At 40.8% G+C, this 102,880-nt stretch overlaps 3 protein-coding genes and 1 long non-coding RNA gene across 6 annotated transcripts; 2 read left to right on the top strand and 2 right to left on the bottom strand.

Annotated features, from left to right (window-relative positions):
• Nucleotides 1-6,088: 6,088 nt before the first annotated feature.
• On the top strand, nt 6,089-6,482 carry LOC148401760 (uncharacterized). The gene is made up of 2 exons (XR_015857192.1): nt 6,089-6,172; nt 6,259-6,482. It is a non-coding gene; the product is annotated as an uncharacterized LOC148401760 (long non-coding RNA).
• Nucleotides 6,483-17,470: 10,988 nt separating this feature from the next.
• Nucleotides 17,471-32,894, bottom strand: slc9a8 (solute carrier family 9 member 8). Of its 3 annotated transcripts, none has more exons than XM_088361005.1 (17): nt 32,745-32,894; nt 31,162-31,330; nt 29,630-29,811; nt 29,038-29,118; nt 27,626-27,684; nt 22,816-22,899; nt 22,169-22,270; nt 22,041-22,075; nt 21,137-21,280; nt 20,821-20,956; nt 20,625-20,730; nt 20,430-20,546; nt 20,261-20,343; nt 20,067-20,178; nt 19,557-19,777; nt 18,946-19,092; nt 17,471-18,483 (listed from the first exon to the last, which is right to left on the bottom strand). In XM_088361005.1, exons 2-17 carry the CDS (start codon nt 31,275-31,277, stop codon nt 18,370-18,372), a joined length of 1,839 nt encoding a protein of 612 aa, XP_088217131.1. In that variant the 5' UTR covers nt 31,278-31,330; nt 32,745-32,894; the 3' UTR covers nt 17,471-18,369. The 3 variants fall into 3 exon arrangements, with proteins under 3 accessions (XP_088217131.1, XP_088217123.1, XP_088217117.1); XM_088360997.1 differs by lacking the exon at nt 32,745-32,894 and adding an exon at nt 32,479-32,669; XM_088360991.1 differs by lacking the exon at nt 32,745-32,894 and having other exon boundaries at nt 31,162-31,511.
• On the top strand, nt 32,092-63,019 carry b4galt5 (beta-1,4-galactosyltransferase 5). Its single transcript, XM_088361018.1, has 9 exons — nt 32,092-32,814; nt 53,815-53,931; nt 54,033-54,146; nt 54,609-54,736; nt 55,335-55,451; nt 55,955-56,142; nt 56,261-56,383; nt 56,744-56,845; nt 58,020-63,019. Exons 1-9 carry the CDS (start codon nt 32,709-32,711, stop codon nt 58,165-58,167), a joined length of 1,143 nt encoding a protein of 380 aa, XP_088217144.1. The 5' UTR covers nt 32,092-32,708; the 3' UTR covers nt 58,168-63,019.
• A 5,276-nt stretch (nt 63,020-68,295) lies between these two features.
• emilin3b (elastin microfibril interfacer 3b) lies at nt 68,296-81,490 on the bottom strand. Its single transcript, XM_088368214.1, has 6 exons — nt 80,950-81,490; nt 72,926-73,048; nt 71,644-71,963; nt 71,211-71,557; nt 70,789-71,136; nt 68,296-70,579 (listed from the first exon to the last, which is right to left on the bottom strand). The coding sequence occupies exons 1-6, from the start codon at nt 81,132-81,134 to the stop codon at nt 69,437-69,439; spliced, it is 2,466 nt and encodes an 821-aa protein (XP_088224340.1). The 5' UTR covers nt 81,135-81,490; the 3' UTR covers nt 68,296-69,436.
• Nucleotides 81,491-102,880: the final 21,390 nt, after the last annotated feature.

Genomic DNA, 102,880 nt, shown 5'->3' on the forward strand with positions numbered 1-102,880 from the left:
ACCAATGTACACCACTCATTCCATAACTATCTGGTAGATTACACTGGTCAACAATGTTTTACTATAATTTTTAATCAGAGATTCAAGTTAATTCCTGGAGATCATTTTTTTCCTGCTGATTCTGAATCTGCCCTCATTATTTTTCCCTCGCGCAACGAGTCATAATGATAATACTAATACATATATATATTTTTTTCATGAAATGTTATAACTATAAATTACAACATATGTTAAAATCTTTATTGTGCAAGTTTTTATAGGTTAAATCTAAGAAAAAACTTCTGAAAATAGTTCAGCAAAACAGGTTTTTTTCTGGATGCTGCTTATGTATTTTCATGAAGCTGAATAAATTACACAAACAGGAAGTCGGGCATTGAAAATAAAACCGTTCTGCGAACTTTATTTTTACTTCATAAAAAGAAATTAACTGTCACAATTATGGCTGGCATTGTACATCGTACTAACATAAGGTGAGAGGGTGGTGTGAAGCCCAAATGTGGCACCACAGTGAACTACAGGAATAGTTGGAAATTACTTTATAATAACTTTGAAATTAACTGTGTCAGGTCACTCCAAAGCCAGGATACAGAGCCGATAACGTCATGTTTAAGAGAATGAGACTTTGAAGACTGGATATCTGTTGCGGGCCATAGTCATCAAATGTTCCATAATCCACAGTAAACAGGTCAGGCATGCCCACATTTAATTGGTGTCCGCAACTCAAAGAAAGCATTGTCTTGATAGCAGAATCCCCAACAGCTACACGGACGGGCAAACAAGCGCGCTGAAACAAAATCTTGGCTGGAAGCAGAATCCTGAGCAACCAGCCAAAGGAACAGGCCTATTGCGCCATCAACAAAGAAATACATAACGATGGGGGTGTAGCTGGCTGTGGCTCACACACTGTGAATTAGTGTCATGATAGACTGTGATATACTGACTGACACATGCACGCTGTGATCACTTCCAACATCTCACAGGCTCATCCAGTACAGGTCACTGGGCATTTCAGTTTTGTTCCCCTCTCATGGAAAGGTAATAATTGCTGCAAACAACATGTGCAACAAGAGGGAATAGAACTCTCTATTTGCTGTATGCCAGTGTAAAAGGAGCTGGGCCACATTTGGACTGGAGATTTTTTTTGATTACACATAATTATTATATGTTTTGTTTACAGTGCTTTTTAGTACAACTGTAGCTGTTGTGAATGCACCATACATATAAATACAGTTGAGTGGATAAAAAGAAAAGTCATAATTGCATGATTTTGATATCCACAGGAGGGAAAAGAAATTGAATCTTTCTCTAAAAAAACATAGGCCTTGGCTCTTGTGGTGATTGATCGATTATTCATGACTTGTCAATGGAAAGGACATCAGAATATTTATGACCCGTAGTGGCAAAGGAAGATTAAACGTAACTGGTATCATTCGTCATTGCTTCATTGCATATAAAAAAAAAACAAGTGCGTATATATATATTACCTCACTATACCTTCCCCAATATTTGTTCTTGTGACGTATTTCTGAATCAAGCCAGGCATGAAAGGAACCGGCAAGTGAAAATCTTGTAATTTCTCAGCCCATCACCAAGATCCCTTACTTTCATCTCATCCCATTTCTCCTGATGAAGGACTAGTGATTTTCACTTGGTGCTACAGTACAAGAAATCCCCTCAAGGCTGAGTTCAAAGACAAGAGAGGGTAAAAAATATATAGATACTGTACATGGAACAGGAAAGGGAATAAAAAAACGTCCCAAGTCATGAACTAGTAAAGTAATCTGAACTGCTTCTCCAAATATCGTTTTCTTCTAATGTCACTTTTCCCCCGCATTGGTCAGTGTACTTCTTTGAAGAACATCCGAGATTGCCCGTGACAATTGCGTCAAGAGAAAATAATGGATCAAAATGTCTGTTAGTTTTCACAAAGATAAAAAAGGACTCTATCAATACAAGCGTAAATAATTCTCTTCAAGTGGGATTTGAATGTCGACTGCAACAAGTGCTTTCTTTCAACCACAAATACTGCAGTGAGGCCACGACTTCAAAGTTGATCCAGCTTTGAAACAGCATGACACAGCACTTAAAAGCTAAAACTTGCAAAGATGTGCTTCCAAGTTCATGTTATCATGAAAAGTTTCAGTTTAAAGTTCTTTTCCGTTACTACTTTACTGTTTACACAAATGTCTTTCAAGCACACTTAGAGAGGTTGGAGGAAGGTAACGTTTTGTGGCACGAGTCAGTACCACCACCTCTGAAACGAGATTTTATATTATTTTTCATATTAAGTAGTTTTTGTGCTGTATGTGTTTGTTGGTTAAGCAAACCATTGTTTTCTTAAATATAGTAACTGCAAGCAGACGATGCACATGCAAAAAATTACAGGGTATATTCTAAGTATACATAAATAAATCAATTGTTCTGCAAACTCTTGCTGAACTAACATTGGACAAAAATACAACTTCACACCAATACCATTTTAGTTATACATATATACTACAAATAATGTGATCATTATAGCATGGTGGGAATGCTAGCTTCGTATTGCTCACAGTGCTATTTTGTTGCGTTTCATTTACGACAATCATAACTATGCCTTCTCATAATTGTCTGCCATTATGAAAGACCATGTTTAAAATTTGCCATCATGCATGTTAGTGAGAGGGCGTGCCATTGGTTTGAAATTCAAGGAAGGACTAGTTTGTGAAGTTACATAATGTAATTTATCAATTCTAATTATGTTAGCAATTTTACCGCCATCTTCCCCCTTTGAATTTGATTAGTGATTTCATAATATTGCCCTTATGAGAAGTTGCCAATCAGTCTCAGGAAGACAAAGAAGGGCTGTGATCGCTCCAGCTCAGATTGCTGGCCGCCAATATTGTAAGGGAAAAAGCTTGCTGATTGCACTGCGGATTCCCGGAATCATCTAGCTCAGTGAACCTAGTGGATAAAATGCAGCGGTGTCACTTCTGTTTAAATCTAAACCTGAAACTATCGAAAAAGCCTTAAGAGACTGGTACGCTTAATTATATTCCAATCACAACTTTACTCCTGTTAGAGGAATACAAATGATAGTGAAACAAAAGTCCACAAAATCATTTCCTATCTATGCATTGACCTGAACAAATTTTATAGCTTCAGTTTGAATAACTCAATTGAACTGTCTATTTGTGTACATCTCCAATAGTAGTGTGTGAAAGTATGATTGCCATAAGGCTATTCTTATCGGAAGCACACACAAGCATGTTGTAAACCTGTACTTAACTCGTTCCCAGATCATCTAATGTAAATTTGCGCAACAACAACAACAACAACAAATCAGGTGTTAATCAGATTATAATTTGCATAAATATTAAGTCCTCTTATTCCATTCACGTTGCACTGCAGCAGTTGAGCCGTGAAGCTGGCTTGAACCTTATTCTAAGGAGGATTTAAAACCTATGTGGTTCCATAACCCATTTTGGATTGTTATACCGGCAATAAATGTCATAACATCCTCAGAGTGGTTCTGGAATCCTTGCTATGATCGGAAGAAAGGACCAATATATTTTACTGTACTCGTGTCAATTCGTATTCCGACAAATGTATAGCTGATGTTGTGCAGACATGGTACATCTAATGCAGCAAGACTGTAGTAGTAGACTGACTAGTATATTTAAATGGACTGCTCTGTGAAAATGCATTTGTCACAATCCAAGAATGCTTTGTATACATTTAGCTCCGTGACTGGCACCCTGCAGTGATTAGCCTCCCAGCACAGAACGCCTGGCGGGATTCTACTGGGGATGCGGCCGATAACCATGCAGACAAAATTTGTATTCATGCGGAGTGTGACGGGGTAATCAGGATGGGGGAAATAAAGCAAAGAAAACGAGAGGATTGTATGCAGACATTCCATAGGTGATGGTGGTGGTATTGATGGAATACTATACATTTTGCAGATGAAGGCTCAGTGTCCTATTTTACTTTTGAGGGAATACATTTTATGTAGAATGTTATGATTGATACGCTCCACGGCTGCTCCAGTATGATACAGTAGCTACTGCTTTCATTTCATTTTGAAAACTCCCTTTCTTGTCCATCGACTGACCCTCCGTTTGAAGTGAAGGTTTCGAAAGTAAATGTGGTTGAATTGCAATGTTTGATTCGAAACTCCAGACGCCCTGGGCTTAATTGAATCATGTGCTTTTTTAATTAACTCCAATACCATCTGTAATTCAATATACACTCAAGTTACATTCACAAATTCACTCTCCATCCTTTCAAAGACACAACTTTAAAGGATCTGAAATCATTTTTGCTCAATAGCGTATGTAGGTGCTTTAGCAGTGATATAATTTATGAGAATGGATGCTTCTTTAGAGGGCAGAAACAATCGTGCAAAATCCAGCCATCCATTTTCAACATGGCTTATCCTGTTCAGGGTCGCACACCATCACAGGGACTGATCCCCCAAGTCAGGCGTGTGTACCCCTACATCATGGGTCACCAACCTTTCTTAATCCGAGAGCTACTTCCTGGGTACTGATTAAGGCAAAGGGCTACCAGTTTGACACACAATTCTGAAATAGCCAATTTGCTTAATTTGGCTTTTACTATGTGTTATTATTGTCATTTCCAGTTCACATGTAAGTGTGATTTTAACAAGAATAGCAAAAATACAGTCAAACCTTGGTTTTTGACCACAATCCGTTCCAGAAGGCGGTTCGAGAAGCGAATTGGTCGAATTCCGAATCTGGTTTTCCCATTACAAATAATGTTTTTTTTTTTTTTAAATCCGTTTCAAGACAAAAAAAACCCCGCCTTTTTTAAGCAGTTTTTCATTTGCGCATATTTGTCGGATCGCGAAACTGCAGCGCACCGCCGAACGCGCAACCGTCGCGCGTCGCCCACCGCGCAGGTCGCATTATTGTGACAGAGCCGTCGCTGAAATTTAGAAAATATTTTTAAAGTCCTAATGTACTTCCCCAAATTTAAGTGGACCTAAGTGTGCAGGGAGCTTAATTTTGTCCAATCGCGCAACTGCAGCGCACCGCCGAAGCGCAACAGTAGCGCGTCGCCGACCGCGCAACTGCCCCGCCCTGGTCGCATTATTGTCACAGAGAGGTCGCTATAATTTAGAAAATATTTCTAAAGTCCTGATGTACTTTAAAACTTTTAAGTGGACCTCAGGGCGCAGGGAGCTTAATTTGGTCCGATCGCGCAACCGCAGCGCACCGCCGAACGCGCAACCGTAGCGCGTCGCCGACCGCGCAACTGCACCGCGTTGGTCGCATTATTGTGACAGAGCCGTCGCTAAAATTTACTAGATATTTTTAAAGTCCTGATGTACTTTCCAAAATTTAAGTGGAACTCATTGCGCAGGGCTCTTAATTTGGTCCGATCGCGCAACCGCCGCACGCCGGGCGCCCACTGTAGCATTGCTTTAAGAGCGTATTTTTGTTTTAGGATGGCTTTACTGCTTCCACTTGCTTTCTTTGGAGGCATGATTAGGGGTTAATACAATCCTCAAAGTAACGAAAATACAATAACAACGGACTCAGTCGGCATCCAGGCCGCGCGGTCGGGTTTTCTCGGGTCTTCCCGGCTCATCTCGCGAGGTTCGACCTCCGAATTTTGTTTGACAACCGAAGCAAAAATATCTCGAATTATTTTGGTTCGAATTCCAATTATTTCGAGAACCGGGACGTTCGAAAGCCGAGGTTTGACTGTAAAATAAATAGATGCAGCTCACTGACAAGTGCCGCTATTTTGAGCTAATTTTAGAACAGTTCTGCGGGCGACTCATGCGGTCCTCACGGGCGACCTGGTGCCCGCGGGCACCGCGTTGGTGACCCCTGCCCTACATTATCAGCGACTCACAGGGCAAACATTTTATTGTCACGTGTCCGTTCCTCCCAGGGTCTACTTTTCCTCGCACACACTCAGCTGCCGCACCTCCCGACTTGTCCACAGTCACATCCGCTGTGACCCACACCGTTCACAGCCACGCCCTGCACAATCAGCACTCACTGACTGCCACCTGTTTCTTATCAAGTCACCTACTTAAGCGCACTTCTCTTGCCACACACTTGTTTGTCTGTGGTGCTACCCATACGCTCACTGTCTGCTCTCCGACTGACCTTTTGTGTCTGTTTGCCTGATTGCTGCCCGGCCTGACCCACTGCCTGTATCCGACCACGAACTCGCCTTGCTCGTCTGTTTCGACGGCGCATGCTGCTTGCTTGCTAACCTGTCTGTTTGCCTACTCGCCAGATCTTCCTCCGCAAGCAACCAGCCGTGTTCCGGCAGCTGTCATCAGCTTGCCTTGGAGCTGCTTTGTCGCTGATCCTGCCCCACCAGCATTCCTTTTCCCCTTGTTCAACAAACAGAATCTCATGCTGCACTTAGATTCTGTGCCTGGTATGTCAGTTATGACTTAATTTTTTTAATGAATTACCCAAAATACATCTCATCCAGAAAACCTCATCAAATGATTACTACTGGTGTCAAACATTCATTTGGGAGTAATCTGTACTCTCTGAGAGCTCTTCAATCTTTCTTGGGTTAGCTTTCAGATTGATCACAATTTAGGTCATCAATTTATACTTTGATACCAAATCAAGGCTTGTTGTCACTTTAAAATGTTCAATAGTTAAGGTCCGGCAAGATGAAGCACTTGATCTATCAGTGACTGCATAATAATGAAGCGTTTAATCTAGGTGAAGTTTAATGCATGTTGATCAATGAATATTTATCATGTGCTGTCTCATATGTATCTTGTGAATCCATCCTCGTTCTCTGTGGCTGCCAAATTCGTTCACAAATTCATTCCCGGTGGCAATAAATCTGAGATCGACAATAATGACTCTCGGCTCTCTGCTGTCTGTTCAACACCCTGACAAATAACATCACAAGACAGTCAATAATTCAGAGTTAATTACGAAATGATGTTCCATCCTCTTTTCACATTTTGTTTCACACTTGCATAGAATCACAGTGACGAGTGGTGAATGACATCATTACGGACGAAGGATGTTAAAATTGAACGTGAACATCTGAACTATTAGCATATGAGCAAGAATAATTAGCAAATTAAACACTATTTCCCAAACTCTAAAGTAGAACATTTGTAGGTTTTTGACAATATATGTATCTAACAGTTAACCATTTTTTTTATGATCTTGGCGCATAGTCCAGGGAATAGTTTAACATTAACATTAGCAGGGGGATTGATCCTAAAATAAGCCCCCACTGTGTTCGGCACACTCACGTTGGGAATCCATTATTACAATTTCTTCGCTTGGCATTAAATTATATGAACTAATGGCTAATTTTCTGTAGGATTTTAATAATGTCGCTACAACAACGTTAACCACAAAGGAACATTATGAAATAGTGAGATGAGATGATTAATTTGAGGTATCAAGCATGGATTTTAACAAAGCCGCTTAAGCCAAAGGTTGTGCTGTTCCATATCAGTCAATTTAAACAGGATTGGCTGGATTTGACACACATAACATTATTTCTATGTATAGTATGGTTAGTGTTTTGTTCAAACGCTGTATTCTAAATGGGGGGTGAACTTACTATAACATTTCAAAGCAAAAAGCTGTGGCATGTACAAGCACTTGCCAAAACACATACTATTTGGATTCATAAAACTGATCAAGCGCAAATTTTAACCTGAGATGGTTACTATATGAGTTCTTAACCATAATTTAATTTTGATTTTAAACAGGGTTTTTCACACAGTGATGGAGAAGGATTACATTAATATTTCTCAATATTTGTCCCTTTGTCTGTTGTGATTAATAGCGAGATAAATACATTTGACTTGAGTAGTTTTTATTCACAGTAATTTCTTTTGTAATGTCATTCAGTTGCAACAACAATAATACAGTGAAATGCTAGTTATTCAAACCATAGACATCTAGTCATTACAAAAATTGCTCATTGCATTTATGCCCATTTCTCAGGATATTGCTTGCGTAATACATCATCTGCCAATCTTTCTTCTATATGTCCTGCTTTATGTGTTACTCCCTTTACTGGGAAGGGACCACTCGTAAAACAAAAAAATAACGTGATGAATGTGACAAGATAATTGATTTTTGAAAACTTTGAAAGATGGTGGAAATATAATGGTTTGTCTTAACTATTGTACTAAGTTCATCTTGTTTTTCCTTTTTTTAATCACTTTACTGGTTTCTTTTATATCAAACAATTTGTTTTAGGTTCATTACCTGACTCTGATGAAGGTGGAAGAAACCGCCGAAACATGTCAGGTAATGAACCTAAAACTAATTGTTTGATATAAAAGAAACGAGTGAAGTGAATGGTTTGTCTTGTTTTGAGATGTTTCGTTTATGCTCCACGCCAGGCTCTTGTGCATCTTCTGTTGCAAATATAAAAAATCAGGCAGTCCTTGCCATTTGCGACACCCTTTCATCCAGTACCTATTGCTCCATATGGGCCACGTTGCTGACACAGCAGAGTCATTCCATGTCTATGTCAATTTCTCTACAGTTTGTGAATGAGCGCCATTATAGGTCCCCTCGACTCTCTGACAATCAGGTTCCTCCAGCAGGTTTAAAATGTCAAGACCGAGATGTTATGTTAGAAATGTAAAATGTTTGGATGTTCAGAGCGCGATCTGAGCCCGTGACACGAAAGAATAAAAACTAACATTTGATGGCAAGTTGCCTGTCTCGAGGAATTCCTGTATGTCATATTGTCTCGTTGTCACTGTCATTTTTTAATTCCTACTAAAAGCCTTCAAAGATGACAGCGACAACAGCAGTAACAGACTCACATGAAGTCCAATTTGTATAATTCTCCATATAGAATCCTAATGACAGAATTAGTGCAGCAAAGGAAACAATAAAATGAGAACAAATGAATAATAGTCTTTTCCCTGAGAGAATGAACTGCGTATATTCGTGCAAATGATGCAGGGTTGGTATTCAATCGGCACCTTCCTGTCGTACGTGCATCTACTGTGAAATTATCCTACATAGGGTTTGATTTCTCAGTTTCAAGGCTTTAAACGCTTCAGCGTGTCAGTCGCGGGTGAAGGGATGGGGTCGGTGGGGGAATTAGGTACCAAACCAAAGTTAAAAGTCTACATATTTTCAACATACTTACATGATATCGTGAAGACTCATTTTGATTCATCACCTCATGACTCATCATCCTTCACACAGCCACTGGAAAAATAAATTCCGTCCAACTCCAAGCAAGAGCTCAGACTCCTGAAAGTTATTACAAACTAGGGATTTGATGCCCATGCTGAAGCAAAGCAATTGAAGAAGAGACTTTGGCTGTCCATCCTTCCTTTGCACCCTAACCACAAACATTGCTGTTTAGCATTCTGGCGAGAGCTTCACATCACAAACGTACTCTTGCGTCCCATGTCCTTGTTAATACAGTAGTTATTGAATGAGAAGCTAAGTATACAACACCTTGTGTTGTTTGAGGGTTTAAAATTTACTGTAACATCTGTGCTAGCTTTGATTAGTCCATCTTACATAATTTAGATTGAAACTGGTCAAATGTTTATAATCGTGATTAGTTTTGTTCATTATTATAGAAAGTGACTGAAGAAATGTACTTTTATTTGAAACTCAGAGTACAGTGATATCACCTTAAAAAGCCAAACATGTAAATGTGAATGAACCAATGCAAGTAAGGTGTATTGGGACTGTACTAACCAGAGCGGAGCTCTCCTCGTTCTGCCTGATATCCTCCTCTGTGACACCTTCCCCCATAGGGTATTGTGACGTCCAGAGGACACGTCCAAGTAACTCTTATCAACCCAATGACACACACACACACACACACACACATACACGCACACACAGACAAAGAAAATGAGCTATTATCACATCTATAATGAATATATATATATATATAAAAATATATATATATATATATATTTTTTACCCCGCACACCCAGCCTTCAGTTTGTTCTGTTGCCCTATCTGTTGCCCTACCAGTCTGTTTGATAGCTGGTATGCAACCCGTCTATTGCCCCACGCTGCTATCCTGTATGCTACCCGTTGGTTGCCCCGTTGTCTGTCCTTGCTGGTTCCTGTTATTCTGTTCTCCAGTAACCCTTTCCCTTCAACAAACCCTTTGGTCTAAGTCACTTTGTCCCGTTCTTTGGCAAAATAAATCAATTTTCAACACCAGTTATCCTGTTCAGGGTCGCGGGGGTTGACACAATATTTCCCCTGAATGAATAACTCGAGTTTTAGCAAGTTTCCACTCTGTGACACAGAGATCAGTTCAAAGTGCGGGGTAAATGCTGGTACCTCTGAAGATTCTGTGTTTAGGGGAATGAGGCTGTTGGCATTCTTAATCCAAACATTCATCCCAATTCATTTAATTTGAAAGTGACTCAGTAGAACGACTGGTTAGGAAAGCAAAAGCCTTGATGACGCGACTTAGGAAGCTGAGCGGCTTTCTGGCAATCAAAAGATTGCTGGTTTGATCCGCCAGTGACTTCAAGTGTCAAAATGTCTCCGGGCCGCATACAGAATCCCTTAATTGCTTCTCATGTTGTGCCTTTAGTGTGTGAATGAGCTGTAGTTATACAGTGTGATCTTCATCAACAGTGTGCGCACATTCATGTGAAAGAGGCAAATGCAAATTAACCACACTTTAGTAATATGCAGGAGAAAGATGCAGCTTGAGTGGTCAGTGTTGTCAAAGAACAGCGGATATGCCGTCACCATAATTGACGAGGTTCAGTGAGAGGTGAGTGAGATACATTGTCCAAATTTCTCGTCCGAACAATTATGTGCAGTCATTTGCATTTAAATATGCTCTTCTATTAATGCAGAAGCAGAGCATCTAGAAACAGCGGTACGGTATCTGAAGGTTTGTCCAACACTCATGCAACCCTTGAGGTTCATTATTCAAGGTCATTTTCCTGGGCCGAAAAACGCACAGCTGTGACAAACAGTCAAGGTCGAGAGTTAAGGTTTCTAAAGCTATATATATAATTAACCACTGTATCTCTTAAAAGGACCATTTTAAATATTAAATGTTAAAACTGTCAGCATTGCTTGACAGTAGCAGCATTATCACAGTTCACTTTTTGTTCACTGCAGTGCAGAGTATTCCCTATATCATACAGATTTTATGGTGATTATTTTTCCACATGGGCAGTTACTATAGAGCAATAAGTGAGAGACGGGAGGAAAGTGCGCATGACAAACAGATAATATCCAAAGTTTGGGATCATTTCACATTATTAAAGTGAGCAAAAGTACAATAGGTCTATTTGCAAAGAACTGGCACAACCCTAAGTAGAATTGTTGTTGTCATCCTCCGTCATTGAGTTTTCCGTCCCTAGTTCAGCCTCGCCCTGTTGGCCCAAGTCTGCCAAACTCCGTCCAGAACAGACTTAGCGATACCACATCACCTGCGGGTGGTGCACGCCTGACATGCAGCTAAATAAAATATTAATAAAAGACAGCTGTTTAACTTTTGGTCCCACAGACAGCAATGACGTGTCCCATATCGTTTTTAGATCAACACGCTGTGCGCTTGTATGTGTCTGTTTTGTTTTTTATTTATTTAGTTGCAGCTCCTTTATGTGATGTGGAAATGATGTTCTTAATGCCCATTTGGATCTCACCAACGAGTGACGGCCCACATGGGTCAGAGAATCAAAACTCAGGGACAGAGGACAATGCCCGCCTCTGATTATTAGTTAAATAGACCCAGTGCAATTTCTATCAATTTATGAACGTGCAAACAGTTTTAATGATGTCACATGTTAAAACAATGTAAGAATTAGATACAATGATACAAAAATAAAAACACTAGTTATCGATAGAGTTGCAAAACTAGGAGATTGTCATTTTTTAAAAAATAGCTACTTTTTATGTAGGACATTAAAAAACAAAACCTGCTTGTGTACAATAAAACACAAAAAAATACACAGCACTCTGTTGTGGGCCTTTGATAGCCCCCTCCGCTATTCTATGCTGGAACAAGTTTTAGTTTCATTGCTGTCCTTATTTTATCATCCACGGCCTCTTTGTGCGTGTTCCCTATAGCTTCTGAAACCAAAGCAATAGCATGAAGAAAAATTGTAAGTGTGGTGGTCGCCTGTTATCCGTTATTTCACAGTGATATTATTCCATAAAATTTGTGCCAAGGGCCTTGTACCTTAGCGGCAACAACAATATCACTGTTTTAGACTCTAAAACATAGAGTCTAAAACTCTATGTTGGCATGGCATAGAGTATTGGCTTCATGGTTAAAGCTTGGGGGGGAAAAAAAAGTCGCTACTTTGTGGATTTAGTCTGTCATGGGGTGGACTGGAACTTAACCCCTACCATGGATGAATCATGAACTATAATTTGATTTGCAAGAAAGTAAGACACCCCAGGAAAATCACTCAACCAGAGATAGAGCACCTGACTGACAAGGTGTTAATCATTTACTGTGCACTCGCAGGCACATCCCCATCAGTCTAATCTCCAAACCGCAGATTTAGGCTGAGCACATAAAATGCATGGGGGGGCCAGATATTATTATCACCAAACAGACAGCACTTATTTTGCTCAACAGCATGGAACGTACAAGGGCCACCGGGAATAAACACCATAACCTCTGTTTTCTTTTAATTGTAATTCCAAAAATCCGATGCGATCCAGGTCTTGATTTCCTCCAGACAGGACAAAAGTGGCCTCAATGAGAAATCATCTTTTTTGCTCAGCGAGAAACAGATCTCACAGTCATCCGCATACCAATGGAAAGAATTACATCCCAGTTTTTTTAAGATGGAACCCAAAGGCAGCATGTACAATGAAAACACGATACGACAGTGGGGCAGTGCAAGACCCAGAGCAACCAAGGCTAACGCAAAAAATTCTGTCACCCAAATAGGGCCTAAACCAGTACTGCCCACGAGCCAACAGACTTCTGTGATCCAAATACTGTAGTTAAATCCTACAAAACCAGACACACATTGTTTCCACTGTCATTTGCCAGGCAAATATCATTGAAGACTTGTAAGACGGCTGACTATGTGCTATGCAACATCTTAAAACATGACTGGAAAACCTGAACAAACAGTTCACTTCACCCTACCCAAGCAGAATGGGCAACCCCCTAGTTTGAAAACCACTGCCATTATGAATGGCCATGTCGAGACGCGTGAGTCTTTGGGTCATAGACACAATTTTTTAATGAGTGTAAAATGTCATGCTGTATAATCAAGAACCTCGACACATCTCTCTGTAGACATTATTCCATACATAACCTATGCTGCCGGTTCGGCGTTCACCGACAAGCTACTGTACATTACTCATGCTGCCACATGCGCTTAGCTTTGTGTTAACACAAGTCATGGAGCTGGGGGTAGGAGACGTAACATAGTGTCCCGAGGGGAGCAGAAGACCGATGAACCATTCTGCCTTGTCTCAGTTGCTTACACAGACAGGCTTGGTGCTGTCAGGGCTAGACAGTAAACCTGCTCAACTCTGATGCTAATTAATACTGAGGGAAGTTCAATACTATACGCCAATACTGGAATAAGACGGTGCAGATTTATTCTGTACATGCCATGAAAATCAAGGGTTAAAGAAAAAAGTTTTGCTTCTTACGTCTCTTATCTGCACATCTGCTCTCCTCAGCAATCATCATTGCATCATCAATATCTATTCAGTTTCAGCTATTAATAGTATTCATTTTTGATAAAATACAGATTATGTTTTATGTATGTCTTTTATAAATGTATAAAGAAAGACTTTGAAAACAAAACCACAGAATTTGTGGGACCTGCAGCGTTGAAAATAATATCAAGGTCAGTTAATATTTATTGATTAATATTTTGAGTAATTGCCAACATCTCTGGGATTGATATTGAAATCAGGTTATACATATATTCAGGCGGATTTCTTTGGTAGTTAATTACACATTTGATATTTAAATCTATCTAATCAGCGATGGATATAACACTGACAACTAGTAAAAGCCCCTTGAAGTCTTGCTATTTAACAAGCGGGTCTAAAAATAAATTCTAACTTGTGAACTAGTTATGGCCCAAATATCCACTTGTGCACTGGTGCGACTTTCTGACTTAACTAGAAGGGATGTTCCGATCAGTATTTTGTACTACCGATACCAATCCATGAGTGTGATTCCTATCATGCAGCTTTGGTGTAAAATTTTCAATATTGTGTTGCTTCATGTGCAAATGTCCTGGCATGACAATAAAGTCCCTTGATCTTTTTAATATCTAAAGGAATTGTAGATTAGTACAGAAGCCCATTTTCCGGAAGTAAGACAGCAGTCTCTTCACACAGGAGTAAAAAAAAAAAAAAAAAAAATACTGCAAGAAATAATTCAATAAATTTCTTATCCCACAAACGCGTCGTGCACGGACACCTGTCCAGACTGATCAGGGGCGTATCTGCATGAGTTCATATGAAGGAGTCGATTGTAACACAAATTCATTTTTCATTTCTACTACATGTAAAATTTCATCGGATCCCTCACGTGGATCAAACCATTGCCGCCTCGCCAGCTCCTGGCGAAACCATCCCTCGCATGGGATGAAAAATGATCGTACATTTTTATTCAAGTGTAGGTGACTGACCTGGAACCTTGTAAGCAATGCCTCATTTTGAGGCCGACCAGTTCGATGGACCTTGAGGTGAGTTGGAGGAATGGAAGCAGCTGAGGTTTGGCCCACCTGTTAATCACGATGCACATCATGCATGGTTCTACTTCAACACTCCAGCACACACAATCGGTTATTAATCGGTGCTGTGGATAAGATTGTTGTTTTGTCAGAATGTTCAAGGACATCTCTCAGCAGAAATGAACCACCCTCCTCCATCCCGGGCTTCATTGATCGTCACTGAAGAAAGTAAACAATCATAAGAGGGTCACTGTGGGCGTTGGCGACTTCTATCAATACTGGGAGACAACCCAAAGCAAATCATACTTTCAAAATTGCAAGTAGTTTTTGTGATTATTTTTTTTCATCATTTCTTTTCCTGTGAAATGCTTTTGCAAGATTTTTTTTCCTCAAATATTTGATCTACTGCTACTTAATGAAAAATATTTTAGATGCTTCAAACCCTAAAAAAGCATGGCAAACTCAATGTAATTATTGTTTGAATGCACAAATCAATCTTGAAAGCATTTGTTGGAATTTGAAAGCAGTTTGTTATGCAAAACTATCTCCTCCCCTTAACCATCCTTTCTTCACACATACAATGCTCTTGCTTTTATCCGAATAACAAGTGTGTCACATGTGGCAGTGAGACATTCTGCATTAGTCAGACCAAAACACTTGAATTCAGTGTCTGTAAAAGAATATAATAGCCCCAAGGTAGTAGTAGAGGGACATTGTTAACCGAAAGAAGCGCTTAATCTTGATTATGCCACCCGTGAATGTGTGCATGACGGAAGGTGACAGTGTGGCCTTCACATGGCGATCAAATCTCCATGACAGTCACGTTGTGTTTCTCTTTATTCCCCGTTGTGTCACTCTTGATGGTGATCGTCTACCTCCTACAATGTGCTTGGTGATTTTATTCATGGCCAATTTGTTATGGATGGAAATCCTGGGTTTACTTTATCCAAATGCTCCATAGGGAACCCTTTAAATAATCAGCATTAAAAAGCCAAGGTTGCACATGTGTCTATTTATTTAGGTTGTATTAATGCTCTTCGTTTACATGCAGACAGTTTGTATATTGATGGGAGTCAAGGTCATTATGAAATCCCCACGACAGTCTAACTCTATCTTGAAAATTTAAAACGCTAAATATGTATTTATATGCAAGAATATGAGCTTGTCTTATCTTCCTTACGATGGGTTCAGGAAATTGTTTTGCACAAAAACCACATGAGCTTTGCAGTTTACCACTACCGGTAGAGGTCATGCATCACATTCATGAATAAATGCTGCTTAACTAATATCACAAATTGGCAGGCTAAATATCCCCTAAAATCCCATATTGGTCCCAAGGATCATGTTTTAGGTATAGTAACAACATTTCAAATCATCTCATTTGGAGTAAAATATTAATTTGTATCCAACACATAAATAAAGGTTGAAATAACACTGGCAGCCTCATTTGTTGTGACCAAAAGTGAAACGTTGTCCAAGTCTTAAATGTAATTGAAATGCAAATGCACTTGAGGAAACTCATTGCCAGGCACTAATGAAAGGAATGAAACTTCTGTCAAACTACTGGATTTAAAATAAGAAATGAGGGGAAAGAAAAAACATTGCTTGATCAATGAATAAAATCCCTAATGTGGATGAATGAATCTCTTTCAAGCGGGGAAGCTGTGCACATTTACTTATTTATTTGACAACACCGAACACAAACGCTGAACATGAACAGCTAACCAAATTAGTCAAGTGATTTTTAAGCAGAGTACATTGTTGAACTCAAACTCCAATGATATAATGCACTTATTCATGAAATTCATAGAGAAAAAAAAGAAAGAAAAAACAAAAAGACAAGTGCCTTCAGTGTCAATTATATACATAGCTGATAACTAACATACTTACAGGGAATTAAGAGTCTGTAATGAACCTTAAACTACAGAATATACAGTACAGTTTACATATACTACAATTAATTTGACCGTCAAGACATATTTCAGTTGGTCAATTCAAAGTGTGAAAGTCATTCTGTGGAGTCTTTACACAAATCGGGAAATGTTTCTTTTTCTTTTGATTGTGTTTCTTGAAGCTTATAACAATAACTATAATCAATCGCTCACAAATATTGTGAAGTCTGATATGGTCACCCTCCTAAAATAATGCTGCAAATCTTTTTGCATGTTTTTTTATTTTTTTCAGAAACCACACAAAACTGAACCAAGTTTATAAGTCTTACACAGAGTACATGTATCAATACTGACCTAGCACTCCACACATGCTTTGCTTCCATCTAGTGGCAAGACTTGTGGAGATACATCCGTATCTCATGCTTTATCAGGACTTGGTACCTGAAACCACTTCTAAAATTATGTTTAAAAAAAAAAAAAAAAAAAACATGCCATTACATTGCTTGACGAGCCGGAAAACCTTCCAGCACTGGATCCCATCAACAATTGATGGGGTATTGCCAAGACTGAATCAGATCCAGTAATGGAACCAAACTGATAGGCTGCATGATGAGCTCCTTGCTTCATGAAAAAAGGGGTCTCCAACTAAGTACTGACTGTTTATGAATGACCATAACTTTTATAAGACCAACAAATCTATAAATATTTTCATGTAGTATTCTATTTTTAAATGGTGAATCAATCATTCTGAAAATAAAATCTTGAAAGATTACCATATGCGGGATGAATCAATGTAACACAAGTTTCACTTTGGATTAAACTACTCAGTCTTCTCCAATATAATTTATTGAGACGCATCTAAGTACCATCATCAACTGTTTCTCCGTTACAAAAATAAACAAGAAAGCTCACATGAATGCAAACCCTTGACTTGATTTATGACATTTTTTATTAACTCACTGCATGAGGTGATTGTAAAAAAAGCACTGAAACCCAGAATCAACACACAAACATTTAAATAAAGACATTCATTTGAGATGACCTTAGCGATGCACAGTAAACTCTCCACAAGCCACAATTCCAGTTGTAATTAAAGCTCAGTGTAGGTACGGCAATCTTACCGGGGATATAAACAAACATTGACCATGTCATCTGGGAGCCAGAATCACAAATTATAGCATATTCTAATGAGTCTGAAACACCCCCCCCCCCTCCTCCCCTCCACTTCTCTTTATTCTTTAGTTGCCAAAGAGCTGCTGTGTGCATTGTGGCACTTTTGACATTACATCCTCATTCTGTAAGCTTCAAATAATCAGTGGGTGCATATAAAGGAAGAAGTCTGAACAGAAATATAAATGAATACAATATAAAATGGCACTATTGCACATTGTTCACCTGACACAAAGTAAACTTTGAATAAAGCAGAACCAGTATAAAAAGTGAAGGTGTTCCTTATAATTTCTTTACATTCAAAGAGTCTGTCCTTTCACAAGTGGCAAATGCACAGAACTTCTCATATTCTGTTCAATGTCAGTGAACTGAATCAACTGTTAATTATGCTGCAGACAATGTGGCATTCAAGTAAGGAACAATCTTTTTCACGGAATTAGTTTGCCTCCCAGTGTTTGCTAGTGCAGATTGTCTGAACTTCCTCATGATGGAACAGACCCCAAAGCAAATTCTTCACACAACCATGGAGGCAGTTTATAAAAAACAAAACAAAAAAAAAAAAAAAAACAGGGGGATAGTGCATGTGACGCAAGTCTGTCTCTCACATGCCATGGAATACGCGAGTGCTTTGTATTTCCATGTGGTGTCAAAGTGTTCACTTCACAGAAGCTCTGCCTCGTCATTGTCGTCCTCTGAACCCGAAGGACCCTGACGAACTTCTTCATACCACTTGTTGGTTAGAGTCTTCATCTGGATCCGTCCGTGCATCAGGTCCTGTTAAATACATGCTCCAAGTTAGTGCAAGTGAACACATACGTCATTTAACAATTCTGTCAAATTCCAGGAAGCTTTTATTCATGTAGTTAAACGCTTTGATTTTTTCATTCCTTAATATGGCTAAAACAAAAGGTAATCAAAATGTGTGATGATATCTATTGTCTTTAATGATACACCAGTGGATATTGAGAATTATTTCAAGTTCTTGGATATACAAAAGAGTGTGGCTGTATCAATTTACAAAAATTGTCTTGTTAAACAAATTTTAATGTCCAAACTTTGTTTTTGTATTTTAGTACTGGCACTTATTCTACTGAATGCGGAGTATATACAAGCTTGAAAAATCCATCATTCAGCAATATGCAGAGTACTTAAATTGGCTTAAAGGATTGCCAGCAAAGTGATGAAGTGGCCTCCAGTGTGGCGGAGGATTTCAGTCCGTCTCTCGCCATCTCTTACCTCCTGGGTGAGTCTCCGGGTGAAGAAGGGGTTAAGGTACTTAGCATCAAGCCACATGAACCCCTTCAGATCCTGTCTCTGGTGTATGTGAGCCTCATATTCCTCCTCTGTCAGTTCTGATAGATGCTCCGACTCAATGGTATTCCCCTGGAGATAGCAAGAAGAAGGTGAGGGTCAGATAATCGGAGAGAAAAGGGTTGACTAACTAGCCACAGGGGAAAGGGATGAAGGAAAAGGAGGTGGACCACAGAATTAGAAAAAACGTCCAGATGACACGAGTAGTTTCGAGATCACACTGAAGGATTGAGTGAAGAGTCTGCAAAGGGATTTTAGTAATAGAGAGAAATGCAAGCATAATTGATCTTGCTCCCTTTGGCAAGGCTGATTCCCAGAAGAAACACATCAAATAAGAAAATTCTGCACACAAAAAAATCATGTTTCTCTGTGGTGTAACTGTGTGACTCAGTTATGAGAGTGGTTTATATTGTGAAAATCTTGTGCCCTTCATAAACCATCTCCAACCCTTTGATGTTTTTCGCTCTCAAGAGAAACCACACAGTCTGATGGCAGAAGATGAAGGCAATGGCACAGCTTGGATCAGTGTGTGTTACCATTTTCTGCGTCTTGCTCAGATTGATGTCCTTCTTATTCTTGCGCCGTGACTGGCTATCTTCAATATCCATGATGCGGATGAGTGGCATGGTGCCACCCCCGAGGAGAAGGATAGTAAAGAGCACGATGATGATAGTGGTGGTGCCGATCAGTTGCCGCTTCTCGATTGGCTCCAGGCCAAGATGCAGGCTCAGAGCATACGGGATAGCACCTCTCAAACCTCAAAAATGCAACAACAAAACAACAAACATTACAGTAACTAAATTGTCCAAAGGTGAGAATGTTAATAGTTAACTTTCTACAAGCAGAATTTTTTGAGCCAGATTTTTACTAGTGTAAAAATAAACGTTTGGTGCTCAATTGCGGTTCTTTTTTTTGTTTTTAAGTGGTCCATATCTGATAAACACCATGCACTGAACACAGCTTTATCAGCCATCTTGTGCAAACACACAAGTGTAGATGACTTCCTGTTTCTCTTTCGAAAATTACTGTTGACTGTCTTATCTCACCACTGAACCACATGATAAACATCATCTTGGGTGTGATCTTGTGATCTCTGCAAAAGTTAAGGAGGAATGACAGAGGGAAGATGTTGACGGCACGACCCAGAAGAACCAGCACCTAGAATGAGATAAGAAAGTCTTCACGGTGACGGGAGACATAAGCCACTGCGCACGAGTGTCAACATAAGTATATCACTTACAATGCACCAAATAACAAACGATATTTCAAATTTGTGAGGGAAGCTGAAGATGGATAGACCGAGGAAGGCAAAGACGCAGGTCTCTGAAAGTGGGGTGAAAAAAAAAAAACAGCGTTAACGGCTATAATAGTGATGGGATAATTACGGGAAACGGTGGGAATTAACTGACCGCACATAAAGGCCACTGAGCGTAGTGTCTGCTGCATGAGGATCTGGGTGACAGGAGACAGATTGTGATGGGTGTAATGAGACATCACGATTCCAGCAAACAGGATGGACATAATTCCTGTGGATGAAGAGTCCACATATTACAATCATACATGAGAAACAAAATCAATCAGTCAACCTGCAAGTATGTGCCTACCAGACAGTGAAATACCCTCTGCCAGGCCGTAGGGAAGGTAAGCAAAAATGATCATCATTCCAAACTCTAGAGAGGGAGTCTTCCTCAAGTCAAAGTGTTTTAGGAACTGGTTCGCAAGTTAAGGAAGATCAATAAGACTGCTGCAAAATAGATGTTCACTAAACAGTACAGTATCAGACCCAACATAAGTGGATACAAGAGCAGAGATGAGTCCTGTGAGGGTCCCCAAGGCAGCAGAACCAAAGAACATTTTGAGGAAATATGACACTGCTTGCAGAAATGTCTCCCAGCCTGTGCTTGTGTCTGAGCGGGAAAAGAAGCCCTCTGCAGTGCTAAAGAAACACCAGACAGAGAACAAAATGTTAACCAAGACTAGTTGTACCTTTGACTGACCCTAGAGGGCAGACAAATTCCATCTTTCAAATGCAAAGCCGTGTGTTTGGATGAGTGAACAAAATGTTGGCACCAAAATCTGATGACGTATGACAAATTTGAAGAAAATGGACTCTTACTTTGTGAGGACAATAGAGACCGCATCATTAAGGATGCTTTCACCAAACACCAACATGTTCAGGACGGGGTCCACGTTGAGCGCATTAAAGATGGCGATGGTAGCGACGGGGTCTACAGCGGAGATGAGTGAGCCAAAGGCAAAACTACAACACAAGAAAGGTTCATTGTTTGTTGTTGAAACTTTCCAAATGATGTGGAAACATTCTTGCTTAGTTAGTTATCTAAAATGCTCCACTAGTTTCTGTTTCCACAACCTTGTAAAACAAAGAGCTACTAACCTCTGCACTGATTAACCAGTTTGCAGAGGTGACCTCCGAAACCTCTTCACTCTCACCGCCACCCTGCTTTCTCTCAATAAATATTCCCTTACAAGAGGCAAAAATTAGACTGCTTCCAAGCACCTCTGTACCACACAGGGGTGCTGATGGCTTTCCCCGCTTGCAAGTGTAAAATGTGCAAATTGTCTTACGTGTGGTTCTTGCATAAAAGGTAGAGTAGGCAAAACTCTATCAAGCGGAACTTTATTTGTGGTCAATCAGAGGCACTTTAAGTAGCAGCCGGCGTGTGCTGACTTCACTTTAACACAAGTTTGAATGTGAGTGGTTATTTCTTAACACAGCCACATACCCAGTTGTAAAAGGACATGCATAATTCATAATTTCAGTCTAAAATTTATGTTGCTGTGATAGAACCGCTTATTTAGCATAATATTGACATTATTAGTGTTTTTTTTAATTAATAAACATTGAAAAATCAAAACATTCTCTACTGTCCCGTCAATGTCTAAAATAAAGAGCAACAATCCTTGCTGGTTAAATGAACAGTGTTTGAACCTGCTATTATTCTAATTTTAATGAAGAAACAGCAGAAAATGAATATGTAACAGCAACAACAAGGTCTCACCTATCTGTCATGGTCATCTTGTAGATCACATCTGCCTGTGGGTGAGAGAGAAAAAAAAAACCCGCAAGGCTACTGAACTCAGAGCGATGGAAATCTATATGACAAAATGTAGTCTGAGCATATCTTACTTGTCCGAGGAAGTAGATGCCTCCTCCTACGATGAAGGCAGAGATAGCCGTACCAATCACTGCAAACAGGGTGATGGAGCCAATGTTCTGGAAGAAGTTACCCTGAACACACATGGAGGGAGGCAATCCATTAGATTTCAGTGGGGAGGCAATAACACATTACTATCAGTGAACATTCAATACCATGTTTTGAACGATTTATGCTCAGAATGTATTTTTTTTTAATATCAACTTTCTCTTGCTGAATATGCTTGGAAGTACATTTGAGAGTGATTGTGAGTTTCATTTCTTATCAAATCTGAGAGATTATGAAATACTTCTTTCCCTAACATTTCAAATTACAGCAAACATGCAAAATGCAAGGTGAATACATTAAGAAAATTAATTTTAAGGTGAATACATTAAGAGTATTAATTTTAAGGTAAACCACAGTCGCACCACTTTTGTTTTTTAAAACCACGGCTAATTCATTAACAGAACACTCAAATCACACATACTTCAGGTGCTCATATATTTCTGTATATAAAAAAACATACACAACAATCGCATTAGATAGTAAGCATTTCTTAATTTCATATTTAAATTGCCCTGTTGAAAAATCTTGTACAATACTTGTATCAATCACACTTTGTTCTGCTGTACATCACCTTATGTAAAGAGTATCCTGATTCAAAGATGATGGGCGGGAGGAGCAAAAGAAAGAACATATTGGGTCGGAACATTTCCTCCTCCTATTTGAAAATAAAAAGAGAAAAGGCCCTATTTAACATTTCACAGTAAAAGAGCAACAACAACAAAAGCAAAATTATCAAGATTTAACAACTTGACAGTGAATAAGCAAACGAAGTGCTCCCGAAAAGCCACGATTGTCGCTCTAGGGTAATTCAACATGCAAATTAGCTTGAACAGTTTTTAACATCCTGAAATTCAAAACCACTTGATTCAAAAGGAGATTAATCGGAAAGAAGGATATTTTAGGAAGTTGTTTCAATTGGATCAGTTACTTTACTGAACTGGTGCACATTTGCCTGCGTAAATCCAAATAGTGATGCTAGTACAAACCAGAAAATGAAGGAATGCTTCTTGTTAATACTAAATCCACCACACATATTTCTTATTCATTACAATAGTGGCAACAATCATCAGCTGACTTTATACTTAGCTGTGGACAAGGGAATTTGAGGAAGAGAAGCCAAGAAACAATGCTTTATCTGACAGGACATATTAGCATGTTTGCTTCTGGATGACTGGCTAACACACGTATGCATGCACGCATGCACGCACACACGCACACAATGCCAGCAAATTCATGCATGCAGAGAACTACCCACTCAAACACACATGCTATAAAAAGACACGTGAATTCCCCCTAAGAATAATCCACGCACACACACAGTCTCTGCGACCTTAGCTTTCTGATAATTTCAGTGCTATAATGAAATCATTGTTGCTAAATGGGCCAGCCTAGTTCAGGCGTGGGCATCATGTGCTCGTGCAGTGCTCCCTTCTTGTCCCTGGGTCTGTGCATACTAGACCATGTGCTCTTGCAATAACAAATTTACTGTATATGCACGATGAACACGCATGTACGCACAAGCAAGTGGATGTGATGTACATGCATCATCTGCCCATGCATAACATTCGGTTGAAGGTGGATGTAAAAAAATCTATAAATGAAGCAAGAAGGAGCCGAGCAACAAACTGCGCAGCAGAATGTCCATAATTCCTTTTAGTGCACGTTAAACTCAATACACGGTGTGCGTTAGAAAGCAAAAGAAGGATAGATCTATTTCTGGGTAGTGGCTGACTGGACATTTGTATCAGTTTTCTGTCAGAAAGATCGAAGAGGGCCGGTCCATATTTAGTCCATCTAGTCAACAATCTCTCCCTTTGTGTATAGGCAGCAGTCTTGACAGCTTGTTCGAGCCTCTCTGCCCCAATGACCCCATGAGCAGATGGAGGCGAACACAGTCTGCAGTCATCAGCTCCAGGCACAGCATACCCATGATGAACAGAGATGGAAAACTGACCCCTTGTGGTGAAAGGAGAAAATAGTTCTGCTGCAGTTTTTGATACCTGAGCAAAGTACACATGGTGCAAGGTAGATCGGATTGATTCAGAGTAGATCTTATTCAATTGTTATGCTACTAGGTTACTAACTCAAACAGCTTTTTTTTTTAGACTTATATGAAAAAGCGGCCACCTGATAAAAAATAAAAAAACCAACAACAGCAAAAGTTCGACACAAATTTACACTCCCCCAACTTCATTTTAAAACTAGGTCAAGCTATGGGATTGCATACAGAGCATACATGTTGCGGAAACAGACTTCCTTATGAGAGAAAAAGAGGCCATTCAGAAATTCTTGAATGTTCCCGCTCAACTAGACTTTTGCCTTACGGGGAAAGTGACAAGGCAAACATAAATCACATCTGAGACTGAGGATGGCGGCCCTTACATGCAGCAGATTGACAGACATAATTCTGCATGCATGCGCAGGTTTAATAGCAAAATAAAAGAATGTGTGCAGGAGTGAACAGGCACATATGCATAGACATTATGCAACAATTGAAATACAAATGAAAAAAAGCTTGTTCCCCACCCTAGTAACACTTTGCAATAAATAATAAAATGCACCACATTCATTCAATTAGATATTATTAAAAAGTTTATTTCTGCATCTCTTTTTAGCGTATGAACCTTTTATTCACCTAGTACTATAATGAATAATCTAGTATATAAATATGTAACTATATCTAATTGTACAGGTTGATGTATTACGATTTGCTTCTAATTTGCCTTGATTTATGCTCGTCCGTCCGCAGCCAGGTCGGCAATGTGAATGAGAAACAATTCTAATTATCTTACCTGGATAAATAAAATTTAAATGCAGGGTCAGTAATTACGAGACTGACCTACGTGTGAAATCCTGAGGGAGTGAAGTGGTTCAAATTAAAGATGTTGCAGACAGAAGAGATAATTACATTTGAAAAGAAGCGAATTGCAAAAAAAAAAAAAACTTCGATGAATTTCTGTGTGGTTCCCCTGTGACCGCACTTGATGAGGAAAAAGGGCCCCGAAACCATAATTAAAACCATTCTGTCCGTGTTGCTCCATTTTCTTGGTGTGAAGAGATTGAATAACATGAAAAAAATATGCACTGGCCTTTGAGGCTTAAAACACAGCACAACAGTCACATAGAAAAACCCATGAGTCAATGACAAGGAGGCAAACTAGGAGACGGGAAATTGTATTCACTAATGTAGCTTGATGTACTGGTCGTTTTCTTGTTTCAAAAGTTGCTGCCAGAGATACTTTCTAGCAGCATTCTAGTTTTCCGGACCTCAAGGCAAATGAGTGTATTCATAATACAAAAGAGTGCAAAAGAGACTTTTTTTTTTTGTTTGTCTGTGGGGAAAGAAGTGCAGATGGGGGAGTTTGCAGTAAAGGGCAAAGAAAGCAGATTGGTGGGGAAAGGCAAGGGCAAAGCCTGGAAAGGCAGGATGCGACTGCCTCGGGGGGTCTTGCTGGTTTGTGGCTGAAGGCTTGATAGGTTTGTAAAATGGGCCAACTTTTGAAACATGCTTGCTGAGAAAGCAAGAGAGAGAGAACGAGGGAGGGAACGCCTGCTTTTAGGATAACTACAAGTTTGAACCTTCAGTTAAAAAAAAAAAAAAAGTCATTAAAATTTTGAATTGAAGGAACACATTGCTTCTGTTGAATATAACGGTGAAAAAAGCATTTTCGTAGCAAGTTTTTTTGTCAGAGTTCATTTGAGGTTTTCTTGTCATTATCAAATTTTGAGAACCCGGATGGAGCGGTGTTCGCCCTACACCACTCAGTGGGATGTGGTCTGGCATAATTGCTTGCTCGTAAATACGTTAGCCTAACATGACTTGTTAACGGGATTGGCTTTGTTAAAATGGTTCGGCAGAGAAGTTTAAACATTTCCTCCTTTGACAACGACTTGATGGCCGAATTAACGGAGCAAATAGAAGACAAACAACAATATGTTGAAAAAGAAAGACGATGTTCAGCAGCGACTGAACTGATCAATCTAATAGAAAGAAAAAAAAAAACAAGAGTAGCCACTCAATAAAAGCTTGCAGGAAAAACTTAAAAAAAAATGTTGCAGCATTTCTCTCATTAACATGTCTGACAAATGAGATAATCTTCATGTTCAGCTCCAAAGCTGTTTCCTCAGTAAAATTCATCATAAAATTCAAGAGGATTAGGTCTGTCTAATAATTTTCTTTTTCTTCATTATTTTTTTAGCTATACACCTAAAAAAAAAAATCAGCCAGTGGTAAAATTAAACTGTCCAAACAGTTTGAACTGGTGTTTAAGGTTCTAGTGCAACAGGATTAAATTTAACATGGTTTAAACGCAAAAAATTAAACTGAGATTTACAAAGAGGTTTAATTGTAATCTGTCTGTAATCCATCCGAACCATTTTATCCAGACAAGGTTTTTTGCCAAGCCTGACGTGTTTTCGTGTTTTCGCAGTGGTTTTCTCCGGGCACTCCGGTTTCCTCCCACTCCCCAAAAACATGCATGGTAGGCTGATTGAGCACTCCAAATTGCCCCTGGTGTGAGTGCCAGTGTGACAGTTGTTCATCTCTGTGTGCCCTGCGATTGGCTGGCAACCGGTTCAGGGTGTCTGCTGCCTACCATCCAATGACTGCTGCGATAGGCTCCAGCACGCCCGCGACCCCCGTGGGGACAAGAATAACCTCTTTACATGTGTCAACAAACAGAGCTACTTGTGCATTTAAGTATCCTGATTGAACCCATGACACACATTGATTTTAAAATTCCTTTCAAGGGCATGTTCTGGTATCTGAAGAGTTTCTGTGGTCTTAAGAAACCCAAATACTGTCAAGACTTGGGTTTTAAAAAGGGGTATTGGCTGCTTGTAAACATAGTCACACGTTCTGAAAAGCAAATGGGCACCATGGGCTCATGTTACTGGGGTCAATGACTACACAGAACCCTGAGCGGCCCAAGGTAGAATATTGACACACCCACTTACCAACACACACACGCACACACGCACGCGCACACACACACACGAAACAAAAACACAACAGGTCCCCTTGTATACAAAACACTGGCATAACCTGTCCCCCCCTCCCGCCCCTTTTTTCTCCATATTTCCCTCTCTTGTTCATTCATTCTTTCACTCGATGGTACAGAGTGAGGAATGTTAATTAAAGGCTGCAAGCTCCAGAAGAATAACAACGGGGTGGGGTGGGGGCTACAATCAGGGCTCCATTGGAGCACGAGTGAACCACACAGAGTGTGCGCAGGTATTGCGAGCGGAAAAGATTTATGACAAACATTCGAGATAAGGCTAAGGGAGCAAAATATTGAAGGGAAAGCAAAAAAAACAAAATGGACAGAACATGCAAATGCAAAACCAACAACATTCATACATACAAGAATGAGTCACTGTACCTTCCAGTTGGCCAATTCTTGGAACTCAATGATCTTAATGAATCCTCCCATTAGAATCCCTAGAAGGAATATAGAAACAAGAGAGCAAAATAATGTACCACTTTTAATATATGAGAACATTTCAATCCAACTTCAAGGTGTCTGGTTAGAGGTTAAAGAATAGACACTAGCAAAACATGTTGACTTTAGTTAATGAAGATACTACACAGTTCTCCAAATAGTGCTCCCTTTGTTATAATTTACTCACTGAAAGTTCCCATAGACTTTAGTGATCATGACAAAGCTCAGCGAAAACACGTGAACTAAAACGGTGAGAAAAGAAAACCGTGTAGGGAGCAAGAGTAAGACACTCGGGAAACTACAAGTGTAAGCATCAAACCGGCACCCTTGATGGATTGGGATGGTGAGGAGGAGGGCAGTGGATGAGAGAGAAGCGATAAAGAAGAAAGAGCAGTGTCTCCCTGATATGTTCACACGTTGTTATCTCTCTTCAGCAGTGTCCTGCTCTAAACATGCCGAGATATCAATGCAGTCAGGGGGCGAGGGACAAAAAGGGATAGAGACAGATACAGTCCTCTCCAAAAGTTTTGGAAAGGCAAGGTCAATTGCTTTGTTTCTGCTGTTCAGTACACCAAACACATTTGGGTTTCGGATCATGAGATGAACACAAAATTTCAGAATTCCAGCTTTTGTTTTGTGGTATTTACATCAAGACGTGTTAAACAACTCAGGACAGAGGACCTTTTGTTCGAAGCAGCTGATGGTAGCAGCTCTTTTTGAGCAAGATGAAGACATTATTAAATAAATTAGAGGGATCATTCATCTGTGATGGTCCATTTTTTACTAACAAGCTCACTTTGTATTTTTTGATCAAGAAAATAAAAGCAGTTTTCATTTTCCATGTCATCCATTTGTTTTGGAGAAATAATGAAACAACTAATGCCTTGAAAAAGCTTGTCTTGATAGGTTTGTTCAATCACAATTTATTTATTCGAGATCATTGTAACTATGTGGCCAACAATGTCACAATAAAAGGGATGAACCACTCTGAAAGTTTGTGGACAGCTCTACTTGGGCCCACATCTCCGGTGGTTGCGAATGTTGTTCGTGGCGAGCACGGAGCTGAAAGTTTGGTGACAGCTCTAATTGGGCCCACATCTCCGGCGGTGGCGAATGTGGTTCGTGGCGAGCACGGAGCTTTTTGACTTCCTTGACAGCAGGTGTCTGTTATGCAGAGCCTCGTATCTGGCAGGTAAGAAGCTGGAATCATTCGACTAATCTTTTCTGTTAAGCTGTTGAAAGCTAATTCTGCCTCTGCAAGACACAGGAACTCGCTGGAGCTATCTGTCTGTCTGTCTGTCTGTCCACAGAAGTGAAGGGAAAACATTCTGTCAGTGTCAATAGAAACTCACCAAGTGACACAACCGCGACACTCTCTGGAAGAAAATGTAACTTGAACTTGATAAGCAGATGAACCAAGATGATGCAGATACCTGTTGTGACAAGATGGAGCAAAGATAAAAACCATCTGTTGCACTGATTTTGTAAGAAATAAACATTTGCAAGCAAGTAAGTTCAACATCATCTACTTGCCAATCGGTACCAGGTGTTTTCAAGTTTGACATTTGGTCAGTTACCATCCTGGGTATTTCAAACTGGTGATTAGAATATTTGCCAAGAGGGAGTTGTTGCGTATCTGCTTTGCCGTTCACAGGGCAGTCACACCTGAATACATATCCTGCTGCTACATGCTACCACTAGAAATAATTAAAATTCATAGAATGCACTCAGTGACTCACGTTTAGCAGCAAAAGGAACATGTCGTATGTTTAAAGAGACTGATGTGTAATGCAAACAGTGTTGACGGTGCACTGCTTCCCCCCTCCTGAGACGCCGGATGGTGGACCAGGATTTCCTTTTTTAATTTATATATTTATATTTTTTAATGTATTGTTTTTATTTGTTATTGCTACCTATACTACTACATCATGAAAGCCAACCTACCAATGACTAGAAGGCTAAAGAATATGGTCAACCCATTGGACTGTTCTTCTTCTTGGGCCTGGACCCCCGTTTGCGCAGGTAGAATGGCCTTGGGATTTGGGGGTGCTGGCATTGTCGGCTTGGTTGACAACGCTGTGGAGTGGATGGAATCATTTGCGTGGATTTCTGTATCATTTGTCTTGCTACAAGGAGAAAAGCAGAGTAGTACGAGTGAGTGGAGTGTAACACAAAATTCACTTCGAAAAGAAATCTTTCTTAAAAAACAAGATTCACTTAGAAAAGACCCTTTCTTAAAAAATGTAATTCAGAATAGTTTTACGGCAACATACTTTTACATTTACTTGAGTATTTCTAGTTAAGAAGAAACAGTAGTCTTTGCTCCAATGAGATACATTTTGCTTGCTACTTATATTTTTAGCTACAGGTATTCATTACTGCTTGTGCGGACTATTTTGGGTCGTCAGAGAGACTTATGTAATACGACTGTTTCACCAATCTAATGTAACTACTAGTGACAAAAAAACAGAGCCAGGGAGCCACATGAACAGCATACAGTCTACAGGGACCTACAGAAACTAAGGTTTTCAAGGTGACTTGTCTACAAGGAAGAAATCTATATTTGCCTTGCAGGTAGGTTCCATCTGATGCGTGACCCCAATGCAAATAAAGCAGTATACAAAATAGATGGATGGACTATGAAAAGAACAGCAGGCCTCCATATTTATTGGCACTACTATGAAGCTGGAAGCTATGAAGCTGCCTCATCGTTTTTTTTTTGGCCAGCACTGCTACCTTTGTTGGACGCAGGTGACCACCTGGCCGACCAACAGTGGGCCGCACCCTCTTCCTTACGGCTGCAGTCTCAGTGTGAGATACGCACCCATGCCTTCTTCCTTGTTGGACCCTGGATGGGGCCGACCTCCGTCGGACACCATCTGCATCTACCCCGCCAGAGTACCCTGGGTCCTCTAGACACAGACACCTGTTTTTGTGAGGCTCGACATCCACAGCCCATCAGCTGACCGCTGTGGATCGAACCGCCTCTGTGCTGTTTCATGGACCTGCTGGGTATTTGGGGGTGGGGGGTCTCACCCAGCAGGCCTGCAGTTAGGGGGGTGTCCCTCACGACTGCCACAATCACTTCCTTCCGTGACGTCATCGCCAAGACATGAAGGGGAGGGGGGCGTGGCCCTATTCCTCATGAAAAGTGGGCGTTTTTAAGGGCATTTATTGTTTCAATATGTATCCAAAATAAAATAGAAAATGCTAACTTTTTTCATTTTCCTGATAAAAAAAGATATACATGAACATGGTTAGTTAGTGAAAAATTAACCATCGTCGCGTTTACCCTCCCTTTAACTCGTGATGTGTTTTCTACAGATAACGCAAGAGTTCAAATTTGTTGGGACAATTTCTTCCCAATGACATTGACAAACCTCCGATTGGTTTCGTCTAGCCCAGTACTATTTCATATTGAGACTGACAGGCTTCTCCACAAATCACTTATATTAGAACCATGAACTCACACTAACCTGACAGCCGCTATGTCTTCCGGTCTATCGAGTAAATCGCGAGCCTCTTCAATGTCATGCTTGGTTGATGAAAGCTGGCTGTCAGACAGAGAATAATCCTTGTGAAGAGCGTCCATTCCCTTGTCATTTCTCTCATACACGTCCGAAGACTTTATCGCCTCTGTTCGACCTGACAAGGACGGGCAAAGAAATAAAACTGACAACAACGAACACAGAACGTGAACTCTATTGGTTTCCATTATTGTCAACATTAGTTCAAACAATAATACGAATGTTTATCCCTAAAAAGACTAACAAACCCATGTCGACAGCGCCATGTTTGTTTTTAACGTCATAATCTAATTCCTGAGTGTATGCTTGTGGGAGTTGTAGTTTCTAGTTTTGTACGCATGCGCAGAAAATACGGAAGCATGTATTTTAATTCGCTGTTAGCTCTTAAAATACGTATTAGGATGGTTTTCCTAAATATTAATTGAGGGTTGACTTCAGTAGTTAAGAGGTTAGTTTTTCATGTTATAAAAATATGTTCCAAATGATAGATTTTATTAAATGGACACCATTTCCCATAAGCCTTTGCAACGGCGCCAGTTGTCAAGTGCCACCCTTAAAAACGAGTGCGCCCAATGTAATAAACCGACGCTTCATGTAGGCAGGAACACTTAAGAATGCTGCCACCAAATGGAGAGAAAATGTGGGGCTTTATGTAAACGAGCGTTTTAAATAACGCAAAACATTAGGCGTTTTGCCATATAGTACCTTAGTTGAGTATTGGCGTACGGGCTGCTTAGAGATCCCTTATGTATTTGATATCTTACCCGTCCCAGAAGGCAATAACCAAAAAATAGAAAAATAATAATCAGCGTGTCTGTTTCAAGCGAATGCATCCCCCTACACACACCCACCACAGCCCCCCCTCCCCTCTGTGCACGGTGGATACGCTAAAGGCACGTTGCAGTGTCTACGCCCACTGAGGTGCTGCTGCTCATTTTCCTGCGGGAAAAAGCTCATTACAGGAAGGCAAGCAAGCAAGGTAAAGCAGGCAGGGAGGCTGGCTTGCTGGCTGGCTGGGAGGCAGAGAGAGCTCAGGAGCGGCCGAGTTCCATCATCTACGTACAGCGTGACAAATAATGGCCCAGCACTGAAAAACGACAAGGCCGCCGGGTTGCTTCGCTCTGTCACCGCCAAAGTCCGTTGTTCCCGTACGTGTGCGTGCGCGTGTGTGTATGGGTTTTTATGATTTCCACCTCGGACTTTAGACGCATTTAGAGTTGAAACAACCCCTGTCAGGAATGGAATTCGTATGACTGGACTGATTACCGGAGGACCTCTCCTGTTGTCAACCTGCCGTGGAAATCGACGTGTGCTCTTGGCCGCCTGCTGCCTCGGCGAAGCCGCAGAGAGAGCGACACCACCACACCGCTCGGATCGTTAAAAGCCTACCACTGTCCGAACCTTCCAGCACCTGGACACATCGGAACCGCTCTGTCTGCTGGCTGTGTGTAGATAACGCAAACGTGCCACCGTGTGCTTTTTTTGCTGCCTGTATAATGCCGACACATTTGCGTTTCCGGAGAAGGTCATACCTTGGGCTTTTATTCCTTTTTTCGCTCTCAACCTCGGCACTGTATTTCATCTACTCCGCTCCTGGTATCGGTAAGTCTAAAGAAATTTTCTTATTTCTTAATTTGATGATATCTTGTAGGGTGAATTCGGCTGGCTAAATCATGTGTGTCGTTGGGAGTGGAGACATGCGCCTATATGGGCTGAGCCTCATCAGCTCCCAATCTCGATGATGATGATGATGATCCTCAACTGGATGGAAATCAAACCCATCATGATAATGATAAATTATAATAACGCATACCTCACTGTGATTACATTGATAATATAAATACTGGCTACTGTAATCCGGCTGGTGTTAGCAGGCCTAACTATGATTACAGAGCTCCAAATGCTTTTGGCTTCAATTGGGAGGCTCGCTAAACAGTCTAATTCGACCATGTGTGTATTAGGCAAATACCAAACGCGACTCCCGGCATATTGGTGTTCAAAAGGTTATACCATGACTCATGGGTCTAAGCGATGTTTTTCAGCACCAGTTTGATACACAGATATTCTGACAGTCAAGTGATTCATATAACCAATTTTATCATTTGCAGGAACCGGGAAGTCACGTGCATCATACGTACAACCCCCCCCCCCCCCCCCCCACATGCATTTTTTCAATGTGTGTAAGCGCCTGTCAGTTCGGGCTGTACGGTATTGGGAAAAACACGTGATGTGCAAATGGGAATATCGATATTGCGATATTTAACATGTAGTTAAAGAAATAGTTTTATTATCTAATGACAGGGACATGTTTTGATGTGGCCGATTAAACAAGCTCAGTGTATTTTTAGCTCATAAATTGTAATGTTCAACTATTGGCTGGCTATGCAAATTGCATCTGGCAGGTCAGATTTATGTAAAATCATGCAATTACACAAAACAATATTGCATCTCTTTGCGATATGCACAATATATCGAAAAATATCGCAATAGATATTGTGCAGCCCTAGAACTGCGTCTCTCTAATCTTAGACCATGGTCCAGACCTCATCTTATGCAATATCAAGGGCTGGTCACAGTTCCTGTTTTGAGAAGTTATTAGTCTTCTATGGACTCAATGGACTGATGCATATCAGACATGCACAATAATTCTCACTTGGTTGGATATGATTAATTAAATTTGATTGAACATATAAAAACATTTAATATTTGTACATCATTTATAGCACTATGGAACATACTATGGGGTTTATTCTTTATAAATTTGCTAGTTTCATATTTATTGATTGGCTTTTGCTAAATTACTCCAAACACGAATAACATCATTATTGCATCCATTTGTTATGTATTATTTTGTCAATGATAATATTTTTATCTGTCATAAAATAATCTGAATAATTATTTTTTCAAAAAAACTAATATGGAATTTCATATTTTCCATGTTTCTGGTTTATTGCTCTTGTTTTGCTCCAATAGTGCATGGTAATAGTCTCTCTTGCTAGTACGTAATTCTGATATTTACAAGTTTATTTTTGAGTTATTCATTTGTGCTGGACATGTTGCTGTTTTGGTGTACTTGTGTGGGCATGAACTATGAGTATATCATTTGGTAGATAAGTAAATTCTCTATTACGTGCTGATTTTATTGAGGCACAAGTTCCTTTCATTTTTAGTGACATTATTAGTGACATTATCAAGTCTTGTATTGTTTAAGTCCCGGATCATTTTGAAAATAACCTTAAAAATGTTCTTGTTGTTGGTTTAGAAGAATCTCTATGTTGTTGTTATTGTTGTTTGTTTACCTATGTTGGTGTCGACCTCAGCCTTTAGTTCAGAGTTTTGGTGGCATGATTTTAATGGAGATTAGGCAAAGTCACTGGGCCTCCAGTACTCCCAGCTAGCGTTTGTCGCTCTCGCTGGTCACTGCGCTTTGGGAAAGTGCTCGCCGCTTGCGTTAGCCTCTCTCGCTGGTCACTGAGCCTCTGAGAAGCTAGCGTTAGCCACTCTCGTTGGTCGCTGGGCCTTGAGGAGGCACTCGCCGTCCCTCGCCACTCGCGTTAGTTTCCCTCACTTGTCGCTGGGCCTCTGGGAAGCACTCGCCATCGCTCACTGCTAGCATTAGCTGCTGTCGCTGGTCATTGGGCCTCAGGAAAGCGTGCACCGCTTGTGTCAGCCTCTCTCGCTGGTCACTGGGCGCTCTGGGAAGCGCTCGCCGCTCACGTTAACCATTCTTGCTGGTCGCTAGGCCTCGGGAAAGCACTCGCTGCTTTCTCCTATTTAGAATTCACCCAAGAGCTGACTGAGCTGCTATGTAGTCTCTCACGTTATTGGTCTCTGAATTGGCCTGTAGCCTTCCCCATTCTACTCTTTAATGTAGAAACACACATGCCACACTTGACACTTCTGTGGAAGTTCTTCTCTAAAATGTTTTCACTATGTACCAGTGAAAGGAACACTAGAAAGACACAATGTACATGCGAGAGCCTTTTCCCATATACTGCTTGAGTCAGCATCGGTTGGATATCCGGTTGTGCTGGCTGAACAAGGCACTCTTGCTAAAGCTGTCCTGCTTTAGTTGGCTATCATTCATCTGAATCAGGCATGCTCAGCTCGGGTCCTGGAGAGCCGCTCTCCTGCCTGTTTTAGATGACTTCCTCCTGCAACAAACCGGATTCACATGATCAGCTCATTAATGAGCTGTAAAGAAGCCTGAAAACAATCCTGTTCAAGCGTTTTCAATGTCCAATATTCTTCCCACCTGCAATGATTGATGGTCATCAAATTTTTAAAATGATTTAAAAACACAGTGCTTAAAATCCCTGCAATGTTAAAATGCGTTCAGAAAGGTGTTCTCTGCAACACTGCCAAATTTGATTTAAAATATGGAACTCCAACTACGTTCACGTCAGCGTTCGTCGGGGTCCGTTCAAGGTCGCAAATGTTCACTAGACGTTCGTCAACAGTTTTAGTGCTTTTTTTTTTGTGACAAGGCAAATGTCTGCAGATCATTTGGCGAACGATTGCGACCTTGAACGAACTCTGATGAGAACGCAACATTGACTGCCTCACAATTGATCGCCCCTCTGTAGGATGGGGGCTTACGTAGCTTGCAATTAAGTCAGATAACCACTGATGTGAAGAAAGTTGTCCAAGTGAGTGGGGTACTTTTGCTGGTTATCACAGGGCACCTGTTTTAGCCACACCCACCCAAAAAATCAGGAACACCAAAGTGAGGTGAAACCGGTTCAATTCTATACCACCACAATTCAGTTTTGCTTCGTCATCAATTATCTTCAAAAATGTAAATGTATTCAGAAACAAATCTCCAAACTCACTTTACAGGGTCTTTAAAATTGATTGTTGGAGCAGGGCGTGATGTTGTAAGCCGGAACATATTTGATTTACTACAATTACATCCACAAAGAAGACCAAGCAAAACTTTTCTCTTACTCATCAAAATTGCGATAGATCCATTGTCGCTTTTTACCTGCTGTGAATAACACAATCGATAGTCGAATCAATTCTCATATGGAAGACACATTAGTAACAGGAATAGCCTGTGTAAGTCCCATTTTTATGGGCAATTCCGTCCTCTTGGGTTTTGAGTGCAGGGCTAAAATGGTCACGTGGAGTGCTGGGGGTTAGAGCAAAACTGAACAAAGACCAGCAGCACCATACGATTAATTATACATGGTAACCAGGAGCAATAGTGCTTCTCCGGCTGTTACTAAAAGCTACATGAGTTTTTTTACACCCAGGATGCCAGGCGGAGGCCCATCAAGAAAATGAGCAGAGATGAGTTACTTTGACGTAACATCATCTTCCTTTAGGTTAGAAAAGCTTACTGGAAAGGCTCTCGTATTTTCATTGTCTTTCTAGTGTACCATATTTTCCGCACTATAAGGCGCACCTCTAAACCTCCAATTTTCTCAAAAGCCGACAGTGCGCCTTATAATCAGGTGCGCCTTATATATGGACCAGTATTGAGCCACTACAGCAGGCGTGTCCAAAGTCCGGCCCACTGGCCAAATGTATATGTCTTTTATATGTGGACAAAGTTTTAAAATGGGCCATTCATTGAAGGTGCGCCTTATAATCCGGTGCGCCTTATATATGGACGAAGTTTTAAAATCGGCCATTCGTTGAAGGTGCGCCTTATAATCCGGTGCGCCTTATAGTGCAGAAAATGCGGTACTCATTAGGTGAGGTCTCTGACCATGTGCAGTAAATGGGTTCTTTTGAAGCAAAACATTTCAAATCACAACGGATGAATATTATTTCTTAATTAAAATATCAACAAGCTCCCTTCACATTGGCAACAGGGGATGCTGAGTTTTATGCCCTCTTGTTCTACATGTAATGTGAAGCTGTTAGTAGAGAACAGTCAAGATTGAAGTCATCAATGACTAGCATGAGTGCATCAGGCTCATGGATATCACGACTGAGACACTGAAATAATGATCTCGCTATCACAGGACAGTATATGACGTCACTTATCTTTGCTACAAGCTGTTTTTCCGGTAATTGAGTAATTGAAGCTTTCCAACAGATACTTTCTATGTTAGTGACACGCCCACAAAAATATCTGTTGAGTTCTCCCGTTCCATCTAATCATCTGTCTTACTTAACTTGACTGCATTGTGGCACCAATGAGCCCTCTCCACATCTCCTTCAAGATGACCCACATTGGAGGGCCGAGCTCCCTCCAGTTGTAGGTCCTCACGTTCGTACAGTAGCTCCTCATGGTTGTAGCAGGAAACAAAAGGTCAACAGTAATCGTGCTAAGATCGTATGAAAAATATCAGTGGGGTGGTTGAGGAGGGACTGATTGTGTGTCAGAGGACATTGCAAAGGAATTCATGAGAAATGGATACAAATGTAAGGAGGACAATAGCCAAGAAAGAGCTCTGCTTCAGTTCGGATTGTACAAGAGGGAGTTGGTTCCAGCAAACTCGAGTGGGGTTTCCTGTTAGTCAGGTGGTTTCTGTGCAGAATGCCCCACTTTCACAGCTTAGTTCTATTGTCTCTCCCTTTTACAGGCTGCCCCTGTCTTTCCATTTGTCTGTCGCCACGCACTCTCATACACTGCGCCCTCTCCGCTCCGCATCTGTGTTGTCCCCAGAGCGTGGATGCTGACTGATGCAGGCCGGTGATGCGGGCCGCAGCTGGGTTCGATTGCAGCTGTTTATTTAATTGAAACATAAAAGAATCCCATTGGTGCAAAAGCGAGGGAAGACACAAATTCTATTTATAGGGTCGAACACAGATGCGTGCACACACACCTCCACATCCGGGGAAAGCGGAGCAGAGGAGACAGGCCAGGTGGCTCCCTTTTGTCTCTGGCGACCAGGCTGCACTTTCCATTGAATGGTAGTGTGTAGGTGACACTCCCATCTAAATTTGTTATTGTAACAAAATGCTGGTGGCTTTATCTTGCTAGGGATAGCATTTTAGCACCCTTAAAATACCAATGGGGATAATCGTTACTACGGCTGAACGATTTTGAAAAACTAATCTCATTGCCAACCCCCCACTACCTCCGGCAATATTGTGTTTGTGCTTGATTTGATGATTTTATTTCAAGGTGGTTTTTTCATGTCATTTTGTAACAAACAAAAGCAATACATTCATGTATGTATTACAATAAGCAATACCTGATTCTCAACCTTTTTTCAATAATGTAAAATGTGAAATGTTTGTCATCCAACTACCCTTAAGCCAGTGCAAATAAGTTTTTAAGGGGAAAAAAACGACTTAAAACTGAGTGCGGTACCATCAAGCTCTGAAATATGAAACTTTTGAACTCTTTGTAGTGTTAGGGTTGAAAATATTTGGAAATCAAAATTATAAATGAAGAAAAATAATTATCTGAATTACAAATAAAGATTTATGTACAAAAAAATTGTCAACATAAAGTGTCCTCCTTTAGGTTTAGATCTGTTCTAAGATTTGCAATAAAAGCATACATTTGTGAAAAAAAAATCTTTAGATTTGTAGTTTATTTAAAAAAGTTAACAATAATGGTGTGGTGTTGCGGTTCAAAATGAACCACTAACGATTTATGGTAGGATAACGACAGAAAGTCAATTCTTTTTCATAAAAACAACTTTATTTGAACCAGAATTGGAAATGCAAACTTAAAACTAAACCATCATCTGAATATTGAAGAACAATATCATGTCAAGCCTGGTTTTAATTGTTGTGTGCATTTGTATACTTGCATGAATCACAATATGTGTTGCTTGCTCACAGTGTACATTTCTTGCATGTGTGTCAAATGCTGCTGGTTTTCCTGTCCTTATTGGAAGCCCACCACTTTCTCTTTCCTCTCCCCTGGTTGCCTGGTTCCGATCCCAACCAGCTAACAACAAACAATCTTCTCCTTTCCACGATGGTCATCTCAAACGTAATCTTCTGAAGAGGTTTTGGAAAGAATGTAGCCAATAAGAATTTGTTGGGCCTGGAGAAAAAAAACACTTCATTTATCGAACCATAAGTAGCAGTAGCAATTATGTGGCAGGCCTAACAAATGGATCATAGATGAATCAACCTAAGTTGGGTTCAAAGTTTACTGATGTTTATGGTATATTGCAATGATTTATCAAGCGCTATCAGCATGGACTGCTGTGGTAACAATAGCCTTGTAGGTTATGATTCATGTTGTGCCGACACTATCCTAAAAATCCAAATTACAGGCAGATTTGTTGTCTTTGTGGCATATTTCATTTCAGGTTACCAATTTTTTTTTTCTTTTTAACTGGTTAAACAAACAAACAAAACACATTGGTGCGTTTTGTTATGCACATACGGTATGTGATTGTTTAATCTACCTATGACTGACTGTCCTGTTGAAAGTACCTTCCTCACGTCCTCAAAACCATTTGAATCCTAATTTGGGTAAGAACTGGCACTCGCGGTGGAGTGGTAGTTTATTAAAAGAGAACAAGCCAATAAAGATCAGACGGATATACTCCAGGCTGCTCAGTTTTCACACCGCAATAGAAGAAAATGGAACAAGACCAGAAGTATTTAGACATGGTCTTGATGCTTTAGAATGACCCGGCCTTAGTTAATGATGGTAAATGATTAACTTGGAACTTTGCTTCCTTGTTAGATTGATGAGTAACACCGTTAAGGACATAAACCCCAAAAAACATTACCAATGTAGAGTCTTGACCTCTAGTCATAGCCTTGTAAAGTTGCTTTTCTTTTCAAGTTTTATAGCCATGTTAAGTTATTACTGCCTTGTGGAAATTATGGTGAAATGGTGTGTTTGCATTATACATTTTATACTAAGTGTTTATGATCAGATTTCTACAGCAAAACTTGTGCTCATATGATGGCACACTGATGACTTATTGCATTTATCAAGCAGAACATATTCAGCCCAGAGGCCTCTGGCTATCCCTCTCTCGTCTGCCTCACAAGGTTCTTTTGCAAATGACAATGGTCACAGGAATGTCAAAATAGAGATAACGTATGGAATGCGTAATCAAACTTCTTACAGAAGCCTTTAAAAAAGAAAAATTCAACTGGCACCCCTAATAACAAATACAACATGGCTTTAAAGGACAATATAGTGAATTTAATGGATGCCATTTTAATCACTAATTCTTGTGGCTAGAGCATGAAAGGCTAGTGTTTGACATTTTCACTACAGTTGCTATGGTTCCCCCTGGGCTTATTCGCAACCAAGACTAACTCTTATTTCTTGTCACTGCAACCATAGAAACCTGCTATCCTCGCTCCCATGATGACCTGGGCAAACATCCCAAAGGATACTGCAGTAGCAGCCATTTGTGCCTAACACCCAGCCTCTTGTTTCGGAGGGCAAACTGGACTTTTTAGATCTTCACTTCACCTGCTCTTTGTCAAAGTGGAGCTAAATTGTTGTTTTTGCGACCAGCTAAACGACAGCATGCTGGAGTAGTTCACTTCTAAATGTATTTGTGCAGACCAAGGACATGTGACTCAAAATTTCATTGTTAATACAGTTTTGAGTTAAACATCAATCGCGCACGGGTTCATTGCACTCGGAGTCAGTCGGAGGCATGAGCAATCCTCTTAAAGCCTTTCACATGCGCACGCAACAGGAAGGATATATGAGGTACATAACTAGCTGGTGACAGTGGAAACTTGTGCCTCGCTCACACCAAATGGGGACCACCGGCGCCATAAAATGTATTCAGATATCCGGCCCTTAAAAGATTCGAAAACCACAATTACCAATGTGAACTGCTCGCACGTAAACAGTATTTTCCATTGTTTGCTTTAAGCCAAACAGACTCGTGTGATGGGTTATTGTCGTGCAAATTGATTAAGTTCCTCTTCATCTATATCACAGGTGCCAAACTCAAGGCCCGGGGACCAGATACGGCCCGCCACATCGTTTTATGTTGCCCGCAAAGACAAATTGTGCATCAAATTCATGTCATTACTAGAATTGCAAATTGTCTTCACTTTTAATATATATATATTTTTAAATATTTGACCAGTTTTTACTCGTCTGATTTGAAAACGAGTTATTTGTCAGTTTGTTTTGTAGCTTTTATTGTATATAATATGAAGGTGCTCATACATTTAATTGGGTTGACAGTCATAATGGCCCTCCAAAAGAAGCTATGACTACAATGCGGCCCTTGAAAAAAAAGTTTGACACCCCTGATCTATATATTTCTCACAGAATCTCGAAGGTTTTGTGCTAACTCTGAGTGCTACGTCAAACTGTTCATAATTCCTCCTCCCTTAACTAAGGCCCCAGTTTCAACTAACAAAAAATAGTCTCCATTAAAAGTATGGAGTTATATTGGTGATAATCAGATTTATTTTTGCCAAACATCTTTTGAACCATGTATAGAAGTTCCCTCATCCATTTAGGAAATTTCAAGTATCTACAAAACGCAGCTGGCCAACCCCATAGCCCAGACATGTGAAAGGTTGGGGGATTTCTGTCACATGTTTTAATCAGCCAGTACTTGCCAGGAATTCCTGCCGCTTCTTCAGTGTTGCTGTTGGCCTCTTAACAGTTCTCTGACAAGATTTCTTTCGCATCTTTTCATCAACTTTGGAGAGACGCCTAGCTCTTGGTCGTGTTACTGTTGTGCCATATTTTCCCCACTTGATGAGGACTGTCTTTGCTGTGTTCCAAGGGTATGTTAGTATAGTATATTATATGCCTTGGAAATTGATTTATACTGAAAAAATGTCAAAAACAGCAAAGAAGGACTGAACTTTTTAAAGTGTCAATCAGGAGCCCTTTAAATAGTGCCAGGTAACTTCCATTTAACACAAGTTGGAATGTGATTGCTTAATTGTAAACAGCCATTTCTAAACATATGTTTTTAAACAAGCCTCCAAACAATAACTCCTTGTTTTCAAAAATAAAAATAGTTTTTGTGAAAAAGGTTGCGAGGCAGTTCACATCCGTAAACAGACACTCTGGGAGGTTATTTGGACATTCTGGAAAGAAATTCAAACGGAAGCAGTTCAACAGCTATATGAATTACCAAGCTAAATGAGGTCATTGTTAAAATGTTACTTAACCTGTTAAGATACATATTTATGAGCTTTCGGTTTCAGCAAATACAACCTGCCAATGCTGCAAATTCGACAGATGACTAGTTCAAGTTCTATCAAACTTCCAAAACGTCTTGAAACACTGCAGTGTATAATAATTGGGAATAAAATCTTATTTTTGAAAACAAGTATTTAACTAAATTTAAAAATGATCTCTCGCCCTCTACAAACACAGTAGTATGTACGTGCATCTATTTTTACTCAATAACGTTAAGCATCGTTTGATACATTCATTCTCGTAATCCCCTTGTGCAAAATGTGCCGACAACTATGAAACTTCCTCCAGTTTCATCACGAGTTTTACAACCCAAATTCCCCAACTCTGTGCAAAGACAACCTTGCAGCATCCTTCAGTTCCTCATAGTAGTAGTGTCTGTAAGATGACACTCGTCCAACCCCTATTATCAAGATCTCTTACCACGGACAGATGGTGTGGCCGAGTGCACCGGAGGTGATCCAGGAAAGAGGCGGGCCGCTGTTTGTACTGGTCTACGTGTAGAGTTGAGGGGGGGAGTGCAAGGGTGGGCTGAAAGCTCTTATGTTCACGTTCTAATCATTTATGTAACCTAATCATCCTGAGGAGAATCCCAGTCTTTGTTGACTCGGCCTGGAGCTGCCTTTGTTACTGAGACTGTTACCATGGTAACGGCGGTCTTGTGTTTGAGGTCAAACTGACCCGTAAATGAGTTGGCATATATCCCAGGTGATGAGGTCAGTAATGTATAAACCCAATGCATGGGATAATAGCAATGTGATGACTGTATGTCGAGCTGATTAAAAGAACAAAATTCCATATGTACAAGTCACTTCTGAGCTCTCTGCTGAGGCTGTTATGTGCACAGAGCATCATTGAGCCACTAAACTAGTTGTACAACAAAATATGTAAAAGATGACTCTCGACCCTCCCCCCATATCTACTCTGCCTGCTACTTTCCAATTGCATGGACTGTTTGCAGAAGGTGTGGAGACTTGACACCCAATCATCCAAATTAGAGACCTGGGAAATGCATGGATGGATGTGGCAATGTAACAAGATCAACACCTTGTATTGGCCATGGCAGCAAACACAAACAATTAGTTGAGTTCTTGGAAGATTCATGAGACTACGCATGTATAAGATACCCCGGAGACCGCTTAGAAAATTCAAGAATCTTAATAGAATAATAGACAAAGCTGATTTTCATTCACATTATGGTAAAATTCACATTCAGTGGTTGGTCATTAGCTCCCTTATTATTTTTATACATGCATCCTCCCCCTACAAACACTTCAGCTCCTAATGTGCAGTGTAAAATATACTTTTTTTACCTGCTGTGTCCACAGCAAAAATGTAACTGAGATTAGCCGATCAATCGACTGAACCCTTTTGGAATGTTAAAAAAAATGAAAGAACAGAAGCAAAGTTTGGGAAATTAAGACCTCCCACAATCGCAATGTGCTGTATATGTAAAAGAAACAATTGTATTTGTTCATACTTGACTAAATACTTGAATTTTTAGTGAGGCTGATACAAACTTTGTTAATTAAGTTCTATGGATATTTTGGGATCTTTAAAAGACTCCAATATATGGCATTTTAATATTTACATTGACAACATATAGAATGAATAAAGAAATTCCTTATAGGAATTTAGGTTGCAAATATAAACAATAGTGACCTCAAAATGTGGCAAACGAGCATTAAAATACAAGAGCATTATCTGCATGTGTCAGACGACATTCTTTACATTGTCTGTTTACACAGTGTGTACCGTGGGTCTTTCCTGAGTATTTCGTGTACCGTAGCAGCAGTCCAGCTATTACCATAATGTAGAGAATGTTCTGGGTACCCGCCAAATACAAAAGCCAGCGGAAATGAGCCGACAGAAGGGAGATGCAAAGCCCCTGCAAGAATGAATCATTATTTGGTGGCACCAGTCCTGCCAGAAATCTGTCACCATCCTGTAAGATGGCAAACAGGTTTTTTTTCCAACAGTCAAAACAAGAACATTCCATGGCAATGAAAGTGTCATGTCTGCAATTGATCATGTGCCAATTGGATTTATTTCCGCCTAAACAAGTTTTCAAGTGCCAGCTTTGTGCCAACAATTGAATATACAGTATACATACTTGACCACAAATTATTAGTCTCCCTTTAGATAAGGACATTAGTAACCCAGTGATCAATAATTATGGTAGACTTACATACAGTACATGTATCTAAACATTTTGTAAATGTGTGCCATGTACATTCCGTGACTATTGACAGACAGGACACGGAAGTCAAAAAATAGTCTATACAAACAAAAATTCAAAGGAATAACAGAGTACAGAGCTGGATGCAGAATACAAAAAAAATACTCTAGAAAAACAGCAGGGCTACATACAAATGAAGATGGAAGAGAGCTTGACAGTCTGTTGACATCTTTCTAAACAACTCGAGCTTAAATAGTGTTGCCTCGCTCGCGGTTCACCTTTCATGACCTTTGTTTCACAGATTTTGTCAGCACATCATTGGAAAAAAAATATTTGAATAACGCACTGTTATATTGTTCTAAACAAAATACTAATTGTTTAAAAACGTGCGTAGAGCAACAAGGCATTTTGAAATATTTGTATTTTCAATTGGTGCAGAAATAATATTGAGTACAGCAACTTGTCAGTTCTGTTAACCTCGCTTTTCGTTTTACCCCCCCCCCCCCCACATCTCTTGGTGCAGGCTATTTTTTGCTCATTGATGCAGTCAATAGCGACAGCTGAAAAGACTTGAGTTTGTGCTCGGAAAAGAGTGCATTTCTCCATCTCGCTCTCTGTCTAACGCACACACAAATAGTTGCAATCTGTCTACCTTATTCCATTTTTCACGCTCCCTCCCTCTGATCTGTTTTTTACCATTTGCTTACAGCAGAGGGGAAAAAAACAAAGGTTCCTGGCACCACTGCAGTGTGCATGTGCAAGCTTTCAGCGCATCTGGTCTCTGTGCCGTGTAACGTCTCAGCAGACATGATGACTCAGGGGAGGGGTCGCAAATGCACACAGTAAGCTGATCAGCACACATGGACTGTGGTGCAGCAGAGTATTCGGGGCCTGAGCAGATACGATGTCCCTGCTCTGATGGGTGCTTGTTATTTATCACACTGCAGTCTATATTTTAATTGCACTTCACATCACAACATACTACAGCAGGGGTGCCCAAGTTTGGTGCTCGAGAGCCCCTTTTTTTAGCTTGTTTGAAGTGTCCCTCCTCTAACGTTCAAATCATCAGAATCGTTATCGGGCTTCTGCAAAGCCTACTTGAACCAGCACCCTTAAAACTATTGGACTGAACCAGGAAGTGGGGTCAGTTTGATCCAATTTTGGGTTGTTTTGCAAAAAAAGGTAATCCAATTGTTGGGTTATTTTGTATATAAAATGGGTTTGGGGGAAAACAACTTAGCTGGTCCAATATTTAACACAACTTGAGTTGTTTTTAACACGTTTCAGGGTGTGGTGTGTTGGAGGAGGAAAACTTAAAATGGGCTGGATAGAGCCTCTCAATGGGCTCCCCTGACACACAGTATCCAAATTTCCGAGTTGTCACTGACATCATATAGCGCTCGTATCTCAAGTTTGCGATCTCAAGTGAAAGCAAAGCAAATCGGAAAAACTCGTAAAACTTGTCGTTTGGGTCGCAACTCTAATGCCTACTCTTGCTGCAGTTTCACTTTATGATTGACGTACTGTCAGTGAGTCATCAAGTATATTTCGCCATACGAAACTGGGAACTCCACAAACGTGCTTGCATTTTTCCTGGCAAAGTCACTAAAGGTGCTTATTGCTGTGATGACCCTGAAACTACTAATTTAAACACACAAGTAATGCACGTGATGGTGTCAGAAGCTTACTAGCACATGACGCTCAGCACTTTTATGGGTCCGGTACATTGCTCAACTCAGTGGAAGTACCAAGGAAGCTGACAAATCGGGTTAAATAGCAATGTGACAATGTTCAAACATTTAATTCACTAGTCCAAAAGCCAAATGCTGAAGTGGAGAAGGTGACGGTTATAAATCTGTTTTTAAATGAATAATGAGATTAAAAATCTGTACTTGTACTGAAGAGCATTTGTCAAACATGATGATATAAAATAGTTTTCAATTGTTCTGCTTGATTAGACAAAGTCCTGCACCGTACTACTAGCGACTTTGTGATTGTTGATTTTAAAGACAATGGGAGAGAACAAGGGCGAGATGCTTTAGATAAATGAAAATTGTATTAATGAATGAATGTGACCAGCCAAGAGAAAATGGCAAGCAAAAAAAAAAGGGGGGGATGAGTATATTTTGGAGGCTCTCAGGAAGCAGGCCTGATGCCAGAGACTGTGATAAGTGCTGATGTCATATCTGGACTTTCAAACCTGTCAAAGGGACATCTGCTCAGAGTATCCGTCTCTTTGTTTTAATTTCCTCTATCGCCTGTATATATTGCACAGCCAATGTTTATGTAATTGCGGTGCTTGTGAATCCCTTCGCCATTGGGCCAGCTATGTTTTTTTTCTCATCAATGACTGTTTACGTGCAGTCAATATTCAGGTTAAGATCAAAATGACGGTTTCTCAAACATTAGGAATGCCTTTACATGCCTGAACAGACAACGCTACTCGCACGAAGCTACCCCAATTGAAACCATGACACACATTGACGTCATGACGCATAAAGACGTCATTTCAGCTTTTTATTTTCTACCATAAATGAAACACAATATATTCATTTCACTCACCACAGAAATAACGAAGTAGGTTTCCTCCTCGCTCCAAAAGTACGATTTTCTGCTGTGTCTATGAGCATGACTGTTTCCACCGAGTTGAAGGATTTATACAGATACAGATGTATTTGTGTATATATACAGACTGTCATTTTCAGCATAGAGACAGAAAATAATCTGGAGAAATCACTGTATTCAAGTTAAGCTTGAGGAGCCTGACATACAAGTACTTCCGTACTCCAAAGACCAAAATTCCTGGCGTGTCGAGCCAGGTCATGCGGAAAACACAAACCAATACCAACCCTACCAAGAGGGAAGAGGGCTCTCTTGATTTTTTTTATTTATTTTTTTGCAGACTTCCCTCTGAAGTGCCAGATGCGTATGCTTAGTAAATTTGGTGCTGGTGATGATGCTAATCTCCTGATGATTTATGAGATGGGTAGAAACAGAGCTGTTAAAGGGATGCCTTTACAGCCCTGTACGTCTCGTGAGTGTGGTAGCTGAATGCCCGTGGTAGCGTTCTTCTTTTCTAACATGAGATAAAAATCAAAATCCACTCGTTTTTATTCATCTCAGGGTCGGCCATTTTGCCATTTGCCGTCGACTGAAAATGACATCGCAGTTGTCAGGTCTCAGGTCACGATCAATCACGGCTCGCCAGTTTTCTGAAGCTGAGATCAGATGGAGCAAATGGATAATTTTGTAGGCTTAATTCATATTCTACAAATGTGATATTAATCAGAATGCCGTGTTTGGACAAGTGGGAGCACATACTATAGTATGTCATTTTTTGGGTTGACTTGCCCTTTAAAAGAAGAAGACCCCTTCTATATATACAGGTGGCACATCATGAAAACCAGAGGCAACTGGGGAAAAAATTGCCTTTATAATCTGTTATATTAATCAACCTTTTTTTTTTATTTTGTTAGGGTAACAAGGGTCAGACTTACAAGTTGGTCTTATTTAGAATTTTCTTGGATTCCCAAAATTCAGAAAAATGTCATTTCAAGTTTAAGCTACGACTCTTGATACTTGAATAGTCTCCCTTGCTCAATCACAACAGTTCCAACTCATTTTAGTTGTGTTTTTCTTTCATTAAAATAACTCCAAATGTTGACTTCCTCAGCCATTGTAGCATACTAGTATTCAGTTCCTTGTGAACCACTACACACTTCCTCTTTGCTTGGGCGTTCAGTGTTGATACTGAAACATGGGTTGAGGGCTTGATCATGCAAGAGAAATTCGGTTTCCAGCCTGATAGTCTTAAGTGTGTTAATCCAACATTTGAGGACGGAGGTTTGTTAGAAGTCTGGTTTGAATTTTTTGCCGAAGTTTAGTTAACGTACTGACCGTGTGTGCCCAGTGCTGAAGGATCTCAGAAAAACTCTCATGATCTATTTATGACTGGGATGTGACTACTATTACGACTACTTCCTTTATATCATGTTCACCACATGAAGAAATAATTACTTTTATAGACTTCCTTTGTGACTGGTGTCTTGTGATTATTGCGTCATCAATGCGGTCAATTCAAATATTCTGATTTATCTCTATTCTCTATACATAATAATTAGAAATACTGGCAGTCTTCTGTTTTTCTGTGAAACCCAGTGAAGAAGTACAAAAAAAATAGAAATAATTTTTAATTGGCAGATTTTGACACATCCTAAATTTTAAGTAAATACAGTAAGTGGCATTAGTTTGCCTGGTCATATTTATATTTTTCTTTCAATATTTTTTGCTCTATTTTTTCCCCTCTGAACTCATTACATTTCAAGACTTGTTCCCCCTCTGGCTGACTTGAACCCTTAATGCCATTTCATGCACATGTCTCCCAAAGTAAGCGCACAATGCCCCCCTGGGGAATGCTTTAGCTGCACAGTAAATGCTTACATAACCTTTACGTTACTTGTGACAGTGGTTGTGGGTGAGGATGGTGAACTTGGTACTTTTAAAATTAAGCAGGCGCCAAAGGCCAGAATCAAGGTAAAAGACAGTGGGATTATATTATATTATATTATATTATATTATATTATATTATATTATATTATATTATATTATATTATATTATATTATATTATATTATATTATCTGATTGGCCAACAGATACAGTATGGGCATTTTTTTTTTAACGATGCAGCAAGGAACTGCTCGGTAAACGTCCATTTTCTGGTTTTAAGCAAGTGAACTAGCTGGATGATGCTAAATCATGAAAAATTGGACAATACACTGATCTGATTGGCTGAATCATACCTGCAGGTATTTATGCTGAATAGGTGTTCGGTCATAATATCATAACTTGCCAGTCAATCATTGATTGCTTCAGCAAAATTGGAGACTATGTGCATTTTTACATTGATCCATGTGTGTGTAGTGTGCACGTGTGTGTGTACATCGATCCACTCCAGCCTCAGGCTTTCTCGAAATCACTTACAGAAGGTTAAAGGAGGCAATAACATGCTCGTCTCCTTTCAGGAAGATTAATAATAGTTCATTTCTGACTAATGGTGGCATATTTCATGTGCTTGTTTAAAAAGAAGCTTTATCAGAAATGCAGAACAACATATCCTAAACATCCTCTGGAGATTAATACATTAGGAGTTTTGTGCTCGTGTTGCGTTGTCAACTATTTACTTTCCCGTAAGATATTGAAATAGGATGTGGCCAATTTAAAGTGTCACTTTGCCGATGGGTGTCATTAGTTTAGGTTTGACTCTGATGTAACACGCATTCAGTGTTCACTGGGAATAGTGACAGTCATGTTGCTTTACTTCCTGGGTGTCTGGACATCAGTGATATCCAGCGGCGGTAAAAATGGCCCATTTCTCAAAGTGACAGCTTTAATCCCTGAAACCTGGGCAGTGCATGTATAGGGAGTGTGCTTGTGTCACCGCATGTTTGCATGCAGGGAGGAAAAAGTGCCTTTCAGCTCTTATCAGTGAGCCAGCAGAGTGGGGCCGATCACCTAGCACTGCTGAGCTATCAATGTGGAGTTAATTGCCTTTCAGTGGAAAAATGAAGGTGGGGTTGCGGGGCAGTGAGTGGGGGTGGGGTCATTTTGTTTCCTGGTAGTTTGGCTTTTTCGGTGAACCCTTGTTCCAGCGCAAATTGCTGTGCCATAAACCAGCGGCCAATCCTTTTAGATTATTCAATGTGGGTACAAACAGATTTACTACAACGTGTTGGAAATGACATTACGCAAGCAGCGAAGGAGAGAGAGATGAAGGCGATAAAGATGATAAAGAAGGGATGGGCAGACAGGTGGAGTGGTGCTTTGGCATGTGGACTGTGTGTTCTGGCCAAGCTATAGCACGCAAGGTCGTTCAAGGTCTACTTTTATGCGAGATAGGATTGTGTAGTCAATCATCATGTAGTACAGTGGAACCACGGTTTTTCAAGATTACTCTTTGACAAACTTTGACAAAAAGGGAATTCTCTGAAAGTATTGAATATATATATATATTTTCATGAATAGCTAGTTTCGCAAACATACAATAAAGGTATAGTACAATAAAGGCTTTATGTATTTATCTGTCGGCAGTTAGCTAACTCTTTTGTTGATGTTCCTCACCTTACCCTTCATTTCTTTTCTCATTCTTTACTCGTGCAACATCAGTTTCTTTGATTTATTTTTTGTCTTCATCAGGATGGAACTGGATTTCCCACACAGTGTGCCAAAATCAGACATGTTCACACTAGTTTCGTACCTCGCTAGAAGTGCTTTCTTTAATTCTATCGCACTGTGTGTGTAAATGTCTTCATTAAAGGGAACGCAGCACTTTGTTTGGCCCGATTATGTCTTATTTAGCAGTTGTATTCGATAAACAAGTGCAATAACAGTGGAATACATTACAAAATGCTGGGGATAAACACGCAGAATGATGCTCACTGAACAAGAAACAAGGTTCAGACTGAGTCACGAACACATTGGAGGCTTTGTGCAGGCGCTCAATTCCGGGAAATGAGTGGCCGAGTTATGTGTTTGCATAAAAACTGAGCCAATTTACAAAATCTTAATGGAATTGAAAATTTGAACTGTACAAAAACACAGAAACCAAGATGCCATTGCATAATACAATTTGATCACATCCCTTCAATTAAGTCAAGAATCTATGTACAGTACAGTAGTAAGCATACGCATCCGTTTACCAGTACTGTCTGGCACTAGCGACTTTCTGTTGTCGACTACCGCATTTTCTTCCTCTGAATGCCAGGTTTCTTGTGTCTAATTGCATTTGTCAGTGTTTGTAGCCTCCAATGCCTTGCACTCTCCATTACTTCATTCCATGGTGATGTGTCTCTGCTGCTTTGCTCTAAATTGAATCAAATGTTGACACTATCTGTCTCCTGTAAGAGAATTTCCCGCAATCTCAACCGACCCTTGAAAGAATACAGTCACTGTCCTTTTGGAGAGGAGCGGCCACAATTTTTCAAGGCAACGTCACACTGACCAGGCCTTTTGCTTTGCTTACAGTGTAGTGGAACTTTGCAATATGATGCTGCAGTCACAGCAAATGGACGTTAAAACCTATTTGTGGTTTATTTGACTGTTGAGAATTATGGCAGATTTGTGGAATTGATCGATTACCGTATTTTCCGCACTATAAGGCGCACCAGATTATAAGGCGCACCTTCAATGAATGGCCCATTTTAAAACGTTGTCCATATACGTACATATAAGGCGCACCGGATTATAAGGCGCACCTTCACTGAATGGCCCATTTTAAAACTTTGTCCATATATAAGATATATACATTTGGCCCGCGGGCCAGACATTAGACACGCCTGCTGTAGTGGCTCAATATTGGTCCATATATAAGGCGCACCTAATTATAAGGCGCACTGTCGGCTTTTGAGAAAATTGGAGGTTTTTAGGTGCGCCTTATAGTGCGGAAAATCCGGAAATCTTAACGATTTCGCCAATCTCCAATTTTACCCATCAAGACCTTAATGTGCGAGCGCTGGAAGTACACAACATTTAAATGTTACACGCACAGTATTCATACAATGTTGTATATCCATATTCATAATTTTCAAACTTGACTAAAATGCCTAGTGTCCATCCCTAGCATTCACATGTATGTAGCAGCAGAACTATCTCTGTATGCTTCACAAGCATGGGAAAGACAAGAACGTTGGTGCCTGTAGGACTGGGTCACATGCCAGAAGTCTCTGAGCAATTTTCCATCATATGGCACCACAGAGTGTCATCAGCAAGAGAGATTGCACGCATCCATGTCAGAGAGACCACCAGCATCAGACATTTTAACGGTGATGCTCAAGGAGTTTGTCACGAATGATGTAGTATTCATATGAGTTTTATGATACCCATTGAATGCTGCTAGCTTCTGCTAAAGTCACTGTGTAACCATGAGTGTCTAGTCCTGTAAGCTAGGTACTTTGTGCTGAACAAGATGAATGTGATGGAAACGGTAATACAATTACCGATGACAAATCACATCCACTGGATTTATAGCTCAGCGGTATTACTCACACGCGCATGCACAAATACATGGACTTGCATTCATGGAGGGGTGTGCATCATGTTGGGATTGCTTGGTCTGGATTAGTGGTGGAGGGATTGTGCTGAATCGCAGGTTCACAGAGGAAGCAATTCAGCAGTGTTGTGCTAGCATGTTTTTCCCCAGTGAAACAACAAATAAAAGAAGTCAAAATAGGATTCAAAGAGTTGTGGCTAAGAGGTCACAGCTTCCACTATTTATGAGCCTGTTTTTGAGAAAGTCATGTAGTACCTAGTCATAGGATGCTGATGATCTGATATTGGAATTCAGATGACGGAGACAAAAACAAAAATGCTTACTTTGCTGTTTCACTGAACCTTTAACAATTTGCCAGGGTGATTTTCACTCACAGTCTGGTGACTTTCCAGTCACGGTAACATCATGTGTTCAACCTGTCATAAAGAGTCAAGAGAGGGAGGTGTCCCCTTTGTAAATGATTTACTGCTTGTTGAGCCACCTGTAAGACTAAAGACCTGCCTTCCTGTTTTTTCCACCACTTGGCGCGATGATCTCATGCTTGCAGTATTTACAGTGAAAATGTACAAAAAACTGTCTTACCTTTTCTCTAGTTAGTTTTTTTCCATTACAAATCTTCATTGGTGACTCACAGTCAGATGAATTGTGTTGCCTAACAAGGGACCACATTGCAATGCATTACGAAAGGAGCCAGTCCATTTGTGTAGAGTTCAGTTTCCTCCTTATTGTGCCCCCCCCCGTCTTGTCTTCATCGCTGATTAAGATTGTAGTTGTTGACTTGTTAAATATTAGAAGGGAAATGATTTACAATCCAAACTTTGCTGCACACTAGAATGATCAGAAAAGTTACTTACCCTGTTTAAATAACACTTAGATAATGTTTAATGGTTCTCCGACTTGTAACGAGGATAGTACTGTTAAATATTAGCAGAAAATAGTTGTAATTAGAAGAAATGATTTACAATACCGGATGGATCAAGCTCATGCTCAGCACACCTTTGTACGAACTTTGCTGCATGCTAGAATGATCAGAAAAGTTTTACTTAAATATCTGTTGGTGTTTAACGTGCTCTTTGGTCAAGTCTTTTTCAGTTACAGACATTGTTTAAAGTTAGGAATGAGTTCCTAACTTGAATGAGTTTTTGTTTTCTCTGCCTGCCAAAATGTTAACAAATGAAAACATAAAATACAGTATGTATACAGTTTCTGATGTCTGTGGGACGGCAGCATCAGTTCTTGGAAAATGTGCTAAGACTAAACACATGGACTGGAAACTCAAACCTAAAGTTTGTCTTTGTCTCTTTCCAAAGTGAACGAGTACGTGTTCATGGTCCAAGCTAGAGGGATCCGGATCAGAGAAAATGTGAAGAATATCGGTGCTCAGGTCCTGGAGCAGGTGGTGAGGGGTGCCTACAGCAATGGCACAGGTATTTGACAAATCTCTCTACCCTGAGGCCCGTCAGGAGTGGACGGCCCATGCACGAATAATTGTGTAAAGACAAGGATTGACAATTTTCCCTTTTTCCAGATTACTCTTATGACTTCAACATGAGCGAGAGTGATGCTCCTCCCACTGCATACCTCCCTGAGGGCTTCACGTACCTCCCCTCACAAGTTTGCCCTGAGAAGCTGCCCTCCATGAGTAAGTTCATTGTTGAGTTTCTTTTATTTTTCTTCAAACACTCATTGTTCGGGTTATCTTTTCTTGCCACTTAGCCCAATCCGTTCTTTCTGGTGTTTTTGGGGTGTCATAATTATCAATTTCCTTATCAGCTCTCATTTCTCTCCCTAACAAATACCTCTTGACCACCGTTACATTTTTTTCCCTATTGAGTTGCAATTATGGTGTTTTAATTTCAGGTTTGATTGATGATGAATACAAATGTTGTCATTGCATGGAATAACTTAATGTGCCTAATTATGCTTCCCGAACCGTTAAAGCGTTTCAATCACTTTGCTCTCACTCCCTCCTACGTGCTCATTCACTAACCACCTTTTGTAATCATTAACGCATATTGCTTTTAGTCGTTTTATTTTCAACTGTGTCATATTATACAAAACATTTTTGGGTTTGTTTGTTTGTTTTTTTTGCCTGCAAACACAGAGGGTAGGTTGGAGGTGAATATGACTGAAGTGTCACTGGAGGATGTGGAGAGATCACTGCTGCAAGAAGAAACAACTTTGGCCTCAGGAGGCCACTGGAAGCCCAAAGACTGTTTACCTCGCTGGAAGGTATGTCACCACACACTGCGGGGGAGCATTCACCAAAATGCATGCATAAAATAGTCGGCCCTTGATGAGAACACTTGATTTTCTCTGTATGATAATTTCATTTGAAGCCAAACAAGTTGACATGCAGAAGAAGGGTGTGTCTGTGAATATTTTTTGTTCATCCCCATCATCGATTTCGCTGCGATGTCTCAATCAATCAATCTTCTGGTTGCTTTAGTGGGTTTTTCCATTGATGAAACAAAGAGGTCTACTATTTGCTTGTAACCAGCAATCCTGCATGCCATACGTCTGTTCTATTCATTAATTTGCCCCGAGAGTGTACGGAAAACAAATCTTTACATTCACTCTCCGATTGAACAAGCTTGGCTCTCAACAAGCCAACAAGTGCTTTTTCTTCATGTGACTTTTGTTTGCTTAATATTCATTTTCAAAGGAAGCTCAAAATGCAGTTTGAATACCTACCTGCAAACCCATGTAAAAACAATAACGCAGTTTTCGACCGAGACTGCCTTGCTTCTTATGCACAAATGAGATTTCAAATGTTTCCCTTGTTGCAAGGACACCTGCATGTTAAGTCATGTCTCTTTGGTTGCCTTAGGTGGCAATCTTAGTCCCATTCAGGAACCGACACGAGCATCTTCCTATCCTCCTGAGACATCTTGTGCCAGTGCTGCAGAAACAGAGGCTCCAGTTTGGATTTTATGTCATCGAGCAGGTATTTTCCAGCTTTACTACCAAACATTTAGCAATGCGATAAGACTTCTCAAAATGATGCATACTTTGCCTAACTACACAGAGGAATTTGAAATCCTGGAGAAATTAAGTTTTTTTTCCATCCATCTATCCATTTCACTTATCTTGTGTCAGGAAAAAAAATGGCCTTTCTTGTAGTGTTATATCGCTCTATCAAATTTGGTCCAAATTGCCTTCAATATGGAGTAAAAGAGTTTTACGTAATTATTTGTCATCATTGACCATCTTCTCATCAACCTTTTGTTATGCTAGTTGTGGCGGCATACACAGGAAGTCCGTCAACCTGTTTTCTGGGTTCAGTCATGTGACCTTTATGGCTAAATGCGTTTGTTGTGGGCGATGTCAAAGGCCTCCATTTAAATTTCACGAGGATGACAGCCACTAGTCAGGTTGCTATAAATCCTCCCACAATGAGCAGGCACATGTGTTCCTTCGTCACTTAAATAATTTCAATCCCCCATTCAGGCCGGCACAGAGCCCTTCAACCGAGCCATGTTGTTTAATGTGGGCTACAAGGAGGCCATGAAGGATCTGGACTGGGACTGTCTGGTCTTCCATGATGTGGACCACCTCATGGAGAATGACAGGAACTACTATGGCTGCACAGACATGCCCAGACACTTTGCGGTCAAGCTTGACAAGTACTCATACATGTGAGTCCCAGATACGGTCTCCTCGGGGGGGGGAGGGGGGGGGAGGGGGGGGGGGGGGTCTCGTAAGTGCGGCTCATGTTTGATACCCATTTAATATACGTTTCATTGTTCCTCAAAGGCTTCCGTATAATGAGTTCTTTGGCGGTGTGAGCGGCCTGAGAGTGGGACAGTTCAATAAGATTAATGGATTTCCTAATGCGTTCTGGGGCTGGGGAGGAGAGGATGATGACCTTTGGAACAGGTAAGAACAGAGACACACAGACCATGTCCTATCAGAGTCTACAATTGCGGCAACCTGTCAATATAACATTAAGTATGTCCAAGAGCTGAATGAACCACCTAATCTGGTTATGTACTGTTTTTTTTTCCTCTCCATTTACCTTTGTCACACAGATTTGTCTTTCCACTGGCTTTGATCAGATGCAGCTGTGCACACACAGCGCTGGTCTTTTATTACCAATTTCAATCGTGTACTATACTTGTTTGTCTGTATTATGTTTCAAGCTGCGTGCATAGTCTTGACAGGCATACTATGAACATATGGTAATTAGTGTCACCAACGGAGCATTTATGCATCAATGAGCACCAAATGTGTTTGTAGAGTGCTGTTTGCCAATTACACCGTAAGCAGACCACACGGAGATCTGGGGAGGTACATGTCCATTCCACACCACCATCGTGGAGAGGTCCAGTTCCTGGGGAGGTCAGTGCCGTTGCATGCTAAACTCACTCATTCACACGCGCTCTGGTACCCTCTAATTGGAACGAAGCTTAGGCTCATGTGAGCCAGTCACATGAGAAGCCCGAGCAATGACTTGAAGGGAATTCAAACTTGTCGGTTTAAGACTTTGCATGTGACATATTTCAAATCGCTCAGGACAGTCCTCCTCACTGGGAAATTTCAAGTTGCATTCATTTCATTCAAATTGTTTGTAAATGTTATTTGTCCATTTTACCCTAGCAATACATTGCCTTGAAATATGAGTTTAATTCGCTCCATGACTACACTAATATCTCAGATCATCTTTCTCCATTGAAATGATTGGAAATGCCATTAATCCGTTCCACCTCACCCCAAAAAATGTTTTTTAAAAGGTGAAGTAAACCCCCAATTTTTTTTCTTCAAGAATACAATAAAAGAATAAAACTGCACGTTAGAAATAAACTTAACGCAATCTTCTTCAGTTTGTGCATCATGATTAATTTATTGAAGCTCCTTCTGGTGTGCACGACTTAGCCACCAAGGGCCAGTATAATAGTCATTCCACCGCAAACCAAGAAGAGTTTCACCACTGCTGTAAGTACCTCAGTAAGCTATATAAACTTTTGTTTTTTCCATATAGTAAAGAATATTTGCATGTGCGTAGTAAAGCTGGTAAACACATTTTTTCATTTTTATTAAATCAGCGATGCAAGTAAACTTTTCTGCCCCTATTCTTTTCTCTGTAGCACATCCGTGTTTTATAATATAATAATATTATGAGTAATATTATCATATTTAATAATATAGTTGTAATATATTTATGGTGAGGTTCAGTTGCAGGTGAAATGTTTTTCTGAATCATAGCTATAAATTACAATGCATGGCAGAATCTGTATTGCACAAGCTTTTATAGGTCAAACTCAAAAGCAAAAAAAAAAAAAGGGAAATATCTCAAGATGTGCTAGAACAAAAGTCGACATCTCTGGAAATCATTGTCGGAAATATCTTTGGGAACACATAAAGCCATCTCAAAGTTGTCTAGTGAGATTTCGTCAAATGACAGCCCCTACCTCGAAAATCTTGGGTCACTGGTGTTACAAGGCGTCGCTATAGTAGTTAAAGAAAAATACATTGAAACCCACCAACCTGATGAATTGTCTGATTGCTCTCGCAGGTATAGTCTTCTTCGCCATTCAAAGGAGAGGCAGAAAGTGGATGGCCTGAACAACTTAAACTACTCCCCCCTAGTGTCCAAGAGGCCTCTTTACACCAACATCACGGTCAGCTTGAGCAGAAATCTTGCACCTGTAGCCGACTACTGATGTAGGCAGAGCTGGACTGAGAACCACCCGGGAATCAAAAGTCTTCTGGGACATCAGCCATATCTCACCAGTTGCGGCACTGCTGAAAAGCGTTTTAGTTTGTTCGTGCTTTGTTTCTTTTGTGGGTATGCAAAAAAGAAAAAAAATACGGAGACTCAAAATACGCATTGGCTAAATCATACATGAAAATAAGGATAAACGCTGCACTTGTTTGTGCCACAGTCCACCACTTCACTCATCTGGGATTATCTAGTCTTCAGTGTCCACATGCCTTTTGCACCATTTTGGCCTTCAACACCCATCAAGTCATTAATTTCCTTCATTGAGTCTGCGATTAACTCATCCCTGCACTTCAGTTTACATTAGTTCGATAAAGTAGGCCATGAGACACACTTGCCACTCTTGCACGTGCGCAGCAGTTTGACTTAAAACGTGATGACGTGGTCTATTATTTTGCTTTTGCACTTCTTACTCCTTACATGAATGCAGTAGTCCTGTGAAAACATTTGCATGCACAAACACACACACACATCTGCGAGCGCGCGCTCACACACAGACACACACACCTTTTACCACATGGAAGCTTGCAGCTGGTTCTGCAAAAGGTATGCCAAAATCTACAAATGAAGAGAACTATGAAGAGTGTTTTCAATCATCTATATGTGAGATAGTTTACGCTAAATTTAGAGTATATACTAAATACCTTGCTAATTTCTTACAGCTATATTTTACCCTGTGAACGTACCATTTGAAGACTGTGATATTTGTGTTTGCGTTGTTGCTTTGGGTGTACGTGGCTGCCAGCGAGGGAGTGGCTGGAGGTGGGAAAGCGTTGCTTGTCCTGTTAGCAATAAGCTGTAATATCACACAGATGACTTTGGGCCTGACTGCCTCATGATACAGATGCAATAGCCCAGGTGCTAGCGTATACTCGCATTGGACTACGGAGGCGGAAAGACTGCGTATGCAAAGGTTGCGGTCAGCGCACCTTTGGCTAAGTCAACACGCCACCCGATGAAAAAAGGGCGTCTTCTCAGAACCTCTGCATGACCGTGTGCTTGTCTGGGAGTGTGCTAGCGAGGGAGAGCCTATGCAAATGGCTTGGATGGATCAAGTTGTCGTGTCATCAGAGTCGGAGTGACAGGATTGTCTTCAGACCCCATTTTGTTTGCCGGGCGTAATCACAGGCCGTTTGGTTTTTTTTGTTTTTTTGTGATCGCCTCAGTTTTCATGATCTAACTAGATCACACTTGATTGCTGTCACTGTCCAGATGGTGTTTACAGAAGCTTTTGATTTATTTGTCCGATTGCATAGTGTACCCCCCCCCCCACACACACTGTAAAACTTTAGTAATGTATTGATGCCTGCCTTCAGTAATATTATTTTAAAAGTAAAATCCTCTTTCACGCAGATCTGAATATTTAAGGCGTCAGCTTGTATACCGTCGATGACCAACCCTGTCAGGTTGTGTTGTCGAGCAGCATGCGAGTCGAACATCGCTGATGTTCTACGAGTACACAGCTGTCAAGTAATTGCCCTTGTTTGATTTAAGTGTGCTCTGAATTGACCATCTCAATCTAAACATTTAAAAAAAAACACACACACACAGATACGCTCTCACTGGCTGCCGTCTCGTCACGAAGCTACTCCATTTCACTCATATCACCTTGTATGCATTTAAGATGTATGTGTGTTATTTTGTGGGGGGAGGGTGGGCGATGAATTATTGTTGTTCCCACAGTGAGGCTGGACCTCTTTTTATTTATTTGATCCCTTATGGATTATTTTCTGTAATTGTTTTTGTTATTCTAATTTCTGCCGTTTGATGTGTGCTGATTATGACAAGATGTATGACAGGCCGTGTTAGACGCACTGAATCTTGTAGTCATGTGTATTTGTGTGGGGGTTGTGTGGTTCGGATCCTGTGTTTAAACCTGGGAGCAGCTTTATTTCATCCAGACGCAAGGTCTGACCAAGTAGACCGGGACCCGTTTAAGATGGTGTGTGTTGATTTGCTCGGCAGACACGTCTGAGGACGCCATTTTGTGTGACAACCGCTGGAAGAGCAAGAAAGCGTGTAAGCTCCTCATGGCTTTCATTGAGCACCTCCTTTTAGAGTGTTAATGGCGCTGACCTGCTTGATAGCTTCTCTCGCAGAAGTTTCCCATGCCCTTTTTCAAAACTATTCCAAGAACATGGGGCTTCCATTTCCAACAGTCAGATCATTCTTATAAACTAATCCCAGTTGTAGATGTAAAACTACAACTCTTCCTTCATCTAAAAATGAAGGGAAAAAATCTATTTGGCAGTTCAGTCAAACCTTGGTTTTCATGAATCCATTCCAGAAAGTTTGACTAAAATTTAATCCCATAAAATCCAAAACTAGATTTCCCACAGGAAATATCATCTCTCGAGTAAGTAAATATCTTCTGCGTTATATCCTAAAACAATGTGAAACTGTAAATCAAAATGACTCATGAAGCGGCTGAATGAACTTTTCAACAGGTTTAATGTTTACAACGAGAAAGGTTGTCCTTTATTGGATTGTCGTGTTACTCGTTTTTTTTATGAAACTTTAACTGATGGCAAGGAGCATTCGTCAATATCAAGCTTTAATTAACTACTCAAAACAATAACAAGTTGGGGCAAAACTAATGGCATAACATCCTGTCAAAAATCAGGCCTTCAAAACATAAGTGCAACAGTTTAAGATGTTTCACCATGCTTAATTTGGCCCTTTGGTGGCGTATTTATTCTGTTCTGCGCTTGTCTTTTTTTTTTAGCACGACTGTTCCTTAATGTTTCTCAAGAAAGTGTGGTTCGACTGTCATACTGTGTCTTTGTATTTTTATTTTGAAAGTCTGGCTTTTGGCAGGAGATGTTTTCTAGATTTTGGAGAGCGGACCATGAGGGTTAATGCTACTGATTTGTTACTGAAACCTAACTTGGTGGAATACGCCTTGCTGTCAAATAAGCCACACAACTTAACTTAACAATGCGTAGAAAATGGTCAAAAATACTTAACATATACCAGGACATAGGAAAACCAAGTTTTCACTGTGCTTGCTTGTTTTGGGGCAACATGTGGAAATGTGTTTTCTTCTACTGTATTCAACCATCAGGAGATTGTTTGTTCTGATTCAGCGTCGTATTTACCTCCGAACCAAACTATGAAGAGATGCTCAGTGGCAGTCGTGGATAGTCACAGAATTTGTGTAAAGGACAAAAGCTTCTTCATGCGTGTTTGAGTGAAATGGCGGAACCCTCCAGAGGTGGAACTGCACTCTTTCTAGAGTTGAGATTTTGTAGTTTTCTTTTCCTGCACTGATAATGATTTATAGGGGCCTGGTAGTGAAACTCGGCAGGTTCTTTATTTTCTTGACACTTATACATGAAACACTGTATACGTTTTACTTTATCATTGCTTTAAATTAAAAGCTCAATGGACATATAGAAAGAACCAAATGGTTAAGGTTAGGAGCATTCACATGAGGATTTGACACGAATGGTGCTCGCTATATGAAGAGACCTGATTTGTCAGTGTAAAGTCAGTATTGGGCTTCATTTTCAATAATGTACAACAAGCAGCTTCATCTGATGAATTAAAAATGATTTTTTTTTTCCTCCCATGACAGTTAGACTGGCTTGTAAAATTATGAATCAGTCTGCACTCTCATGCTTTTGTCCAAAACAGGAAATTGATTGTCTTTCAGTTGGTGATAGGAGCATGCTGGCCAGTCAAGTACCTCTTCTATTATTTATATATATATATATATATATATATATATATATATATATATATATATATATATATATATATATATATATATATTGTAACTGGTCTCAGTTCAGGCAAAGATGGAGCCTGCTGCTCATGATACCATAACCTCACCTGTTCTAATCCATTCTATGCTGGTTTAAATGAAGGAACCATACTTGGCATCTGATAAAACTGGCAGCCTTAAAAGCTTATTAATTTATTGCAGTGTTTTTCACTCAAATTTTTTTTTTTTTTTTTTTTACAAGCAAAATATTTAAATTTCGATAAGTGCATATCAAGTTATCCATTGTAAATATTGTTGTGTGTAGTGTTTTAGAAAATCTATAAGGTCTTAAATTTACTACAGATGGTAGCATAAAGAACAAGGATTTGGAGTGGGTTTGGCTGGTACGGGTGCCATTCAAGTGAAGCTTACATAGTGAGGACATCAATGTCTTTGCATCTCTGCTTCCCAGCACATCCTTTTTTTTAACCTAAAAAAAAGTTCAGTATCCTCGCTTCCCCAAATTTTGATTCCTCTCACATTTGCAGATGTGTTCTACATTCAAGTGGCCTCCCTCACTTAAGATGCTGGTATTGACGTAATGTGTCACGGCAGAAGTGGGCACCTGCCTTTGTATTTTTTTCTGCTCGTGACATCTCCAAGGGTGACGGCAGTTGGAGTGTAAATGTGTGGGCGTCACTGTAAGGCTGCAAAGACGTCTGCCAAAAACACCATGTGCTTTAAATGCGACAAAAATACTGGCACCCAAACCAGCGACGTAATCTGCTCCAAAATATCCAATGATTCATTTTCTATGAATTTGAACCAATAATGACAAGAAACAGACTCCACTGAATTATTAATGAGTAAATTATTGACTTGATATTGTCCCTGACTGTAAAGAGAGGGACATGGTCCCTGAATTAGAGTCACTTTAAACCACTTGTCAAAAGTTGATGTCAGCCTTACGTGGATCTGTTTGTGTATTGGCATATTTATCTTTTGATTATAGAAATTTGTATGATGGGGATTTTCTTTTATACCATCGTTATTGTCGAAGTACACCAATAAAAAAAACTTGTAAAGATGCAGCGTCTCTGTCTTTATGTTCCGCACCGCTCATCGTTTACTGGCGATGGCCGAGCCACCCCAATGTGGTTGGTGACTCCATTTTTAAGTACCGTATTTTCCGCACTATAAGGTGCATCGGATTATAAGGCGCACCTTCCATGAATGGCCCATTTTAAAACTTTGTCCATATATAATATATATACCTTTGGCCTGCGGGCCGGTCTTTGGACACGCCTGCTGTAGTGGCTCAATATTGGTCCACATATAAGGCGCACCTGATTATAAGGCGCGGTGTCGACTTTTGAGAAAATTGGAGGTTTTTAGGTGCGCCTTATAGTGCGGAAAATGCGGTATCACTCATATGATGGTTACATTTCACTGCAAACGTGAGCATGTACGCTGGTTGGCCACTGAAGAGTTTGCGTTGGGGCTTAAGCAAATCACAGGCCATACAGTGAAAGGGCTCAATTTTTAGTCTTGGCTAGTGACAAGATCAACTTGAGTTTGGTTGCTGCTCTAAAATGACCTTGTTTGGATTCTAATGTTATTTCTCGGAAGGAGCCTGAAAACTAGAACCCTGTAGTGCAACAAGCAGAGAGAAAGCTTAGTAGTCCATCAGGGGGATCAAACTACACAGAATATAGCCACAACTGCTTCCCCCTTTCTTTTCCCTCTCATTTAGTCTACCCGACAACATATCCCACTCATTGGAAACTTGACATTTGCGAAAATCATCCAGTGCGTGCCCAAGATTGATGCAGAGTAGCTGGAGTATCCACATTAATGGTGTCCTGGCAATAAAACTCTTTGGTATGCTGAGACCACTGCCACTTGGCCATCACTCACGCAAGCAGGCGAGCTCTTCAAGTCTCTTGGCATGTATCTTTATTAGAGCTGTGCAAGAAATGGTGGTGATATAAATGATTCAAGTGAGCATGTAAAAGTGATCAGTGAATCATAAATTTCTAACGGGAATCAACAAAGGAGCCTCAGTCAACTTCAGCCCTGGAAAGACCACCCCCCTAATAAGCCGAGCTAGGCACCTTATTCCTCATGGCTCTCTTGGAGAAAAACATGCGCAACTTCCGGTAAGAGACTTTCGGTAGAATTTAGGGGTTTTTCCAATCTTTTTCCTAGGCGATTGCTGGATGAGTGAGCTTGCATGTTTCTTTTTACGATCTAGCTGCAGAGACCATAACTCATTGAATTCTTTAGCGGCTTCGATGTGGATTGGGTTGTTACGAACATCCGACATGCAGCAAATCACGTGTCATTTTATAATCTGGGCTTTAATAAATAGACCAACGCAGGTAGGCTTGCCTAAGCCTTGAAAAATGAACAAGGAACACCTCATTGACAGGAACGGACGACCTTATTGCCTTCACTTAAATTCCCTTTGATGGCCACTTTAATGTCCTCCTCCTCCTCACTACATTAGTTCAAAGTGGCATTTTTTTGTGTGTATGAATGTGTGTATGTACAGACACACAAGCATAGATCTCTGTTGATAATGCATCCAAGTAGCTTGCCACTGATTGGTTATGATGTCATTGAAGGCGCCTCTGCTGCTTGTGTGTCTGACCTGGTACACATCACTCTACAGAGAGCCTTAAACCGAAATCTGCATCAGGAAACAGATTGGGAACAATTGGATTTGTGGCCTTCACTGGTGCAGAATTAGATCAGTGTCTCTCTTCACCCGTGCTTCCTCTTCTGTTAGTTTGGGAGCTTATGGTTGTTTGTGTGTCTCTCCTCAGTGCTTGCACGTACACACAGATATATGCCCTTTAGCTTGTGACAATTTTTAGCTTTGTGTGTACCTTTCATATGAAGCTCTGACATCATGCACTGAAGGGGCCATTCGCTCATATCTGGTTAAATCAGAGGTTTGAGTAAGGGAACAGTGCCTTACAGGAAATTGTGTGTGTGCGTGTGTGTGCGTGTGTGTGTGAGAAACATAAAAATATTTTGTCGCGTGCATCTACTGACAGCAAATGGGCTTCTTCGTCTCTTTCTTGGCTTTCTTCTTCACCTTCTTCATTGCCTTCGTCTTTGTCATTTCCTTCATTTCTTTCATCTTCTTCTTTACGGCAGCCGCGATGACTAATTTATCGGTATTTTGCAACATCGAACTGTGCAATAATAACCGACCCAAATTTTATCGTTGGCCTATCGAAAAACGCAATATAAATCCAATGCATTATTATTACTATTTAGGGAAATTTTTATTTATTTTCCAGGAAATAGTACATTACCCCCACCCCGAACCCCCAGAAATGACAGATCCACTCAGAATTCATTCACTAACGTTGCCACAAGTAACGAATAGAGATTAGAGGACCGAGTCCGCACCCTAGGCTATATCATCCATACAGTATGTACATTCCAGTATCAATAATTTTTCATAGACCGTATTCGTACATTCCTGTGAATATTGTTAAATGATGTCTACTTGCGTTGCTCCACCGTTTGTGTACAAATATCCTAAATGGTTCTAAACTGCCACTATTAATTCTGATGTTGGCATGTAATTGCTGTTTTCGGTTGTATATATGGGCCGGCGTTGCTGTGCTACAGTGGTTAGTTAACCAACACCTGGGTGACTATTGTACAGCACCGATTAGCATGTCCGCCTCACAGTTCTGAGATAGTGGTTTTGATTCTGGCTCCGGCCTTCCTGTTTGGAGTTTGCATGTTCACCAGTTCCTGCGTGGGTTTTCTCCGGATACTCTGGTTTCCTCCCAAATTCCCAAAACATGAATGGTAGGCCAATTGACCATTCCAAATTTTCTGTGAGTGTGTGTGTGTGTGTGAATAGTTGTGTGAAGACTACTGGGATAGGGTCCAGCACACCCACGACCCTCGTGAGGATAAAGTGATACGGAAGATGAATCAATGAATGTTCACTAATTGAATTCAGTGAATTCGCAAATCTGAACTTGCAAGTCAAAGCAAAAAAAAGTTAACATCAAATGCATACGGTTTCATTCAAGCTACCTCGAGGTTTATCTCATTGGTTTTCCACTTTTAGTGTGATTTTTCATCAGGTCACAAAAAATACAGGGTTGCACAGCACCTCGAGTGACACTTTTAACGCCACCTTCTGTGCGAGGAGGCAGAAACGTGTAAACCTTGCACAGCTTTGTTGTGACTCTGGCCTGCTTTCCCTTGTAAAAACATGTGCTTCGTCTTTCACTTGCTTGCAGTGACTGTCTGACTGACTGCCCATCCTTATGTCTTCTGGCGGGCCTGCCCTTGTCACATCTCTGCCAATCAGTGCCAGTGTTCCTCCTCAGCAAGCCGTTCTGTCTGCACACTTTCTCTCCTTACTCGCTGTGAAAGCTGCTCTCATTCATTGCGTGTGTGTGTGTTTGGAAACTCCTTGTAGTTAAAAAGGCGGAGGGGGCGGTTAAAAAGTTTGAATAAGAATTTGTATTGTGATACACTGTAAAACAATCTAAACTTATTTTCAATTTTAAACTTTTAAACGTCCCGGTCGATTTAGATTGGGTATCCTCTTCATGATGCTGTTCAAAATTTGACATCATAAAATCAAGCTATGACACATTGCAATTGAACAATAGCATCTCGCCACTGAGAGGCTTCAAACGGGAAATTGCCACTGACTCCCACTGAGCTGAGTGTGTTGATGTGTCATCAACATGTTGCAACAGAATGGAGACAAAAGTAGTAGTATTTGGAAATTTTGACTCCTTGTGAGAGACTAGCAAATTGCGCAAGAAGTCCTAACAACACTGAGCTGTTGGAATGCACATTGAAAAGTTCAGGGAAGGTCAAAGTAAAGTGACCTGGGAAGTTTAATGTGAATATTAGGTTCATCCTGAACTTCCACCCAAAAGCTGAATACTGATAAATTTTTATAAGAAGTCGCATACATCTCAAGCCAAAGACTCCCGATTAGAATTTTTGATCCAGTGTTCAGTTTTGATCACGCCCTTCTCTATTCAAGAGAACTTCTCGGAGACAATGTCCTGATGCTAAACAGAAGACCAGCTGACAATGCACTTGTGTTGGCAGGTCAAACGCTCTCCTCCAATTGTTCATTTTATGGCTCCACCTAACCTCTGACTCTTCTAACACTCTAATATCCTCCATGCCTTTACCTCATGACCGTCATGTGACCGCACCCTGTGACTACAATCTTGTGAGCGACATGTTTGGCAAAGCGATCTGATTTTCGCACAAGGAAACGTCATGTTTGTATTCAATGAACTCAATTACTTAATCTGGGCAGATGTTCGTCCAATTGCATTGTTAAATGTCAACTGTACTGTGAATCATCTTCTTACATCTAATAAGATGTAAATGTTTGAACATTAGCAAAACCACAAAGAAGCTGACCTCCATAACCATAAAATCTAATCGTCCACATTCATGAGACACTTGAGAGCTGATCATCCAGATCACTTGGTCGACTGTCTTTTCAATTTTTGCCACAAATGATTGGAACACTGCAACAAATAATTAAACTTACCTCATTCATTCCAATATTATTGATTAGTTAATGATGGATTTTGTAATTTAGTGATACTGAAAATGTGTTACGACGTGAGTACCGGTGGCAGTGCTAGTTCTGAACCTTTTATTCACAATATGCTATGATGTCAAGTAGTTCATGTGAATATATGAGAATATTACATTGTATTGATTGTATTCAAATTATTATGTTTTTATCTTTGCTTTGTTTAACTCGGCTGTCTGCAGCGGGTTGGCATTGCAAAAATATGCTCTTAAATTCTATACCTTAGCTGGATAAATGCGGGTGGAATAAAATGAATATATATAATTCATCTTTTGTTATGACCCAACAACCCAAGTGTCAAAATCAGCAACAATTCCTGTGGAGGTAAATTGGAGATTTGGATTGGCCTAGCCAGAGCGGAGATGAAAATGTGACCTGAAGGGCTGTGCACAGGAGATGGAGGTCATCAGAGTGTGACTTGTTCGAAGCATTTTTGCAAGAAAGAGTGAAAGGAAATGCGCTCCGACAAACTTTTAGTCACACACAGTCCTGTAGCCATAAAATATACATTTGTACAAAGAAATATAATGTATGCTGTCTGTATATACAACTTTAATTTATATAGTAATTATGCATATTTTTTACAATTTGTATCGGTAGTACGATTGACCGGCTATATCTCTGTAGCCATGTTTGTTAACTGTTCTGTGCATTGAACCTATTCCTGAGAACCAGCAGCCGTAGTCAATCCAAATCTTGGCTCATTATCCTGGTCATGGAACTGCCTGGAAATTGAGCTTCATGTTTTTGTTTTGTGAGTGGAAACAACATCCAAGGTCACTAAACCAGGTGTTAAGACTCGCTCTGTACTTTGATAAGCAACACAACTCTCATACGATCCACTGGTGCCTTGAAACGAGTACAGTACGTCCCATGACTATGTTTGTGACTCGACGGACGGACGAACGTAAAGTATCTCGTATCTCATGTAAAAACTTGCCAGTCGGACCCCTCGTATCTCAAGTCACCATGCTACTACTAATATGCATTCTAGTGGTCTATATTGTGGTACATACACACGTACATTCATAAATGCCGATCAATGAATACCCTGTTTCCATTCATGCAAAGAGATAATGCAAGACTATTTAGCGTTAACATTGCTCCTTAATAAAATCATAATAAGACATGGCAAAACATCCCATAACAAAACCTTAAAATCTAATATGAACCGAATTTCTGCTTTGTCCCTCAACTGTTGGCCTTGGGGATGGATAAAATTATAATGAGTTAAATAGCGTAACTACAGCCCACATTTTGCTTGCTGTTATTACCCTCATTAATCAGACAATAACACTTACACGCTTCAATGTTCGTAAAGCTGCACAACGCTGGGGAGTTTGGGATTTTATTTCTCAGACAATAATGAGTTGTCTCCCATCTTTATAGTACATTGCAGAAGTTCACTAAAGCCTTGAAGCAATCATAAACAAATTCATACAACTGCCACTGGAAAAAATGGATATTTTTAACGTGTACAATCAGATGTTTACAGATATGTAAATAGCAACCACACTGATATAAAGACCACACAATTGTCAACACAGCCGATATTGGGTGCAACTTATTAGTCCCAGGTTGCCCATTTTGTTTAGCATTCTCACACGTCTCATACAAACATATGATAACAATAGTTTGAACAATATGCACTTCATATAAGTTAAAATGATGAGAAACGTTGTAGCCAAATGCCCTGGAGATTAAAACATGGTCCAGCGCCACAGAAATCGGTATGTCTTGGAAATGTGTGTGCTTCTTCTCATAAGCAGGTCATCTGGAGGCACTGCAGAGGCAGGCTTACAAAAAATTGCTCTCACCGCTCCGATTATTTTGCATGTATGGGGAGAGGCAGAAAACATTGGTTCTTTTCAAGCCATTGTGGTTCAGATGCTACTGGTCTACTGTTGGGTTTGCTCCCTGCTTTGGCACATTGTCTCTGACTTCCCCTTTCAGCTCAGCTAGCTGCTCTGAATGGACGTCAACCGCACCGTTCACCTCAGCTAGGTAGGAGTCCGAGTGTCTCTCAAGTTCGGCCCTGATCCTCTCCAAGTGCTCAGCCAGCTCCCCTAAACTTCTGCACTGGCCCTCCACATGGCTCACTCTGCTATCAACGTCTTTCACCTCCTTCTGAACTTCTTTTGCCGTGGTCCGGCAGCCTTGAAGCCCGCCGGTGAGCTGTCTCTTCAAGGCCACGAGTTCTCCCTTCAGCTGGGCCAGACGCCTCTCTCCGGCCCCAAGGAGAGAGGCTTGGTGGCCCACTAGTTTGGTGATTCCCTGCACCTGGTTGACGAGCTGCTGTTCCCGCTCTTCCCATGTGGAATTGGCATGGCCCACTTCACTTGCTATCAAACGAATAGAGTCCTTTAGTCCCTTGAGAGTGCGGTTCACAGAGTTGATGTTGACCTTCAGAAGGGTGATCTCGCCATAGACGGACTGGCCTGCCTCTTCCTGGGCTATCCGCAAGAGTAGGTTCTTCAGTGTACTGTTCAGGTGGTCCAGCTGGTCTGAATGAAAGTCCAGACGATTTGTCATCTTATTCTCCATGTCCTCACACTCCCCCTCCGCTTCACTAACTCTGACACCCCCTGCTGGAGGAGTAGAAGGTGAGCAGGAGGTGCAGAGGAGCTCCAGGTCAACTAGGCGTTTTTCAATGCCGTCCAGATTTCCATGTAATCTTCTCCTCACAGACTCCATATCTGTTTCCCGTGGTGGCACCACCTGGCCCTCCAACAGCGCTGGTGCCGTGGCATTGCTCAGCTCCTCCACAGCCACAATCACCCTTTCCTCCAGGGTCTTCAACTTGTCCTCCAGCATGTTCTTGAAGCCATCTAGGCCACCGGGCAACCTCGACACGCCATCCGCTTCACTCACCGTGGAATTTAAGCGGCCTTCCAGGTCCACCAAGCGGGTCTCAATCAACGTCTCTACGTGGATGTTCTGCTCCCTGAGTGCTGATTGAAGCTGTCGCTGTGATTCTGTGAGACCTTTAACGGACTCCTCCAGGAGCAGCACACGCTGAGAGAGGCTGTTCACCTGCAATGATCAAACACTGTTTAGATTGTCAAAAACCTTTTGAATTTGCATCTAATATTTTTGTCTTGTCAAGAAAACAATTAAGGAATGTATATATTCTTTAATTATCAGATGTAACTCCAGTAAGGTATGTGGACATCCTGCACATAAAATCAAGGACATTCATATCAAACATTAATTTGGAATGTGACTATTTCTTTTTCCATTACCTGTCCACAGCAGCTCTCTGTGAGCGTTAGGCCTTGGATCTGAGCCTGCAAAGAGCCCAACTCCGCCCTCAGTCCAGTTTCTCTCCCATCAAGTGACTGCTGCATCTGCTCTTGGCCATCCATGTGCTCCCTGTGACACTGTCTCTGCACATCCCCGATCTTCTCCTCGCACTGGTTCTCAAGACGAGAGAGTCGCTGTTCAAATCCATCCAGGATCTCAGCCTGGATCCCAGCCAGCTTGTCCTGGAGGATGCTGTCCAGGTGAATTGAACCGGGCCCAGGGATGGGCCTGCCTCTTGCTCCTTCCAGCAGTCTCTTGAGCTGCCCGTCATGGCCCAAGACCATTCCCTAAAGAGGCATACATTTCAATGAGATCGAGGAAAGGTATAGTAATGTTAAACTATTCAACACGTGGCACGAACCTGAATCTCCTCTAAAATGTGAGTCTTGGCTCGTAGCTCATCTTTGACTTCTGTCACCCTCCCAGCAAGATCTCCAAATCCATTGAAGCTTTCCTCCCCTCCCAGTACGCCCGGAGTCCCTATTGGGAGCGTCCCAAATCCCATGGCCGAGTCCGGCCTGCGTGGCGTGCCGGGCAGCAGCGACACCAGGATCTTGTTGGTGTCTTCCCGAAGAGACGTGCGCAGTCGCTCCTCGAGGCCGGCCACCGCCCCATTGAGAGTGTTGAGACCCAAAGTGAGGCGCCGTAGATCGTCCTCCATGTGGTCCAAACGTTCGCCACTCACTCCAGAAATCCCAAATTTGTTACCTGTATTTCCATTCATGAAAGAACAGTAGACGAAAGTGGGTCAGATGCGAAAGCACAAACGTTATTTAATCCTTATTCATTCTCACCAGTATTTGGTTTTCCATTTCCGACAGGCAGCTGTCCACTGGGTATCGGTCTGTGATCATGTAGGTCGGGGTAAGGTTTGCCTGGCTCCAGCTGTGCTCCTCCAGGTTTCTGGTCAACGGGGACTCGAGGACCCTGGGGAACCCCCGTAATCCCAGGGCGATGGGGCAAAGCTGCTCCCTTGAAAGGAGGTGTCACGTCAGGCAGTGAGGTGGGTCCATCATAACAGTTGTCTCCAGAGTAACCGGGGCAACATCTCCACTCCAGCTCAGTCACCGTTTTATAACCCACTTTGTATGTTGGTTTGTGGAATGTCCTGTACCTAAAAGGAGAAACAAGTTCACCTTCAGGCATTATTTATGTTGTCTTGTCGTTTCAGACTACTAATTCAGTCTTTGTTTCAACTAATTATTGCAGGCGAGTCAGGGGAGGACAGAAAGACGAGAAGGGCATGGCAAAGATAACAGGATGTAGTCACTGTCTGTGGGATTAAACACGGATTAAGGGGGAGATCAAGAGATTAGTCAGAAGTGTAATGTAAATGATGTGGCTTTAGGACTAAGAGATTGAACCAGAGTCCTTATTGGAAGCTAGTGTTACCTTTTGTTAAGATTGAATTTCTTTTTGATCGTTTGATTTGGATTCAATATTGTCTTATCACACACTTGCACACACATATCCCCCCACACACACACTGATGTGAGTCATCTTTTTGGGAGGGAAAACCCACTCCTTTAATTTCCCCTGTGAGATACAGAATGTTATTACAAATGAGCCTTTTTGGGCAAAGTCTTACTCACGAACAATATGCATGCGGAGTCAGATACCGCTTTTCCTCCTAATTTATTCAATGTTGGTGTATATTATTTACAAACACTATATATATTATATTTTATATACATATATATTATGTATATTATATATGTATGCATATATGTATATATGTGTTTGTGTATATATATATATATATATATATATATATATATATATATATATATATATATATATATATATATATATATATATATATATATACACACACACTTGTAACTTGTCCCTTGTATATATAGGGACGAGTTGTATACAATTGAGACTAGCATTCAATAGTCCGTGAACTGTACAGTAGTCAATATTCCTCTGCCTTCTGAATAGTTTTTTGACAGCAGAGGGCAGCCTTGATGCAGTACAAACTCAAGCTTTTTTGTCACTCTCTCATGTAAGGTAATGGATGTAATGTTACTCAGCACATTTTTCTTTGACAGGGACATTTGCGTGTCAACGTACATGATAACAGGGCACTTCTGCCCCCAGATGCATTTGATTGTGTACTCAGCCTTGACGTATGTGGCGACTCCATCCTGCATCGTGCACGTGATGTTCCTCTGGACCACATAGGCACAGTGGTTTCTGCAGGGAGAGGAAAGGGAAATTGGAATTTAATATTCCATAATACGATTCATCCAAAAGTCTTTTTTCTTTTCCAGCTTTATGTGATGACAATATGTCTTCCTAGGTACATCTACAGTTCAGCTCTTAGACTAGTTAGATTTGTCCCACCACGGAGTCATTACCCGTAAAGTACTTCCAATAGTTTTTGTATCCTGCTGGACCGAAAACCTCTCCTTCCCTCGTCATTGCCAGAAGAGCGATTCCAACACCAAAATGATCCTCTGTGCAGCATCGGAAATTATTTGCTGCAATTTTGAGACTCTCATGTGAACACTTTCTCTCAGTCAATGGGGAGTATTTAGCAATACATGTGGCCCTTAATATTGCTCTGCAGCTGTTACAGAGCAGGAAGGCCGTGTTTTTGGAGGAGCAGAGAGGAACACGGGGGCCGAGCAGGCCCAACATGTTCTGAGTTAACAGGTTAAGAGGGGGAACAGGCAGGATTGCCTTTTACAATCTGCGAGAAAATTTTCCCTGCTAATCACTAACCGTGCTGACAGTGTTTGCGTGTCCTCAATTATCTCATGTGCAGAAAAAGGGGGCCTGGAGGGACAGCTGACATTGACCCATATCAATGACAAAACAATGCTTTATTATGATGCAAAGACACTGCCTTTGGAATCTCCTTCTTGTGCAAGATCTCATGATGGCCAGGAGTACTGTCATCGGAAGTATGTCCATGCAAATAGGTCAGCTGTCCATGTAGATTTACAGCAACAGGAAGCATTGTGATGTATGTGTGTGTGGTTGCGGGTTGACAAAATACCTCCCTGGGCTTACCGCTGATTAGGAGCAGGCGCAACATGTGCAAATGTTACTAAGTGTTACTCTTTGACTGTTTTCACACATCTGTCAAAGTGTTTCGCATCTGTGGGTGGTATTTTATTGTTGTGTCTTGTATAGAGGCCTTTACAACTTGATCATGCTGGAAGCGGGATCCCTCTCCAGGAATTTTTGTCAACTCTCGGTTTGGGAAGCCCTTTAAGGGGACTTTATGATTAGAGATATTTAAAGAAACTTGTCTTGCCCTAACATTTGCAGAAAGTTAGTTGCACTTGCACACACAGGTGTAAGCACACAATGTATTTTCATATCTCAGGACACACATGCTTTATTTCTACAAATAGCAAATCATTCTTAATGTTCTCAAACTAACTGCTTATTTTGTCTGGTTCGGTGAACAGGGAGAATAGATGACCTCCCTTATCCGGAATGATCTAAGATTAGATGTATATGAGGACAGATAGAAGCTAATTCCCTCTGGGAGCTATTTTCATACATGAGTTCAAAACTAATATATCTCAAGGAGACTGCTGTTCGAAAGTATATATGACATTTGCGTTTGTGATCATGGGTGACAAATGAGAATGAGAGGCCGCATATGATTATTCGATAAGCGTAAAAAACTAAGGCATGGAGAAGCTCTCAATTTATTGTCAGGGTCTGGCAGTGTGATGCGTAAGTGGGGGCGGGGGGGGGGGGGGGGGGGGCTTAGGTCAGGACGCTTGTCGAAAAAAGCTGTCAGTTCACCTAATAAATACTAAAAATAACTGCTGCTGTTTAGAAATGATCTAAACTGTCTACCGGGATCTTATTCCACTTCTCTCTTTGCCAGTAGTGACTGAACACACAAGAGATCCATTTGGGGAAAGTAGAAAGAAGGTAATTGATAATTTACTGTGTCTTTCAAGGAACACGTCAGATGAACAATCCGTCAGATGTAAAAGGGTCACTAGACTGTTGGAATTTGGCAGCTACTTCTTTTTCACAATTTATTATGCAATTGTTTAAGTGACAAAGTTGCTCAAATTATTTGGGGGGAAATCTTATTCATTATTTGCTCCCACTACATTAGACAAAGTTATAAAAAAGCTCAACAGTGAGCTGCTGTTCTCACCGCACTGTGACTCAGCAAACTGCACAAATATTAGTTGATTTTCACTGAGGATAAATAATATATGCACGTGAGTATTATCTGTCTACATGTTGTGTTGTGCACCCTTTTCGTTCAAACATTTGTCGCCACCAGGGTGATGTCTCACTCTGTGCTACAGTTTGTTTCTTGAAGATTTCATAAATGGGGTCACCCAAGGCCCCACTGTAGTCTTCAAGTCTGCCCATTTACAGCAGCACACAAGTTTTCAAGACTTAACATTTTGCGATTGTAGAAATGTGCCTGTACCTCTCATTATATTAAAAACACCAGGTCCGCATGCTATCAGAACCACCCAACTGACCTCATGGTAAAAGTAATTCTCAAGTGAATGAAACTGTCCTCCCAACCATGGCAGGCCATACTGGCTCCAACTCCAATCAACAAAAAAACACTCCTCGCCTCCCTCTGCCACGCCAGGAGAAACACGCTTCCCGGTTTCCCTCGTCTCCGAGGCCTACGCAAAAATATTGTCCTTCGTCACTTGTCTTTTTTTTTGCACCACGAGCCCCATCCCACTGTAAATATTTCCAGTCTAGCGTTACACTTGTAAGCTGGCTCCCATGGGGAGAGCTGAATTCCTATCTTGAATTTTCACGTGCAGTGTTTTTGGCAAATATTGCTGCTGGACCTCCTCCCCCTGCATGCCCCAAAACCACCCACCTTCCAAAGTCCGCCCCCCCTTTCCACACATTTCTGTAGTCCCTCCTAAAAATCTGCAGACAATCCTGTTTTGATTAGGGGCACATGCACATTGTCCCGACTTTACCAATGTTTGTCATTTTGCTCGTCTGATGACTTGAGATATTCTTGTCCTCTCGTTTATTTTCTTATGTTCTCTGAGCTGCTCCTTTCTTTGTGTTTTGACAGCTTGGCACCAAAGAGCCCACCTTCCTCATTATTGCCTCACCTCTCACCTGCAGGGTTCTTGACTCTGTGAATGAACCCTGACGCTTTATGACAGGAGTGGTCTGGATTGAAAACTAAATAAATCTTTAATGGTTCCTTAAACAATTAATAAGGAGCTGACTCTTGAGGTTCTTGATTAGAGTTAACACATTTCAGCCACCCAGTTTAAAGGCCAAGAGGATCATTTCGTCAACTGATTACACTTCAAGTCACTTGGGTGTCTTACATTTTTGGTTACATGCTCATAAAGACTGAGGGTCGGTTTGTACACCTTGTAACATCAAAGTTGTCCAGTGTATATTTATTTTCCTCTTTTTTCCATATGGTGTTTGGTTTACATAATTGCATTTGGTATGAGTCAGCAAAGCTTTTCTCTGTTTGAGCTTTCTGCTACTTTACAACATATGATGCTTAAACCACACACCATTGACTTTTTTCTTTATTATCCTCAGGCATTTGGCAAAGCAGATAATCTTCTTAGAGTAAGAATACTTCTCAGTGTTACTAGAAAAAAAAAGAGGTTACAAATTGGACTTGCTAATGAGGATTACTGCTTTTGTGTTGACTGTGGGAGTGTAACCAAAACCAGTGGAATGTCATGCTTTGAATTCTTCATTTGGTCCTGAATCAAGCAGGACAACTTTTGGAGATTGAAACTATAGTATTGCACAAAATATACGTATGATTTACTTGTATGAGCAATTCTATACAGTTCATTTCTTAAAAAAAAAAGATATTGTAACAATTTGCTTACATAGTTTAGCGTTGCTGATTGCTATGCAAATTGCTATGCTTTGTTTACTGTTCAACTTTTACATTTAAAAAAATATAGAATATAGAAAGACAGAGGGTCTCACTGCCTGTTTATAGGAAGTAACCTATTGCTCGCGCCAAAAAAGATGCAGTAGACGAAGCGTTTAGTTCAGACAATAATCAGCGCCAGACATTTTCAAAGTTGTTTTTATCTGCACTTTCCCACATATATTTGTAAAACTAGCCTCGTAGTGCTTCAGATAAATAAATAACTTGGCCACTTCTTTCATGTCGGTCACAGACTAAATTCAAAGATACAGTAAGCGGGTGAGGAGCTTAAGCCTAACAACTGCAGGGAGGGGGAAACATTCACCCAGCTCCGTTCAAAGGTAACAAAAACTTTCCTGGCCACATCAATGCAATGCATAGATCTGCACTTTAGCCCTTGTTTATTTATGTTAAGCTGAGCTATGATCCGCAGATTCATATTTAAAGGAAACATATGTGCCATTAGTAGGAACTCAGCCTATGGGCAACTTTCCCACACTCTTGCTGCTTTAAATAGCCTATTTGTCCCAGTGGCTTGAAATAAAAATTGATGAATCAGTAATCTAGTGTCATGTTGGCGTACGGGCATGACAGCATGTCCATCATCAGTTGTAAATTAACCGCAAAGCTCATTCAAATTCTAAAGATGTTATCAACACAGAGGGTGATGAAAGCAGAACATTTGATGAAATATAGCTGTGAGGTGACCTGGGAATTTTACTAACCAGCCTTTGTGACCTCTAGCTGGAAACTGACTCCATTCTTGCTCTCCAGTGGACACTCAACACAAACTTACATCTTCAACCAATAACCCTTGACCTTAGCCACCTATGGGTTGCCCCCCCCGGCCCCCGAGTTCTACCCTCTGGTCTCTGTCCCATATATCAATGAAAAGCCCTTGGCTAGATTTCTGATGGTGTGTGGCATCTGCTGGAATCCTAATTGATCTACACGGCCCACAAACCAGGCAGGGGACAATGTTCCACCTGTTGTTTATTTAGTCCTCCGCTGGTGTGTTGTCATGATGACAGATGAGCGGGATGTGCTGCATACTTTTCTTTTTCTTAGCCTCACTCTTCCTGTAAGTGGCTGTAATGATCTTTTTTAAGTTTACAGGGTCAGACATATTTAAATATATGTGACCATGGTCTTTTAATGGAACAATGTGACCAAGTAGTAACACACCACACTTTAACACACAATTGCATTGCCATACACTTTGACACGGGTTATTTTTTAATACTCTATCCTTTCCATTAGGGGCAACATGGCTGATTTATTTCTAGCGGTGGTGTTATTCTGTTGTGTCCTCGGGTCCAACTATGGTCAAGGTGGGTTAACACCTCTTTTATAACGGCTATAGTTAGACTTGCAAGCACATGTACAGGATTGTCACCCTCACGGCAAGCAATTACTGACTATTATAGATCAAAAAAAGTATCTATAAATTTAGGTTCATCTGTCAATCAAAAGTGGGTAGTGTCAAAAGGTACAAGGTAAAAATTGTAAGCCTTGCAGGCTCAATTAATGAGTCTATTTTGATCAGAGTTGAGTAATATTATTTTATGCTCTAGTGCAGGGGTCACAGACACAGTGTAGTCAGTTCCAAATGATCACATGAGTAGCCTGCAGGCCTTTTCTAAAATTGGCTTATAATTGATGGGACACTTTGTGAGGATTGTTGGGGAAGTGATCATCTGAAAAGGTAAAAACTGACAAGAGATATGTAAAAAATAAAGTGTTGCATATTGATCTTTTCTGTTTCTTATTTTTTGTCAAAAATCATTAAAATGATCAGTGTCTTCACAAGACAAGTCAAGTTGTAACAGAATAATATTAAAATTAATTTGATTATTTTTTTAGTTTTGGAAGTGTGTGGCAGACTGCGAGCCAATCAGTACCCAAACAGCTTCAAAAAGTTCATGACTCCTGCTGTAGATGATTATAATGATAAGTCTAATCGCTATATTAAAATTATAGCTCTATTTGAAATTGTTGAGGTCTGATCCCAGGATCCTGGGACGTGGAATGCCATCTCTCTGGCAACAAAGGAGCCAGGCTGAGAGTTGAGAGCACACTATCCAATTTGAGGTGAATATACAATGGTATCCTACTTTTTCATCTCGTAATTGTGGGAATTTCAAGCATGTCCATGTTCCTTACGACAAGAAAAGTACGGGCAAATATCTGTCTTGTGACCACTTAGCAAAGATTTGCGACCTTGAACGAACCCTGACGAGAATGTAACACTTGCCAGCCCTCAGTGAGTTGGGGCTGTAAATTAATATTGAAGTCCTGATCCCTTTGAGCAGCAAACAATTGCGAGTGTTTTTGGGAATGCTACATTCTCATCACTTTGTTCAAGGTTGCAAATGTTGGCCAAACGTTCACCCACAGTTTTGGTGATTTTTTTCAGGCGATCGTCTGTCATCTGTTTGACGAACATTTCCAGTGACGTTTGGACTCCACCAAGGTCGCCCTTTGTCACCAGTTAAATAATTAATTCATTTATGGACAGAATTTCTAGGCGCAGTTCGGTTTGACAGTGTTATGTCTCTCCTTTTTGCAGAAGATATGGTTCTGCTGACATCATCGAATCTGCATTTGTCATGGCGAAGAAGTAGCTGAGCTGAAACGGCAAGTTCTCGATTTCTTGATCGATCTATGTTCCAACCCTCACCACAACCTGTGGGTTGTGACTGAAAGAATAATGCTGAACTGGGTTTCTCTCCCCTAGAGATGGGGTCAGATGCTTGGTCATCTGGAAGGGGTTCTTGATGAGGTGGCATTGGCATCTGGTTGGATTGTCTCATGGACACCTCCATGGCGAGGTGTTCTGGGCACATCCCAATGTGAGGAAGACCCAAGACATTGGAGAGATTATACCTCTCAGCTGCCTCATGGCTGTCCTTGGAGGAGCTGGATGAGGTGGCTGGGAAGAGGAAAGTCTAGAGGTAAGGCTTCCCTGCTTAGATTGCTGGCTCAGTGACTTAACCAGATAAGCGGAAGAAAATGGATGGATGGAAATTGTTCAAACGCTAAAAGCATATAGAGAATAATTATGTATTTGGAGATGTGTAAAGGTTGTTGGCATCACTGTTTACGCTTGTTTGCGTTTGGAGTGTATTGTAGTATTCCACCTTTCGGAAGATCTACTGAATCATAATTTTTGGCTAATTGTTATTTAAGGACTTGTCAGGAGGCAAGTACACTACATATATTCACGGCTTTTTGGTTAATTGAGTATGTTTGTGATATTTGGTGACCGCAAGTTTTTTAGCACTTCAATACTGGATGGATTTCTCCAAGTTGAAATTTGGTTTGTTCTGAAAGGCATGGATGAAACCTAAGCATAATGACAATTAGATGCTGCTGACTTCAGGTTGTGGGATGCTGCATTGTCCCAATTTGCAAGAGGTGAGTGCACAAGGCAATATTTTAAGGCAGTTTGAGTGAAGCAGCAGGTAGCTGAGGAGCTGTCCAAAGCCATAACCATTCTCAGGGGAAGCCAAGCAAAAGAGACAGGAAGGGGGAGGAAAACAAAGCCAAACATAAGCTATCTCTATCCAGCAAAACATATATCACAGATCTGTTCCAGCTCACAACTGCATGACGTTCAAATTGACGTAATGGTTCTCTGCTCATGTGCTGCAACCGCCCAAAACACATCAGGCAGGAATACAAGGCATGTGACAAGAATGAGTTTTCGTCACCTCATTTAGAAGATGCAAGGCAACTATTGTAGGGACATTCGTAATGTGCACTCTCCTGATATTTCTATTGATTGCTTGCACCCCTCCTTTCTGGCACAGGGGTGCTCAGCTGTACTTTAAGAAGTCCATCTAATGGAGTGTCCCCAGACACCCACCCACCCAACACACACGCACACACACACACACACACACACACACACACACACACACACACACACACACACACACACACACGCAGAGTGAAGAATCACTTCAGATGTCATCAGCTCATGTGCCAGCAAGACCAAAACATGGGCTTTCTTTGCCATTGTTGCTCTTAAATATTGTTCCCCCCTCCCAAGTTCATCTGGTATTAGGTATGAAGTATTAAGAAAATAAAGGAGGACAAAAAAGAGCATCAATTCATGGTTAAATTACAAAGCTCTACTTTTGCAAAGAAATACTCAACGTTCTATTGTAAAGATGAATGACAATGACACCTATGTGTAAAGGCGAGCACTTACTTGTGTCTGGTCATAGGCTTGTTTGGAGTGTGCTGAGTGCTGAGTCCAGCCTTGAACATGTTGTATCTGTGTCCATAAAAAGGATTGACATGACCTCCGTAGAAAGTTCCTTTGCTGTCCACTACAAAGATTAACACTCCCAGGAGACAGACAGGCGTGAGCACCTGGTGCAACTTGACATTCATTGTTTTATCTTGCCTTACTATTAATCCCACAGTCTGGAAAAGAAGGTTGGTTGCAGAAGAAATGAAGGCTGACGAGTAAGAGCTTTTTAGGCTCCTCAGGGTGCTGTGCTGAAGTTCCTTAGACTTTGTGCAGTCTTTTTCAGTGCGCCCCGAAGGAGACGTGGAGTCCAAACAGATGTCACTCCAGCAGCATCTCGCCTGTGTCGCTTTCCGCTCGTACACTAACCCCACCGTGCACACATTGGACGGCTTGGGAAGGAAGGAGGCTTGTGGGGCTCAAGAGGGAGGAGGGAGAACAGCACAAAGGTGTGCTGGAGGAGGGCAGAGGAGAGAGATAGTGAGGGTGTCTCCAGAAAATGTTTGAGCTACACACTATACGCACACACACACATGTGCGTGTGTGTGTGGGGGGGGGGGGGGGGGGGGACTCGCAGTTGAGGCTCAGCCCTCCTTGTACACGGCACGATGCATGAATGAATGTGGGTGTACGCAAGAGGCAGCGTCTGAAGGGGGAAGGCAGACAGGCAGACCTCATTTGCATAACCCACCCCAAGTCCAGCTTGGCTTCACCACACCAGCAAGAGGAGGAGGAATTGATGTTTTATTCCATAGTTCTGTATTTACTGTATTTAACTTTTAGTGATGGCCCATTGCAACTCATCGGTCACAATTGTGATCAACAATGTGATGCATTTATCAATGCAAATACAAAAGTTCATCTATCCATCATACCCAACAAGAAAGGGTTTGAAATAAACAAAAAACACGGTAGCCTACCAAAAAAAAAAAAAAAAAAAAAGTCATAGAGCTAAGTGACATCAGAAGTCCTAATCCAGGTTAGGGTTATAAACAAAGGTTGAATTGGGGCAACTGTACTTATTATTTTTGAATTCATTTATTAAATACACCACCTGGAAAGCAGATTTGAATAAACCCATAATTAAAGGAAGGCAAAGGTATGTCATAACACATGGAATACTGTCCCTTTGTGAAACCAATTATAAAAATCTATCTGTAATAATCATAATCTTTAATCAGTGCGGTTATGTTTCAACCCAAATTTAGTTTGTACATTTTAAACAGATCTGTCCTGAGTTTCAGCTTTAATCTTTGAGTGACTATATACTAAGGTATACTTTGAGCAAAGCTCATTGGCCCATGAAGGAGCTCGATTCCACGGTTGAGTTCCTCAATCACGACTGTAAAGACTCTGTTTCCAATTGACGTCATGGTCTCATTATGGCACTAGTCTTTGCCAGGATATCTGGCTTCATTTGTGCACAGTGGCAGGAAGTAGAGACATGCCGTGGCAAGACAGGGAGCTCTGAAAATGTGACATCATTTGAAATATGAACATGCGAGTAATGACGAATGAAAGTAAATGAAAATCACTTTGAAAAATAAAATTATATTCATCAAAATCCCCCCCAAAAAAATATTCAACAGATTTGTTTGAGCATCTACATTTTCACAGCTACAGCATGTCATTCAAAAAAGCCAAGCTTTAAACTTGGGACTTTCACTGATGGAGGAAACGCTGACGATATTGCAAAAGAAGTCCAAGCCTGATTTAAAATAGGGAAAAAAAGCAAACTCTGAGAGGGTCAGAAGCAGGTGTCTGAAATGGCCTATTTGTTTGCACAGTTGGTTTAGCGGGTCGTTCTCACCTGGCTGCGGGTTGCGCTCCATTTAACCTGCTCTCTTTACTCTCCATTTACAGGTCAGCGTGAAAGGAAAACACAACATCAAAAGGGCACATCACATAAGTGGGTGAGTTTCCCCAAAGCATTTCATAAAAGCACTTAAAAACACAACTGGGGGATAAACCACTGAAAAGATTTTGGAGACTTTACATCCTTTCATCCACATTATGGGATTCCGTCGACTCCGATGCTGTTCATTTCCTCAGATTATGCTTTTTAAACTTCAAGAGCATATATGTGGAGCTTCTGGTCGTGTCTCGCGTCCTCCCGAAGATTCATTCTGACATTCGAGAAGCTGTGACAGTACCAGCACATAAGAAATGATTCCTTTGTAAAGTTTTCTTTTCTGGAAAACATTTTATAAGGAAATAACAAGGTTGCGGCCTACACTATGACACGGATGTGGTGTCCAGATGTGAAGGAAAGTATTCCAATATGGGAGTTAAATAATACAGCACATCAACTCGTCACTCAATAAATATTGCAAAAATGCCTTTTTGTTGATAGGTTGCTGCAGCCAAAGTGTTTTTTGTTTAAACCTTGTGCGTTAATGGCACATAAATTGTTGACCTAACCCTCCCATGACCCTTCATTGTTCACGGAGTGAGATTCTTGTTGGACTTTAACCGCAGAACATCCTCATTTTTAATGTAGGGCTCCTTTGAGTACAGTAACTTAGCAAGTACTATGTTAATGCCAAATTAAATTTACTTCTTAACAAGCGATTGGCAGTGGTGTGGCCTTTTGAGATGGATGATCCCAACATCACTGACTCCACAATCGGAACATCAGTCGGGAATAATGAGTCGATTAGTGTTGAGAGATCGTGATGAGTAATGGAAGGCTACTATTCGAGGCTGTCACAAAAATAAGAGCCGAGCCACTGTCACAGGAAGAAATAAAATAAGGTTGAACCACCGGATTTCTGCAAAGGTCAAAAGTTTCTTCCTGTCATGAAAACAGCTCCTTGTTTCCACAATGGGACCAGGAGGATATGAACTCATAAAGATGTAGGTGTGGGAATGGAATGGCATTTAAGAGTGAGCGCACACACACACACACACACACACACACACACATACACACACACACACGCACACACATACACGCACACACACACCAGTGACCACTTCATCTGTCTTGGTCCACATACGTTCTTCAGGATATCGCCATGTTGTTATCAGGTATGTGCCAGTGTTTACTGTGTCTGCTGCTCTTCAAATAGGAGCGTACGCAGGTCGACTGCACAACAAAGAGAAGGTTGTGCGTCTGTTATATCTGTGAAGTGCCTCGCTCAGTCCTCGTGGCCTCAGCAGCATCTTGACTGCGAAGACTTGGCAACTGTTGCTGCTCTAGTGTGACACGGAAACAATCCAGAAACCTTCCGGACATTCATAAATATAAAGTCTGAATACTTGCTGTTGTCTTCCAAAGAAAAAAACAGTCTGAATATCGCATTTAAATGAGGGACTTTGATTCTCAAAGCTAAGTGTGGTACTCATACAACTCGTGGTACGCAGAAAACCACTGAATTAAATACAAATAAATGCATAACATTTTAAACATAAAATACAATCAAAGAAATTCAATAGACAGATATTTCATTCATCCATTTCTTCATTCATTTAATTATAACTCAATTGAAACACAATATATACACATATGAAGACAAACGCACTAATTAAAGTTGCAAAAGTCCTGGAAAAAATAAATATAAAAAATAGAGACAGTCTTGTTATTGAATTACATATCATTTTTAGACTTGTAACAAAAGCGGCCATTGTAAGACATAGTACCAAATTGACATCATCATTCCTCCACGTTAATCTCTATATCAACGGAAATTCAATACAGATTGAAAATGTTAAGCAGTCGCCGTGTATTAACAGAATTGATCTAACTACATGAGCAAAATAACAGCGCTGTTCTCCAACAGCAGCCGCTTTATGCGGCCTATATGATTTAGGGGTCATATGAAGCATGAGCTCATAGCCACTTATTCACGCTTTGCCAAATGCGGTTGGTGCAACACGAAATTACATTGGCGCTGTAATCAATGCTGGCGCTCGGCATCCAACGCACAGGCATCGCTCTCCTCAAGTGGCTTCAATAGTCTGCATCCATGCACTCTCCACATCTGCTTTACATCTCAGCAAAACCACCAGCAACAGCACCCACAGCAGATCAGTCATTACACACACACACACACACACGCAAGCACACACGCACACACACACACACACACACACACACACACAAAACCTTTATTTGATTTTCTGGAATCCCATAGTGGTGCCTTAAGATATGACTTTAATTAACTCCGTGACCACGCTCAAAAAACACCCATATCTCAAATCATCTTGGGAAATGCTATTAAATGGTGTTTTTGTTTTTTAATTAGGAAAGATATCACGCAATAATATTGTACTTTGTGAAAGTATAACATAATAACAATATAGAACTTAAAATATTGTGTATGATGATTATGATTATGTATAATTTAATGGTGCAATCCAATTCATTGTACCGCTCCTTGTGATGTTGCCAACGTGGCCACCGGGGGGCAGCATAATCTACTCATGCCGATGCAAACGAAGATTAGCACTTTTTCTACTAGTACACAGAGAAACTCGGTAAAATGTAGAAGATAGGGGAAAAAAAACAGATCATAGCAGCTCGTAAGTCAGCTTCTCAGCTCCTCATGCATCGCTCTTACCTAGAGAAACAGAAGCACAATATTTATTCTCCCCAGCAACATTTCTAACGTCTTAACCTGATGTTGAGGTTTAAAAGTGTGTGCGCGTGTGTTCCGGGCATCTGCACAGTGGGATTGCAGGTTAAATTACTCAGGCGGCGTTTTATTGTCAATACCACAAATCTGGTGGGCAGCGGCATGCAGAAAATACGAGGTGTGCTGAGATGAACTCACGCTCACAGTGAAGGCCTTGTTTCCTTGGCAAATGTGTTTCCAGTTGTGAGGCAATTAAAGGAAAGTTTACTCGCCAGCGACGCAGCCTTCTCTGGCAATGACTCAGTGCTGCAGGTTTGCCCATCACGGGGATGGGCACAGTTAAGTATAAACACAAGAATACAGACTACTTGTGTGCACATGCACATTTACAGGCAGAGGAAAACAGGTGCAGAGTGCTTACAACCAAAATTCCAAAATTGGTTTCATGAAATTGTATTCACTTATTGTCAACGTTTCTTAGTGTTTCTCATGGTTGTGCTGCTTCCAGCGCCTTGATGCGAATGTTAAATTTCAGCTTCTTTTTGCTCCCGTCAAGGTAATCCGCCTGTACTCTCCAGAATCAGTAGCACTCAAACTATTATGCCAACATGCCAGTTGCTGACAACCTCCTGCATGGACACTGAGCATGGACCAAAGATGTGAGTGGTTCCTTTCAATGTTCTGTTGTATTTTGGTGCTTAATGAAGCATAAACAGAAACATTCATCTGCTGCAGCTGCACATCCGAGCAGAATTAGACATGAAGTCATTCAGTATGAAACAGAAGGCCATTGTTCGTTAAACATGCAGAAAGCTTTTGGCAGCCAATGGGTTTGAGAAGAAGAGTGTGCAACCGCACGGAGGTGTGAAATGAAGACCTGCAGGCGACAGACTGCAACCACACGGTGAGTAAACCACACGGTGAGTAAACCACACAGTGCTGCTTGATTCACATGGCTACGGAAGATGCTGAGGTCAAACCAGTCAGTCAGTAATCCTTTTTCCATGTCAGATCAGATTTATATATGAAAAACAAATCATACTGGTTCTATGATTTTCTCCAAAAGGCTCTGTGAGAGAAACACTTTGCAACGGTGAAACAACAATAGTCTGTCCATTGTCACGTCTCGTCCCCAGCCGTTTTGCTATGTGTCTGTTGTCATGGTTTCTGTCTGTGTGCTCGCCCCTCCCCTCCTGTTTGCCCATGATTAGTGTGATCAGTCTCATCTGCCTCTTGTTACCTGTCGTGTATTTAAGTCCTGTCTGCCCCTCCCGCGGCCGACGGATTGTTGTTGCCGTCGTAATGTCTTCACGTCTTTTGTTTCACGTCCCTGTTGGTCTTGTTGTTTTGTTAAGTCATGTCAGTTTGCCGAGTCTGTTAGTTTGTTTCTTCAATAAACCCTGGTCCAAGCTGCACTAGGTCGCCCTGCTCCATTCCATCTGTGACGTCTGTCTTTCTAAAGAGGTTCATATCTGCCATTTCTGTCGTTTGCTACCAAGTCTTTCTTGAATTCTCTGGTGTTTCTCATTATCTTTGAAATTCATTGAACTGTGGCACACTATTCTATTGCCATCTCCTACATCCCGGTAAGATTGGACACATGGCCCTTTTCATTCTTTGTTTGAGGTCTTTTTTGTGCGTGCAATGTTTCTCATCTTCGGCTTTGTCAAATGGTAACTTGTTTTACTCTTTGGTAGCTTATTGCAGTTTCACGCGTTAAATTACTTTTGTAAACAAAAGACCTGCAGCATCAAAATGGTTGAATTTAAAAAAAAATCATCAAAAAGTCTTTATTATGAAAGCTAGGGCAAACAAAAACAAGGTTTCCCTTAGTTTCAGTATAATCCTGTATAGATGAAGTCGATAAGAACTCAATGCTGGATGTGTGCTCCACGCTGCAGCAAGACGTGTCCCTTGATGGCGCCGAGAGTGTGTGAACTGACATAAGTGCCTCCATGTGTGAAAGAAGTGGTCGACACCTTTACTTCATTTGCCCTGGAACTTTTCCAGCAACAGAAAACGACACACGTGATGAAGGATTATTGATATTTGGAGAGACTTGAAAGGGGGTTCCTCAGTATTTGGCATGCTTGGGGTCAACGGGTTTAAGGGTTTTTCACGTGGCTTCATGTGCAGAGTGGTAGAAGACTTGGCGATTGCATCCATTTTTTGGGATGTTCACGCCTGACTGAAATAACTTTGCCCCCCTCTTCAACTACTGTTAGTACAAGTGTCCCACTTTATTTCAGTGGAAGTTATCACCCTAAAAAAGAACATAAATCAATCTAAATACAGGTACTTTTGCGCTAAGTCGGCCTTATCTTATCTGTGGTTAGCGTAAAGCACAATAGCAGCCTTGTGGGCTTGTGTTTGTTTTCTTTCCTGCTGCAAACAAAAGAAACAGGTCAATCACTCTTACAACTTTGTGTGCTGCTTGTGGAAGTATTTGTGTGTCCTTATTTGTGTAAATGACATTGTATGATTTTCCCACACACACCGGGAGGTCGATAGTGCTTCACAAGGCCAACTGGGGGACGGGTCTATTGACGCAACTATAGGCTGAGAAAAAATTCCACCATCTGTTAATAGCCGCAGTTGTTAGTGTTATCATTTTCTCAAACTTCCGGACATGGTCCAACATAACGCCCACAAATAATTACTCATAATTACAATACAATGTCCAGAGAATCATTGACCGGTGCCAACCGTTTTTCCCGTGTTGGCCAACTGAGAAGTTTCAGTCAAGAACAACCCAACACCACCCAGCCAATTATGTCCGGTCCGCATGCAAAAACACTGTTCGGTTCCCGACCCCGAGCTGTTTAGGGTTGAACAGACCAAAACATGGTCGAGAGTGGGATTTATTGCAGAGGGACTCCCGAGATCCTCTGACACACTCAAGTTGATTTATGCCACGTCCAAATCAGTTTTCAGTATATGAATAACATATAAATCAAAGTTGCAGTTACAAAGAGTTTAAAATAAGATTAAACATTTAAAGCAGAAAACGGAGGCAGAGTTGGGAAAATGAGGCTCCCTTTTGAGTTTGGGCTTGTGAGGATTCTATTGCAACATGTCACGGTGAAGCGCATCAGTGGTAAATCATCCAGTGATGGAATTTCAGTTCTTGCCAACTTCACTCACATCAACAGAGAAAATGTCTTACATAAATCCATCTTCAGGCTGTCTTCTGTCTATCGCAAAGCCACCAAAAACCCTGGCTAAATAATACATTCAATGCTTTGATTCTTGTCCAATCACAAGCAGCTCTGGTCAATAATCATAAAGGCCAGACATTAAAACACTTAGCCATTCCAAAAAAGACATGAAAGTCATTTTCACCATATTATTTCATAGCTTTTAAAACACCATGAGGTGGAGGCGACATTTATGACTTTCCCAGAATTCACAGGAGAAAAATGCCGACCATGTTTATTTTCCACAAATCGTTTTTCAACGCCTCATTCTGTAAAACGACCTGGTTTTTTTCCCTCAAAAATTGGAAATGGTCTCAGTTATAGACTGAACATAGAACCAACCTCCAAATGCAAATTGAGTCTCACAGTTTAAGATCTGTCTTTTAGTCTTCAATTTCCTGTGAGCCGTATGCCGCAGGACAAAGTCGGGCTCATCTGGGCTGCATTGTCAAAGCGCTGCGGGGGCAAAAAGCGGCCAGGCTGCGCACATCAAGGCAGTAAGATGGACAAAGCGATGGGTCAAGCATCATCCACTGCCAGATATGAGTTATGTTTTGTTTCTGCTTTGAATGATACGCTGCTGGCTTTCTGCATGGACACATTTTCTCAGCAGACGCATCACAGAAGTCAGAAATTCAGTCAAATGCAATAAAAAGTCAAGACTTGTATAATGTCACGGCAACTGATACACTAATGTAACAGTTGGATTAAGCGTGGGTGGTCATGTGTAACGAGAGTGAGGCGTAAGGATGACATAATAGAAAGGCGACACTGCATTTGTGTAACAACATTACGGACACAATACACATAAAAAACATGTAAAATAAAAATATTGCTCTTTTGTGACAAGACAAATCTGTAGGCGGAATCTTCTGAGAAGCAGGTCAACAATTTTTAGAAGTTAAAAAAAAGAACAATAATAATTTTCATTCTCGACCGAGTGGTGTGTCGATAAGTTGGTTTCATTTTGATGTGCTGTAGATGTACTGTATTTTCAAAATCAAAACAAGGACGGCTATCTAACATTTGTGGGCTTTTTATAACAATGTAGGTGGCTGCAAAAAATTTACTTTGCAGCATTTTTTTTTATTTGTCCCACTTTGGCTGACCCGGACAGTCCACAACTGATTATGGGGCACAGCTGATTAATAATGGGGGAACGTGCCCCAATAAAAAGCTTCTGGCAACGCCCCTCGCTGGGAGTTGTTCTTTGAGGAATGCTCACAACCGCCAAGTGTTTATGAGGTGACGTTTGCATGCCACGTGCATGATTGTGCGTCATGATTGAATGCTGCAATCCAATTCTGTTTCTTTTGGTGGTATATTGTTAAATTATCTGACCACATGTGTTACGCCATTGTGTTCAAAAAGTTTTAAAACAATAAATATCAATGCTAATCATTGGCATATCAATGACATTTATGTTAGCATTAAACTAGTAAATCTTTTTGATCTTGTATAGAAATACACAACACATAATTCTCTTTGGTTAGGGTTACTTTGATAGTAAACTTCAACTTGGATTTGCATTAAATATCTTGAACCCTCTTTGTTCATCTGCCAAACTTTAGCTTACTGGGAAATGAGTTGAGCTGAGTTCACTGCCACTGAATGGTCTGGATGTACAGTATCTTGAAAAGCTCGTTAAATCCAGTCACTCAAATCTCAATGCACCACTCCTTTCTTTCCCACTAAGAAAAGTCATAGTGTAAAAAAAAAAAAAAAAAAACATTATGTGCATTTTAATGAAACTGGTCTGGACTTGGAAAACATGACCAACAACTCATAGTGGAACATCAGCCTAGAAGAAAAAGAGCGAGACATGCATACTGTACCATATTACAGGCTTTTTAGAGTTTAGGATATCTAAATGAATGTCTTCAACTGGAATACTTTGCTGTGTGTATAGTATGTTTTGTTTTTTTATGGTGGCAGTCCTCCCCGACTCCAAAAAGCATACAGAAAGTACTTGAAGCACAACTTGCTACTTCACCAACCTAACTGAAACATCTCCTAAATGGCTCACATGTGCTGCCACATTCGTGATTGGCACAATGCCACTGGCTCATTCTCTGCTCTATTAAAAAAAAAGTTTCTATAAATCAGGCCAAATGTTTCTCTGCACCACATAAATCTTGGAGAGGGCCTTCTTTCTGCTGTGGCAGCTGCCCGGATTGGTCGCATATGTGGTGAGGCGTAGGGTATAAAAGAAAACCAGAACCCTAAATGTGCCAGCAGCCATTGCCATCATAAACTGCAGCAGCATTGTGACCACGATTTAGAGCCTCTGCTGGGGTATGAGAAACTGAAACTGAATACAAAACATGGAAGTCAGAAGTGACATCATTGCATTTTAAGTCAAATCTGTGGCTGTGACTTCCAAATGTTAATGGCCACCATAAAGCAAGTTAGTATTTTACAGCTAAAATTGCAAGTGGCAAATAAAAATTCATTGGAGCATAACACAGCTGAGAAATGGGGTACAGTATAGGCCAGGGCTGAGTGATTTTAAGTACTCAAACAGCTATTTGGATTGTGTCTCACAGGAATAAAAACAGAGAGCCACAGAACTATTTTGCACTCTACAGAAAGAAAACAAAAAAGAAACTAAAGTGTTTATAAAATCAGATGGTAGATGGATGAAAGCTGCATGGTGGTATCACATCAACCTCACAGTTCAGGGTTGCGGGTTGGATTCCAGCTCCGGCCCTCCCTGTGTGGAGTTTGCATGTTCTCCCCGTGCCTGCGTGGGTTTTCCCCGGGAACTCCGTTTTCCTCCCACATCCCAAAAACATGCACGATAGGCTGATTAACCACTCCAAATTGTCCGTAGGTGTGATTGTGTGTGAATGGTTGTTCGTCTGTGTGCCCTGAGATTGGCTGGTGACCAGTTCAGGGTGTCCCCCACCTACTGCTGGGATAGGCTCTGGTGGCATGCCCGTGACTCTCATTTGATGATGAAGCGGTTCAGAAAATGAATGGATGGATGGAGCGCTTAAAAAGAAGAACTCTTTGACCTGATCATTTTTAGCCAGTGGGTTTCAGGTCTTTTAAAAATCAATGAGATTCCCCTTAAGTTTGAAGAATAGCATTGACAGTAAGTGCATACAGTGCACAGAGGCCAAATCCTTCCCTGCTTTATTACTTTGTGGGAAATACAATTATGGAATCAGGATTTTTTTTCCATCACTAATTTCATATGCAGTCGTGCTTTGGCTACAATTACTCACAAACCAAAAGGCGTTTAATCCCTACATCTGATTCGTCTCACAATTTAACCACAAGTTAGAAGCTCATCATTAGACTCGGTAATTACTGTGGCCAGAGCAGGACACAAGTCAGACTTGCGGTTGAAACTAATTTCACAAAATCATTCATTCACCATACGCTTATGCATAAGAGTTTACTGTCAGAATAAATAGTATTCAAATCTTAATTTTGGATTCTAAATCCCATGTTGACTCCATCTGGTGTTGATAAAACATGCAAGTCAACCCTTGACTGCTCCACGGCTTTTCTTTCATCAAAATTCCTCCCGCTTTTCTTGACTTCCTGATCTGGCGTCTTCAAAGCGGCGCACTGTGCCGCCACGGCATGCACCTGTGCCAATAAACATAAAAGCATTGCACCAGCGCGTATGGATAAAAACAGAAATCCTGTTTCTGTTTTTAAACCAAAGCATTATGCGTATTCTTCAAATGTTAACACATGTGACAGGCGAAAGATGCTGATGCCTACAATTTGTGTGCTGATTCACTTTTTGCTCAGTGTTTATTGAAAACAGAGCTCGCTTCCCAGACACGCGAATAGTCACCGTCTATACCAACCTCACTGAGAAATGACTGGTTTTGAACTTTTAATTCGGATTTAGTTCAAAGTAACAATACGAAAAGGTCTCTGAATGGCAGAATTGTATGGAGAGAGTGAAGAATAGAACCAGTGAGGCATCTGAAGCTATCACTTGCAAACCTATCCGAAGTTTCTCGTCTCCTCCCAAAACCACATTCCTTCACCTTCTTCCCCTCATTTTGCGATCTTTTTTTTCAATCTCTTTCATTCGTGCTTTTCTTTCTGGGTCATGCGGCAAAGAGAGGCTCCGCTTTCACAACACTGATAGTGGAATGCCATTCATAAATACTTTCTCTCTTTCGGATCGACTTCAACAGCCCACAAAGCGCTGCATGACGACATTGAGTCGAAATGGCTGCCTCTTGAAAATCACTCTTGACTGAACCTTTAAACTTCAAGAAAAATAGATCCAAACCTCTCTGCAATGTTATTTTGAATAGATTGATGCTGACAGCTCGAAGCAGTGTTTATTTAATCACTATTTGGCAAAAGACAACGATAAATATTTTGGATTTCGATTGAGGGTGCGGATTAACCACTACTGCATACTGCTCTGTTTGCTTACACGGGGGTAAACTTAAAAAGTCAAACAAATGTCATATCCTCATGTAAAAGGCTTTTGTACTACATACTAAGCCTCCAACAGCCAGTTCAAATGGTCACAGGACATCCCCAGAGCATTATGGGTATTACTCTAAGAGGGATTACTATTTGTTTGTGTGTCCACCCATGCATAAAATACACTTTCGAGGACGTAATCACACAAGCTGGCTGGTTGGTATTATCGTAATGCACTCTCATCGTGGGATCTGTGAGCTAACAGAACATCATGACGATAAATTAGACAAAGCAGCTTCTGTTACAACAATGAAACATACTCTTCTCTGTTCCCAACACACATTTGAAAAATTATCAACAGATGTCCGTACCAACAAGCAGTTCAGGTTCACCACAGAATATTGTTGGCTTCTGCCGGCCTCTGTTCCTTTGCGTTTCCTCAATTCCTCCGTAGCAGCTCACTCCAGCCGTACCACAAACACATGCGAGTACTTGAAAAGCGAAACGCAATGTTTTGAGAAACAAGCTCATGCATACTTACCACGCTCATTATTTGGTTTGGGCTAAGCTATGCTCACCACAAACACAACTTTCTCTTTGTGCAGTGATCAACTCTCTCATGTGGTGTGTTGCTTTACTTTTCATGGATAATACTGTTGCTTGGTTTTATTTTGTTTCGCTAGAATCTGTAGAAAACATTGAGTCTCTCTTCGCTTATTAAGAAGCAGGCTTTTCAAGTACTATGGACTCCATAGACTGCAGGACCAGACTGTCCCAACCACAAGCAGCGCAGCCTTTATCGACCTAATACTTATCATCTCATAATTAGTGCCTCATGCTTCATGATTGAAGAAACAGAAAGTGTCAAGGGGGTGCCAGGGTGAGCCCTTGCCAGGCAGTTAAATTTAGAAAATTGTGAGACTGTAAGACGCAACACGCTCAGGAATGTATTGCGGGTCTCATAAAAACAATTAAAAGCAGAGATGTTAGAAAGTAGGCATGGTCCTCTGGGGTAGAGGACACAGAACAATTCAGAGAGAAAAATATATAATCACAACTATTGCTATTCATTTGGGGCCAAGCTATGAAGCAAATAGGGAAAAGTCCCCAATGATAATAGTTTAAACCCTAATATAACTCAAAGTATGATTCCAAATACTGTTGCAATGTTTCCATAACATAACCCTGAAAAGAAAAGGCTTACAAAGGGTTTGAATTTGAAAAAAAAAAGCACTCTCGGCGCATGTATGGCGTCGCGTTCCAGCCCATAAATACACCTACCTATGCCTAATTTCCTATTAACTATCTTATTATGAGTGAGTTTGAGAAAAGGCTGATTTTGGGGCAGAATAATAGTCAACAACAAATTTACTGTCAAAGTTTGTGTATGAGATCTAACGTCGGCAATGAAGTTGAGAATCTGCTCTCAATTGCCTTACCTTGATAAATGAGGGTTAAATAAATCAAACAAATATGTCAGTTTTAAATGTTCAGGGTGGTTGCTGTAGTCTGTGAGTGAAATTCCCGAAGGCTTTAGCTTGCTTTTAGATTGTGTATGTGACTCAGTCGGTACCAAACCTCATGGAGTCCTGCCATTGACGACTTTAAAACTAAGGTTTGGTTTGGTTACGCTGGCAGTAGATGAGTTGTAATGGTGGGTTTGTGTATGTGCGTGTATGTATGTGGGGGGCGCAGGGCCAATGAGGACTATTAACCACCGTTGCAGCTGTGTTTGTTGAAACAAATGAATCACTCTGGAATTGTGTTTAACCTTTTATTGGGCAACAAACCTTAGTTTTTACAAATGAGGCAGCCAATCAGCAGACACAAATAATAATAATAACAATAATAATAATAGAAGAAGAAGAAGAATGAATAATTTAATATGAAATAAACTTACATAATCGTTATTAGATAAATTATACTGAAACATGTTCTTAATAGCAAAAATGTCCAATGGCCTTTTAATGCACTCCAATAATAGTGTTAGTTTTTAAATCTAAAATCTGTAGGAGGAAGGTATAAACAGAGGGAAAAATACAGATAAAGGATTCATATTCAAATTGCTCCCAAAGTGCTCCCAAATGCAAGGAACAGAGCCAAGTGTTGCTGAATGAGCATGTAAACACATCTGACTTGGATTTCCATTAGACATCTGAATGAACTTTGGCTAGCAGCTGACGCTTTCCCATCATGATATTTCCAGTATTACATTAGCAAATTTCCCTCTAAAGGACACCAAAGGGTGGAGAGACAGAGAAAGACATTATATTGAATGCAGATTTGTTTACTTATTTGATCCTTGTTTGTTTGGAAAGTGTTTAGCCTCAGCACATTGGGTCAACATTCGGCTCCTGCCTCTTGGTCTTTCTCAGAATCGCAGCAGGATGGCAAAAGAAACATGAGCAGGTAAATGATGCAACTGCATCCCCACCCCATACGTATTTGAGAGAGGACAGTCGGTGGAATGAGCTTGAGGACTTTTCATTTTTTTATTTCGTGTCCAAGTATGAGCCACCAACTGGACTCGTGGCTGGGAACTTGGAAGCATTTTGGAGTGGTTTGAAAGTAAAAAACATTGTCTTGATTGGCTACTGATGATAGTGAGTGGTTTGCTTTAATCCGAGCCGGTCAAGGTCCAGCTGTCCCAGTTCCCTCAATGATGCCAGCTGGCCGCTTCAAGGCCCCGGAAGACACAGGGCGCAGAGGGACGCCAGCCACACAGCAACAAGAAACATACTATCTAATCCGATTGGTCGGTCGAATTTGTAAGAGAAGATGTGCAGAATAGCCACAGGATTCGTGACTGATCGTTTTTTTCCAGTGTGTAATGAAAACAAATGAAGACAGTGATGGTTGAGAATACCATAAATTCAGGAAAGTCTATCGGGAGTACAATCCACATCAAATGTATCAGCGCTGATAATAGGGTTTTTGTTCTCACCAACAAAGCTGTATCATCATCTCCGAATCTCTCCACAGATTACCTCAATTACTGCAAATTGTCCCATCTGGCGCCTCCAAAGTCCCCCAAATCTCAGCACTTATTGCTTGTGTCGGTGTGTGTGTGTGGGAAAATTGAGTTCATGTCTGCAGGCCAACTTGCGGAAGAAGTGTGTATTGTCGATTTGTCAGAGTATATCTGAAAGATGTAGCATAGCGGGAGAGTGAGGCGCTAAGTAATACTGTACCTGCATGAGAACAGTTTTGCTCCACTGTGTTGAATATAAATGACCAGTTGTATTAAAGTCATTTTCTTTTCCTTCTGGCTTGTCTGCTAACACCGATTGCGCTCGTATATTCCCTCACTACATCTTTCAACCTTCTCTCTCTCTCTCTGTCTCTCTGTCTCTCTCTCGCTTGCCCGGCGGCTCCATCCTTATCACCCCTCTACCAATTTCCTCTGGATGTGTCCAAACCATCTATATCTGGTTTCCCAAACTTTGTCCTCAAAACACCTAACCTTGGGCTGTCCCTCTGATTGGCTCCCAAAATAAACCCACAGCATCTTAATTTCCATGGCTGGACTAAGGAAGTGATTATTGATTTGTTTTGAAAACTGTTTCATGGATACCGTGAGCTCTGCATTCAGATTGATTGACATTGCAAAGTCGTGCAAATAAAGCCCCACCAACAAATGTTCACATCTGCTGACCAGATACACTTGCAAGTAAACACTCGACGATATCGAGGTGACACGTTAAATATCCCTGCTGCAATTATCCCTGCGCAGAGAAAGTGAAAGTGAGAACAGGCGAAAGGCAAATCCTGTGGAGCCCGCAGGGTTTCATTAAACAGATTGTGCATCGCATGTTTGAACAAAACACAGCATTAAGCAATACGTTTTATTCCGCCACAAACAATCCAATTGTGCAAAACTCAGTGGAGTTACCGTTCTGTAATTAGACGCAGCCACGAAAGCAATCCACAATGCAAAGCGCGCGCAGACGCAAAACTTTACCTCCATTATTCTGTGACATGAGCTCGTGCCAACAGTATTTTATTTCACTTTTATGTTTGAAAGGAGACAGCCAGACACTACTCACGTGTCACACAAAATATTTTGACGTATGCTTTTACATGTGTGGACCAAAACGGGGTCACTTTGTCAGTCATCCTCTCAGTCTGTAAATCTCTCTCTATTTTTATAGCACTTTGCATACATCTCAGTGCAGCTTAAAATTCTTCACTGATGACCATCCATCCATCCCTCTTCCATTCCGCATAGCTTTGCGAGGGTCATGGGTGTGCTGGAGCCTATCTCAGCTATCGCAATGAAATCCACGGGCAATTCTAGGATTAGAAGTTTAGGTTTACTCTTTCCTAGCTTGTTTGATGTGATGCAAACAATATACAGAAATAAAACTTCTTTCAGATTGAGGAGCAATTAAACGTCATCACTGGGATAAGCCATGTTTGTTAATTATGAGTTTTGTGAAGGGACTTGACAGATTTAGCTTCAGAAGGAAAAATGTCGACTCAAGGCTTGATGGTGTTGTCTCGAGGGGCCTCCTAAATTTGTCACTTAGTTTTGACTTGGTGGGTACTAGCATTCTCAAGCAATGACAGTCAAAGCATCACTGAGAACAAACTGGAATTTCATGAGCACAGGAGCCATGCAGTTTGAACCGAGTAAAAGCTCAGTGGAAACTCGTCAACACAGAGGGATGGAAATACAAACACACGGATGCCCAAGAGGAGATGGAGTGGTAGGACCATATGTTTATAAGTTTGGGAACGCTAGGAAACCCCAACTCAGATCGCAAGCGCTGTTCCTGTCTGCATCCTCACTGATAAGCGGGACACTTCTTTAGCTCACATCATTATGCTCTGACCTTTTGAATCACTGTGGACTTGTAACAAAATGCTACTTATCTGCAGATTTCCCCGAATCCTGTCCTAAAATAACAGACGCTTTATTGTTAGAGCTGAGTGGTTCACATACATCACAGTTAAACGACTTCATATTTTGGCTGTTTTCATAAAAACAGCTAATAGGACATTTCTACAACGATTTAAGGCAGACATTCTACTTTATTCCTCTTTCGCTAATTCTAAAGCCGCAGATATTTGCGTGGGTTACATTTGTGCAGACATGGTGTTAATGCTATATTGGACCTATTGTGTTTTGTTGTACGGTATAGTTTATAAATGAAACTTGTCAACCTACTGTCTGCAGTTATTTATGATTTCTTCCTCCTGCTCGATCATTTAAAAACCGAGTTACATGCTCAAGGTTATATGATTAAAAGATCATTTTGTTTGGCGAAAACAGAATATTTTTTCTTAAATTCAGAATTCAAATTTTCTTTCAAGCCACAAATATCAACAAAAATTCTCAAATGATTTTATATGAGAAAGAAATGGTCAGATGCTACAGAACCTGAGGAGGCAAATTTAAATTATTGCAGCAATAGAAACCACCGTCCTGCCATCTGCCGACACCTTAGCATCACGGCTGGACCACTATTATTACTGACATTACCTAATGCATGTGATTTATAACAAACCAGCTCCCATTTAAAGATTTCAATCACAGGATCAGTATCAAATAGCTCTTTTGAATTATGCCCAAAAAGTTGAACTTTGATTTCATCAATCCATGATACATTTTGTCTTGTGGTTAAGAGATGCCAGAGGTTGCTTACATTAATAGTTGATAGTTCAATCACAGGAACCTGCCATTTGAACAGACACGTGTAGACTTTCCAGTGATATGCTTATATTGTCATCCATATTCCATAATTGTGAAAGGGCCAAATTGTAGTAGATAAGAAGCAGTTGACTCGTTCCTTTTCTTTGGAAGCAACATTCTAGTCTGTCAGGAGATTAGACATGTATGAATTTGAAGTTTTCACACAAAATTGAAAACAGTCCAATGCACTGGTATGCAGCCACTTATCTGCACACAGATACAAACACAAAATACAAAAGTGCACCTTAGTGAAAGTGGCCTGCTGCGGTGTGTTTGTTTTTCTGCGGATGGCCAATTCCGATGGGTGGACTTTCAAAGCCGTCTCTAATCCATTTGATTAGCTGAACCCAAGAACCTGAGCCGTGGACAAAGAGCTCTTTCACACATGCAGCCAATGCTTACAGCTACATGTGATCTCAGGAATCTGTACATCACAAAACATTCCTCTGCATTCCTCCTCCCTTCTCTTCTTTCCTCACTGTTTGTGTTTCCCTGAGCTGACACTCCCCACCACTGCTCATCCAACAATGTCTTTTTTACGCATTTTCCTCACTGACACACATTACAATGCCGTCGACGTTCACAGCACCCAATTGTCAATCACTGTGGAATTTCAGAACAGTGAATAGCTGTGAGGACACACTACATGAATGAGAAGGGCATTCAACAGGGCAAGATCCCAGACACGTGGTGACCCATGGTGACCTTGCCCTTGAATCTGGTGACAGTGGGTGGAGGAAAGGGGCATGCACGGGAAGAGAAACAATTACAGATCAGCCATGTTTATGCTGCTCTCTGGAATGGAAAACTGCAACAGAATTCCCTTCACGGCTTCTCTGGGACCATTTCTGTGGTTTTCCTGGAATCCAATAACCTGATCTACCTAAAAAAAAAATTAAAAATCAAGATTGTTTGATAGTGATCCATGCCACAATCATTATGGAAGCAAAAACCATGTGCATGATACCACTGATGTGTCATTTAATCAATGAGGTGGTTCCTTCCACTAGGTTTTAATGAGATCTGCCATCTTACACAATACAAGGTAAACTTTAAAATAAATGTAATATCAGCCTTAAAAATGTGAAAATTGAAATGAATGGATATGCCAGTAGTCAGTTCCAGGTAGACACAAACAAAGAAGACTTTCACACCTATATGAAACCGTGTAAACTTTGATAATATGTTGTTTCCTCAAAAGATAAAGAATATATGCCTGTAAGTATTGTTATATTGTCTGTCGCGACAGAGATGTTGTCATGTATTGGTGCACATGGTTATAATGGTGAGCTTGGTTGACCCAGATCTGAATGAATGTCCCGGTGGTCCAAAAAGAGCAAGAGGAAACAGTATTTTGTGGTAAATACATTTATTTTGACACAATGTACTCCCTTCTGTGCACACTCATGTTGGAATGCACACATGTATGTAGGCATGCACACACACACACACTTACACAAACACACGCACACACACAATTGAAACACATCCACTTTCTCTCACGGGATTCGGTAGAGAGAGACATGTTCTTATACCTGCTGCAATAATTTAAACAACTGGTGAAAATATTTAATGCATCAAGTATTATGTGTCATTCCCAAAAGAGCAATATGAAGGTGTGGTGCACACTTTGATAGATTATCCTAGACTTAGTTGATGCCAGTGAGTATTTGTCTCTGCAGGTTGTGCAGCTTCAAGCAAGAGTTTTATGTGACTGTGAGGTGAAGTGGGTCTGGTCTGGGTTAAGGAGGAACCAGACTCTGGGAGCAACATTTCCCCTGGGTTCGTCGCTGTTTTACTCTTACACTGTAGCTGCAAAAGCAACCGAGAGGTTTTCTGCACTCTATCTATTAGTTCACAGCCTAGTGAATATTATTGGATGGAGAGAGAGAAGTAGATGAACATTAGTGGAAAAAATCTGAACATAAATAGACCAGAGTCACCGGCTAATTTATAGCAGAATTAGATGTAGACGGATGTAACAGAAAGAATAGCCACACACAATCGAATGAGCAGCACAATCACAGAAGACTGTGTGGCAAAAAAATTTACTTCTTTTAAATACCATTTCATTTTGTTATTATCAAGTGTTGTTTTTAAGACCTTATGGAACAGATTAATGTCATTTCCATTCATTTCAATGGAGAAAGATGATTTAAGATACAAGAGTATTACGTTGTGAGTGTGGTCATGCAACAAATTACACTCAAGGCGCCACAGTATTATTGAAAAAGATACCACTGAGGGCAGTCAGAATGATTTGCTATCATTATGTTAATATAACAGGCAATATAGCAGTGGAATGACATTCTCGTCCAACGATAATTCCATTCCAGTTGTACTCAGTTTAACATGTGGACAGAAAAAGTCAGGTGCAGCCTGGACAAATAAGCCCGAGGTTACATGTGGACATTAATGCAGATAGACAGATGTGTTTGCTGCTTGCTGGGTGGGGGCGATGTTATTAATGTGGCTTGACACCTGGAGCATACCTTGATCATTAGGCTATACGGGCTTGTCATTACCATGTACAGTGTTCGAAAATTCCACGTGGGAAATGAAATGAGCGAAAAAGACTTTCACATCCCTGCAGCTCTTTGGCAGATGTTGATCTGCGAAAAACTAAACACGCCCGTTTCTTCGTGGTCCATAAAACGTGATCTCACGTGAACAGTGCTCATCTTTGAGGAGATGTTGGAGGTCAGACAATGTATTATTGTGCCTTGGTGTTTTTAGGAGAAAAATATTTATCATCTCTGCCAGACATGAGGTCCCACCCAGAGAACAGCGAACAAACACACATTCCCACAGATAGCCCCTCCCACCTAAACTCACACACACACACACACACACACACACACACACACACACACACACACACACACACACACACACACACAGGCACACACACTCACACACTTACAAATAGTTGAATCAGGCATCATAATATCTGACACAGTGTTTTAGCTGCTGACATGCACTTCGCTCTCATATATCTCAGTTGGAAAAATCCTTGGTGATGCCGAGAACACGATTCACAAGTAAAACAGATCTCCACCATGCTGTGTTCATCCATGATGCTCCGTCACAATTTACTGCTTTTTTTGTTTTTTAACATCTCATCCCTCCCTTTGGACTCACTTTCATGTCTGTCCAAAACGCCTTTATTCACATGTTGCTTCCACATGCTTCATGAGTGACTCAAGCCTTGCTGGAATGTATGTACTTCATGTATTTGCCTCCACCTGCCAATTGTTCAGGGCCCAGTCAATATTGTCCTTTTACAGGAGATGAATATTAATACATAGTGTCTTGTTCATGTATTTAAAAATAGAAAGTACATCTGTTTTAAATGTATTTGAAACATCCACAAAGCTCAGGCTTTCAATCTGCTATAGTAATACTAACTAATTAGCATACACTATGTTGCAGTGTTCTAAATCTAGTTTAAGCAATAGATTACACACATATAGTGTAGACAATATAGCAATATTAAATCATACTGTAGATTCAGGGTTCTTAAGTAACACAAGCAAACCTGCAAATAGCAGGTTCAAATTAATTTGCGCCGGTGTTAATCAAAAACTTACGAGCCAACTTGGCCAGTGATGCATGAGGCAATTATGCTATAGAATGAAAAAAGTATTTTGAATCACAAGCGAGGTCACAGAAGAAATTAAAATAATTTCCAAAGGGGCCCCTGTCCTAGCATTTACACCTTTACGCAATTTGGAGTTTACTGAAGTGTTTTTGAAATGTACACAGAAGGAAGCCAGCGTACCCAAAGAACACCCACGAACGCAAAAAGCAGAATATGCAAACTTGACACGGGCCAAAATTTGAGCTGCCGGTGCCGAAGTGTGAAACAGATGCGCTAACCACAAACGCAGCGGTGCTGCCCAGTATTGAAAGAGTTGTTATTTCTTATTTTCTAAATGCAGGCTTCTGTGTTGTGGTTTCTAAGCAGGCTGTGTGGTCGGACTCATCTCCCAGTGTTGTAGGTCGTCCCTTGC

The sequence above is a fragment of the Syngnathus floridae genome, chromosome 2 (assembly GCF_059516105.1).
Source record: "Syngnathus floridae isolate MCC-2025c chromosome 2, RoL_Sflo_1.0, whole genome shotgun sequence".
NCBI lineage: Eukaryota > Metazoa > Chordata > Actinopteri > Syngnathiformes > Syngnathidae > Syngnathus > Syngnathus floridae.

What these genes read in the sequence shown, in the direction of transcription:
- emilin3b (XM_088368214.1), bottom strand. Translation starts at nt 81,134, where the DNA reads ATGAATGTCAAGTTGCACCAGGTGCTCACGCCTGTCTGTCTCCTGGGA. An exon ending in CAGAAGTGCCCTGTTATCAT is followed by an intron (nt 71,964 to 72,925) that starts GTACGTTGACAC and finishes TTCTCCTTTTAG; the next exon opens with GTACAGGACATTCCACAAAC. An exon ending in AAATGGAAAACCAAATACTG is followed by an intron (nt 71,558 to 71,643) that starts GTGAGAATGAAT and finishes ATGGAAATACAG; the next exon opens with GTAACAAATTTGGGATTTCT.
- slc9a8 (XM_088360991.1), bottom strand. Translation starts at nt 31,412, where the DNA reads ATGTTGACAATAATGGAAACCAATAGAGTTCACGTTCTGTGTTCGTTG. An exon ending in GAAGACATAGCGGCTGTCAG is followed by an intron (nt 29,812 to 31,161) that starts GTTAGTGTGAGT and finishes TTCTCCTTGTAG; the next exon opens with CAAGACAAATGATACAGAAA. An exon ending in GTCTCTATTGTCCTCACAAA is followed by an intron (nt 20,957 to 21,136) that starts GTAAGAGTCCAT and finishes GTGTTTCTTTAG; the next exon opens with CACTGCAGAGGGCTTCTTTT.
- b4galt5 (XM_088361018.1), top strand. Translation starts at nt 32,709, where the DNA reads ATGCCGACACATTTGCGTTTCCGGAGAAGGTCATACCTTGGGCTTTTA. An exon ending in CTACTCCGCTCCTGGTATCG is followed by an intron (nt 32,815 to 53,814) that starts GTAAGTCTAAAG and finishes CTCTTTCCAAAG; the next exon opens with TGAACGAGTACGTGTTCATG. An exon ending in GATTTTATGTCATCGAGCAG is followed by an intron (nt 55,452 to 55,954) that starts GTATTTTCCAGC and finishes TCCCCCATTCAG; the next exon opens with GCCGGCACAGAGCCCTTCAA.